The following is a 144,179-nucleotide window of genomic DNA, read 5'->3' on the forward strand; positions in this document are numbered from 1 at the left end:
TCTGTTGCGTTGGTTACGGGAGCTACGTAAAATGCGACCGTCCATGTTGAAGCCGGATCCACAGTCCGGCTTCCAGTGTCCAGGTTAAATGAATCAAATCAGCTTTATATGCTTGGCCTGGAAAGCCCCCCCCCCCCTGGAAGTGTCGATCACAAATATCTGAGTACACATTGACTCACAAAAGACCAGACGGTCGATATACCTGCGCAGGGCTGTCACGCACGCTCGCGCATGCACGTCGCGGCACTTTGCGCTCCTCTGACTCACAAAAGACCAGACGTGGCCTGCGCTGATGTATGAGATGTGTATTGGAATACTGTGCCTCCGTTGATGCAGAGGCGAGACATGGCAAATACACACAGCGGCCAGGTGGAAAACTATCTGAGTTGGGCTCGCGGATTTTCGCTTGATATTTTTGAATTTTTTACCTAAATAATCTCACGGTCTACTTGAAACCAGCGCGCGATCTACCGGTCGATCGAGGTCGACTGGTTGGGCACCACTGATATAGATTATGGCATCCTCCACACCGATGTTCTGCTGATACGCAAACTGCAGGGGGTCCGTAAAGCCTCTCACCTGTGGTTTAAGGTGCTCCAGAACTTTAAAGGCCAAAACCATCACTGAATTATATTGAAGTTAACTCTTTGGACGCCAGACCCGATGATAGTCGGGTTATCTCGCCATGCGTTGAGCACCAGGACCCCCGAAAACCAGAGTATAGTCGGGTTTTCATCGTTATTTCTTTTATTAGATATTTCCATTCATTACAGGCACACAGACTCGGGGTTAACATGGGGAATCATCCTGAGAATGCCAAAGTGCAATACCGGCCGCATCCACCCAGGTGGCAGTATCGAGCACCCTTTTAAACATTATATCTTGGCCTGTGCGTCGATCAAATGTCTCTGGGCCCACTTTTCTTTGTCGGGCGAGGCGTGTGGGTATCCCGATCCCATTGAGAAGCGTCAAATGCCTCCGATGCATCTGTTGTGGTGGATTATGTTGGCGACACGATGGACACCGGTACTTGGACTCGCGATCAGACAATTGGAATATTCTTTTTGGGGTACCTCCTAGTGAAGGTAAGGATTAAATTATATCAATCCTGCTGTGATCCAACCATGACATCACCCCGATCACAACATGTGTGTGTAACGTTACTCCACAACGTATGCCGTTGGTGACGATCAAAGCATCAAAAAACTACCCCCCACCCCCCATGATGAAACATAATACCTATAATATATATATTTGATTTGGAAATAGTACTGCGTCCAGGCGAGAAACGGCAACGCTTTTAGTGAAATGCACGTATTGCTGCATAGCGTCGTTTTCTGGGATTAGACAGGATCACTCTAAAACTATACTCATATTCACCACGGTATAAAACGGGAATGTATGGATGAAAAAGTCATTTCTTTTTCACATATTGAAAGATAGATAGTCGATGTCAAATGGGCCATAGTATTGTATCCATAGCTATAATATAGAATACAGTTATAGCCCTGCAAACACTGCCACTTATTCCTATCTCTTAGAGCTTGGTGTGGTAGGAACAAACGATGCTCAAGTCCGTGGCGTCCGTTGAGTTAATCATGCATGTCAGTTTATGATTGATAGATAACCATCTTACTAAGACATCCTATCTTTTCCTCTCTCAGATCCCCTGCTTCATGATGGTGAAGTGCACGTTGGAAACAGCTGTGTGCCCCGGCTTCTCCCTCTACGGAGTCTTTCTCCAGGTCGCTATGAATGCATCTCTGTGAGCTGATGAATGATTCACTTCCATGTATTTCAAAACACAAAAACGACAGCGGTGAAAAACAAGTAGTCATTACTTTAGTCATTTAGATTCTCGTATTCATATTGGCAAATTCTGAAGCTGGTATATATATTCAGTATATATATAATAATTTTTGGTCCTTCTACCTTTTCTCCCATCCCTCAATTTAGTTGTTATGCCAATTCCCTCCTGGTTGTTGCAATGCCCTACTGTCAGTCTGGGGAGGTGTAGACTACCACATGTCTCCTCTGATACATGTGGAGTTGCCTGCCGCTTCTTTTCACCTGACAGTGATGAGTTTCACTGGGAGAGCGTAACGTGTGCAGAGGTTCAAACTATCTCCCTATACCTCCCCTCCCTGCTGAACAAGCGCCCCAACCGACCAGTAGGGGTCACTGTTGCTATGATCAGGACTAATACCCCACCGGCTTCCCACCTGTGAACACTGCCAATTGTGTTCGTAGGGACGTCTGATGGCACCGAAGCTGGTATATTTTGTTTAGTAGTTACTCTCTAGTCTAGGTGGAATAAACACTACAAGGTTACGTTCATACTCCTTTAAGCAAAATGTTGCTCTCCTAGTCACATATTTTAGATTAGAGTGTTGTGAGAAACCCTTTGAGCACTGCTATGAGCTAGGACCTCTGCCTCTTCTGTGTGGGACAGCTTCATTGACCTATCTCAAGGTTTGTCAGAGGAAAGCTGTTTGAGATAGGTCTAACATACAGTAGTGGGTTGGGACCCAAGGTAGCAAACCTGCACTTTAAAAATAACTTTTCTCATAATCTAAAGATGATGTTCGTGGGCTGTTGTTTTGACTAATCTAACCAAATTAGTTGATACATATTAGCTTATGTTACAGCCTCCCTTACACTGTAGGGACTTGCAAATAGACAGTAAATTATTCCATGTGGTTCAATTTATATCTTCTCACACACAACCTTTGGGTACCAAGCCATTGCGAGGACACAAAGTGTCATAGATAGAAACCATTCATTGTGACATTGTGAGGTGCCACTAGGGGGCAGAATGGCTAACCGTGAGTGAAAGTATGTGAGTTAGTGAGTGATTGACTGTATGAGTTAATAGAATTGCCAGTCTATGAGGTGCTTCGAATAAATAAATAAAAAACACCACTGTGAGGAATAGTAATCTATTGATTAATGTAAAAAAGTATTGTTTGTTATCTTACAGACATTGACTGCGGGCTGGAATGAACAGGAATGCCGAAGAGCATTCAACTTCCTGTGCGACTTCACAAATCTTCCACGGAAAATTCAGAGAGTAGTCACAGGAAAACTAGGTATGTGTGTGTGTGTGTGTGTATGTGTGTGTGTGTGTGTGTGTGTGTATATACGTATGTGTGTATGTGTGTATGTGTGTGTGTGTGTGTTTGTGTGTAAGTGAGTATGCAAGCGAAACAGATATACTCATAGTATTCAAAATATCTTTCCACAAACAGGTGATTATAATCAAATAGCATGGTTAAATGACAACCATGGCCAGTCAGGGTTGGGTACAGTGTTAATTGAGTCAACGAAAACGATTACTAAATATGGTCGTCAATGACGCTTTTCCCCCGACGAAAACGAGACGAGATGTCACGTTAATGGAGATCATGTGATACTAATGTGACCAAATTATTCATGTTGTTGACTAAAAACGACGACACAAAATGTAGTTTGCTAAATAAAATCTTGCTAAGGGTTTATTCAACATCAACTTCAATTTTACTTGCTACTTGCTAGCTAACAGGAACTTGTTTGCCGACAGGAAAGTAACTAACATAATTGTCAGTGCGGAACCCTTAACCCCAACACATCGTTCCGTGGGTGTGTGTTGCTCTAGTTGTATGGTCTTGGGGGCACCACTGTTATGCTGGGGGTGTTGTTTCCCCCCGGGAGATATGGGAGGACGGACCGCATGTTACATTGTTGTTGTGAAGCTAGCGTATTAGCAGGTAGGCAGCTGTGTTGTGTATGAGAAGGGAATTATTAACCTGTAAAACCCCATATTGAGCTGGAAATAAAGCACTATACAGAAAAGGAAACTCCTCTTTCTTCCCTACATTACTGCATGACGGATCGCTACATTATGTTGATCCACCACAATAGAACACATTAAGTAGCTTACATAAGTCTAACCAGCTAGCACTAACATTAGCTTTTAAAAAAAAAAAAAAAAAATTTATGAGGCTGTAACAGTGGCGAGACTAAATAAAAGACTAAACGAAGACTGAAATGCTCAGACCTGTAGTTGACTAAAACTGACTAAACGAAAAAAATTAATGAAGGTGACTAAATATGATGAAAACGAAAAAGAGCATTTGACACATGACTAAGACTAAAACAAAAATAAAAAATGGCTGACGAAATTAACACTGGTTGGGTAAGTGGCGGGCATTCATGAAGCTGTATTCTTCCACGGTCAGAGGCAGCCTGTTGTAATGTGGATGCCTTCTAGCCATTACCCTCCTGTCTTTGGCAACACTAACATCAGTACTGCACCGGCAACCAACTAACGGTAGCGCAGCTTAGCTAGTTAGCAACATCCCGACAATGTGACCGTCTTTACATCAGCATTTTCTTCCTCTGTGGCTTTTAGCCATTCTATACGAGATTTGTATGTTTCCCTCAGTTTCTTGTTTGAATATGAGTGGTCAATGCTCTACCAATGCAGTACGCTGGGTCAATGGTATGGTTTTGGCAAAGATAGGTGGCTACTGGCTAGAGTACGGTGTCTGCATTACAGCAGGCTGCCTGTAACCAAAGAATAAGAGATCTATGTGCGCGTTTCATTGTTGACTTGAAAAACCTAAATGACATCTTGGCCTCTTCATGGATGTCTGCCATTTACAAGAACTGTGGATTCAACAAGAAACGTGATTTTAAAATCTCCTTAACCACATATGCATTGGGCAAAAATGGGGCTAGTTTTGCACAACACGCCTGACGATTGCATATCCAAAGTAATTTGCGATTTATACTTATAGCACATGCATGAGGCTGGTCTCTTTTGAAAGCAAACATTCTGATCTTTCCTCCACTACAAAGAAGAATCACTTTGAGTGTTAATGAAATAGAGTTAAAGAGGTTTGAACACGCGGAAGTAAAAGTTTTGTGTACTCACATTTCTGTTTACTTGCCAGATGCCTGTTTTTCCAGCTGAGAGGTGGAAAAAATAACGGTTCCATAGCCTGAAGTCTTATCTAGTACAGGTTGAAAGTTTTTAACAATCCCACGGAAAATTAAGTGTTTTACAAAGGTCTTTGTAATGTGTGTAGTGTACCGGTTAATTCGGCATGATTATCCAAAATGGCCGTTCACTTCCATTGATTCCGAGGTTCTAGTCAAAACAAAGGACTTCCCTGGCTTCTTCTACCCCTTTCTCGTTGCGATCAGCCCCCGCATGGGATAGCGTTGGCTCCAGAATTTCATTGGCTACAAAGGTGGTCAATCATTTTCGCCATCAGCAGTGACTGTTCCGTTCAGGATCCGACCAAACCGGACGTGGTCACTTGTCCGAATGGCTTGTCAAATGGCACTCGTCGGATGTTTCGTCTTGTAACTCGAGACTGGAAGCCTGCATTAGGTTGAGTGGGGTGACGATCGAAAGGCGGCAAATTCAACTTTCCAACAATGTATTGGTTGATCTGCGAAAACGCAACCCGGAGCCGGCATACGAGGGCAAAGTGCTGCGACGTGCGCCCGCATGCGTGACGGCAATGAAAACATTGCCGAAACAATTGGTAGCCTAATTTCATGATAAGACCACATTTACTCGTACTCCTTTTCTCTCAAGTTCATGTTTTGTTTTATTTGTCACATACAATGTACATTACAGTGAAATGCTTGGTTCTGTATGAGACCCCTGAGATTGTGCTTCATACAGTAAAAAAAGAATAAAGACCAAACACTATACAAAATATACAAACTAAAGTTCAAACTAAAGTACAAAATGTAGTACAAAATGCAAACAATGAAGTACAAAATGCAAACTTTTTAAATTGCAAAAAACTCTAAAATGAGGTAGGGATGTAAATCTTTTCGTAATAAATAATCTCTCTCTCTCTCTCTCAGGTGCGAGTTGGTACCTGGAGATGCAGATCCGCCTGTTCTGCCGGGAGGTTCTGTTGGACCAGTGGCCGAACCTCAGACACACTCGGTTCTGGCTGACGTGCATCCTGAAGCAATTTCCCATGGTCAGCCAGGCCCGCCTGCTCTTCATCCTCTACGGACCCCTGCAGGCTGACAGTAAGAGACAGTCCACATGGGACTCGAGTGTTTCAACTTTCAACTTTTGTTTTATTTGTCACATTACAGTGAAATGCTTGGTTCTGTATGAGCCCCCTGAGATTGTGCTTCATACAGTAAAAAAAGACAATAAAGACCAAACACTATACAAAATAAAATATACAAACTGAAGTACAAAATACAAACAATGAGTACAAATGCAAACTTTTTTAAATGCAAAAATGAGGTAGTGCAAATCTTTTAGTAATAAATAGATATGGGACTCACAATGGAATAGCACTGCCATTTTCCAGTGAGGAAAGTTGTGACAGTTCTTGTTACTCCCAGTTGACTGGATTGTGACATCTATTGTTTTACATCGATTGTGCCCACAAGCGCTGCCGAAGTGCCCTTGAGCAAGGCACTGAACCCAAACTATTTAAGGGATGTCGCTCTGGGATTGACCCTGTAGTTTGAATAGGTATAATCCTGGAGGTGGATGTAAACACAAATTCCAGTTACTTTTATAGTACCGTAATCTTCTTTAAACCAAGAGCACTTTAAACAAATGGCTGCTGTTCGCTCCTCCCTCCAGGCTCACTGGCCTGGCAGGAGGTGTTGGGAGATCCGCTGCCTCGCTTTGCCCTGTTGGATCTGTCCGAGGCCATCAACCTGCTGCACAGTGACCTCAAAGAATGGTCCACCGACACCATGCTAGGCATCCTGGAGGAACTCACAGGTACCACACTGGGCCACAATGGGATGCAAGGCATTATATTCAAGATTCAAGCGTTTTATTTGTCACATACATACCAGGGCATACAGTGAAATGCGGGTGGCCATGCCCGCTTTGATTGTGCAATAATAAAATAGACATAATAAACAGGTAATAAAATAGACATAAAATGGGCATGATAAAATAGACATGCTAAAAGTCCTGAGATAGTGCAATACAGTGTTAGCTACGGATTTATGGCAATGGGTCCTATGTACACAATCTATGTATACAATATACAGTTTTTACTCTATATCCTTATGCTATACTTGCTATATCTAAACTATACTATACAAGAACCACATCGGTTCTTTCCTTAAAGTGACCTTTATTTTCCTCATTCCTTTAAAGTGTCCTTTCCATTTTGTTTAAAGTGACCGTTTGTGTGTGTGATTGCAGCATGTGTGTCGTGTGTGTGTGTATGTGTGTGCTCATGTGTACTTGTGTGTGGAGAGTTCAGTTCATAGATTTATTCATAAGTTTATTCATAGTCGTTGGGAAGTAGGTACATGTGTGAATAATCGATTGTTTGATGGAGCTTCATAATCCACTCTCTGGGCTGGTAAGTATGAAACATTTTAGAGAATATTTGTGTTTGACAGTTAACCTACGAAGTGTTTAAACTGTCAAAACAATGACAACAACCACTGTGCTCACACACCCAATAAGACCCACAAATACATATCAAATTGATAAAAGAGAATAATCTATGAAAATACCTTGTTGTGCACTTGATGCACACGTGCTTGTTAGAGTGACCGATGCTACGTTTAGATTCACTTTATGTTCTTTTACTCTTTTACTAGTTTTAGCCCTTCACATTTCATGTTATTTTTACTCTTTTACTAGTTTTAGCCCTTCTTATTTTATGTTCTTTTACTAGTTTTAGCCCTACTTATTTTAAGTTCTTTCTCCTCTCTTACTAGTTTTTATGTTCTTCCACACTGTAGCGCCTTGAGATTTGTTCCACAAATATAAAGCGCCCCTACAAATTGAATATATTATTATTATTATTATTATTATTGACCGTTCCCACCCATCCGCAGTCCTTCCGTTGGCCTGGCACCCGGAGAACGTGGCTAGTCTGCTGCTGATATGTGGTGGCAGCATGTGCCACACTGTGTTGGTGAGCAAGGCCTTCACCCGACGAATCCCTGAGATCTCAGAACTCCTTGTCTACATCGTGCTGGTGAGAGGACCTCTATTGTTATTAAAAAAAAATTAAAAAGCTATTTCCTAAACTGAACTTAGTAGAGGAAGACACATTTGAACAAGGGTTTTAGGATTTAGGGCAGTTTGTAAATTAGTATGAATACTTTAAAGGAGATTCAGTTATGGTTTTTCTTTCCCTTGCCTTTTGTACTGGTGTCATTGGCCATTCTTTTTTAAATACAATACATTTCTCTCCAGGAGAGAGAGCTAACATTCTTTCTATGTGCTAAAACTGCTGGAAATACTTGCTTTTATTTCTGCTATGTTACACATAGCTGTTGGTATTGACAGGATATCTGATAGCAGTATATGTATTGGTGCATCCCTATCCTATTATTGTCCTGCTTCCGCTTAGTGATTTTATGATTTTCTTGCCAGGTCTTTTAACACTTTTAACAACGCCAAAAACGTTGTACGACGGGTTTCAAGTTCATGCTAATTCTGCCAAATCACGGCGTACAGCGTTATTTTGATCATATTTCATATTTTCGCCATGGTATTCATATTTCCCTCACGGAGCCTTGTCTGATGCTGTGGGACTCGGCACAACTCTGCAACGCTTCAATACTGCCACCTGGTGGATGATCGGCAAGTTGCCAAACCGGAAGTGGCCGGTTGGATATCGGTGCGTCTCCTAAATCCGTTTGGCCACTCGCATATCGTCGCGGGACTCAAGACACACACCGTGATATGGATCGCTGCCATAACTCAATAATCGACATGATTTGGGCGTGTATTAGTATTATACAAACCGCAAATGGATCTACTCGATCCCCATCAAATAACTGGGATCTTTTTGCTCCAGTGTCATCGCCCAACGGTAAGAGGAGGCTGACGTTATTTTCAGCGTGAGTGTTTATTATTATCCATACAAACTGCTCTGATCTATATATCACCCATACTACATGAAGCATTTAACGACGATCACGGAATTATAAACGACCCCCCCCCCCCCCCCCCCCGTTCACCCGTGCATGATCAGTCATAACGTTTAGGACCATGTACAGTTGAAATCTTTAATATAGCGTGGATCGGAACCAAACGGCATTTGATAATCTATATATGCATTTATGCCTATATCTCACGTTCTAGGAATTACTGCAGAAAATGATAAAAACATATTTATACTCTAGACAGTATTTTCATATGCATGTGTGAATGAAAAAGTAAAACGTTCCTACATCCTGAACGATAGATAATCGATGTTGAATGGGCCATAGTAATGTCAATTTAGCAATACAATTTAAAAAGTTATAGCCCTGCAAAGAAGGTGAACATCTCCATAGACTTACAGTGCTGGCAGAGAATGGTATAAGCTGATAAAACTCCATGGCAGTTAATGTGTTAAGGCTGTCTTAAGACATTCTCAGTCGACTAATAGTCAAAGACTTGGTTGACTAATACATTAGTAGATTTAACCCTCTGAGACCCTGTCTTTCAGAGGCTTTAGCGGGCTGAGTATTACATCTAGAGTGAATATACTGCATGGGAATCCATAGGTACCAAGCATAGAACCCGCTCAGTGTGGTGACATACCGCCGGTCCCATTTTTCTGAGAAAATATTTTAAAGGTCCCATGCATTATAAATGTCATTTTTCAGTCTCTAGCATTGTATTATAGTAATAGGAGTTCGTATCAATGTGTTTTAGGGTCTAAATACCATATTGGCGAATTGCTCCGTTTCAGCCCAACCCCTCTGTGCCTCTAGTAAATCGGGTCATTTTGATTTGAAGTCCCTGAGCACGTCACTGGGCGCTGTGGATAGACACAGTGATGCGATTGGCTCTGTGGTTGGAGCTAATGCCCGCCCCCATTCTACCTAGACTAGACAGCGAGTGGGGCTGCGGGGCCGAGAGGAAGAGAGAGCCGAGAGGGAGCCGAGAGAAAGGAAGAGAGAGGGAGGGAGGGAGAGAGAGGGGGCACTTGGGGGGGGGGGGGGGGGGGGGTACCTGCCGGCCGCGCGCCACACGGGAGATTGAAAGAAAGAAAAGAAAAAAGTTGCCTCGTCTCAGCAGCGAGAGCCGAGTGGGAGAGAAAGGACAGAAAGGAAGAGAGAAGGAGGGAGGGAGAGAGAGGGGGCACTTGGGGGGGGGGGGGACCTGCCGCACGGAGGTCCGCGCGACACACACCTCCGAACGGGAGAGTGATAGAAAGAAAAAAAGGAAGAGAGAGGGAGGGGCTTCTCTCTCTCTCTCTCTCTCTCTCTCTCTCTCTCTCTCATGGTATAAATGATTATTTGTGTAAATAAGGTTATACGCCGACCATTAAGAAAATACATGTTAGTTTAGGAATAAGGGGCAGGTAACTATATAACTATAAGATTTATTCTTCTTCCTGCTCCTTTTGTCCATGGAATGACTATTTATGATTTTTTAATGAAGAAACTATGATTGTATTATTCCATGTGGCAAATAAAAACTCTGAACTGAACTGAACTCTCTCTCTCTTCCCCCCCCTCCCTCCCTCCCTCTACCAGTGCAGACTGTGGTCTGACTGTCACTCAAAGTGCTTATGGGCGGAGCCAGGCCATAACAGCCTGATTTCTCGAGGCTGAAAAATTATGGTTTCGAGTACTTGATTAGAAATATAAAACAATGAATTTTTTTGAAAAAAAAATTACAAATGTCTTCAATAGACTAACAGGAATTGTGTAAAGTTGCCCAAATAGTGCTAAGAATAGCAGTGCATAGCCCCTTTAATAATTATCAAAATATCCAATTTGGGGTTTGTCACATTAACTCATTCCCCGCCAACAACGAGTTTACTCGTTATTGGGAGCCGACGCTTGAACGGCAACAACGAGTATACTATATTTTTGATTGTTTTTCCTTTTTTTCGATATTTGTATTCATTATTCATCCAGGGACCTTGGTGTTACCATAGGGAATGAATCTGAGATCGCCAAAGTGCAATACCAGCCGCATCCAGCTAGATGGCGGTATCGAGCACCCTTTGAAACCTTGTATCTTGGCCTGTGTAACGTCAAATGTCACCGGGCTCACTTTTCTTTGTCGTGCCAGTCTAGCGGTTCTCCCGGTTGCATTGAAGCGCGTCAAATATGACCGATCCATATGTTGTGGTGGGTTATGTCGTGGATCAAATGGACATCAGATGTACCAGATGGCGATCAAACAATTGGAATATTCTTTTTGGAATACTCCCGATCACAGGTAAGGACTATCTGACGTCAATTTTAGCTTGATCGTGCAATGCTTTTATACCGATCGGGCTGATAAGCGTTTTTAGTAGGGATGCTCGATATTGGCTTTTTTACCTATACCGATATTGTCCAACTCTTAGTTTCCGATACAGATATCAACCGATACCGATATATGCAGGGTCCCCCCCCCCATTACATATCTCTTGTTGTGGAATTAACACAACATTATGCATACTTTTGACAATAAATAAAATCAGAATTTGTTCTTACTTGCTTGCCTAAATAAAGGTTATAGAAATGTAAAAAAAATATATATATATATTTGATTTTTTTTTTAAACCGATACCGATATTTTCCGATATCACATTTTTATGCCGATAATATCGGTAGGCCGATAATATCGGACATCCCTAGTTTTTAGTGTTCAATACGAATGCCGTTACTGCCAATCAAATAATCAGAAACGCCCCCCCCCCCCCCCCCCCTTCATGCATTCATGATGAAACATAATACCTATGATATAGATTTGATTTGGGAATAATAGCGTGTACAGGCAAGAAACGGCAATGTTTATAGTAGAATTGACGTATAAGGCTATTACTCAGCCCTTCGGGAATTACCCCAGACCACGCTATAACCATACTTATATTCACCACTGTTGTGAAGGGCCAGATTAAACCGAATATATATATTTATTTATATATATATATTTAATTGTATTTGTATATTCTCTAATATTCCCTGATATCCCTTGTATATTCCTTGTACAATATGCATTGAATATCCATTCTAGCCTACTGAACATCCCATAATAGTCTCCATTCTACTATTGGTCGAGACCTTGGTGCCAGGCTGCCATACCCCTCAGACCCAGTTCAAACGTACCGCTCGACATGTACGAACAAGTCCTAGTTCCGCGTAGGAATTTGGCTACCGCACCACTAATGGGACTATTTGTTCATAGTGCGTATATATACTGCGCTACTAAAGTAGGACTTTCTTTTCAGTCCAGTTTCTTACCCTCCAATAGAGTCACAGACGTAAAGCCTCCCCGCGATGCCACGTGTGGGAGTAAGGCCAAGTTCGGCCTACCATCGGTATTGAGACATCGTGTATATTAATATTTGAATAGTCATATTTGGCACTATATCGTCGAGTTGGACGTAGTCTATTAAGCTAATAATAGTCTGTTAATATATAGTGCTTCGTGCGGTGAGAATACTACCGTAGTCAGTACCCCATCGTTTCGGGCAGAGAACTGGCTGCTTACCCAGGGTGGCTGACCCTATGTGAAGCTGCACTCGAGGAGCCCCAGAGCCGACGAGCGAGTGGACCTGTATACCGGATTATTCTACCGACGACAGCCCGCCTTCCCAGGCACGGATTATGCTTTGGATACTTTGATTATTCTATGGATAAAGACCCCTGACACTACCGTGTGTTGGAACCCCCCCCCCCCTGGAGAGGACGCAAGGTGAGGAGACGCTCTGCAAGACGAGGTCTCTCCACATCTCTCCCCCGTGGACCGGAGAGAGCCGGCCCACAAAGAGTCCACCTGCTTTCATCTGTGGTCCAAGGATCGCCGGCGCATTGAACGGCACTACAGTGGGTTCACCTGGGATACCCTTGGCCGGACGAGGCAGCTGGATTCTACCCCCCCCCCCCTCCTACTCCTGTCGGCTTACAAGCGACCGGATTAACCCCCTCTAGTGTATCCAGCCTATAATCATTAAAGTATCATTGCTGTTATTCCTTAACTATTCCAGGTCGTATATTTACCACCTGCGCCTTCAGAGATTGGACATTATCTATTGATATACCGACGAATACTCCTTGCCATAAAAGTGCATACTATTTCAATTCATAAATGTAATTAAGTGATTAAGTGTTTATTCTACACACCATCGCTGTGTAGGAAATAAAGACCTGTTTCTAATTCGTACATTTGTGTTGGATCCGTTTCATCTACGTGAGAGTGTTCATGATAATATATTTATGCCGTGTACTGGGTGGCCGAATATTAAGTACAAAGGTAGTGGTAGTAAGTATCATATCTAGTAATACAGTCAGGGAATTGTACCCCTCAGTTACAATTGGTCCTTCGAGCCGGAGGGTAATTAGTGTAATATTAATATAGTGTTATTAATATTGAAATGGCCTATGATGAACACTCCACGAAACGATCCTCCTAACCAACGCCCGCAGCGCGAACGACGGCTCCCTCAGTACTTAGAGGCTTACGCTGTCAGTCAACAACCTAGTCTTCTACTAACAGTAAACGCGGTAAAACTAGAAAGTAAAAGTATGTCTAACCCCAACGCCCAGACTACCCCGACCATAGAGGCCCCTACGGGTTCTAATGTAACTGACCAAGTTCACGGTGGGGACCAGTGGGAACCAGACATGACTTCACACCCCGCCAGTACTGAAGAAGTAGTCCCCGATGAGTCCCGGGAGGAATACAACGCTACCGAGAGAGAACTCGGCACGGAAGAAGACGGGGAGAGCACCGTGGAGATAGAGCTCCAAGGCTCCGCAAGGAGTACCCCGAGGGAAGGCTCCCCTATACCAGGGGTTCCCAAACTTTTCAGGCCAGGGCCCAGAAAATAAGGCGTCAGAGAGCCGCGGCCCAATGCACATCGTCAGGCTTTTTTTTTTTTTTTTTTTGCCAGGCGACCGATTTTTTAAGCCAAATATCACTTCAATCCTATTAAGTTAGTTCAAGTTAGTTATTCATTTATATGTGCTATTTATGAGAGGGCTAACTTGTTGCAAAATAATAATGATAATAATAATAGCCTTATTAAAATACTATTGTTGCTTCGGTTGTTTTCAGCATTTTATGTGCATAATCTGTTATTTAGTTTGAAATGTTCGTTGAAATAAGTAGATTTTTCGTTTTTGTTTATTTATTAAGTTAATATAAAACCATATAGTCACATTTTAGAATACAATAGAATAGAATTTTAGAATACAACTAGAAACACTGTCCTGGCCTGCTTCTAAGTTCAGTGGCCTGACAAAAAAAAATAAAATAAAAAAAACAAAAAATAAAAAAAATAAAAATAAAAAATAATTATTATTATTTTTTAATCATCTCGCGGCCCACCCGTGGCTGTTCGCGGCCCACCTTTGGGTCGCGACCCCGACTTTGGGAACCACTGCCCTATACAACCGCCTTCTCCCAGCGAGGCAGAGAGGACCCTACAGCAGGCATTCCTCGTCAGCCTGAAAGCCTCTACTGAACGCGATAGACTCCAGGGTGAACGTGATCGATTGCAGCTACAGCAACGGAGCGAAGAAGAGCACATACGCCTGGAAATAAGACGCATTCAGATGGAAGAGAATGTGGCCCGAGACCGAGCAGACAGCCAGCGAGCAGCTGCTGGTGCTCTACGGGACGCAGAGCGCGACAGACAGCAAGCGCAACTAATAGAACAGCTGATCAGACGGACAACACCCTCTCCCTCCGCCAGAGGCTCCAGGAACTCGTCTAGACACACCTCCAGGGCGGCATCCCCTAGCCGAGTAAACAACCCTGAACTTGACCAACAGACGAGGTCTATACCCCCCACAGACCACCTCCCCCCACCGGTCCAAGCGAGACCTAGCAACCGGGAAGGAGCAGCATATCCTGTGGAGAGGCTAAACCAGAGACTACAAGCACTGGATGACCTAACTGAAGACGAAGAGGAAGAGGAGGAGAACCGCGCCCGAAGACAGCACAGTACTCTACCGGACCAGGAGGTCCGGTACAGCCCAGGCTATACTCCCGCGGAGCTGCGCTACAGACCCCCGACTCTATACACGGGTGAGCACGACGCACGACCCGCACCGAGGAACAGCACCTGGACAAGCGGGCCATGGTACACTGCCGGTACCAGCCCATACCAAGGAGCGGGAGGAGACTCGCCTAGGAGGCCTCTCCCCCAACGCTCGCCGATGTATCCACAGTCAGCGTCATACATTGGCACGCCTATGGTACCCGACTTCACCCAAGAGAACCGGGCCCAGTATACAGAACTCCGCATGTGTCTGGAGACCATGTTGGTGGATGTATTGGATGAACGCCACAAATACGCCATCCTACTGCAGCACTTAAAGGTGCCCCGCGCACATAATATAGCGCTCGCCTACGCGACTTCCACCACCCCATACACAGCAGCGCTGGTAGCATTGGACCAGAGGTATGGGCGCATATGGGATTACGTGATCCAGGAGATCCGACACATCGACCGCTTACCCCCAGCAATAGACAATCGAGCACTGGACGACCTGTCCATCAGAGTGCAGTCCCTGGTAGGGATGTTGGGAGCGCAAAGAGAGAAGGGGAAGTATGAACTTTACGCCAACTCAAATGTGGAAAGGATCCTGGAGAAGCTGCCGCCCGCTCGTCAGGAGCGCTTTAGGCGGCAGAGGGACCACAGAGACCCGAATGGCCCCGAACCGAACCTCCTCGATCTAGCAGACTTCCTGGCGAGAGAAGTCAGCAGCCTACGGCTAGATACATTCGGACGGAGCACCCCTGGCTCCAGAGAAGGAACCAGACGACTAAATGATGGAAGAAGATCGGTGACTGTGATGCACCAATCGGAATCAGTACCGAGCAGCAGGAGCCACAGTACCCCCTCCAGAACGGAGAAGTGGAAGATAGTGTGCCCCTACTGTGAGAAAGAACACTGGCTAGCGCAATGTGACTCCTTCCCCAAGCTGAACGCGGAGGAAGCAGGTCAATGGATAAAGTCCAACAAGCGCTGTTTTCGCTGTGCGCGCTCACACATGGCAGCCGAATGCCGCTTAAAGAAAAGGTGCACCAAGTGCGATGGAGCCCATCTGGACATACTTCACGACAGTAACAGACGGCGCCCTTCACCTGCACCATCCAGCCGCAAAGCGAGCGTCATGTACATCGATCCCGCCAGCAGCAGTGGAGCCCGAGTACTCCTAAAAGTAGTGCGTGTGACACTAAGCTACCAGAATAAAGTCCTGGACACTTACGCCGTCCTCGATGACGGGTCAGAGAAGACCCTGCTGCTCGCCTCCGCTGCGGCCCAGCTAGGGCTGCGGGGAAGCGAAACCCAAATGACAATTCGGACAATAAGACGAGATTTGAAGACGATAAAGGGCGAGAATGTCTCATTCTCTATCGCAGCAAGCGGCCAGCCTGAGCGACGGTACCAGATTGCAGACGCTTTCACCAGCCAAGAAATAGGACTGTCGCGGTACACATACCCCGTCGCCAAGCTGATGGAGAAATATGCACATCTGCGCAAGTTACCGATCCCGCTCATAGACAATGCTATGCCGACCCTGTTGATAGGCTCCGACCATGCAGACCTCATTGTCCCGATAGACCGGGTTCATACCGGACCCCGAGGCTGTCCTGCAGCAGTCGAGACCCGTTTGGGATGGACTCTCCAAGGCCCGCTCGCCAAATCTCTCAACCGAAGTACAGCCACTAGATGTCTCCACTCCCGAGTCACAGAGGGAGAAACCGCACTCCTGCAACACGTAGAGCGGCTATGGAGCTTGGAACAAATGCCCTTTAAGAATGGAAAGAAAGACATTCGCTCTAAAGATGACATTTACGCCATTCACCTCCTCGAGACAGGGACCAAGAGAGTCCCGGTCAACGGCGTGTTGAGATACGCCACGCCACTCCTGCGGCGAGAAGGAATGCCTACTTTCCACGCCAAGACAGACGCCATAGAACGGTACCTGCTGAACACGGAGCGGCGCTTAGCCAAGAACCCCGCCCAAGAGAGTGTATACCGCGCTGAGATTGAGAAGCTCATCACAGCGGGACACGTCACAAAGATGGACATTAAAGAGGCTGACCAGACCACTGAATCGTGGTACGTGCCCCACCACAAGGTCCATCACAACGGTAAAGACCGCATAGTATTTAACTGCAGCTACCAGATCGGATCCCAAAATCTGAATAAAGAGTTACTGCCCGGTCCCACACTCGGCCCCTCCCTACTCGGCGTTCTACTCCGCTTCCGCCAGGAAAAGGTGGCCATCAGCGGGGACATTAAAGGAATGTTCCTGCAGGTGAGATTAGTAGAGGCGGACAAGCCCCTGTTACGGTTCCTATGGAGAGAGAAGCCAGGAGATGAGCACCCAGCCATCTACCAATGGGAAGTCCTCCCCTTCGGAACGACGTGCAGCCCCTGCTGTGCGACATTTGCACTACAGAAACATGTAGCAGAGGACCCAGCAGCGGACGGAGAGATCTACACAGCATTTGTCCTCGCCCGCTCGAGAATAGCCCCACGCAAGCAACAATCTATCCCACGTCTAGAGCTCTGCGCAGCCCTAGCCGGAGCGCACCTAGCCACGCTCATCCAACGTGAGCTCACCATACCGGTGTCTAGAACAATCCTGTGGTCAGATTCCACGACGGTACTCGCCTGGATCAAATCGGACTCATGCAAGTACAAAGTCTTCGTGGGAGTCAGAGTCACCGAGATTCAAGACTTAACCGAAGAGTTAACCGGAGAAACAGAGTGGCGCTACGTTGATACAAAACAGAACCCAGCTGACGTCATCACCTGGGGGATGCCCCTGGATGACCTCACCCGTCGCAATGTCTACAGTGATGGCCCCGCATTCCTAAGACTCCCGGAAGGACAGTGGCCCATGCCTATCCCGAGGGAAGCAAGTCCAGAGGAGGTGGAAATTAAGAAGTCTGTGTTCTGTGGATTGAGCACCGTAGCCTCCACCGACCGTAACATAAACGATTGCACGTCCATAGAGAGTGCACAACAAAGAACATTCCTGCGGTACCACCCGGAGTGCAAGTCCCCCGCTGATATGTCAGCGGCTAACTACGAGGAAGCAGAATTGCTTCTACTGCAGCGAGCCCAGAGAGACTCGTTCCCCGATGAATTGGCCTGTCTACAGGGAGGAAAGCCCGTCCCATCCGACAGCAGATTAATTCACCTGGCCCCCGAGAGCGACGCTCACACCCTCATCAGAGTGGGTGGTCGCCTACGCAGAGCCCCCAATCTACCGGATGACATTAAATACCCGATCGTATTGAACAGCCGACACAAGGTCACAGAGCTGATTATAAAGAAATACGATGAGGATGTACATCACGCAGGAGCAGAAAGAGTCTTCGTGGAAATCAGACGTCGTTACTGGATCCTACAAGGAAGAGAGGCGGTACGACGCTTCCAACGAACATGTCTAGACTGCCGCAAGTGGCGCGCGCAGCCCAGCATACCAAGGATGGCTGACCTTCCTCCATGTCGCCTCCGAATCGGTGACAAGCCATTCCACTCAACGGGTATGGACTGCTTTGGCCCGCTGCACATAAAGAAAGGAAGAGGAACCGAGAAGCGGTGGGGTATTGTATTCAAATGCATGACCACCAGAGCGATACACATCGAGCTTCTCCCGACCATGAGCACAGACTCATTCCTTATGGCCTTCCGTAGATTCATATCACGGAAAGGAAGACCGTCTACCCTATTGTCCGATCATGGGACAAACTTTAAAGGCGGCGAAAGAGAGCTGAGAGAGAGCTTCCAAGCTATGGGCCCAGAACTTAAGACCCACCTCGCTCCAGCACAGGTTGATTTCCAATTCAACCCCCCAAACGCACCCCACTTCGGTGGCACTTGGGAACGAGAAGTGCGCTCCATAAAGACAGCCCTGTACGCAGTACTTGGGGCCCAGACTGTGGCGGAAGAAGTCCTAATGACAGTCCTCACGGAGATTGAGGGAGTACTTAACTCGAAGCCCCTCGGATATGTCTCCAGTGATGTGGCGGATATCGACCCAGTTACCCCCAACACACTCCTGATGGGGCGGCTAGATCCCACATTACCCCAGACAATGTACCGGCCTGAAGAAGCGAACGGCCGACGAATGTGGAGGTACAGCCAAGTATTAGCCGACAAGTTTTGGAACAGTTTCCTACTGCACTACCTACCGTCTCTACAGACCCGCCAGAAGTGGGTAAAGGAGAGAGACAATTTGACAGAAGGAACAGTCGTCATGATTATTGATCAATCACTGCCCAGAGCTATGTGGCCGGCCGGCCGCGTAAGCAAAGTGATCACCGGTGCCGACGGCAAGGTCCGAGCAGCTGAAGTGCTCGTCCAGGGTCGCACTTACACCCGTCCCGTGGCAAGGCTCATAGAACTGCCTCGACTCCCAGACACAATCGATGATGACCATGACCCTACAACCCTATGACTTTGTGAAGTTGACTGACCCCTACAGCAAACCCTTATGTGTAAATAGACAACGCGATTAATCTGTCTCCGTTTAACTGATTAGGTCTGGGACCTATTCAGGGGGTGGCTGTTGTGAAGGGCCAGATTAAACCGAATATATATATTTATTTATATATATATATTTAATTGTATTTGTATATTCTCTAATATTCCCTGATATCCCTTGTATATTCCTTGTACAATATGCATTGAATATCCATTCTAGCCTACTGAACATCCCATAATAGTCTCCATTCTACTATTGGTCGAGACCTTGGTGCCAGGCTGCCATACCCCTCAGACCCAGTTCAAACGTACCGCTCGACATGTACGAACAAGTCCTAGTTCCGCGTAGGAATTTGGCTACCGCACCACTAATGGGACTATTTGTTCATAGTGCGTATATATACTGCGCTACTAAAGTAGGACTTTCTTTTCAGTCCAGTTTCTTACCCTCCAATAGAGTCACAGACGTAAAGCCTCCCCGCGATGCCACGTGTGGGAGTAAGGCCAAGTTCGGCCTACCATCGGTATTGAGACATCGTGTATATTAATATTTGAATAGTCATATTTGGCACTATATCGTCGAGTTGGACGTAGTCTATTAAGCTAATAATAGTCTGTTAATATATAGTGCTTCGTGCGGTGAGAATACTACCGTAGTCAGTACCCCATCGTTTCGGGCAGAGAACTGGCTGCTTACCCAGGGTGGCTGACCCTATGTGAAGCTGCACCCGAGGAGCCCCAGAGCCGACGAGCGAGTGGACCTGTATACCGGATTATTCTACCGACGACAGCCCGCCTTCCCAGGCACGGATTATGCTTTGGATACTTTGATTATTCTATGGATAAAGACCCCCGACACTACCGTGTGTTGGAACCCCCCCCCCTGGAGAGGACGCAAGGTGAGGAGACGCTCTGCAAGACGAGGTCTCTCCACATCTCTCCCCCGTGGACCGGAGAGAGCCGGCCCACAAAGAGTCCACCTGCTTTCATCTGTGGTCCAAGGATCGCCGGCGCATTGAACGGCACTACAGTGGGTTCACCTGGGATACCCTTGGCCGGACGAGGCAGCTGGATTCTACCCCCCCCCCCCTCCTACTCCTGTCGGCTTACAAGCGACCGGATTAACCCCCTCTAGTGTATCCAGCCTATAATCATTAAAGTATCATTGCTGTTATTCCTTAACTATTCCAGGTCGTATATTTACCACCTGCGCCTTCAGAGATTGGACATTATCTATTGATATACCGACGAATACTCCTTGCCATAAAAGTGCATACTATTTCAATTCATAAATGTAATTAAGTGATTAAGTGTTTATTCTACACACCATCGCTGTGTAGGAAATAAAGACCTGTTTCTAATTCGTACATTTGTGTTGGATCCGTTTCATCTACGTGAGAGTGTTCATGATAATATATTTATGCCGTGTACTGGGTGGCCGAATATTAAGTACAAAGGTAGTGGTAGTAAGTATCATATCTAGTAATACAGTCAGGGAATTGTACCCCTCAGTTACAACCACGGTATAACACGGGAACGTATGGATGAAGAAATTCATTCTTTTTCACATATTGAACGATAGATAGGTGATGTCAAATGGGCCATAGTATTGTATCCATAGCTATAATATAGAATATAGTTATAGCTCTACAAACAAGGTGACTCACTCCTATCTTTTAAAGTGTGGCAGTGCTAGAACAGGGCCCGACTAATTCCTGGCGGTCAATGAGTTAAAATCATTTATAAAATTGGACTTTTGAAATGATGTCCAACAAATAACAAAAAAACAAGGTAAATTAACTCATCCTTGTAGCTACTCACAAGGAACTGTGCTGTCTGACAAGAGTGGTAAAAATGGTTACATTTTGCACAAAATCTGTATAACAAGATTTCGGTATGTCAACCCAAAGATTTCTGCAACAACATATACTTCTATCATAATATACACTCTAAACCTTCACAAATTTGAATGGGTGCCTAACCAAAACAAAATGTTTATTACAAATCCATGACTATACGTGCTATGTTGCTATGAGCTGCATCTCGAATTAATCTTCAAGTTCCCATCTTTCAGATGATGTCACCACTTCTATACTGTTGACCTTTTACCTCTCCCTAAAGATCCCCTTCCCCCCCTAAAAAAATACAGAAATGGGTCTATGTGGGTCTCTATGGGTTAATCAACTATTTGTCAAATTTGAGTTTGCAAAAGCGCCTCTTTAAATCTTGCCTACCAGAGATGTGTTTATAATTCTTCAGGAAATATCTCATTCAGTATGGAAGAACCCCCCATAAAGATCAACAAATCCACTAACTGATTGATATGAATCAACTACCTTATGAGGGGGCAGCCCTGAAGTCTTTCATGTGTGCTTGGCTCCACCCTCAGGTGTGTGAGAAGGATGGGTACTGTATGAGATGGGCGGTGAAGCTGGCCCAGCAAGTGTGCCAGGTGTGTTGCAACACCCCTGCAGAAATGGTGTCCTTTATCCAGAACCTGGAGGACATGTTCTCCGATATCACCATGGAGACGTACGAGAGTGCCTTGGCAGGTGAGTTGGGTTGACTGTCCCTGGGTGTGTTTTTATTCCACAAGGGTGTTGGCCTTCCGTCATCTCTGACATCTGGACTTGCAGGATACAATATTGGCGAAATGGATGTTTAACGTCTCATTAAATACTTAAGCTACAAAGTTATGACTCTTCTGACAGCACAGTGGGTGTCACAGTGGGTGACAATATTGTCACAAGGAAAGAAGATATTACCTACCTGGGTTCCATCCTAGAGGCAAATCTTTCCTGTGACAAAATGGCATCCAATGTAATAAAAAAAAGTCAACCAACGAACTCGATTCTTGTACCGGATCTCCTCACTGGTAAACAGGAATACCCTGAAGACTCTGGCAGGAGCACTCATTCAAGGGTACTACGACTATGCTTGCACCTCATGGTACCAAAGCACCTCAAAGGCGCTAAAAACAAAATTACAAACATCTCAAAACAAACTGGTCAGACTACTGCTTGACCTTACTCCTAGAACCCACCTCACCCCTGCCCACTTTGACAACCTAGGATGGCTTAGAGTAGACAACAGAGTACAGCAACTTGCAATGGGCCTGGTCTACAAGATACACTACACGACCAAGGTACCCATGTACATGTCAAAATACTTCCCAAAGGTCAGTGAATACCACGATCACAACACCAGAGGGAGCTCCACAAATCATGTTAAACCCAGATTCGGCTCAAACAAGGGACTAAACACGTTTCGCAATTATGCCACATCAATGTGGAACGCCCTACCCAAAGCTGTAAAGGAATGTGAATCACTACCCACTTTCAAAAACACTCTCAAAAAACACCTAAGGGAGACTGCAACTCGAAACTGGCCCCTGTAAATGTCCAAACACAACCCCCTCCAATGTACAGTAAATTACCAAGTATGGTCTTGTCAATATTCCAATGTACAGTTTTGTTTGTACAGTTGTACAGTGTCCCCCACCCACCCACCCCTCCTACCCAACCTCCCCCCCCCCACTCCTACCCAACCCCACCCAACCACATCCAATGTACAGTTTCTACGTCAAATGTATATACTCTTTTTTTCTGGACTCTTTTTGTATCACAAACAGTACTGTATTTGCAAATCTGGTATGTCATAAATGTATAGATGTAGCAGTACTGTCTATCTGTATGTCATATATGTTACAATGAATTGAAAATGGGGGACCCTGATGTAAACAAGACGAAAGTCTTTCTCTGGTCTGCATCCCCTTAACAATTGTATGTATTGAGCTGTACTGTACTGTACCCATTCTGCAATCTGTTAATAAAGTTTTCAATCAATCAATCAAACAATATTGATATTGTAACTCAAAGATTTGCTGGGGGGAAAAGTTTTAAATGCATAGCTTTTTAATTAACAAAAAAGCTGGTTTGTGCTGCAGATCTTTTAAAATGTTGTTAAAATTAAACGCTGTGAGTACTTGACCATTCAGAATGTTCAGCATTGCAAGCACCACCACAAAGGTTTCTGAACTTCAGAAAAGTCCTACTCCCAGAGCAGGGACGTGTTGGGGTGGGGGGGGGGGGGTAAAATGGGGTAAGATAATGGCCTGGAACTTCTGCTTAGACACTGGTCCCCGCGGTGGAAACGCACAAGTTCCTCAAAAGGTCCCTATTTCAGGCGGAAAGTGGTGGAAAAGCCTATGAAAAGTTATTCAAGCTGTATTCACATTGTCTGTTGCCAGAGAACCGTCTTCAAGAAATGGAGTTTTTCCAGAGCCTGACCAACCTCCTCAACGCCAGCACTCACTTCCACACAGAGTTCCTCTACATGTACCTCAAGAAGGAATGAGGAGGAGAGTAGAGGCCCAATAGGAGATGGGTTTGGATGAGAGGGAGGGGAGGGGATGGAGAGCTCAGAACGAGGACGAGGAGGTGCAGGAGAGAGAGAAGAAGCCAGGGTCAGAAAGGAATAGAGAACTCAATAGGAAGAGGGTGAAGGAGGTGAACTGAAAGAGAGAACCGAGTAATGAGAGATATCTTGGATATGGAACAGAAATAATGTTATATTATATTTCTGATTCCTCATTCACTGTTTGGGTTAAAGAAACGTGTTTTGTAATGTAGGTCAATTACTAGGAGATAAATGCATTGTTTTGCATGACTTAAGTGATTTTATAGTTCTGTACAGTATTTATAGTCTTTATTTTGTTCAAATGTTGGTATTCTTTTTATTATATTTATTTCCAGTATTTATGTTAATATATTTATTAATTATTTTGTTATATGATCTATTTATATTATATCAGAATTAAACGGGCAGTCACTGAATTTAAATTTGTCGTCACTTGTGCCATTTCCAAACAGATCAATTTGTGATTGTATGAAAGGTGAGGTTTTGAAGGTGCCAGTAAATACCAAGCCTTTATTATCATTTAGGCAGAACGAAACACAGTTTGAAATGTGGCTGACATCTCAGGTATATAATTGGATTAGATATATGTTCCCAGTGCGCACATCTTCCCAAGTACTACTACTACTACTAATCACTACTACCCCTACTACTACTACTACTACCATCACCACTACTACTACTACTACCACCACCACCACTAAATGGTAAATGGCTGCATTTATATAGCGCTTTTATCCAAAGCGCTTTACAATTTGTTCCTCACATTTTACCCATTCACACACCAATGGCAGCACCATGCAAGGTGCCAACCTGCACATCAGGAGCAATTATGGATTAAGTGTCTTGCTCAAGGACACTTCGACACACTGCCCGGGATGAGCAGGAGTCGAACCGGGAACCTCCGGATTACCAGACGACTTCTCTACCTCCTGAGCCACTGTCCACTACTACTACTACTACTACTCTATTACTGCCCCTACTACTATCACCACTACTACTACTACAAGTACTACTACTACTACTACTACCACTACCACTACGACTACTACTATTATTACTACTACTACTTCCACTTAACACTAAGTATGATACCCCAAATACGAGCTCTATTCGCCTTATTTACTTCACTCCATCTTTAGATCTACCGTACATCTTTAGACTCTTAGATTGCTATGAACACGTTTAAATGAGCAGAAGACTAACTGAATTCCATATATTTCAAACTACAGCAGAGAAGAACAATCTGATTCCGGTTACCATGAGTTAAATTCTGAATTTGTATTCTGCCTGTTTTGACTCATTCATTTCTCGAAGTGGTGTTTTTATAGCAACGTTTTAACATTGAAGTAAAGTGTACATCTGTTCACACTGAAAACACACATTTCAGTAAACAACATTTTCTCTCCTGCTAAGTGCAAAGGAACACCTTCAGACATGCACATACAAACCACAAACACAAAGCTAACCTAACCACAACCCTCGCCTAGATTAGCCAAACCATAAAGCAGTACCATGTGGTTTTAAGAAAAGATAACCTACAATAATTAGTTACACGTTTTTTTTTATGTTTTCACAATTTGCAAAAAGAAATTACCTTTTAAAACTAAGCAAAGCCTTGGCTGTGGGAGGTCCTCCGATATGGAAATGGGGTCCTGTCCCTAGATAAAAACCAAATCAAACAAAAAATAAGTACTTTTAATTGGAAAAAGACTATTGCCAAATGCTTTTGCACTGCACAGAAGTCACAAGCCTTACTAGTCTACAAAATACACCATTTGCATGCGTTCAAACACTGGTTTCGCAGGAATAGTCAGACTTGTAGTCAGACCCTAATATGGGGTCACCTGCTAAAAACAACTGTAACCTAACCATTATTCTAACTTTGACCCGTAACCTCCAATGAAAAAAAAACGTTCAAAGGGGACATACTATTTTCATGCCATTTTGCCACAGGGGGGTGTGTGGTTTAGCCCCAGGGGTGTGTGGTTTTGCAGGACGTAATTATCACAATAAAAACACGTTTTCATCTGCAAATGAGGTTAGGGTAATGTGTGAGGTCATCAGTAAGGTTAAGGTAAGGGAGAACGGGAGTCCCCTTTTCAAAGTGAAAACCAGCCCAAAAGTCCTCACATCCTCAAAAAGTCCTTGTTTTCTTACTGTATATTCAGGGCTCAAGTATATAATGCAAAAACAAAGACAAATACAGGTGAAACAGGCTGCACGCATACACACACACACACTAAAATCCTACCTTGTCCATCCTTCCTGGATGCCTGCATCACTGGCACTGAAAAGAGATATGTGGTTAAGCTCCTTTGTGTCACACAGGTATCCTCTCGACTTCTCCTGGATGTATCCACCGTCTAGCTCATAATCCCTCGGTCGCTCGTGTGGCTAATGGCCGAACAGGGTGCACAGGAGCCCTATGTGAAGCCCTCTGGTGCTGAAATCAATGCAGGCCTCTAAGCCTCCTGAAAGGGTTCAGTAAGCAAATGATGACCCACTCACTGCAACATGAGCTCCATAATCCGCCTCCTGCACTTCTTGGATCAGTCTTACAGTATGTTTGTCATCAGTTTCAATACAGACTCAAAATATATTACACACTTTCATATATGTGTAGTGTCCAATTACTAAATGACTAATCTTTTTGATATATTATTATTTTTGTAATACAATTGTCATGGTGTCTTTTTCATAATTTTTTAAAATATTTTAATCCAATTTCTATCCAACATTTATAATAATGCTGCAAGGATGTTTTTTGTTGATAAAAAAAAGACCGTAATGTATATTAATTTGACAATATTCTATATTCAGTGTCCTTGATGGTACAGTAAGAATCCATACATTTGCATGGATCTATCTATCTAGGTCGTCCTCGAACGGGCCCTCCATCGGTCCTTCCAGTCATCCCGATCCTCCATGCATCTGGCTAGCTCGCCGGTGCATTCTGTTCCCGCATCTCTCCTGAGTACGTCCACGTAGGTTAATGTGGGACGTCCTCGTGATCGATGCCCGTGTGTTGGTTCCCACAGCACAAGTTTGCTGGTTGGCATCTCATGATGTCTCTGGCAGTGACCTGCCAGCCTCATTCTCCTGACTGCCACTTTCTCGCTCACCCTTAGCACCCCCCCATACAAGTTTGCATTAGTGACATGCTCATCCCTGTTGATGTTGAGCACCACACGCATCATTCTGGTGTAGCACCCATCCAAGGACTTCTGCAGGGTGGGCTTCAAGGTCCAGCATTCACTGCCATACAAAAGGACAGACTCAACTGTTGCATGCAAGAAGTTGAGCTTGATTTGACGGGGGAGGTTGGATTTCCACACACTGGTCATGCCGTTCAGAGCCCTCCATGATCCATGATGATATACTTTAATAGATTAGATAAACATTTATTGTCATTATACAGAGTGCAAATGTAACAGTAAAGTGCAATATACAATGTACAGGTGATTAAACTCCACTAGATTAAAGTACTACTGAGTAATAATGCTAATCAGATGTATTGTGTGTTGTAGTATTGTTATGTACAGTGATACAGGTATGGCACTATGGTAGTAAGTCATACTGGCCAGCCAGTGCCACACACACCTTGTAATCTATATTCTTCCTGTTTTTTGGGACACTACTCCTCCTAGAGCTTTCGCACCACACACAATTGAATACTTTATTTGGTTCCACAAATTATATTACATAAACAGGGAATCAAATATATCGGGGCCAAGCAGCACTGAACACACTGAACGTATTCCCCAGTGTCTGAAATATTGTGTCTGTTACTATAGGCTTGAGTAAGTTGTAATGAACCAAAGGAGAATATACCTTTTTATTTTTCATATTTGATAGTGAATAACACCATGCTAACATTGACCAGAGCTGAGCTCATTCAGCACCTTCTTGAGCAGTGGCGGACTCAGGCTGTTTGAAGGGCGAAAAGAAAAAAGGGCACCTACTGCACATTACAACATGGGACCCCATCAGCGAGCAAAAAGCTATGATGTGTCACGTATGGTGAAATAGTCCTCATCCTTGATTAAGATTAACATGTAGTCTAGGCAATCCAGATTAAAAGTATAACCACACCTCTATGATAAAAACACACAGGGAACAATACACCTTTAAAATGTTTATTTCACAAACACCTCCAAAGAAAATATGTTGGTTATTTTCATGCTATATGTTAAGCTATAAAATACACTTGATTCAAGAAAATTATGAACAAATATGATTTTAAGACCCAACATTAAATTACTGTAACTGAAAAGTGTTCTCATTTGAAAATAACTGCATGTACATTAAAGGCACATATTGTTTTTTTAAGCCGATGTGTTTAGTTCAGCGCAGCTTTAGGACCTGGGGACTATACTACTTTAATGAAAGAGAACTAGCTAGTTACTTATTAAGGGAGCTAATGTGTGAATTCAGTAGTAGTTAACTTGCCATACAAAGTGAGTGTTAGTGTTAGCCAGCGGTTTGTTTTTATTATAACCCAGTGGTAACTTTCTGTTGAGAATAATTGTCCAGGTGGTCAATAAAGTGCCTGAAGATAAGTCGAACTGCCTCATTCTTCACCGATTGCCACAGTATGTTTTCAACAATGGGATTTTAAACTTTATTGTTTCATCATTGATTGATTGATTGAAAACTTTATTAACAGATTGCAGAATGGGTACAGTACAGTACAGCTCAATACATACAATTGTTAAGGGGATGCAGACCAGAGAAAGACTTTCGTCTTGTTTACATCAGGGTCCCCCATTTTCAATTCATCATAACATATATGACATACACGACATACAGATAGACAGTACTGCTACATCTATACATTTATGACATACCAGATTTGCAAATACAGTACCGTTTGTGATACAAAAAGAGTCTAAAAAAGAGAGTATATACATTTGACGTGGTGCGATAAAAACCACCTGCAGCTAAATGTGGCGAAGACCAAGGAACTGGTTGTGGAGCTGGGGAGGAGGAGGAGTGCACCTGTGACCCTCGTTTCCATCAGGGGAGTTGATGTGGACATGGTTTAGGTGTACAAATATCTCAGTGTGCACATCGACAACAAACTGAATGGGTCAAAACACGCAGAGGCACTGTACAAGAAGGGCCAGAGCCGACTCTACTTCCTCCGAAGGCTGAGATCCTTCAATGTCTGTACAAGGATGTTGAGGATGTTCTATGAGTCGGTGGTGGCGGGCGCCTTCTTGTACGCTGTGACCTGCTGGGGCAGCGGACTGAGAGCAGGGGACACAACCAGGCTGGATAAGCTGGTCAGGAAGGCCAGTAGCGTGGTTGGGGTGGAGCTGGACTCCCTAGCGAGGGTGGCGGAGAGGAGGAGCCTTGCTAAGCTCCAGGCCATCAGGGAAAACCCCTCCCACCCACTATACACAGACTTGGCTGACAGGAGGAGCATGTTCAGTGCTCACACTACCCAAATGCAGCACTGAATGGCACAGGAAGTCCTTCATTCCAACAGCCATCAGACAAAATGGCATCCAATGTAATAAAAAAAGTCAATCAACGAACTCGATTCTTGTACCGGATCTCCTCTCTGGTAAACAAGAATACCCTGAAGACTCTGGCAGGAGCACTCATTCAAGGGTACTACGACTATGCTTGCACCTCATGGTACCAAAGCACCTCAAAGGCACTAAAAACCAAATTACAAACATCTCAAAACAAACTAGTCAGACTACTGCTTGACCTGACTCCTAGAACCCACCTCACCCCTGCACACTTTGCCAACCTAGGATGGCTTAGAGTAGACGACAGAGTACAGCAACTTGCAATGGGCCTGGTCTACAAGATACACTACACGACCAAGGTACCCATGTACATGTCAAAATACTTCCCAAAGGTCAGTGATTACCACGATCACAACACCAGAGGGAGCTCCACAAATCATGTAAAACCCAGATTCGGCTCAAACAAGGGACTAAACACGTTTCGCAATTATGTCACAACAATGTGGAACGCCCTACCCAAAGCTGTAAAGGAATGTGAAATCACTACCCACTTTCAAAAACACTCTCAAAGAACACCTACGGGAGACTGCAATTCAAAACTGGCCCCTACAAATGTCCTAACCCAGTTGTACAATAAAGACCAAGCATGGCTTTGTCAGTATTCCAACGTACCCAACCCCCCCCCCCCCCCCCCCCACCTCCAATGTACAGCCCCACCCAACCCCACCCCACCTACCCAACCTCCTCCAATGTACAGTTTCTATGTCAAATGTATGTCAGTATTCCAATGTACAGTGTCGTCGTCCCCTACCCAACCCCCCCCCCCCCCCCCCCCCCCCCCACCTCCAATGTACAGCCCCACCCCACCTACCCAACCTCCTCCAATGCACAGTGTCTATGTCAAATGTATATACACTCTTTTTCTGGATTTTTTTAGTATCACAAACAGTACTGTATTTTAAAATCTGGTATGTCATAAATGTATAGATGTAGCAGTACTGTCTATCTGTATGTCGTGTGTGTCATATGATGAATTGAAAATGGGGGACCCTGATGGAAACAAGACGAAAGACTTTCTCAGGTCTGCATCCTCTTAACAATTGTATGTATTGAGCTGTACTGTACTGTACCCATTCTGCAATCTGTTAATAAACTTTTCAATCAATCAATCAATCTATACAATGCATCACTGTGCATCACTGCATCACTGAGCACAGAGTGGCAGTTACCATCTTCCTGGACTTAGTTCGAAACAGCACTGTGCAATACTACACCTACTGTAGACCTCAGTATATTTTTACTGTATTTATTTACTGTATATTTTATTCCATTTTTATTCTATTTTACTCTACTCTTATCCTAGGCAACTTGATTTGATTTGTTTTATTATTCTAATTCGTGACCTGTTCTGTCTAAATGTTTAAATGTTGAGCGATTTGCAGTGTCAGATTTCCCACGGGATAATAAAAGTATTTCTATTCTATTCTATTCTAACTACATTGAAGGAGGTTGGGTTGGGGGGGGGGGGAACCTGTACAACTGTACAAGCAAAACTACATTGGAATATCGACGAAACCATACTTGGTTCTAAGAAGAGGGTCTTGTGTATTCTTGGGTTAGGTCATTTACTGTACATTGGAGGGGGTTGGGTTTGGACATTTACAGGGGCCAGTTTCGAATTGCAGTCTCCCGTAGGTGTTCTTTGAGAGTGGTTTTGAAAGTGGGTAGTGATTCACATTCCTTTACAGCTTTGGGTAGGGCGTTCCACATTGATGTGGCATAATTGCGAAACGTGTTTAGTCCCTTGTTTGAGCCGAATCTGTGTTTAACATGATTTGTGGAGCTCCCTCTGGTGTTGTGGTCGTGGTATTCACTGACCTTTGGGAAGTATTTTGACATGTACATGGGTATCTTAGTCGTGTAGTGTATCTTGTAGACCACGCCCATTGCTGTGCTCTGTCTTCTACTCTAAGCCATCCTAGGTAGTCAAAGTGGGCAGGGGTGAGGTGGGTTCTAGGAGTAAGGACAAGGCGGATAGCGATTCAAAGGAGCTTTAATTCTACACATAGAATGAAGCAAGACAAACAAAAAAACACTATAAACAAACAACCTTCTCAAACCACGAAACAAAAACCTCTCAGTAAATATTGGAAAGAGGGCAAACTAAAGGGGGTTAAACTAAAGGTAACACGAGGAAAACACTCAAATAGAAACACTTACTTAAACAGATATGAACACGAACGGGGGAACGCGGGAATGGAACCACAGGGAAAGATACTACACGACAACCAAGGACACGAGGGCAACGACGACAGCAACACGAACAATGAACGCACACAGAGAACAGGATCAAAGACAGAATTAATATACACAGGCTAATTGACAAACGGGACACACAAGGGCTTATTACAACGAGAGACACCTGGGATGGGAAACAGACTGACAGACTATAGTACTGTACACAGATAAACACAATACAAGAGACTAGAGAAAACAGATAACACCATAAGACAAGACTAGACAGTAACTCAAATACAAGAAGACTATAACACACTAGGAAGGAACATAACAAGTACAAGAAGAATAAACCTAAACAAGACAGGGGAACACGAAGGGCAAGAGGCTCACTGGGAGACAGCAAGAGGGGGAGAACACAGAGGAACATAGATATTCTAAATAAACACAAGTGCACGAGGAGGGAACAGGAGGGGGGAAATGGGCAGGACCAGGTGGAACATAACAATACCAGCAAGGAAAAGCAACTATAGCTCGGCCGAGAAAGTGCCGATCGACTTGGGATTGGTTGCGCCGTGTTCAGGAGACTAAGGCGTATAAAAGTATATTGGATCATGTCTCCAGCACCCCCACAGCCGTACTGTATATGTAAATGTACTATAGTCATTCCGACTCTGAGGTGTGGGGACAGGTTTAGTAGTTGGAATCTTTGGGAATCTCGGATTCTATTCTTGGGGTCATGATTCGATTTCAACTCTATTCTCAATTCAAGCAGATTCTGAATTGCTTTTAACCTTCATGTTACAAAGTTTGGATATTGTGTCTTTATGCTTGGTTTATTTTGGCAATATAGGATTTAGCATGCTAATAATTTACAGATCTAAGGTCATGAGAAAGTTGAAACAATATCACAAGACTTAAAACTGAAAAACATTTCAGTTACATTTTTATAACTTTGATATTTAATCTCATAAAATCGATTCTTGATTAGAAAATGTTTTCCCCCCACACCCCTAAAATTTAGTTTGAGGAATTTAGCTGACACTGGAAATAGATTCATTTGCAGGGACTACGGAGGAAGTAAGCAGATAAATTGTCACTGTAATGAAATATCAAATATGACATCAAATTGAACAAAATTAAACATTTGGTATCAAACAAAAAAGAAAATTGATTGTTTGGTTAAAAAAAATTCAAGAAGTAACATTGAAAGTAAACAGTTTTTACTGGAAATACTTGCAGCAAACAATATAGTTGAATGCACCTCAGGTCTCCTCAAGGTCACAACTATTCTGGGAATCCAGGGTATAGAGGTCAACAGGCCCGGACTGGCCATCGGGAGCAGCGGGAGTTTTCCCGGTATAATAATTAATAATATATTTTTTTAAATGTACCTGCAGTCAGGCCACTGAACTTAGAAGCAGGCCAGGCCAGTGTTTCTACTTGTGACGGCGCGATAGTTAGATAGCCTAGGTGGGGAACAGGTGGATCTTTCAGGAGATCACTGCGACAGAGGGTAACGCAGTCTAAACTCACACAAGTTGGAGAACTATCTCTCTCTCTCTCTTGCTCACACACACAAAGGGAGCCGCATGTGATTGGTGGAGGCGGGACCATTACAAAAAAACTAAAAATCCATTGAAATCAGTGTTGTTGCTAATCATTGACATATGCTGTAATAATCCCCCCCAGAAAATTCCACTTTGCATTTGATATATTGAAAGAATTAAATAAAATGAACAATAATTTGTGATGCCATCACAAACACTGGCATTTAAAGGGTACAAATTATAAAATTCCGGGCGGCTACGTGGTGCAGTGGGCAAGGCGCTCACCACGAATACTGGAGACGCTGGGTTCGCCTGTTCGAGCCCAGCGCTCCACATTGCTTTCAGTTCGAGTCCCTACATTCCACCAGGGCCTTGAGGAGGGCGAGGAAGATCATGGCAGACCCCGCCCACCCGGGTCACAACCTCTTCAACATGCTCCCCCACGGCAGGCGGCTACGGCTGCCCAAGACACTAAAGTCCCGCCACGAGACTGAGTTTCTTCCCCTCAGCAGCTCGCCTGGTAAACGAGTCAGGTGTCCCCCTGCCCCCCCCCCCCCTCTATGGCGAGCTGCTAGGGCTGGACTTCTGGACTTGAACTTTGTGTTGCACTGTATCCATGTCCCCAACCACCGCACTTTCACAGTCTTATTGTTGTCTCACTGTTATGTCCTGTCTTGCACTTTACTTAAAATTATTTATTTACTGTTGTATTGTTCTTAATTGTGAAAAAAAAGTATGCACTGTAATGCCAAAACACGTTCCTTTTTGTACATGTATGAAATGGCGAATAAAGTAATCTGAATCTGAATCTGAATCTGAATGGTCGTCCGGGGAGACATTCGGCAAAGGACGGGTCGGCCGCTTCGCGACGCAGCGCATTACATGGTTCGCCACTTGGGTGCCCAATACACACAATTGTTAAGGGGATGCAGACCAGAGAAAGACTTTCATCTTGTTTACATCAGGGTCCCCCATTTTCAATTCATAATGACATTTATGACATACACAACATACAGATATAAAAATCTAATCTAATCATCTAATCTAATCATGGCATTTATGACATACATGACATACGGTTATAGAGTACTGTTACATTAATGACATACAAGATATGCAAATATTATGCAAATATACAGTACTGTTAAACAGAGATAACAGTAAATATATACATATGAGGGGGAGGAAAATGTACATTAGGAGGGGGTGGGTGGGTGGGAGGCTGTTCTACTCTACTGTACTGCTGTAGCTGAGGTCTGCTTCCATCTGCCCTGCCCTAGTTTCAAGTTTCTTTAATAGTTGTCATACAGAAGTACAGAATACTTTTATACAAAATGCTTCTTACTGTTACGCTCCAGAGACTGTGCTAGACAAGATAAGTATGAAATAAAATAGTATAGCATGTAAAATAGAAGTAAAAATAGAGGTCACAGTGTTCAGTATAGACATATGTACAATGTTCGATGCAGAATAGAAGTAACTGAGTTACCATACAATATACAATATACTATGCAATGTACTAATATACAATACTATATAGTGCAAAGCAGAAATGGGATGAGGTACAATTTAGGTACAATTTACAGTAAGGTGTACGAGTTGTAGTGCAAATCCTTTACCAATAAATATAACGTGTGTTTAGGTGATCTAAAGTGTGGAGAGTGGGTGCTGCAGTGTGTTGTTTGTTTAAAGTGAGTGTGTGCGTGTGGATGTGTGTGCTGTGTGCATTTGATGGTTGTTGCATAGTGTTTATTGTTCGTTGAGCAGCCTGATGGCCTGGGGATAGAAGCTTACTACTCTGCTGTTGTAGCTTGAGGCCTGCTTCCACCTGCCCTGCCCTACTCTGCTGCTCTGCTGTAGCTGAGGCCTGCTTCCACCTGCCCTGCCCCACTCTGCTGCTGTAGCTTAGGCCTGCTTCCACCTGCCCTGCCCTACTCTGCTGCTGTAGCTTGAGGCCTGCTTCCACCTGCCCTGCCCTACTCTGCTGTTGTAGCTTGAGGTCTGCTTCCATCTGCCCTGCCCTACTCTGCTGTTGTAGCTTGAGGTCTGCTTCCATCTGCCCTGCCCCACTCTGCTGCTCTGCTGTAGCTTGAGGCCTGCTTCCACCTGCCCTGCCCTACTCTGCTGCTGTAGCTTGAGGCCTGCTTCCACCTGCCCTGCCCTACTCTGCTGTTGTAGCTTGAGGCCTGCTTCCATCTGCCCTGCCCCACTCTGCTGCTCTGCTGTAGCTTGAGGCCTGCTTCCATCTGCCCTGCCCTACTCTGCTGCTCTGCTGTAGATTGACTCTTACTAGTCATGCTGCTTGCGAGTATGACTTACTAGTGTCTTTGTTCATCGTCACATCACATCTGACTGAGAGAACGTTGTGTGTGTTTGGCTGCCGCTTCTCATCGGAGTTTGTTTGTTTTTGTTTGTGTCTACACGTTAAAGTCCATGTAGGCTACTGTGTCTGTCCATGTACTGTGTTTGTCCATGTACTATAATTCAATGTCTGTAAAGTGCTTTGAGATACCTTATGTAAGGCGCTATATAAAATAAGTGTATTATTATTAAGTACCTCAACATGTACATGGGTACCTTAGTGGTGTAACAAAAATGTTCCTGGTGGGGGACCCCCTGCTTAAAAAGTGGCCTAACTGGGGCTATATTTTGCACTATATTTCCTGGCCTGAATGATTTCCCCAGTCCGGCCCTGCAGGTCAAGCTCTTATAACCACTGTGCATGGGTTGTGCTGTGATGTAATAGCTGCGTTAGAGCTTAAAGGGAAAATCCACCCTAAAATAGAATTTACTTTGTGCTGTTCTGATGATCTTGGGCATCTATAAACACAAGATAACATTCTCCCTAAAGGTGGAAATCAGAAAATCAAGACCTGCATCAAGCTTCTATCCCCAGGCCATCAGGATGCTCAACGAACAATAACACTATGTAACAACCATCAAATGCACTCACAGCACACACGTCATCCACACGCACACACTCACTTTAAACAAACAACTCACTGCAGCACCCACTTTACACACTTTAGAACACCTAAACACACTTTATATTTATTGGTAAAGAATTTGCACTACAACCCATACCTCATTACACCTTACTGTAAATTGTACCTAAATTGTACCTCATGAATGAATGAATGAATGAATGAATGAATGAATGAATGAATGAATGAATGAATGAATGAATGAATGAAAACTTTATTTAACAGATTGCAGAATGGGTACAATACAGTACGGCTCAATACACACAATTGTTAAGGGGATGCAGACCTGAGAAAGACGTTTGTCTTGTTTACATCAGGGTCCCCCATTTTCAATTCATATAGACATTTATGACATACACAACATACATGACATTTATGGCATAGGGACACCGTTTATGTCACAAATGTATCAGTACTAACATTTGTGACATAAACGGTATTCAAATATACAGTACTGTTACCCCTCCTGACAGAGTATATACATATGATGGGGAGGGGACTGTACATTAGGATATTGTATAGTATATTGTATGGTAACTCAGTTACTTCTACTCTGCATTGAACATTGTACATATGTACATACTGAACACTTGTGTCTACGTAAGTGACTTCTATTTTATACTGCTATACTTATTTTATTTTATACTTATCTATTTTTGTCTAGCACAGTCTCTGGAGCGTAACAGAAAGAAGCATTTTGTATAAAAGTATTCTGTACTTCTGTATGACAACTAATAAAGAAACTTGAAACTTGAAGATTTGTGAGGTCATGAATTCGTGACCAAATTAGTGAAGACTCAAATAATCTTTGTTTGAGCTATTACATCCAATTCGGTTGTATTTAACTACAGATCTGAATCAGAAAAGTACCCATCTTCCAGTAAAACATGACTGTGTGGCTACTGTCGTTGGAGAGAGATAGTGGCCATGTTCCCTGTTGGAACTGGGACTTTATAGGGTCATGTGTGTGTGATTTGTCCTGCATTCTTCAGACAGACCCCTCTTGTTGGTTCTCGCGTCCGGTGACCCATACTCTGTAGTGATTGACTGGGCTCTAGTCTAGAGTAGACTGGGTGATGTCCCTCTCTCTGGTCCAGTTGGGAGCAGAGTCCGTTCCCTCCCAGAAACAATGGACAGACTTGTCCTCACTCCACCTTGCCATTAATCTCGTGTATTCAGTCCTCTACCCTGAAGCCTGACGACTGACGAGACCCAGCATAAACTACAGTACTACCAGTGTCCTCAAGGGGCGCACTACTGACGGACGCCTCGTCTCGCTCTCGACTTTGGATTTGGATTCTCGAGCCGCACGTCTCCACCAGCGCCTTTCAATATCATTTTCCTACAATAATGGACGCGGGATTCTTCCGCGTAAGATCTTTAAAATATTACAACTGTCATTGCATTGTGTTTTTGCTATACGTCGTCGTACAATGATCGTTTTCCGTGGGCATATGTTGAATTGGTAACGCTACTGCTAGCATAGTAGCTAGCTTGGCTAATCGATGGCGTTGGTGCCACCGCTCAGGCGCAGGCTATGAACTGAAAAGACACTGTTCCGTTTAATACAGATAATAGACTACATGCATTATGTCCAAATTAAGAAAAAAATCTCATTTGTACGTGTCGACATGTTCCCAACACCAACACAGTTTTTTCCCAAATGTGAGAAAAGCCGTTGTATTGGCAGCAACTAGACGGGGCCTGGCCGGCTAACTTTGAGCTAGTTGGCTCAGAGATGGCGACCGTGGAGCCGGGGCGGCGCAGCGCCGTGTCCGTGCTGCCGACGGCCAGTGTTAGATATAACCAAGTTAGTTACTTTCACCCCACTTCCACTCGCTATGTGGCTAGTGCTTAGTTTGTGTCATCGTTATGCCGTCAAAACGGTAGATTTTTTTAGCTATTTTGGCGGCTTCCAAGGCCTCGAGTTGAGTTTGCTAACTTCAACGTATCGTTAGCTAACTAAACATCATGTCTGCCTTCTTCTGGTAGCAGCACGTTAGCACGCAGGTCACGTGATGAGCCCTCTGGTCTGTTTAGTCCAGGCTTCTGATATCAGCCAACATTCACTGACTATCAGATCTGGTGGATCTGGCTTCTTCAGCCAGCCATGTCCCATCATGTGACCAAACATGCTACCAAAATCAGTATCACAAACGCAGAATTGGTTTGATTGAAAACGTTATTAACAGATTGCAGAATGGGTACAGTACGGCTCAATACATACAATTGTTAAGGGGATGCAGACCAGAGAGAGACGTTCGTCTTGTTTACATCATCATTACTTTATTGGCCATCAGTACACCCAGTTCTGCAGACCCACTGGCACTTTATGGTCAGATTCAATGGTGAATGTAATTGTGCCAATTAAATAATCAAGTAAAGATTTGTTCATTTGTCTCATCCTCCAGGGCACAAGTGCGGAACAAGACAACCGCTTCAGCAACAAACAGAAGAAGCTGCTGAAGCAACTCAAATTTGCAGAATGTCTGGAAAAGAAGGTACAATTCACAAACGGTGCCCTACCCCTCAGTTTGATATTGCCCTTTTAGAGGGTATAGCCTTTATATAATTGTATTTTCTTATTGTGAACATAGCCTACAAAACATACAATGCATTTATCCTACTTACACGTTTGGTCCATCTAGTCAACACCAAGTGTAGCTCGTTTCCAGAAGTCATAGAACTCCACTGAAGATATATCGATAAGTTATGCATTATTGTTGACTATTTTTTCATATTGCTAGGTTTTTAGCAAGTTTTTCCTTACCTTTGCTGGGGTATGTCTGGGAGTGTTGCATTTATTTATTTTACATTTTATTTAGGATTTCATGGTGTGTTTTGTTTTGTTCTTGATTCATTGTGATGTTTCTTCTTGACTTGTTTAACTCATTGAACGCCACGGATTAACCTCATCCTGTAGTAGCTACCGCCAACGCTGTAAACGATGGAACTCTCTCACCTTGTTTGCAGGGCTATAACTATTTAAATATTATAGCTACGGATGCAATACTATGGCCCATTTGACATCGAGTATCGTTCAAGATGTGAAAAGGAATATTTTTTCCATCCATACATACCCGTTTTATACTGTGGTTTTAAGAGCGGTTTAGGGTTTAGGCTATGAAAACAATGCACAACCAAGCTGAAATTGACGTTAAATTGCTCTTACCTGTGGCTGATGAGATTCCAAAAAGAATATTCAAATTATTTGATTGCCATCTGCTAGATCGTATGTCCATTTGGCCATAACCCCCCACAGCATAATGAATCAGGCGTCCCGAAAGCGACTCAGGCCATGTCCAGACTAAGACGATCTTGGTAGTTTTAGGCAAAGTATTTGATCGTTTGCATCGTTCTGCCAGACGGAACTGCGTTCTGGCAGCCTGAAGACTGTACTTTTTGATACCACCTTTCAGAGTGCGCAACTCTAAAGACGGCTGGAGACGCCCCCCCGTTGCGCCACCATATTTACAAGCGATACGTTCTCTCCTGAACCGATGACGCGTATATAGCCCACCTCCCCCTTACCCCGCATGCGCAAACTCTCCAACCACCGTCAACAACAGATTGCCATCTCCCTTAACACTTTGAGTGCCAGCGACATGTATTGTCGTCTTATCATGCCCCCCGTTGAGTGCCGACGACGCGAATTGTCGCTTTATTTTTTTATTGGCGATCTGAATTCATATTTCATCAACCGAGTCTCCCGTTGGTACAGCAGACCCTCTAGGACAGAGGTGTCAAACTCATTTTCACAGAGGGCCACATCAGCATTATGGTTGCCCTCAAAGGGCCAAAGACCATATAAATGTTAATGTAATGTAAAATAAATGTAGCTACTCATTTACATATTGTTAAACATGTTGTTTCTGTATTTATTACTTATTAAAGTTATACATATTGCATATGCATTTGCATAGATGTAAAAATATATGTTAGCTTATGTTATTTTAACAAATAATTTGTTTATCAGAACCCCATATTACTCCATTAATCAATGATCAAACCATTCAAGTAAATAACAAAGAAGATCATCAAATACAAGCTATGACATTAAGTTTGTTCAAAACCTTTTTGTCACAGTCAAGAGGGGCAGAACTAACAACTGAGCTGCAAAGAACACGTGGGACAGATGTAGCAGATGTTACAAAAACAAATGGCTGCACACAACCTTGCAGAGGCCATACATCCAACTAATGGAAGATAGTTTAATTAACTTTAATTAACAGATTGCAGAATTGGTACAGTACAGTACAGCTCAATACACACAATTGTTAAGGGGATGCAGACCAGAGAAAGACTTTCGACTTGTTTACATCAGGGTCCACCATTTTCAATTCGTAATGAAATTGATATTATGTGTCTGCATGAACACACAGCTGTAACTGTACTAAAAAATAACAAAATAAGGGTTGTCTCAGTTCACAACTATATTGGTTAAGTTTTGGGTGGGACTTGTTTGCGTCCCTACAGCTTCTTATTCAATTGAGCGAGATGCTCGGTTATGTCAGACAGCCAGTTTGCATCTGACAGTTCAGACAATATTTCTTCAACCCTTTGTTACCTATTCCGCCTGGATCTTTTTTGTATTTTGGGCTGTAAAATTGAATGAATGTCTGAGGAGTAAGTGCTTTTGGCTTTTTTCCTTTGTTACTTCATCAATACCTCAGATGTTCAACATACATGTATGTGTAAGAATGTGTAATAACTAAGGCTGTCAAAGTTAAAGCTTTATTAACGCATTAACCCACAATTATTTTAACGCCGCTATTTTTTAACCCAAGATTAATGTTTAAAAAAAAAAAAAAAAAAAATCTTATTATAAAGTTACTACTTATGATTAACAAAGGCATTCGATGTGTGTTCTATTATGATATGTGTGTAGTGTTCTGATAACTACTATTGGTGAAGCGATGTCGAGATTCATTTGGTTTGGCAGCGGGAGCTAGATTTGCGAGAAGCATGCTGCAACTGCAGAGCTGACAGTTGTGCGCGCACAGTGCAATACTCCAATTCAGCCATTGGCAATTCAGCTGTTGGGTGGGTGGCGCTGCTGAGCGGTCCCCAGACCGGACCTGAGAGCGCCGCTGGCTCTGCAGCTCTGCAGTTGCATACTATTGGTATGTTCTTCATTGGGAGGCAGAGATATAATAGTCATCACGCAACGTTTATATTTCACGATAATGTTGCCGTCTCTCTCTGCCAAATTTCTCAGTTCTTCGCTTGATATAATTAATACAAATGTCCAATATAACGGAATTCGTTAGCTCATAAAAATGTGATTATAACCTTGCCTATTGAAATACTGTACACCTCCAGTACAGTAGTTTGCGTGTCAGGTAGACCATTGATTGACAGTCGATTCTGCCAATTACAACGTCACACCGTTGCACTCTGGCCGTCCGGCGCTGCAGCTGGACCCTATTGCCACACCGCTTGCACTCTGGCCGTCCGGCGCTACAGCTGGACCCATTGCCCACCTCTGCGGTTGATAACGCTAGCCAAGTTAGCTGTACACACATACAGTGGGCCAGTTGTAGGGGTGTAACAATGCATCGCAATGCATCGATCCTACTTTGCAATATTTACAAAACATGACATTGTTTTCGAACTCTAGCCATGGGGAAATGTTTAGCCAATTCATGTTAAATTTGTATGTCTTCCCTCCGGCTCCAGTGGGTGTAGCTTCGCTAGCTACAGTGGCTACATTGGGTGCTACAGTGGGTGTAGCCTTGCTAGCTTGGCCAACTTCGCTAGCATGCTGGCTAGCGTCAGTATCTTGGTTAACGTTAACCATCACCTCTGTAACATGAGCTGCCTCGCCTGACTTCTCATTCTCCGGTATCTTTCGCGCAAAATAAAAATGAATGTGCTTCGACATGGCTGTATTATTGTTTGACTCAGACAGTGACGCAGCCGCTGATCATTACTTTCGGTTTCCAGTCGCGTGACCACAGGAAACTACTGTGATTGGAACGTTTATGCGGCTGTGAACTGTGGGACTTGTAGTTTTTTTAACGATTCTCGCAGCGGAGAAAAAAAAGGACGAATGAGAGGCTGTACTCTGCACTCGCTGGCCCCACTCGCACGCCGTGCGAGTACTTGATTTTGCATGTTCGCACGCACATATTTTTAGGGGCATATGCGAGCAATATGGTCGCACTGTAGAGCCCTGTGTCTGTGTGTGATGTTGTGGAAATGAGAGAATCGATTTCTCAGCTTGCTTCTATAGCGTGCATAAGTACACATATACTATCGATAATCTAGCGTTTATTTGAAAACTATTCATAAATAGGCCGACAAATGAGCGTGTCTAGTGTATTCGAGAATATTCCAATAAATGCCGTTTATGAGGGAATCTTTCTATTTTCCGGACATTTTCGAGAGAACGATAGCTTTTCGAAATGCTATAAAAAGGATATGAACCGATTGAAAAAAACAATCCGTTTCGACAATGTTGACTGCAAACAAGTCATTGATAAGCGACGGGCAGATTAGACACAGCCATAATTTAAAACATAGAAAAACGCATAATCTAACATTGAAGTGGGTGGCGGCATTCAAGGGGGTAAAAAGGAAAACATGGCCGGCATCGAAAGTGTTAACAGTGTTACAGAGCTTGATCGGGCTTTTACAGCTAAATGTACTTTTTCTGAAAACCCAAGTAGTAGCCAAGCATACTGTTCCATAGCATACCCCTTCAGTTGATCATGACAAATCCTCTCTTACCTTGACGATTAAAAAGCCTCCATAATTTAGTAAATAGTAGAGTTGTACCGATACCAGTATCGGAAATGCCGCCGATACTGCCTAAAATGCTGGTATCGGTATCGGCAAGTACACGTGAATTGTAGCCTCCGATCCCATGATGTAATTTATCTCCTGCCGAGTCCTGCGGAGAGTGAGGATTATAAAATGAACATGTTTTAAAGTGTGATGCTGTGTCATTTTAACAGCAGATACACTTTCTTAAATTCCATTGTCCCCGACAGTGCTGGTGTGACGGGGAGCTCGGACGGGATGTGTTTTGCTGGTGTTATGATAGCATTAGCTGGAAAGATAGCTAGTTGGAACAACATCCACTTTAACGTTACATCAAATCAGATGATCGCCTGTCCTTTCTCCAGGACCTAACACTGTCCGTGACCGGCTATCAACAATAATGCACCCACGGTGAATTGTATAAGTAGCTACTGACTAGCGTTAGCTGACTATTACTAACGTTATCAAATGTCAATGCGGGAAGACGAGCTAGGTCAGTTAGCTTAGCTTGATAACGTTACCGTGTCTAAAGTTGGTGCTATTCACATAATCCAGCAATAATGGCTGCAGACCTGCAAGCAAAGTACAGCAAGTGCCAAAGGATAAGAGTCTGAGGCGGAGTTTCAAAAGAGAATGTTGAATATTTATTTTGCATCAAAAATCACAACATGAACGTTCTATCTCCCACTAGCTTACAGACTGAATAGGGTATATCTGCAGAGCCACTGAGTAGCGAGTGCAACACCGTTTAATGTCCGTGTGGATCATTGGAGTAGGGTATATCTGCAGTGCTGCAGCCCATACTCATTGATTAATAATACTAATACAAATCTATACAATCACCTGTTGAATAAATACCATTACTTTCTAGTTATGACTAAAAAAACAGTACAACAGTATCTGTTAAAAAAAAAAAAAAATATAATTTATATTTTTTTTATTTTTATTTTTTTTATGTATGCACTGGTATCGGATAAATATCGGTATCGGCCGATACCCAAAGCTTAGGTATCGGATCGGAAAGGGAAAAATGGTATCGGAACATCTCTAGTAAATAGTATTCCCATGGCTGGTGCTGGGCTGTAGCCAGCTAGCGTTGATGCTATTCAATGCTATCAACATTAGCAAAATAGCTTACCAACTGAGGTAAACGTTAAATACGGACAACGTTTGCTACAATTACAGTGGTATCCTGAGGTAACGTTGGATACAGACAACGTTTGCTAGTCGAAAGGACTGGACACACACACACGGACAAGTTAAACATCAATTAATTTATTACAACACAGGTAGTTTGAGCTGCCTCCGACCGCACCACGCGGCTATTATATTATATACGGCTTTGTACTCTCCTGCCGATTAAAATCCACAGCTCTTCCTCCTCCTCATCACCGGCTGCCTGTGAAGCTGCACTTGTGCTGCGGTGTGTGTGTCTCTCCTATCCCCGTTGAAAACTAGCGTCGGCTCAAAACAAAAGCGCAGAACCGGACACACAAGTTGTTGAAAACAACGATCGACAACACTTCCGGTCAGTTTTCAAAATAAAAGAGCGAAAAACAGGAAAGACATTTATTTTGTAAATTTTGGCACACACTTATTATCTTGACGTTTTCGATTTTACAGAAACCTTTTTTTTTAAATGAAACTAAAACGAAAAAGATCAAAATAGTTTTAGTCTGGACAAGGCCTCAATGTGATCGGGTATCCCCCTCGGTCCAGGCTACTCAAACTCCACCCGGAGTAATTTCAATGATACACAGAGTCATACACAGTCTCAAAGGGAGTGCAACATCGGCCGCATTCCACCAGGCGGTGGTATTGGACCTTTGCGATCTCAGACACATTGGCTATGGTACCACAGCCTTCCTGGATGATTTATGAATGGAAATAGCGAATAAAAGGAATAATGATCCAATAACGTATATATATATACGTGGTTGGCGTTATTCGATTGTCGGACAAACACGTATATGTATGAACGGCGCTGAATGCGTAAGGAAGACGTTTCCGGCCCATGGGGACATTAACATGTGCTGTCGGACCTTACAAATGAATTTGATTATGATAACAAACAAACAAAAAATTAAATTGAGTAAACTTGAGTTTCTGTCTCGTGTCTTGACCCCTAGGTGGACATGACGAAGGTGAACCTGGAGGTCATCAAACCTTGGATTACCCAGCGAGTGACAGAGATTCTGGGATTCGAGGATGACGTCGTCATAGAGTTCATATTTAACCAGCTGGAGGAGAAGGTAACGTCATCCCCCTTTTTTTTTACAGAAGCAAAGTGTTAAAAATAAGGGTATTGCTTAATGTGTACAGAATCAATGAAAGGTTGTAAGAAAACAAAATCGCTTTCAATAAAAAATCTGAATTTAAATCAAATTGGGGTAAGACTAACAAGTGGTATCCAGTAGTATTAGCATAAAAACAGATATGATATAACCTTGTTGTTACTGTGATGTGACAAAATGACTTTGCTCAGCAGTCTTCTAATGATGATGTGATTTATGATTTAAAAGGCCTGAACCAATATGGATGTTATACCTTGCATCAGAAGTATAGCACCAACACCTAATTAGCTCTCCTGAGCCCAAAGTCACTGAGCCCAACTCTCCCTTCACGATGCAGTGTGTGGTTTGAGGTGAGTTATGAGCAGGGATCGACAATGTCATGCTAGCGATAGACACACTTGAACAATGCCATATAATTGTCTCCTTAGATAATCTATCTACAATGCATTGTTAATGATATTCAGTGGACCCTAATTGGAATTGCACCAGTAGAAAGAAGGGCATTTTAAAATGACATACCCCATTGCTAATGGGTTTATGGCCTGATATTTTTGGAAGTCACATTTTGGCTGTGGCAATGAGAATCTGCATAATATTTCCTCAAGACTGCAGTGTGCATGTGCCCTGTTCTTATAGCCCTATAGGTTATTTGTTTCCCCATGTAAATCAGTACACTCTGACTAGTCTTGTTGTCAGTAAAGGTTTTCCCTCTGTCATATGTGCTTTGGAAGATGATAATTTGAGGAAACCATAGTAATTTATATTAAAAAAAATAAAAAAAGGCATTCCTACATAACATTGACAGTATCCTTTCCCATAGCATAGTTGATTGCAAGTCTTAATATATGATGCATAGAGAGATGTTAATTATTTTTAATGAATAACCCTCCTAGGATTCTCATTCAATTTAAGGTGCGGAAACCCAGTAAGGTATCGGTTAACTTTTTAGAATGCCTAATTTAAACACACCCCATTCATGGCTGGACCGAGGATGTATGTTGAGAAGAAATATTTTTGCATAAGAGAAAACAAATGTTTTGTTCTTTTTAGATCGCACTTATCACGTTGTTTCTCATGAAAAATATTACTTTGGTCTTATTAAATAGAAAGTCCACCCTAAAACAATTGTCGCTTAAGTATAGACTTGTTCATATTATTCACAAAATTTAAACTGAGCTCGCTGTAATATTATAGAAATAACATCTGAATTCTATTTTAGGGAGGATTTTCCTTTTTTAAGGATTCTGAACATGTAAAAAGTATCAGTTGGATAAAAAAACAAACATAAAATGACATTTAGACGATTATTTAAATAATTGATTGATCCAATGATAATTTATCAATCTAAATTATTCATTTTCATCCCCAAAACCCATTTTTATTTTTTTTACTTTTTTACATTTTAGGCTTATTTGCGTGAAATTTCTCCCATGAATGCACTTTGAAATCCTTGGTCCAGCTGGGTTGTGGTTAACTTTAGCATACTACTGCTTACTCAGATCGTGTAAGGGAAAGCAGTTGCATAAACTATCGCTTTGATTTTTATTTTGTTTGCCATATTGTTTTGGGGATAAGTTGGGAAAGCTAAACGTAAAGGGTACCGTAGCCCATAGGAAAAGGCCTGTGACCTGTGTAGCAAGAGAATTACGGGTATTTAAAAAATCATGCTTGTATCAGTTGTTGAAATAAAACCCCTTCATGCACTGTGTACTCATTATTGCTTGTTCGTCTCTTGCAATTTAGATAAATGATATTACATTAAAGCTCATGGTGGTTGAGTCTCAAGCAGTAGGGAGGCGGAAGCAAGCCAAGGGAGCTCCGTACCCCCTGATCCCGTGGGACTCACTGAAGACACCGGGACTGTACTTGCAGTGTTGGGTTTTGATGCACTCTGTATTGTGGATATCTGTTTAATCTCCTGGAGAATTAGACTGTGGGGGAGACAAGAGAACATGATGGGAGACAGGGATGCAGTGGGAGGTGGGTGTGATTCTGGTAGTCGAGACAATTTGGTGTGTTAAAAATAATTGTGGGTTGTAGCAAATACATTCTTAGAACTGTAATGATAGCATAGCAGTTGTATTGCATGCAGTGGGATGATTTAGAATTTTTATTTATTTTTTAATCATGTTAGATATGGTCTCCCCTCAGCTAGCTCACATTATCTGTTCCAAGAGGATGTGAGTAGGATTTAAATGACAACCTCAGTTTGATAGGTTGCAATGAATCAGTCCACTATTGGACCATGGTTCTTGAATATTTTTAGTCTTTTCCCCCCCAATTTTCTTTTGTGTATGATTCATTTTACATAGCTGTAGCTTAGTGAGGACCATGGGGTAGGCAGTCACCTGAATAGGACCCTCTTACCCCCCTAAGCCTTCTTGCCATGTTTAAATGTCCCCTTGGTCTTTTCTCTCTCCCCTTCGTGTGTGTGTTGCAGCACCCCGACAGCAAGATGATGCAGATCAACCTGACAGGCTTCCTGAACGGGAAGAACGCCAGGGAGTTCATGAAGGACCTGTGGCCCCTGCTGCTCAGCGCCCAGGAGAACATTGCCGGCATCCCCTCTGCCTTCCTGGAGCAGAAGAAGGAGGAGATCAAACAGAGACAGGTGAGAACCATCACCTGTTCTACTCAACTCAAAATAGACATCCTGGATGTCTCTTTTTTTTAACCCTTTCACTACCACACTACTAAATGGTTAACCCTTTCACTGCGACAATACAGAAGGTTAACCCTTTCACTGCCACACGACAAAGGGTTAAGAAGTCTTGCAACTATTTTTTTTATTTTTTATATATAACTTTATTTTTGAGCTTTTACTTAACACTATGTGGACCGTCCACGAGTTAACTCGTGATTCGATTCCACCCGTTGAGGACCAGAGCCACGAGTTAACTCGTGGCGAGTTGTTATTGTTTTATTCCATATTTATAACGCTATTAACGTCCGCGATCGACATGCAGGACCTACCCACATATTTGATTTTCGAAACATGCAATACCGGCCAGATCCGCTTAGGGGCGCCATCGCTCCACTGCAGTATCATTGAGGGCGATTGAAAAAATAATCCTTTTCACTGTCTGTGGGCGGATCATATGAGCCTCGGTTCCAAACGAAGACCCTCCATCTTTGATCCCGTTACCGAGCGCATATTTCAGCCTGGAATAATGGGGTTTATGATTAGCCAATGGACATATCGATCTACCAGATTCCGATGACTAATGACGAAATGCTGCCGGCGATCACATGGCCTGACGGTAGGATACTATTCCCCCAAATTACAGCTGGATTGGACATTGTTTTAAAACCTAATGTGATCGATCAGTGACATTGGCTACCTGAACGCACACTGTATTGCTATCAATAATACTAATCGGCGTTCCCCGCCGCCCCCATTTCATCCATAGATGCTCTGTAATAGTCCGGATGCTACGCAGTTTGTTTTATTTCATTCGTATATATACAGCAGAAATGGCGTTTGATATAACGGCGTCAACGTTTTTATCCTATTATCTAGCTCCCCAGAAAAAAGAGGAGACGAAAAGTGCGATAAACCTTATATTCACGACGCTATAAAATGACAACCAACCGATGGATTTTTATTTTCTTTAAGCCATTATGAAGGCACGGTTTATGCACTCAAGTGACAATGAGAATGGACAGATAGCAATACTATAAATTATATATATAGCTCTTAGAAAGTACATTGGTTTGTAAACAAACCTCTGTCCTCTGGCCTATAAATCGGCGCAAGACTGGTCGCCAAAGTGTTAAGCATCATACAGTTCACATTAATAATATGACAACCACCACCACAAGACAGACAGGCCAAACATGACTCACAGGACAGGACAGTGTTGTATGGTTGGGGGGGAGAGAGCTGTATTTGCTCTTGGTATGTCGGGTCTGTTTTGGTTGTGTCATGGCAGTCTTTAACCGTCCGACGGCTCATATGTTGTCCATTTCGACCAGTGTCTGTCTTATGTCTCGGCATTCATTCTCAGCAGGAATGTAATTTTTTCCATTGAGCTTATCTCTTCCACTATTCCCCTCCATGTCTCTTTGTCTGGAGCGGCCTCTTTGAGCCAGCTCCTTGTGATGGCCTTTTTACCAGCTATTGTCATGATTTTGAACAGGTACAAGTCTTTATGGTCTCCTCTGTGGTCAAACCCAGGTATATCAACTGGGGTTCCATGGGGAATTCGTAGCTAAGGATTCTGTACATTTCCTGTGTAATACTCTCCCAAAATGGTTGCACTTTATCACATAACCAGAATATGTGAGAGTGGTTGGCATTCATCTGTCCACATTGTCTCCAGCAGGGTTGTTGCCCTTTTAATTGTTTACTCTTAATTTGCGGTGTGATAAAGAATCATCACATTTTTCCAACCGAATTCTCTCCATCCTCTAGAGCAGTGGTCACCATGGTCGATCTTTGAGACTTTCCCAGTAGATCTTTCCCTGAAAAGTTTTTTTTAGATCTTTCCCTGAGTCCACATTACAGTCTGTTCTACTTTTGTTTTGATGTGAAAAGTGATGCTGCATAAGATGACTGCACTTAGCACTGACTGAGAAAGTACATATTACAGTTCTACTTTGACAAACATATTTACAATTAGCATTTTATAATGTTAATAATATGAGAGTCCACATTACACTTCTACTTTTGTTTTGATGTGAAAAGTGATGCTGCATAAGATGACTGCACTCAGGACTGACTGAGAAAGTACACATTACAGTTCTACTTTATAAAATGCTAATTGTAAATATGTTTGTCAATAATATGAGAGTCCACATTACAGTTCTACTTTTGTTTTGATGTGAAAAGTGATGCTGCATAAGATGACTGCAATTAGCACTGACTGAGAAAGTACATATTACAGTTCTACTTTTTTACGTTTTTAATGTTGGACCAAAGCATTGCATGTAATTAGAATACAGTAAAATAAAAGTAATTTAGTTTAAAGTACAATCTTGGCTGTCTTTTTCTCTCAACGCTTCAATAGGTAGATCTTGCCTTCACCAAAAAAATAAAAGAAGTGATCTTGGGCTTAAAAAGGTTGGTGACCACTGCTCTAGAGCTAGTGGATGTGTTGTGTCTCACATATAGAATGCCAATCATCCTCTGTCAAGATTATACTCGGTTCGCTTTCCCATTTCTTCTTCACATTGTATGAATTACAGTTGTTGCGAGCTTGTAAACTTTTGTACATTTCCGATACTATTTTCACTGGAGTTCGCGTATACGCCATCTCCATCATTCCCACCACCCCGTTACCACCTACTGATATCCTATTCTTGATTTCTGTATCATAGAAGTGTCGCAGCTGTAGATATCTAAACAAATTGTCATTTCCCAAGTCAAATTTTCTCTTAAATTACTCAAAAGACATGAAGTTATGGTTATCTAAAAGTGTACATATGGCTGTTATACCTCTTATCTTTCCACCCGTCAAAAGTGGCGTCCAGTGATCCCGGGACAAAACCGGGGGTCTGGGAAGGCCAAATCAGAAGTCGCGGATGTTGTTCTTCCTCGCCCTTGATTCCAGGTCAACTAACCTGTATTGTGCAACTCTGTGTTGCTCTAGACTCTCTGAGTGCGTCCGACACCTCCGTTATCCAGTCCTCCAGACCTCCTCTACTCGTTGTTTTAGGCTCTGTATCTCAGATGCGATAGTATCGAGCTTATCCTTTATGTCTTCGCTAACTCTCCTGAGCTCTTCTTTTAAGTCTGTTTTCAGTTCTTTTATCACTTCAACTATGCCCACCTGGTCCATGCTTGGCTCGTGTCCTGACTGCACGCTGGCGGCCTGCTTCTGGTTGTTTAAGCTAGCGGGAGCGTTAGCTTCGGTGTCTGTCCTTTTGTCGTCTCGTTTTTTGAATTATTGAATGTTTTTTTCCCTTCCGGTCCTTCCCTTTCTTTCTCACACTCATCTACCTTTCTGTCTTGGTTGAATGTTTTCTTTGGATTATTAAGTGTTTGAAATTCACTTCGCCCGGGAGCTCGGCTTCTTATGCGTCTGTGCCCTCTGCTGGCATACCGGAAGTCCGTCTTGCTACTCTTTAACTAAAGCGAAAGAGATCTCTTGTCTTTGTCTGTCCTTCGATTGTCTCAAGAACCGTTCATCCAGTCGACTTCACACTTGGTGGGTGTGTTGCTGAGGACCCAACAAAGTGTCTGTCGAATGTGAAGTTTATTTGATGAGCGGTTCTGGAGAAGGGCGCAAGCAGCAATACTGGCAGCCAAGCAATCAGCCCGTTCTGAACAGGCACTGCACTAGTGTCTTAAATTCACATTCACGAATAAAAAGCCATAAAACGTATTCATCTTAAATACAGTTTGGAAAGGTCTTCAATATTAATATATTGAATACTGTAAGCAGGGTCCAAGATTAACACCAAGTGCAAAATGCTTGTCAAATTAATCTTCAGCTAAATCAACAAGTTGAATGCCCTATCTTTGTATTTTATTACATTAGCATTGGGTTTTTGCTATTCATGTTCATGCTCTCAAACTTGTCCCTGATGACCACTGTATACTCTCATCCAGGGTTAGAAATTAACGGGGGCTTGGGGCAAAATGCACTCGAAAATGGACCAAATGCCCCCGAAAACCAGCTAAGGGGGGCAAAAAAAGCCCCAGACAGTTTACTAATTATATATATAATTATTACAGTGCGAGCATTTCGCTCGCATTCTCACATAAACATGCGAACCGGAAAAATCATTTACTTGCAGTGTGCGAGTGAAGATTACAAACTCAGTCATGCTTTTTTCGCTCCGCTGCTAATCGTTCAAAAACTACAAGGCCCACATTCCACAAGCCGCATAAACGCGACTGGTTTCATGCGAGAGAAATGAAACAATAACACAGTACACGCTGGAAAACAAAGTCACGGTACCGGCATAGGCAAGTTATACATTCAGAATCAGACGACGCTAAAAATTCAGCCAGCCATGAAGCCCTTCATTTTTATTTTGAGTAGAGGAATCCGGCGAGGCAGCTAATGTTATTGAGGCGGATAACGCTAGCAAAGTTAGCACACGCACACTGTGGGCCAGCCAGTGACTTTGGTTGTGTGTGCTATTGCACAGATGTGTGTCCCGTTCCCGTTTGCACACGCACATACACACAAGCACATAAACGCACACAGTAAGCCATCACTTGGAACAGAGGCATAGTGAGGGAAGGGGGGGCTGAGAATATCTGTCTATCTGTGTGTCTCTCTACATCTCTCTCTCCTGAACCTATTTCATTCAAAAGGAAGATATTGATGCACAGTAGCTATAGTATAAATTATAGCTCAGTAGCTGTAACAGAATAATTGCATTAACTATTAATTAATTCACTATTATTCAATAGCGTTTCAATTATAATGAATTAAATAATTGTATAAATAATTTTCCATGTTCTGTCATCTAATAATTAGTGCTGTCAATAGATTAAAAGAAATTAACTAATTATTCTCACAATTTTCTGTAATTAATCTAGATTAACAATAGCATTTTTCTACATAAAACCGAAGCTTGTAACAGATATTTACTTGAGTAAAATCATGGAATTAATGTAAAATCAACACAAAGAAAGTATATTTAGATTCAAAAGACTATTTTAATAGCTTTCTTTGAATACAGTTTCTCTCCCGTGAAATACAAATGTTCAACAAAACCATCAACATTGACTCAGCTAGACCTCTTTCTTATATCCGCGGCGCTAAGATTGAAGATTTTTCACTCCATATATTAATCTAGTTTAATTTATTTTAATGCTTTAATAAATTTAAATTAATCTCCAGAGTTAAAGCATTAATTTTGACAGCCCTACTAATAATATATTCCATTACCTTTCCTATCTGTATCAAAGTCAAAATGTTGTATTCGTGACAACACTACAACATACAAAAGCAGCTTGACAACCAATATCCTTTGCGTCTAGTAGGCATGGCCCAATGTGTGATTTTGGTGGTATGTGCTATTTGCACAGATGTTTGGCCCTTAGTATGCACATGCACAGTATAATCGTCACCTGTACATTGTATATTATTATTGCACTTTACGGTTACATTTGCACTCTGGTTGGATGCCAAACCTCTTCGTTGTACTGTACTTGTGCTGACGGTGTATAATGACAATACACTTTAATCTAAAATCTAAAAATTGAAATACTGGTGACATAATTTCTCCCTGTGTTGTTGCGTCAGATGGAACAGGAGAAGCTAGCTTCTCTGAAGAAGATGGATGATGAGAGGAAGGAGAGGGAGAACAAAGAAAACAGAGAGAGGGCTCAGTCTAAAAGCCCAAGGAGGTAAAAAACAACCTGTATTGTATTTCAGTATCCTTCCCTATTAATCATAGAACGTGGAACCTTATCTTTGTGGTTGCTTCATCTGCCTAGGCGGAAGTCGAGGTCACCGTCGCCACGGCGACGCTCGCCAGTGAAGCGAGACAGGAAACGAAGTCCGTCGCACTCCCCGCGGCGCAAACCCAGCCCAACCGTCGCCGCTTCCCCCCCACCAGCCCTGATGCAGCTGCCCCTGAAACCGGTAGAGCCCCAGCCTGAGCCTGACACGTCAGAAAGTGCCCTACCTGAGCCAATCATCCAGGAGGCCTCCTCCACCAGGTAAGACGACGTGTTTTTCTTTTTCTTCTATCAGCTGGTATCATAACGGGGGCGACGGTGGAAGGTTCTCTGGTTCGAGTCCTGCTTATCCCGGCAATGTGTCGAAGTGTCCTTGAGCAAGACACTTAACCCCTAACTGCTCCCGATGAGCAGGTTGGCACCTTGCATGGTTGCCTCTGGTGTGTGAGTGAATGGGTGAATGTGAGACATAACATTGTGAAGCGCTTTGGATAAAGCGCTATAAAATGCAGTCAATTTACCATTATAACGATATCTTCAGTTGACGGCAATTCTACTGACTGCAATACCACCCCACTAGTTAACCCAGTATGTCCTTTTTTTTTTTTTTTTTAGATTTTTTTCTTTGTGTTTTATCGCTTTATTTCTACTGGGCAGTCCAGTAGAGAGAGACAGAGGAGGAATGGGAGACAGAGTGGGGGGAAGACATTCGGCAAATAACGACGGGTTCGGGAATCGAACCCGGGTCGGCTGTGTCGCGGCTGAGCGCGCTATGTGGTTCGCCACTGGGGCGCCCCCAGTATGTCCTTTTTAAAGGATTGGTTGGTGGAAAAAAGTATTTTCCATTATTGTCAACTCAACACAGTCTACGAAAAGACCAAAACCAACAATGCATTTCTTCTAATTACATGTATCGTAAATTCGTAATGGGGCACATTAATAATGAACTATGAACACGGGCATTGTACTTCTTCCTGGAACTACCTTATGACATGATGGCTATTGCTCCAAGTCTGCCTGAACTGGAACTACTTCCAAAGCAATCACTGTCACGATTAAAAAGGGTGAGACTGACACATATAGATATTGTTGTAATTTCTACAACAATAGTAGTTTACTTGATTTGGATGTAAATACCCTAAAATTAAAGCTGAAGGTCTGCACTTAAAGCACATCTTGATTGTTTCATTTCAAATCCATTGTGGTGGTGTACAGAGCCAAGATTATGAAAATTGTGTCGATGTCCAAATATTTATGGACCTGACTGTAGCTCGTCCACTTAACATCACCAGTAGCCTAATGGTAATTTCCCAGACCAAATGACTGACACAGCTGCACTCACCACCTCGCCTGGACAAACTAAAAGGTCCCACTCGGTTTTGGATTTAAATGCAGTGGGCATGATCTACTAATGTTCTTAGTGTTGTATGACCGTAAATGGAAATAGTCATAGGCCAGTTACAAATCTACGCTAAGGGTTCAGTACCAAAGTAAACCCAGGAGTAGGGGATGTTCGATATTGGCTTTTTTACCGATATCCGATATACCGATATTGTCCAACTCTTAATTTCCGATACCGATATCAACCGATACCGATATATGCAGGGTCCCCCCCCCCCCCCAAAACGGAATAATTTCAGGTAATTAACATTACATATCTCTTGTCGTGGAATTAACACATTATGCATACTTTTGACAATAAATAAAATCAGAATTTGTTCTTACTTGCTTGCCTGGGTAAATAAAGGTTAAATAAATGTTTTTGTTTTTTTGTTTTTTTTTTTTTAAACCGATACCGATAATTTCCGATATCACATTTTAATGCCAATATCGGCCGATAATATCGGTAGGCCGATAATATCGGACATCCCTACCCAGGAGTGATGCATTAGGCTACATCAAAGGGTTCCACACAGTACCAAAGTAAACCCAGGAGTGATGCATTAGACTACAGCAGGGGTTCTCAAACTTTTTATACCACGACCCCATTTTATTTAGGAATTTTTTTGGCGACTCCACAATTTCAGTGCCAGCAGGGGGCGCACGATTTAGTGCTTGAATGCCCACCATCCACTTCAATGTTAGTGTTAATAACGCCTAATCTACCGGTATGTTTTAAATTATGGATTATGTGTCTAATCTGCCTGTCGCTTATCAATGACTCGTTTTCCAGTCAACATTGTCGAAGCGGATTGTTTTTTTATCGGTTCATTTCCGTTTTATAGCATTTTGAAAAGCCCTCGTTTTCAAGGAAAATAAAAAGATTCCATGATAAACGCCCTGTACTGGAATATTCTAGAACGTTGTCATTTTTCTGCCTATTTATGAATCGTTTTCAAATAAACGCTAGATTATCGATAGTATATGTGTACGTATGCACGCTATATAGGCGATCTGAAAAATCGATTCTCTGATTTCCTCAAAGCCATCGCCCACACACACACACACACATAGGGCGAACGCTGAGATCTCAGCAAATACAACTCTGATTATCCCAAGACTTGTAAAATAGATTCCTTACCTCAGATCAGATGTTCTCCAAAAAGATCATTCCAATTCCTGATCGCCATTCCAAAAATCGATCGCTTATATTGATCCACACATATTCCACGCTGTTCTGATGGTCCACAATGAATCTGATCGGCTCGGGTTACATGCCTGAGAAGTAAAATGTGGATTCCGGATTTTTCTTTTCTCATCCATTTTCATTGAGTCCATTCCAAAAGGGTGCATTACCATCTGGGAGACGATAGGGGGTGGTTTTTTCACATCTGAGCTCCTGATGGGGCTGGTTTACCAACGGGTGACTCGGTTGATGAAATATGAATTCAGATCGCTAATAAAAGAATAACACGCTAATTGTCGTGGTGGGCATTCAGGGGCCGGCTGATAACACGTGTTATGTCGTTTTGGGCACTCAAAGTGTTAATGTATAGCGTAATTTCAACGTGGAAATAAGGAATATCAAAATAAAAGCACACGTTTTGAAAATGAAATTACAGCACTGTTATCAATGCAATGAATGAATATTATCACCAAAAGCAATGGAATTGTTTCTGTATACACATTTATAAAACGAGGCATATTTAGCCAAAATATGTTGCCAGAACATGAAAAGAAAATGCGCTCACGTGCGCTTTGGCAGATATCCGCTTCTACTCTGAAAATCCGCCCTCAAAGCGGGGACACGCTTTATCAGCGCAGCATTACACAACACTGGGTACTAGGGGTGTAACGGTACACAAAAACCACGGTACGGTACGTACCTCGGTTTTGAAGTCAAGGTTCGGTACGGGTTTTCGGTACAGTGGGGGAACGTTTGGCTTTCCATGTTCCACTCAGGGGTGATGTAGTGTGCAGTAACTAATTGTACTTGTAGGGCTGTCAACGAATATTCTATATTGAAATTAATAATCGACGTTATTATTATATTAGATTGTGAAAAAAAACAGCCCCCGTAGGGTCGGGTTGGGCACCGAAAAACGGTTCTAATTAGGAACCGGTTCCTAACTTCTGTTTTTTTTTTTAATACTTTGTTAATTATTACCCTAGTTACAGTACAGCAACCAAATTAAACTATCAAGTCAACTGAAAATGTGAATAGAGTGCTCCAGTAGCACACCATGTTACCGCGCTGCGTCGCGGGACTCCGTGCTGCGTCACGGATCTGGTTGACTCCGAGTTCGATTCCCGGACTCGCCGTCATTTGCCGAATGTCTCCCCCTGCTCTCTCTCCCGTTTCACCCTACAACTGTCGGTCATGCTTGACCAGAAAAGCGATAAACGCTAAAAAATAAAGTTTAAAAAAAAAAAAAAAAAAATGTGAATAGTATGAAAAAAAATCAAAAAAAAAAAAATCTCCTGCTAAATAAGCTGTGACCTGCACCTCAAAGAATCGGAATCGAGAATCGTTCAGAACAGGAATCGATATGGAGAATCGTTATCGTTCAAATCCAAACGATGCCCAACCCTACCGGTGGGCAGTCGTTAGTGGATTTAGAAATTGCCCATTTCTAAATCGTCTCGTTTAAAACAAATAAAGCATTAACATTTGCATGGTGTACCTTTCTGTGCGTATTCATCCACAATCTATAGCTCAAGATGAAAATATTCGCAATTAATCATAAAAAATAAATAGCAGAATTTTATTTCAACCAAAAATACTTAAACAATAATGTTAGTGATAGAAGGGAACTCATTTTGTGCGAAAATGGAAAGCTTTTCAATTTCCATGTGGCAGAAATGTTACAATAGCCGATAATCTGTTTTCCCAATGATAAATCCCTATACGGGTGGACCTCGCGGGCGGTCCAAACCGACGTCCGACTACACATCCCTATAGGCCAAGTAGGGTGTCTATCAAACGGCCATCTTCGCTTTCAACCGATGTATTGGTTCAGAGACACTAAAACAGCGGGACGCCGTCAACGAGGGCAAATGCGCTGCAACGAGGTTAAATAAATATAAAAGATGGGAGCTCCAGTAGCTCACCGCGTACCTCAAGCGCTATTTCGGCGCCGGGGACAACCGTGCTCGTCACGGATCTGGGGTTTAGCGAGTTCGAATCCCGGACTGCAGCCGTGCCTTTCCCAGAGTGTCTTCCCCCCCATCTGTACCCCTTCAGCCTGTTTCTGTCGGTCATTCTTGACCAGAGTAAATGTGATAAACGCGAATGGCCAAAGTTAAAAAGAAAAAAGAAAAAAAAAATATAAAAGATTATGGTCTTCCGTATAGAGGCGGAGGAGGTAGGCGGCATGCCCTCGCTTTACCTGCCGCGCCCCAAACCAAGCGCAGTATTTTCATATACATTTACATTTAGTCATTTAGCTGACGCTTTTATCCAAATGCATGACAGTACGGTTAGTTAGGGTTAGATTTTTTTTATTTATTTTTTTTAATTCAGATAATGGTTGAAGAAGTGCGTCTTTAGTCGACGGCGAAAGATTGGACGTGATTCGGCTGTCCTAACTGGGGTGGGTAGTTCATTCCACCATTGTGGGGCAAGGACTGAGAATAGGCGACTTCTCTTTGATGACCCTCCCGGAGCTTGGATAGGAGTAGGTCTGAGGCGGCCAGAAGATGCAGAGCGTAGGGGTCTTGAGGGTGTGTAGTTAGAGACCATTGACCGGAGGTAGGCGGGAGCGGTTCCCTTTGCCGCACGGTATGCTAGGTCGAGGGCCTTGAAGCGGATTTGTGCAGCAATGGGGAGCCAGTGCAGGTCCCTAAGAAGTGGGGTGACATGGGCCGACTTCGGTAGGTTTGAGATCAGGCGGGCCGCTGCGTTCTGAATGAGTTGAAGAGGCTTAGTGGCAGTGGCCGGGAGGCCAGCGAGCAGTGCATTGCAGTAGTCGAGGCGGGAGATGACACATATGTTGGAACACGTCTGCCACTGAGAATTGCATGCTGTGTGCTACATGTCTGAAAAGGCAACTCCAGGCAATGCCCTCACCAGATGATGGGGAAAGTCGTTAATTACCCTTTCTGTATGGTGTACTTAATTTTATTTATTTTTTTCTCCTTTTTTCTTCCGTTTTTCTCCCATCCCAATGTTAGTCGTTATGCCAATTCCCAATCCCCTTCCTGGTCGCTGCGCACCTACCCCCTACGGTCGGTCTGGGAGAGTGGAGGCCATCGCATGCTTCCTCCGACACATGTGTAGCCAATCAACCGCTTCTTTTCACCTGGCAGCGCGGACTCTCACAGAGGGTGTAACGTGTGGAAGGATCACACTACCCCCCTTAGATCCTTTCCTCGCTGAGCAGGCGCCTCGACCGAACTGTAGGAGTCGCTGTTTACAACGACCAGGACACACCCACCAGCTTTCCCACCCCTAACACTGCCAATTGTGTTAGTATGAACGACCAGCCAAGCTGGTAGCAATGCCGAGAGCTGGGCTCGAACCCAGCATCTCCTGCACTAGTGGCGAGCGCCTTGCCCACTGCGCCACTTAGCCGCCCGGTGTACTTAATTCTAGGTACTACTTTGTAAGAATTAGTCAAACCTAACTTGATGTTGCATGCTCTTTTGGTCCCTAGTGATGTGGTGGTGGTGGAGGTGGTGAAAGCAGACTCTGTGACTGAAGTCAAAGAACCCTCCCCAGAAAAGGTGGTGGTGAAGAAGGAGGAGAGGCCCCGGTCACGAGAGAGGGAGAGGGACAGGGAGAAGGACGGCAGGAGGGACCGGCCTCGCCACCGCTCACGTTCCCATTCCCGCCCTCGTAGGCGACGCTCTCGCTCTAGGTAAGTCATAAGGAACCTCCGTGGCCTCTCCCGCGTGCATGTGTGGGTTTCTTTTGTGTTTTCTTTGTCAGGGTATCTTAACCATTTCCTCTCTACCTTACTCAGGTCTTACTCCCCTCGTAGAAGGCCAAGCCCCAGGAGGAGGATGTCCCCTCGTCGCAGGAGCCCCCCCAGGCGCGGGCCCCCTGGCCCCAGGCACAGACACAGACGCTCGCCGCCTGTCCGCAGGTGTGTTGCTAGAGAAATATACTTGAGACTTTGTTTTTTAGTACTGTACCGGTTCATTAATTCTGTTTGTGCCCTCCAGGAGGCGCTCTCGCTCCGCCTCGTCTTCAGGCAGCAGCAGCTCCACATCCCGGTCACCTAAGAAGGCTGTGAAGAGAACCTCCACCTCGCCGCCCAGGACCAAGCCCCTCAGCCCGTCAGCGAAGCCCAGACGCTCAGCCTCTCCACGGGTCAGGAAGGGCCGGGCCTCCGCCTCCCCATCCAGATCCTCTGGTACATAGAGCTCCCTACTCCTTATCCCCTCCCCTCTATAGATCCCCTCCCCTCTCTGTCCCATATTCCACAGTGTATCTACAGGCGGGTAATGTTCAATCTGGCCAGGCTTAGATGTCTGTCTTTAGGCAAAGATTCAGCGTATCACAAAATCCTCACGTATCCGTTTGATTCATTTCAATACTTTTTAAAATAGTACAATAGGAATACAAATGTGTTAAGTTTAGTTTTATGAACTAAATATATGAATTACCACTCGCATGAATTGTGACTTTCAATTCCAATTTTACACATTGTGCTCATCTGTATTTAGACTAATTGAAGATCTGTTCATACAAGATCTTCATAGACAACATATCATTTAGCTGTTGTCCAAGACTGTACGGTCAGCATCACATCAATCACTCTGCCTACCATCAGAATGTCATCTGATCACAATGGCTGTTTCATGTTACATGATCAGCTGCTGCCATTGTCAGGGGGATACATTCCACATATGTTAAAACAATCCAGGAATAGGCCTATCTGTGATGCATAACAGACTATGCATTTTGAACTCAGTGACCTGGAAAGTTCATCTGATTTCATCATCTGAAAACCTTGCAATGTTTTAATTGCTGGGGAAAAAATCCAGGTTCTTGGATAGTTCGCAATTGCATCAGTAAATGGAATTAGGCCAAGCAGAACTGCAATATTCCGAGACGGAGACAGAAAGTAGGCCAATGGCTTATTACCGGTTCTGACATCTTGATGACTTGATTTCCAGGTTCAAAACGAAAACCAGGTGCGAGAAATAGCTCTCCATCAGATGCTGTCAAGCCCAGGCGATCAGAGGGATCCGAGTCAGGTGAGCATCTGGTTTCTTGTGTTCAAAAGAACAGTAAGACTACTGCTCTTCAGGCTTAATCAGCTACTACCTTCAGCCCTCTCAGAAGCCCACACTCCCATCCAGACTGGGCAGATCCTCCATGTTGAAATAGATGGACTGATGCCCGGCACACAGAAAAGAGACAAATTGAAACAATGTTTAATTATTTTCCCCATTGTCACTAATTGATGAGAACATTCTTGATGACCTATTTCCTTACCCCTATTAGTAAAATACGTAAAGGTATATGTAGAAGCACCACACATTTTGTACTGTCACGAGGAAGCTAAATGACGAAAAGAAAACTGATGACAAAAGTTTCTCATGTCAATCATCCACTAGTACCAGGAAATATGTTTAGTGGGAGACCTTGCAGAGAGGAAAACAACACAAAATGTTAATTCACGATAACGTTAACAGTATGTTCTATAGAGCTGTGGATTTACTCCTAAGGCATGAAAATACTACTCTTGTTTTATTTTTTTGTGATGGGTTTGTTATTGTATTGTATGTTTGTGTCATTGGTTACCTGAGCACTGACGGCAGACTCGACTGCTTTACATTTCAGAGGAGGATAAGAATGAGAAGGGGGCAACAGCAGATTCTGTGCAGCAGCGACGTCAGTATCGCAGGCAGAATCGGGAGTCGTCTTCAGGTTATAAGCGCTATCTATATATCCGTGTTCTCTCTCTCTCCCCCTACTTCCCTTATCTCTCTCTAACCACGTCCGTGTCATCTTGGACCTATGAAGCTGTGCCCTAAGATTAGATTGTACTTTATTGTCATATTAGCATAAAACGAGATTTGGGACTCAAACTTAAGATGCAGTAGTGGAATATAAAATCACACGTAATAAAAGAGAAACATAAAATACTATACAATAAAACAATGTTACAATACTGTACAATATACAAAATAACAACAATATACAAAATAACAATCGGTGTCAGACGGTAGTGGGTGGGTATTGCACTGTGGATATTGCACTTGACGGTAGTGGGTAGGATGTTGCACAGTGTGGGAGGAGGGGGAAAGGGGGAATTATTGGTTCATAATAGAGTTCAAGGTGGTGATGGCGCTGGGGAAGAAACTGTCTCTGAGCCTGTTTGTTCTGGCTCTGATGCACCTGTAACGCATGCCCTATGGCAACAGGTCGAACAGGTGGAAGCCAGGGTGTGAGCTGTCCTTCGTAATGTTTTTTTGCTCTGTTGAGGCAGCGGGAGTTGTGCAAGTCCTTCAGGGAGGGGAGGGGAGGGGGCAAAAACCTAGGTGTTTTTTCCTTTTTTATACACATCCCGTTGACGCTACAGTACAGTCAACAACGGTGTCCTCTGCTCAATTTGTTTCAGATTCAGGGTCTTCCTCCTCGTCAGAGGATGAGGGGGCGAAGAGGCCAGCTGGGGGTGCGGGCGCCCGGAACGGTGACGTCAGGAGAAGACGCAGCCACTCGCCCAGACGGGGACACCGCGACGTCTCTCCAAGGTCAGACATGCCATTCATTTTCTCACAAGCCATTGGTTTGGTAGAAATTAAACATCTGTAACAAGTTTTCCAACATTTTTCCTCCCATTATATTTCATTATGCGTTTTCTCATCAGGAAAAGGCGTTCCCCCTCTCCTGGAGGACGCAGGCGTCGCTCCCCCTCCCCCCCCCGCCGTCGCCGATCTCCTTCTCCTCCTCCTCCTCGACGCAGGTACCCGCCCGTTCATCCTATTCCTAGACAGGTGCTATCATTTAAATGTTCTAGACATTACCGAAGCAAGAAAGAGACATGTTGACTGATTCTCCTCTGGTCCTCTCGTCAGGTCTCCCTCCCCACCTCCTCGTAGACGTTCTCCATCCCCCAGGCGCTATTCTCCCCCTATCCAGCGCCGGTACAGCCCCTCGCCCCTGCCCCCTCCGAAGAGAAAACTGTCCAGCTCTCCCACCAAACGCCCCTCTCCGGGGCCTAAGCGGCGCCCTTCCAGGTCCCCCAAGCGCAGGAGTCCTCCCCCTCAAAAGAGACGCACACCTCCCTCCTCCGCCTCTCCCCCCAGACACAGGAGGAGCCCTATGCTGCCCATTAACCGACCAGGCAGGGAGACTCGATCCCCGGTCACGGCAACTAACCGCCACTCCCCCTCCCCTGCCAACCGGAGTCGGCCTACAAGGGGCTCCCCCAGTCCCCAGGGGCGCTTCGAGACTTCCAGTGGCTCTCCATCTAACCAGAGGAGGCAGCAGTCCCCCTCCCATGGCGGCAGGCCCATCCGCAGGGTGTCCCGGACACCGGAGCCACGCAAGAACCAGAGGTAATGTTTCTGGCAAAGCAGTTTGGCAAAATGATAGAAGTACACAATATTCTTATTGTTATGTGCTGGAGCATTTATGTTGTAAATCTGTCATTACTAGTTTTTTTTTTATAAACTCAAAGTTCTGACGTTATCTCTTCTCCCCCCCCCCCCAGAGCCTCTCAGAGCCCCCTGCCTGTGAGGAGGGTGTCCAGGTCTAGATCTGCTTCCCCTCCTCCACCACCAGTAGTCCTGAAGCGGCCAGCCCCAGCCCCTGGCTCCGCCTCCCCCTCACCATCCCGCTCTGCCAGCGGATCTCCACCCCCAGCTAAAAAGGCCAGCAGCGGTTCTGCAAGTCAATCCCCCAACAAGGTAATTGAGTAACATGGTAGCATAAGCTGTACTATGTCATATAATAATGAAAGTCTTTGCTTAAATCTTGAGGCCTTTATTTGATGAGGCCTCTGTGGCAAGGTGTAGGCATTTTCCCTCCTGTTGAGTCTTGGCTCTCCTTGTCCCAATCATTATTTCAGCTATTGGGTATTGACAGTGTTGTCAATAGAGTGCACTACTGCTACTAACTGATGCTCCTTGAATCTGTGCCTTGCCTCAGAATTCGGACACAGAGGCCGGAGGAAAGAAAAAGAAGAAGAAGAAGGAGAAGAAACACAAGAAAGAGAAGAAACACAAGAAACACAAGAAGCGCAAGAAGGAGAAGAGTGGAGGAGCAGAGGGTCAGGAGAACCCAGGAATGGACGAGGACGCAGATTCCAAAAAGGTGAAGTCTCTTCTTCTAAGTGACCAGAGTCATACCTCTTTTAGATCGTCTGTCCTAAAGGATCAATAGGCGGCCGCCGATTTTAGGCAACATTTAAAATTCCTTATTATGTCTCGACTGTAATTGATGGTACTAAACAAATAAGATGTTTGACACTGAAATATAAGGGTCGGGAGCTAAAACGACATCCAATCAAACGACCAAGTCAAATGATTGGAGTGAGCAAGCTGTCTATCAAACCCTCTAGCCCATTAAAACCGGGAAACACATTTGTGTGTGTATATGCACTGCAGGCTATATAATGCATTATTAGCAGGCGTTTTAGGTCTAAATGGGCTAGTGGCACGCGCAGTTGTTGTGCGCATAACAGTTGCGCATGTACACAAAGACCTGCTGCTAACTCATCGCTACCTGTTGTAGTTCTGCTCAATCAACGGCCGCCAATCGCTCCTTTTTAATATGGCGAAATGGATCAATCGTACACTAGTATCGGCCATCAACGTTACATTTTACTTTCAATCACTTTTTGTCTCCTGCAACCAGCCATGTTATGTTTCTGTGTTGTTATGTCTTCTGCACTATACCCCCTGTGTCCTGCAGGCTCGGGTGAATGAGGTATAATTAATGCTACCTTTCTTGAAGGAATCAGAGAGTGAAGTAGAAGATAGCCTACATGACTTGGAGAAGCACCTGCGGGAGAAGGCCCTGCGCTCCATGAGAAAGGCACAGATGTCCCCGTCGCAGATGTCCTGAGAACCTGGCCCCCCCCCCCTCCCACGTCCTCCATCATTGTCCTTTTTTGTTTTTGTTTAAAGTTTGTCAACCTGGTTCTGCTTTAGAATGTTTAAGTTTGTCAACCTGGTTCTGTTTTAGAATGTACAAATTGTTTATCCTTTAGTATCCTGTTTCTTTTTACCGGTTTGCTATGTCTTGAAGGGTGGGTTTCATCAAGAGCTTGATTTGTCCCTGTGAGATCTCCCCATTATGAATACATTTTTTCTTTTCTTTTTTTGTAAACCCATAGTCTATTATTTTATTGTACTATCTGAACCATCTAAAGATGTTTGTTGCCCCCTTCTTTTAGAATGTCAAGGAAGGGATCGGTTTAAATATTGAGGCTTGTGTTGGGCAAGCTTTAAAAAAAGAATCTTTCACACAACATTACAGTAGATTCTGTGGGAATTGATGATTGCATGTGCAGTGATCGTCTCTGATGTGCATGAACCACTGACCTAATTGGAGTGTAGATGGCTAACATACAGTGGCATTACTGTTACTATTGCCTTTTTGTCAGTGCACACGCACTGTTGAAAAGATCATGGTTGTGACGGAATGTCTCGTCTCATATTGTAAACGTACTAGAGGTGTTTGGCAGTGTTTAACCTTGCAATTATTTCTGGCTTTTTCTTTTGAAGACTTATGTCTGACCTAACCTAAGAGTAGGCAGATTTTTTTTTCTTTTTTTTTTTAATTTTTTTTTTGTTCAAATGGGTTGATATGCAGTTGTCTGATTTCACGCTCTTGCATTAAGCCATTCATTTCTGTGAGAGTTGTTTGAAATGTATTTAATACTCCCGGCTCCTTGTCATCCTTTCAAAATAAAAATAAAAGATTTTTTTTATAGGGATCTATTGTGTGTTCGTTTTTGTTCATCTTTACACAACATTGTTGACGCTTGTTTTGGGAAACATTTTAGATGGAATTCTACTAAGATAAGATGATTCCTTTATTGGTCCCCTTGGGGAAATGTGTGGCTGCTGTTTGATTAGGAGTGCAGTCAAAAACAGGATTGTACTACAAAATATAAATTAATTCGATTTTTAGAGTTTAATGTCTTTATAGTGTAATTATTGGAGTGGTAAGTTCTCTGAAAGTTGATATACTGTTGCAAATCTATAGACTGGAATTCTGTTGCTAAGGGAACAGTTTGGACCCAAATATGTTGCCTGTCAACTATTGCATTAGCAAACATTGCAACAAGACATACATTTGGGTCCTTTTTTAGAATGTTATTGTCACTTTGAAACGGCCTCATGACAGGTTCTCTCTGTTGCAGGAGTAGCCTCTCAAACCCTGCCCACATTTTTTTTGGTTTGCCCTAAGGATGACATCACAACTTTAAATATTCCCGTTGCTTTCCTTCTCCCCTGCTGCCCCATCACACCACTCAAGCAGTACAGGGAGCTTCTGGTTGGAAAGTGACCGTATAGCGTTTGGAACATCGTACACAAGCGTTTCTGTTCTGTTGGAAAAGAGCACCGGGTTCTGCTGCTCGCCTCGCTGCTGCTTTACGGTCGACGTTTCTCCCGCAACACTCACTGAATCGGAGCAGCTTCCAGCTGCGGGTCCAAGTGAAGGCGCTGATCGGAAGGAATACCGTTTGGAGAGACGGGGGTGCAGTGAAGAAGACCTAGCGAAGTCGGGCGTGGTAGAAGCGAAAATACTTTATTTTGTTTGCTAAACTGTTGAAAAAGGAAGATTTCACTATGTCTCTCTCGGTACCACAGAACGGAGTAAAGGCGGACGACGAGCCCGTTATCGAGCTCTTTGTGAAGGTAAGACGCTCCGAAGTCTAACGGGAAAGTTTATTTTCTCTTTTTTTTGTCGCGTGTTGAAAATAAAGATTTCGGCCATTCTGTGCAAATGCTTCGATTCTACCTTGAAAATACGAAATACACCCTTGTGTTTGTGTCCACGGGCTGTTTGAACCATAACGTCGATACCTTATTCATTATTTCCCCTGCGCCTTAAGAGCATCCTCGTTACAAGAAGCAGATTTATTATTTGACTGTTGGGTTTTTCACTGCGACCGGAGCGTCCTGGTGGCCATGTGGACCCCGCCGCGGTGTCTGTCAGGAGGAGCAGCGGGGCGAGGCAGTCTGTTCTCGGCGTGGTGGGAATGAAGAGATGGTGCATCAGGCGTGTTTCCAACTGGGCGCTGCTGCTGCTTTGCTACATCGATCCTACGTTTTATTTTTATATATATATTTTTACAAAAGATAGTTACAATGTTGCATTGTATCGACGAGTACTCAATAAATGCATTCAGTACTCATCGATACAATGCAACATTGCAACAGTCTTTTGTTAAAAAAAAATGGTAGGATAAATGTAGCAAACCAGCATCGACACAGTGCAACTGTTTCAATCGGTTGTTGAGTGAATACAATGTGAGTAGCGACTAGCGAGCGACCCCACAGTCAGTCGGGAGGGGGTTCACACACAGCGGGGCTCTGCCCGGTCGGTCGGTTGAAGGTTCTGGAGCTTCTTCTTGGAACATTGATCATGCAAACGGATAATCGCCTTCACTAGTTGTTTTACACGTTCTCAGGATGATACACTGGCTCTGCTGTAGCTCAATGCCATACCGGTGGTGGTCATATTGAGTTTCTTTCCTATGTGTTGATTTATAGGCGTACATGGATATTTCCCCATTTGACACATATTTTCTTCATTTTTTAAGTTCATGAAGCACACGGGGAATATTGTACGACCCCTCCCGTGTTGGTTTATTAATAATAGTAACTGTTATTTGTGTTAACTGTGTGTGTAGTAGCCTAATGGACAGCTGAATCCAACACGTTTAGCATTAACATAATGATAGACGCGGAGCCTCAGCTTGATGATGGAAGAGTATCTGGAAACCTTTCGATCACATGGGCTCGCCAGTACACAAACAAAGCACCCCGTGGCACCTGACATATCTCTCAGTGATGAAAAAGGAGTAAGGAGGACTGTTCTTAGTACTCTCTTCAGCCTGTTGCTTTGCTGGGCGGGAAAATGGCATTCGAGAGAAAAGAAGGGGGGGGGGGGGGGGGGGGGGGGGGGGGGTTATGGGGGTCTGAATTCAATTAGTGCGAACATGGTCACTGATCCACTCAGACTGTATGGGTGATGGTGGTGATGTATGGCTGCAGCCCATGGTCTTCCAGTGGTGCTAGTGAAACCATTTTTTTTTAAAATGATAATGAAGTCCTACTTTTTAATGAGTATGGAAACTATGTTTATCTGTTGAAGATGCATAATAATAGGTCAAAATATTACCCATTTGTATGCTTCAAACCGGTCACATTGCTAGTTCTACGGTATCAAACTTGGGCAAAAGTCACAGTTCATTGCACACCGGCTGTAAATAAGGGTGATGTCGAGTCTTTTGTCTCTGTATTAGCTGCCTAAGCAATATCACTTTTGAGCTGTCTGGTCTCGATGGCTTTAGTTGACGTAAAGAAGTTCAAGTCCCCTCTCTAATGTATTGTTCTCATTGACTTTGGTCACTTGGCTGAGTTCTTAAGAAGCCTTTGTTTTGAATGAGTGTGGAGCATTGATGAGACTCTGCGGTGGATTAGCCTCTAGCCATTGGCCCGCTCACTGTAAAAGGAGACCAGATGGGGACGTGCTGCTAGCTATGGCGCTACCTCACTAACTACCTCATTGCCTAGAGAGGCGTGGTTACATCATCCCTTTGGCCTGGAAGGTTCACATGTGTGTCCAGCTGCCCCTCCCCTCCCCTCCTGCTCCCACTGCTAGAGGGACTAGGCCTGGCCTGTGCAGGGCCCGTGTACAGAAGTTAACCCCCCTTTGTGTTCGTCTCTCTGCCAGTGTGCGTGAGAGAAGGTCTGTATTCCCTATCTCCCCGGTGTCGCCCTGTGCCGTGTGTACCAGCGGATGACACACCATCCACATCCATTATTGATGTCCCAGGTTGTCCGTCATTGTTCCCTTGGTGCGGCGTTAAACACTGGCTTGGGAGACAATGGCAGGCACGCAGGTTGCCAGGCAGACACTGTTATAACCATGGCCCTGAGAGCAGCTGATAACAGCCTCTTGTTTGTGCTCTCTTCACATAATGCTGGTGTTCGATCTGTTCAGCACAAGGCCACCTTGTAGCGGCCTCAGGGTACTGTACTGTTACTAAAGATGTTCCAATACCTCTTTCTCGTGGCCAATACAGATTCCCTGTCCTAAGGATGTACTAATTCCTCTTTGTCGTGGTCTATACAGATTCCATGTCCTAAGGATGTACTAATTCCTCTTTCTCGTGGCCAATACAAATTTCATGTCATGTCCTAAAATCGTCTGGTAGGGCTGGGGGATTAATCAAGTTTAAATTTCAATTAAGATTTTGGCTTCCCACGATCATGAAAACAATATAATCGAGATATAACTATTATTACTTTTACTTGTATTGTAAATGCAGCGCACCCTTCCTTCACAGCGGTTCGCTCCGCCCCAAGCCCAAACAGTAGTTTCAGCTCGTATTGAGAGGAAGGAGGGAACCATAGAGCGTTTCTCCAGTTATTTTTTAAAGGTCTTTTGGTAACTTGTAGAAGATGACAGAAAGGCAGCCTTTGGTCGAGAAGAAAGGTAAAACAAATTCAGTCGTCGTCATATGATGTTCTCAAATCAATGAGTAATCATGTGTTTAATAATCCCGATTTCAATATCAGTCAACATAATTGTGATTATGGTTTTTGCCATAATCGAGCATCCCTATCGTCTGGTACCAATCCGATACATTACCTTTACAGATTGATGTAGGCTATTCATTTGGTGTCATTGGGCAAAACTCAAAAGTGAATGAAATACAATCCACTTTTCATGAAAGAGATCTAACATCTTTCTGTCAAAATGATAAACAATTTATTGATATCTGACATCTTATATTTGGCTCTTGTGATCACAATTTAGTATTGGGGAAATTCTCCAATACAGATGAACCGTTTAAAACTGGTATCTGCCTCATATACTCAAATAAAACGAAATAATATACACTGTTTTCTAGAACAGAAACATTGATTACCTATACTGTTGGTGGATCAAACATTGACAGAGTTACAGAATATAAAGTTATTGGCATTTTAATTCATGAGAAATTATATTTAAGCACCACACAGAGATAATCTTGTTGGTAAACTAGGACAAACATTTAAATTTTTTGTAAAGAAACAGAAAAAACTGTCAGATTTTAGATTACCGGTATTTTTTTTTATTATTTTTTTATCTACTTTTTCTCTATTTTTCTCCCATCCCGATTTCGTATTGTCCAATTCTACCCTCCCCTGTCTCGAACGCTGTTAGACCATGCCTCCCACAGGTCAGCTGCAATGTGGACCAAGCCTTGCATCACGTACGCTGTCGCATCTTTTCACTTGTACAGCGCGATCTCTCAGCGGCGAGGGTGTGCGTGGGAGGGACACGCCGCCCTCGTTGCTTCCTGATTCTACTGCGCAGGCGCACCAACCGACGTGTAGGAGTCGCTGTCCACAACGTCCGATCCCCACCCGCCAGCTTCCCACCCCCTAATACTGCCAATTGTATTAGTATGAACGACCAGCCAAGCTGGTAGCAATGCCGAGAGCTGCGCTCGAACACAGCATCTCCTGCATTAGTGGCGAGCGCCTTGCCCACTGTGCCACTTAGCCGCCCTCAAGATTACCGGTATGTTGATGTAATTTCTAGACATGCTGCTGCCTCCACTCATAACAGCCCTTGGATTCATTCTGCCTTCACATTTATCACTGGTGTCTAGTAGTTAGTACACATCATCGCATTCTGTATGCCACAGTCGGGTTGGGTTGGGTTGGCTGAGAGACGTGATATACATGGGTATTTTGTTTATCCATAAATCCTGTATTGGAAAGTAATACATCTATGCTAGTTTGGAATTATGGACCATACCAAACATGCTCTAATGATTGGATTACTCTGCAAGCCGACTGCTCTTTTAAAGGCAGAAAGAAAAGTGCTTTTACAGTAGCTATTATGTTCCGGCCACATCAAAGGTTCTCCAAAGCACCCTTAAATTTGATACCCTTGTAACCTTTGGGCAGTTTTAAATCTGTGATTGCAAACCATTCAGTCTCAACTTTGTACTTATGACTGATCATTTCCCCTTTTGTTTTGTCTTTTGTCTTTTTGTTATGTTTGTTTATTTAATTTATTTTTACCTTTTGTACCTCTATCATTGGAAATAAGGGCCACCCCACCCCTCAATGACTTTTGGGGATTGAAATAAAGCTTGAATGAATTAACCTGTAGGAGCATGAATGAATATCAAGTGTTGGTCCATCCCAACCTTTACCATCTTAACACTTTGAGCGCCACGCCTGGTTTTCCGTTTTACCGGCTGAATGCCACCATCGGCACCAATGTTAACGTTAATATCGCCTAATCTATGTTTTAAATTATGGCTATGTGTCTAATCTGCCCATCGCATTATCAAAGACTATTTTCCAGTCAGTGCTGTCAAGGCAGATTGTTTTTTTATCGCGTGAAATCTCGTGAGTGGCTAGCAACCACCTATAAAAAAAACAGAGAAATCTCGTGAGTGGCACGGAAAGTGTTAAAGGGGCACTTTAAAACAATGCTGATTTATTTTGCACATAATCTCACACACATCCGAAAACTCTAAACAATTTTGCTCACATTCATTTAGTTTGACAGTTATTGTGAGTAAATGAGCTTGAATATGGCCATTAGTGATGTCATCCTTGTGTTGTGTTAATTACAGCTCAATGAAATGATAAGGTAGCCGTCCCTATAAGACAAGGTATTGCTATTCTTTCATCTACATCATTTCATGAAGCTGTAATTAACACAAGTTACAACACAAGGATTCAATGTCCCCGATGACATCACTGATGGCCAAATTCTAACTAATTTACTTGCAATAACTGTCAAAACTAAATTAATGTATGTGTGCAAAACTGTGTAGAGTTAAATTGGCATTGTTATTTTGGTGAAGTGTCCCTCCCACCCCCTTTACGACGAGCTAGTCAATATGAGAAGCACGTTCAGTCACAGATTCATACCCCCCCGACACTCCACTAACTCGCCAGTTCTTCATACCAGCGGCCGTCAGGCTCCACAACAGTGGGCAGGGACTGCTGCCAGACATCCAACTACAACTACTAGGAACCTAAAAAGGACAATAACACTACCTTATGCATACTGCACCTTATGTGAATACTGTATATTTCAGTTAGTTAATTATATTGACTTGTTATATTGTTTACACTGCTTGTTTTTACTACCTGTACCTCCCATCCCCCTCCCCATGCTGCTATGATGCCTGAATTACCCCCAAGAAGGGGATCAATAAAGGAATATCTTATCTTAACCTGGGAGGGGAGGGGACTGTGAGAGTGACACTGGTGATGATGACTCACTAAAAGTAGCTGACCTGACGAGATAGCGGAGATATTGTGATGTATGTTACTGACTGCCTTCCACCCACACAGTGTTTACAGTGACTGCTGCCAGATCGCCATGGGAACACTTATGATTGTGGTGAGGCTCCCGGTTGTTAGCGGTTTTATTGCCCAAAGTGCTGAATGAACCTGCTGTAATGTCTTTTTAAAGAAAAAGGAAATCAACCTTTGTTCCCCTGTTGGATTGAGTAGATAAGGTCTTGTTTTTCATACAGGAGTAGTGGTGCCTGTGTGCTGGCTGGCTGGCGCTGGAGTCGGTGTGAATTCTGCATGTTCTAGTCCAATGTTGGCTCAGTATGGCTCCTCTCCTCTGCACAGCCAAAGTGGTAGGTTGGAACCCAAATTGTTATGTATTTATGTGTGCTACGGGCAGATTCCATGGGAGAAATTACAATCCGCTTTTGAACCATTCAGCCAAGAGGGAGGAAAAATAGATGTTTTAATTTTGTGGAATAATTATTTTCAGATGACGTCCTCTTTGAAAACTTGGAGCACTCCACTACTGTGATCTCCCTTCTCTGTCCGGCTCCACCCAGTCGTGATGACTAGTTACCAGGGCCTTATGTTGCTCTTTTAAGTGAGCCAAACTAGCTCCATCCGGCCTCCACGTTTCCTCTCTCATATTGATTTCAGTGGCGGGAATGATTGAATCACTCCCGCTTCTCCTGAAAGCAGTTCAGATGCAGAGAAGGTGGTTGGTGTTGTTTTTAACTCAACAGATGGAGCTTAGCTACAGCAGTATGTGAAGGGGATAGCTATATGTCGTTCAAACTTGGTTTCTGTTGGGATGACGATGTAGGTAAAAATCCCACCAGCACTGATCATTCTTGTCCGAAGCTTCTACTTCAAAAGCTCATACTTCCTGTTTCATATTCGATGGCGATGCCGATTGGGTGTCCTAAACTTTTTGGAGTAACTTTTGATCAGTTAACTTTTGAGTTTGGCTGATGATTTCTGATCCAGTACTTTTACTGAACAGCACTTGGATCATTAGTTTTGGATCACCGGACAGAAATGATCCATTAGAGAGATCCAGCATGCATCTATGTACTAACAAAATTATCCATTGGAGAGATCCAGCATGCATCTATGTTTCTTGAATGAAGGAAAATCAAGTTTTGCTTTGATTTCTGACATGTTACAATTTTTTTGGCTTGTGGTGTTGGATTTAAGCATTACAGTTTGAACCTGGTATCAGCCCAGTATCCAATAGCAGTATTAGTATCTGTGCCTCCTTAATATCCTATAATATTATTTTATTCATATTCCATTCCTCCGTTAAAGATTCTGGAGCGCTCCAGATAACATTTTCATCCAATTTTCCACGGCTTTACAAAAGCGGCCCCTGAGTAAATGGACACGAGGAGTGAACCCCTGCCAGCCGTCAGTCGCTAACTGAAGGTGTACAGAATATAGACGAGTCTCTCCACAAAAGAATAAGCTTAATCTCATAGTTCTCTATGCATGTCTTGGCTGGCGAGTGTGCCAAGGTCACGCGATTGGCTGTAAAGGGCTCCGCCGCCACACTTCTACAGCCGCTGCCAGCAGTGGGTCGTGTGGAGCCAGTAAATGTATAAGAGAGCCCTTCTCTTTACGGCCCAACGCTGGAGGGATTGGACCCCGTCTGTGTTTACGTACGTCCCCCCCCCCCCTTTTTTTTGGTGAACCTAATGGAAACCATGGCAATGAGTCTCGACAGTGTTAAAGGCGTTCTCCTGCAGGGATGTCCTAGGAGAATGTGTTGAAGGTCACAAACGCCCCCCCCCGCCCCCCGCCCCCCTCTTTCTCAACGTTAACTGGAGATGTCAATTGGGCTAGGGGTGTGATGGTGAGAGTTGTCCCGCACCTTGCACGTCAGGTTTTGCCCGATTTTAAGAATTGCCCACCACCCCGGAAGGTTAAAGGAACACACCAACATTTTGGGAAATTAGCTTACCGTCTTCTCCAGATTGATTGATTGAACATTTTATTAACAGATTGCAGAATGGGTACAGTACAGCTTAATACACACAATTGTTAAGGGGATGCAGACCAGTGAAAGACTTTCGTCTTGTTTACATCAGGGTCCCCCATTTTCAATTCATCATAACATATATGACATACAGGTAGACAGTACTGTTACATCTATACATTTATGACATACCAGATCTACAAATATACAGTACTGTTTATGAGTACAAAAATAGTCTAAAAAGAGAGTATATACATTTGAGGGGGTAGGTGGGGTGGGTAACTGTACATTGGAGAGATTAGTTTATCGTCTTCTCCAGAGAGAGACAAGAAGATGGATACCAGTTTCCTCTCTGTGCCTTCAGTAGAAAGCTATCTGGCCGCACGTTAGCCTAGCTTAGCACAATGAATGGAGGCGGACAGTGCCGGTTAGCCTTCGGGAGAGGTGTTAGTTGGACAATGCCTAAGCTAACCGGCACTGTCTGCTTCCATTCATTGTGCTAAGCTAGGCTAACTGCAGATGGCTTTCTACTGAACGCACAGAGAGGAAACTGGTATCCATCTTCTTGTCTCTCTCTGGAGAAGACGATAAGCTAATCTCCCAAAATGTTGGCGTGTTCCTTTAACCTTCCGGGGGGGTGGGCAATTCATAATCGGGCAATACCTGACGTGCAAGGTGCGTACCTGGAAAGAAGCACGAGCGCGCTCTCTAACCAGTCTGCACGTTGACCAAAGCATTCCTCTCTCTCTCGACATCTCAAGCAATTGGGAGAGCTGTCAGCTTTTTATAGGAAGATCAATATAACAGTTTATGTTCCCCAAGCCCTACGGCTCTGCTGCAGTCAGCACCATGAGTTAGGGGACAAAGATCAATGGCCCGTCAGTGTTTCTGTTGTCGAGAGCCGTGGCTGTTGGCTGTTTGTCTGCACGATGGACTTGCTGTCACAGCACCTGGCGGCTTGGCGCTTCTTCATCGTGACCGGCTGCTGGCTCTTGGCCAAATGGATCCGATAACGATACTGTAGTAGTACTATGCGAGTGAAAGCTCTGCAGGACTGCTGATGCAATTGGTTGAAATTAACATGAGGAATATGTTATGTTAATGGTTTTTTAGAAAGCGTTTTTCACATTTAGAAGAATATTGATTTGGCATGGTCATTAGGTTATTTATGGGAGGAAATATTATCGTGTGTTTGTTTTCTGTTAGGCCACTCTGGTCGGATGAAACCATTATGTTCTGCCTACGTGCCAGTGTCGTCCTGTGCAGAGAGGGAAAGTGCGGTTCGGCCTGTTAGCAGGAGGAAGAGCACGTCTCAAGCTGCCCGACAAGGAAACACGCTGCTAATGAGGCTTTTCTCTTATGGGCCCAGTGACAGGAAATTAGACTAGTTTAAAACAACACTGACTCAGGCAGCTGGGTGGACTGCCAACAAGACTCAGAGGAGACCTGGAGAGAGGGGTGGTGGTTCTGTCTAGACGAGGAGACCTGGAGAGAGGGGTGGTGGTTCTGTCTAGACGAGGAGACCTGGAGAGAGGGGTGGTGGTTCTGTCTAGACGAGGAGACCTGGAGAGAGGGGTGGTGGTTCTGTCTAGACGAGGAGACCTGGAGAGAGGGGTGGTGGTTCTGTCTAGACGAGGAGACCTGGAGAGAGGGGTGGTGGTTCTGTCTAGACGAGGAGACCTGGAGAGAGGGGTGGTGGTTCTGTCTAGACGAGGAGACCTGGAGAGAGGGGTGGTGGTTCTGTCTAGACGAGGAGACCTGGAGAGAGGGGTGGTGGTTCTGTCTAGACGAGGAGACCTGGAGAGAGGGGTGGTGGTTCTGTCTAGACGAGGAGACCTGGAGAGAGGGGTGGTGGTTCTGTCTAGACGAGGAGACCTGGAGAGAGAGGGGTGGTGGTTCTGTCTAGACGAGGAGACCTGGAGAGAGGGGTGGTGGTTCTGTCTAGACGAGGAGACCTGGAGAGAGGGGTGGTGGTTCTGTCTAGAAGGGATCCAAATGCACAGCACCAAGGTCCATCACCATCACCAGATCAGGATACCGAGACGACAAGTCTTCACCTCTCTCTTACATCATCTTAACTCACTTAAGACTGTGTGACTACTAGAGGATAAAACAAGCCTCTGCCTCTCTTACATCATCTTAACTGATAAGACTGACTAGAGGAGAAAACAAGCCTTCACCTCTCTTACAACATCATCTTAACTCTTTCTTAAGACTGTGTGACTAGAGGAGTAAACGACGGGAGTAATGACTGTAGGAATGAGGGTTAATGTAACTACTACTCTCTATACAGGCTGTATGTAACCTAATCCCTCACAACATGATCCACTCTGCTTGTGTTTCACATGCCTTGTTCTGTTAAAGGATTCTACCAACTCCTCCCCTAATGCCCCAGTGTAGAACCTGGACAGGGAGGATAGGGTGGCCCAGAGACACTTGACCTGAAGAGACCAGGTATCCCTCTTGTCATTTTAAACCCGGTCTCCAGTAGGTGACCTGAGCCATGCCACTAGTTGGAGATCCCAACACTGAGGGAATCCCAGTGCTTACGTCCCAGTCTAGAGACACGGTTTCAACCTCACAACTAAAACAGATGGAACCCAGCACTCTTGTATGGACTATATACATGCGTTTTGATTTCCCCGTCAGCTGCTGGTGTTAGTAAACACTGCAGCAGGAAATAAACTGCGCTTCTAGCAGTTTCCCAGCAACACGTAATTTTTTTTACTGGAAACGGCTTCGCTTGGAGCCCTCACAACAGTATGTTTTGTGTACAAAGTGTTTTGCATGTTTCTTTCTTTTATAATGCGTAGACGGAGGCCTATTTGCATGGACCAGAGCCTCTGCCTGCTATTAAAAGGCAGCCATGCTGGGGGGGGGGGGGGGGGGGCAAAGGGAAGCGAGTTTGGCATGCGGCCCTTACATCCCAGCGGCCTGCTCGGAGTGAATGACGAGTCCACTGTTTGTGTTTGCGTGGCTGTGGCCATTGTGCTCGGTGCTCTTGCTGCCATGTGGACCTGGCAGATACTCATGTGACAATAGCGTGCCGCTGGCACCGTCCTAATGCCAGAGGGTCACAGCTGTCTAGACATCACATGTCTCCTCCTCTCGGGAATCCTAACGTGGTTGTTTTCTTTTTTATATATATTTTTTTTAGATAAAGGGCCACTTCGCCCACTTTAATCCCATCGTTCTGTTTCGTAAGGAGGAGGACGACATGTGATCATCGGACATAGAACGGTTGAAGACATAGTTGAAGGAAATAGTGTCTGCAGTTCACTAGACCGGTGGAGTCCGATCACATGTACACCTCACAGCAGAACGATGGGATCCAGATTAAGCCAAATTTAGGGCTTTAACGAGAGGTGGAAGACCATGTGATGGTGTGGAACTGGAAATTGTGTGTGGAGGGAGGGGATTGAGGGGGGGAGGGGGTGTATGTGTGTGTCAGACCTTAGTCATCAGTCTGGGGCCTTACATTGTGTAAGGCAGTGGTTCTCAAACTGTGGTACGCGTACCACTAGTGGTACTTGGTGGTACTGCTGGTGGTACTTGAAAAAAAAAATAATAATAATAATTTATTTTATTTATTTATTTTTTTGCAGTCAGGCCACTGAACTTAGAAGCAGGCCAGGCCAGTGTTTCTAGTTGCGGCGGCGCGATAGTTAGATAACCTAAGTGGGGAACAACCAGGAGTTCACTGTGACAGAGAGTAATGCAGTCTAAAGTCATAAATCTTTTATTCAACTTCAGCCCTGATCATAACTATTTATTTATTTTCGATTTTTTGTAATGTCAGATAAAAAATGGAATACTCCCACTTTTCTGAAAAGAGATGTTGTTAAATCTGATATTACAAAAAATCCATCAAAATCTGTGTTGTTGCTAATCATTGACACATGCCTAGCCTGTAACCCCCCCCCCCCCCCAGAAAAATGTACTTTGCATTTGATATATTGAAAATATTTAACTTTTTGTGTTTTTTTTTAACAATAATTTGTGATGCCATCACACAAACTGGCATTTAAAGGGTAACATTTCAAAAATTCATGCACCAGAATGCAGGAAATTAAGTCTTTGTAACAAAATAATTCCTGGTGGGGGACCCCCACTTAGAAAGTGGCCTATATTTCACACTATATTTCCCAGCCTGAATTATTTCCTTAGTCCGGCCCTGTGTGTGTGTGTGTGTGTGTGTGTGTGTGTGTGTGTGTGTGTGTGTGTGTGTGTGTGTGTGTGTGTGTGTGTGTGTGTGTGTGTGTGTGTGTGTGTGTGTGTGTGTGTGTGTGTGTGTGTGTGTGTGTGTGTGTGTGTGTGTGTGTGTGTGTGTGTGTGTGTGTGTGTGTGTGTGTGTGTGTGTGTGTGTGTGTGTGTGTGTGTGTGTGTGTGTGTGTGTGTGTGTGTGTGTGTGTGTGTGTGTGTGTGTGTGTGTGTGTGTGTGTGTGTGTGTGTGTGTGTGTGTGTGTGTGTGTGTGTGTGTGTGTGTGTGTGTGGCTTGCTGTGAGAGAGAATTAAGTAAATTTGCTGAAATACAGTTGTTCTTAATTTTCTCACTTGCTATGTGAGAATGTTAGTTATTATGTTCTCAATGCCCCTTGCATTGTATGAGTTGTGTGGAAGAGTTTGCTAGTTCTAGTGCTACCCCTTTGTACATTGTGGCTGTGTCTGACAAAAGTTAACAATAAATAATGGTATTAGGAATACATTTGCTTCCTGCGTGAACTGTGCATAGCTGAATAGACTGTATTTTAACGTCGGTCATATGGTGGTACTTGGAGAGCCAGCTACGTTCTCAGGTGGTACTTGGTGTAAAAAGTTATATATATATATTTTTTTTTATAATAAATAACAATTCAGTACATTTATATCAATGTGTTAATTTGTTACATTTTGTTTCACTAAGTTAGGAAAGTAATGTTTTAAGTCAAGCCTGATGTTGCCTTGCACAAAAGAATGATCCCAGTCTCTTCCACACAGTGAGGCATACAGTTTATTAATTGAACAATGGGTATCGGATCGGTACTCTGTATCAGCCGATACCCAAAGCCCAGGTATCGGTATCGGGACTGAAAAAGTCGGATCGGTGCATCCCTAGTAGAGCGGCAGTGCCGCCGGGGGCAGCAGACATTGTGTAAGGGTGTGTAGAGAGAGGCACAGTGCCGGGGCAGCAGACATTGTAAAGGGTGTGTAGAGAGAGGCACAGTGCCGGGGCAGCAGACATTGTAAACGGTGTGTAGAGAGAGGCACAGTGCCGGGGCAGCAGACCTTGTAAAGGGTGTGTAGAGAGAGGCACAGTGCCGGGGCAGCAGACATTGTGTAAGGGTGTGTAGAGAGAGGCACAGTGCCGGGGCAGCAGACATTGTGTAAGGGTGTGTAGAGAGAGAGGCACAGTGCCGGGGCAGCAGACATTGTGTAAGGGTGTGTAGAGAGAGGCACAGTGCCGGGGCAGCAGACATTGTAAAGGGTGTGTAGAGAGAGAGGCACAGTGCCGGGGCAGCAGACCTTGTAAAGGGTGTGTAGAGAGAGGCACAGTGCCGGGGCAGCAGACCTTGTAAAGGGTGTGTAGAGAGAGGCACAGTGCCGGGGCAGCAGACATTGTAAAGGGTGTGTAGAGAGAGGCACAGTGCCGGGGCAGCAGACATTGTGTAAGGGTGTGTAGAGAGAGAGGCACAGTGCCGGGGCAGCAGACATTGTAAAGGGTGTGTAGAGAGAGGCACAGTGCCGGGGCAGCAGACCTTGTAAAGGGTGTGTAGAGAGAGGCACAGTGCCGGGGCAGCAGACATTGTGTAAGGGTGTGTAGAGAGAGAGGCACAGTGCCGGGGCAGCAGACATTGTGTAAGGGTGTGTAGAGAGAGAGGCACAGTGCCGGGGCAGCAAACCTCTATGCAGCTGCTTGTTTGCTTTGGAACACTTGAAACAACAGCTGGAGCTGCAGGGTCGTTGCTTCACACTCGCCTCCCGCTCCGCCGTCTGTTTATGCATCTGAATCGCTCATCATCAGCAAGATATCCTTGTCCTCCTCGCTCCGTCTCACACCCTTTCTGTTTTGATCTGACGTTTCCGTGTTCTCTTGATGATGACTCTCTCTTTTGAGCAAGGTGATGTCGTGGCCTAAACATGTTTATCCACAAACTCTTTTTAGTTTCTGATCTCCAGATCTCCACCGTAGTTAACCTTCCCCAGATGGAGCTAATCGGCCTTGCGTCCGCCTGGCGAAGCTGAGGTTTACTTTCCACTGAGTGACGTCAGCCTGAGTCAGAGCCAGACTAGGGATGTGACGTGTGCTTCTGCGCTTCCTGCAAGGCCTGACTCCTCTGCACACTCATCTCGCCTCGTCTGACCGACCCTGGACACCCACGCACACAGGTTTTACCCAGACGACGCCCCCAGCTGGTTCCCGGTCACGGGCCTAGACCAGCCTAGCTTAGCTTAGTCAACTCAGCCACACCCCATCACTTGTTCACCATCTACCTTGACTTAACCAAACCAGCCAGCACTGGGTCTGGGGTCCTCCTGTCAAACGCCACCACCCTGCCAAGCCCATCCGTACGTCCTGCCCAGCCCAGCCCAGCCCTGCCCTGTCTGCAATGCATGCCTGTCCAGCCAACAGGGAGTGGCGTTACCATGACGTTACCATGGCTGCCCCCTTCCCAGAGGACATTCCTGCTGTGTTCCAGAGCGAGGGGAAGAAAGCAGTGCCTGTGAGCTCGCCAGTTCCTTATTCGGTCAAAGTGTGGCCTGAACCTACCGAGCAGCCCACCCAATTTAGCATGTGAAGTGTGGGGGGGGGGGGGGAGGGGGGGGAGGCTCAAGCCGTCATGCTACTAAAATTAGGCCTCAGAGTGGAGACTGGGAGAACTGTGGCCAGCCTAAACAATATCATTATCTATGCTAACTAGTAGCTACTGCTCCTTTGATCTCTGGCCGCTGCTTTAGCAGAGAGGTTGTTTTACATTCACTGATGAGGGCTCTTGCACATTCACCAGATCGGTTGTTATAAAACATCACTAAATTGCTGAGAGAGGGAGAGCAAATGAGTAAGAGAAATAAAAAGAGCGAGAGGTCTAGTAGGGCAGGTTTTATGTGTCCGGTCATAAAGATTATGAGGACGACACCTTTCTGCCTTTAAAAAAAAATGCACAACATGGGCAACCTGCTAGCACTGAGCAGTATCACCTTAACGCTAAGATCAATAGGGCCGACGTTGATTAGGATGGCGATTACACATCTACAGCTACATGGGCGAAGCCGCGGTGGAATTGTAACAAGGTATATGAGTCCAGTGTTAATTTATTAATCCTCTTGGGGAAATTCAGGTGACACAGCAGCAGCATGGAGGAGGGAGGGGGGAAGTGTGTGTGTGTGTGTGTGTGTGTGTGTGTGTGTGTGTGTGTGTGTGTGTGTGTGTGTGTGTGTGTGTGTGTGTGTGTGTGTGTGTGTGTGTGTGTGTGTGTGTGTGTGTGTGTGTGTGTGTGTGTGTGTGTGTGTGTGTGTGTGTGTGTGTGTGTGTGTGTGTGTGTGTGTGTGTGTGTGTGTGTGTGTGTGTGTGTGTGTGTGTGTGTGTGTGTGTGTGTGTGTGTGTGTGTGTGTGTGTGTGTGTGTGTGTGTGTGTGTGTGTGTGTGTGTGTGGCATTGTAATGCTGTGGCACCACTGCGTTCCAGGACACCAACGTCCCAGACAACATCTCCTCTTGACTTCATCATGACTCACACCCTCTACCACACAGCTGTGTGTGTGTGAGCCATACACACACACATCGACTCAGGATTTGACATCCGTAGAACCCAAATAAGTGATAAGTCAGCTGTTGCATCTCCATGACTTGATTGCCCGTTTCACATCGACCCGGGACCTCTGGGGAGGAATGTCTATGGAGGATGATGCAACCGCCGGTAAAGCGTTAGTCATTTAGACGCTGGTGACACAACAGACCACCGGGACGCCGCTGAAGTGTTCCTGCGAAGGCCCCTTGTTTGCATGCTATGTATAACTCTCTATTTGCCTGCTGAATTACTGGGTTTTTATTAGTGTTTCTGAAAATGAGTGTAAACGTCGCTCAACTGAAGTTCCTAACCTTATAAGGGGCTGCCCCTGAACTGAGTTCTCTTTGCCTCACTTTTATTGGGGTGTGTTTGTTTTTCTTTTTTTTTTACAACCGACCGGTGACGCAGCTAAATCGAGAGAGAAGAGAGCTACTGTACTGAACACGGAAGGTTCCAGAAGGAGCTATGTAATAATGACTCCGTAGACTCGACACTGTTTAAGTACTTAAGAGGGCCTTGTGTGACGGTGGGCCACTGATCTACTACAGTAGATCTACAGTAGATGGCTACTGAGCCAGGGTTTTATCCAGGGGATCCTGCTTTTATATATATTATTTTCCTGAATCTTATCAAATCTGAGCTTCATGAGATGAAGAATTGTTCCGAATACTTTCTTCAGATTCAGAGTTTTTTATTTGCCACATGGAAGTAATATAAATCATACAGTTCTCATACAAACGCATAAATCCAGTTCTACCATGGGCAAAAGGAGCAGGAAGAAGAAGAAATCTTATAATTACCTGCCCCCTATTCCTGAACTAAACAAGTAACACTTGATGGATCGGCGGACATCCTAATTTACACAAAATAATCATTTATACAAAAAACAAACAATTCACAGATTAAACAAGAAAACAGGAAAGAAAGAAAATATCTCACTATTCGGATTCATATTTGATAATGACTAAATATTTTATTTTTGAATTGACATTATTACACCCCTTAAGATCGCTATGGAGAGAATTCCACAATTTTACACCAATAACTGAAGGACGCATCTGGTTAAGTGTTCTTTTCTGCGCGGCTCCTTGTCTTGGTGAAGGCCTGCTCTTTTCTAGGCATTTCTGTTCAAAATGAAATCTTTCTTCAAGGCAACTTTCCAAAGGAATGTTTATATGCCTGCTCAAGGACCTTCTGCATGCACTTAGAGACCCACGCACAGTCACACACACTGACGGGACATACACTAGTATCTTCGGAGGTCATTGAGTGGATATATAGCGGATCACTTATGGAGTAAAAAGACGTTTTAAGAAAACCACATCACCCCTAATGAGCTCCATATCCGGTGCCTCTGTAGTACCGACCCGCTCGGTCCACGTGGTACGAAAGCAGGAGCGCTCTGCTCGTTAACCACGCGGCAGCTGTACCATGTTGTTATGTGGCGGAAATGCAGTGCCACACGTATCCTAACGCTTAAACTAAACAAAGCCCCCCCCCTCCTCGGCCGGGAGGAGCAGGACATTGCTGGAATAGTTTCTCCCTTCTACCACCACCCCCCCACTCCTTCTCCCCTCCCCCTACCACTACTGAGGGGCCCAGGATGTAGGGAGAGGGGAGGTATGGAAAAGAGCGGCAAGCGGTCCGTTAATGGTGCTGGAGGAGGAGGAGGGCGTGGCCTGTTATGTTTTCTGTCTTCACTCCATCTCCCACTCCCCATATTCCTCTTCCTCACACCTTATGGATCTGTTCTTATATCTGTAATCCCCTTTCTCACTCTCTCTTCTCTTTCTCTCTCTCTTTCTATTTCTCTTTGTCACTCTCTCGTCTCTTTTCGTCTCTGCCTGTGTTTCTCTGTCTCTCTCCTCTCTTTCTCTCGGTTTCTATCTCTCTCTCTCTGCTTCTCTCAATTCAATTCAAAGGGGCTTTATTGACATGGGAAACATACGTTTACATTGCCAAAGCCAGTGTTGAAACAAACAAAACAATCATACAAAGAAATCAGTACTGTACAGAAGGAATTCTTTGTGATTGACACAAAAATATCTGTCACTCTCTCTGTCACTTTCTCTCACCCTCTGTCTCTTCTCTTTCTCTCTCTCTCTCTCTGTCCCTCTCTCATGTCTGTTGTTAGCACCACCCGTTAGCTCTCTTTCACCTCCCATTTCCCCATCTGCTTATGGCTTTCAAGCTGTGTCTGTCTGTCTCTCTGCCAACTCCTTCTGCAGTTCATTGAGTGTTTAGTTCCCTGCTGAGCTCGGGGCTTCTCTCTCTCTGTCTGCCTGCCTGCCTGCCTGCCTGCCTGCCTGCCTGCCTGCCTGCCTGCCTGCCTGCCTGCCTGCCTGCCTGCCTGCCTGCCTGCATATGCACCTCAGGGAGTGTGAGCAGCAGGTGTGTCTAGGCCGGGCCTCTCTGTCTCTCTCTAGCAGATCTGCTGTCGGTCTTTGGCAGAGTGCTGTGGTTGCTCTGCTGCAGACTCCTGAGGTTAGCAGTGCTACTGTGGTTCTGAGGAGACTGAATGAGCAGCCTCAGCTACTGTGCTGCAGCCTTCTTCTATTTGACCACCACAACCTCAGCACTCAGATGAGCACAACCCCTCCACTCGGATCATCATAACCCCACCACCCGGATGAGCACAACCCCACCACTGTGATGAGCACAACCCCAGCACTCGGATGAGCACAACCCCAGCACTGTGATGAGCACAACCCCACCACTGTGATGAGCACAACCCCAGCACTCGGATGAGCTCAGCTTGAAAGCCACTGACTGCATTGATAGACTAAAATCCTCGATCCCCATGTTGATTATAGAAATAATATTTATAATTTCTAAGTGTGTATTTACATGCATTTTTAATATAATAAAATGATAGTCAAATATTTAATCTGTGAGTAGGTAGACTCCTTATCCCATATTACATTACACACTAGCCAGCTCATGTCCTGACTGTGAGAATATACTGAATTCTATCTGCTATTCTGCAGCATGAAAACCCCTCTTCCAGTTTACTGTTGGGTTTTGTTTTAAGTTCCATTTCCGTGGCAACACTTGCAGTGTTTTCTTTACTCTCTGTAACCTCCATGGGGATAATATTCATGGTCAGTATTCCTCTCTGTACAGGCAGGTGTTGCTTCAGACGGTAACCTGTGAGGCGGTAATCCTCATTGTTTGCTCTCCCCTCCATGTCACATGTGTCTGGCCATTGCCATGGTAACTGCCACCCCTGATCCATAATAACGAACATGAATGGATCTCTCTGTAGGTGGAGCACTATGGAGAAAACAGAGTAGTCATCCCCATTGATGTCTTTTGAATCCCCCGGGCGTCTGCTAATGCTAGCTCAGCCGGTGACGGTCACGAACCTCGACGCCCCCAAAGATGCCGCGTTTTCTTTAATCCCCTCACACAGGAATTGAATCATGTAAGGCAAAAAGGGGGACGTTCATCCTTTGAACAAAGGCTGTGATCTCATCTGAGCCTTGGCTTCCAGATATTGAGTTGGAGAAGGGGAGAGGACCGGCGCGGCACAATGGCGGCTAGCGGGCAGATCAAACTGTGCAGCCTGTCCACAACAGCAGCAGGGAGCCACAGTCCTGACCAGGGTTGCCAAATGTACGATGATTATCGTATTTGTACGATAATTATGCCCTCTGTACGATGTATGGTCGACAGTGTCAAAAGTCCCATAATGTATGATAATTTAAACAAACTTGACCATCATTATCACACAGACCCGCTACATTTCAAGCCAATCAGATGCTCCATCTCTAAATACTCTCCTCCTACCACATTGTGTTGGGTGGCAGGGCTTTGGTTTGACAGACTGACTCACATTCATCATCACAACAAGCTGCTCATTTGAAGAGAGTTTGTATGAGAGACTGCTTACTTACTTTAGAAGTAAAGAAAATTTGTGCTGAAGAGGAAGGCGAGGATAGGGGAGAGGAGAAGAGGAGGGCAGAGTTGTTGAAGAAGTCGAGAGAAGAGGAGGGTGTTGTTGGAAGAACCATAAATATGGGTCTTTTGAAATTTCACATTTATACCTATTTATTATCTTGGTTATGACTTGCAAATGATAATTTCCCCCCAAAAAAATGATAATTTTAAGTCTCTGGGATGATAACCTTTCCCATCTGGCAACACTGGTCCTTACACAAAGTCCTCCATTCACTCCCTGATACTGAGAGGAGAAAGTGGTGATAATTATTATTGCTTGCCAGTACCAAAGATGATAACTATTTACCAGTTCCCAAGAGTAAAAGGTTTTGAGAAACGCTGTTCTAGCAGAATAACTATTAAGAGTTTTGACTAGACGGTTTGTTTGTTTGCAAGGCCCACAACATGATCAGCGCATGCCTTTTGCATTGCAACGCATGTCTGTAACGCGTGTCTGTAACCCATACAGGAGTATCACCGTATCACAAGCGGAGATCTGATAGCATCGGCGTATCGGGACCTTTCCCACTTAAGGGCTCAACTGTGACCCGATAGGGATCACTGCGTATCACCTCTGCGTTGGACAAAAAGAGGATGAGATTGTGAAGAAAGGAATGATGAAGAACAGAGAAGCTCGGTGAATGGAGACCTTTTTTTTTTTTTTTACAGACTCGCTCCTACAGTAGATTGAATGAAGAGTTGCATTCCTCCAATACTTGAAACGGCCTCCATGCCCGTCCTTGTGAACAGATGAATAGCGGGTATTCTTCTGTAGGCTGACGGGAAGAATGGCACGTCTCCGTGAGCTCACCGTCTCTATACAATACCCTGTATCCAAGGCCGTCGCAAACACTTAGAATTCTGTTTGCAGTGGAAGTCTGAAAGGGGGGAGACAAAATGAAGACTGTGAGAAAAAACGAGGCCCATATTTAAGGAACCACATCATGAATGGCCAAGAGTGATGTGGAACCTTTGGTGGTTTTATGCCGTGCATGACGCTCAGTGGCTAAACGGCCTCGGTACGGTTTTATTAATTGAACCGAAATTGGTTTCTTGGGGGCGAAATGGCCGTATCAGTCGTCATCACAGATTTGATTAAGATGGCATGTACTGTGTATAGGGCTCAGTTAATCAAATGAAATGCTTGTTTTGCTTTCCGATGTAGAATCCAAACCATATTTGTGTGTTTCTGGGTCCCACTGCATGTTCCATAGCACTGGAAATCCCTACGAGCTAGAAACGTAGAGGGAGTGTGGGCGATGCTGGGGGGGAGAGAGAGAGAGCTACCACGTGTACATCAGACATTTTGTTTCCGATCTGATTGTTGACACTATCTCCTCCTATGCAGTGTACACTGAATGTGCTGTGACCAGATGCTTAGACCAGGCGCTTTGACCAGGCACTTAGACCAGACTCTTAGACCAGGCACTTAGACCAGACTCTTAGACCAGACTATTTGACCAGGTGCTTAGACCAGACTCTTACACCAGACTCTTACACCAGACTCTTACACCAGACTCTTACACCAGACTCTTAGACCAGGCGCTTAGACCAGGCGCTTAGACCAGACTCTTACACCAGACTCTTAGACCAGGCGCTTAGACCAGGCGCTTAGACCAGACTCTTACACCAGACTCTTAGACCAGGTGCTTAGACCAGACGCTTAGACCAGACTCTTAGACCAGGTGCTTAGACCAGACGCTTAGACCAGACTCTTAGACCAGGCGCTTAGACCAGACTCTTACACCAGACTCTTGGACCAGGCACTTTGACCAGACTCTTAGACCAGACTCTTTGACCAGGTGCTTAGACCAGGCGCTTAGACCAGGCGCTTAGACCAGACTCTTAGACCAGACTCTTAGACCAGACTCTTACACCAGACTCTTGGACCAGGCACTTTGACCAGACTCTTAGACCAGACTCTTTGACCAGGTGCTTAGACCAGGCACTTTGACCAGACTCTTAGACCAGACTCTTTGACCAGGTGCTTAGACCAGGTGCTTAGACCAGGTGCTTAGACCAGACTCTTAGACCAGACTCTTAGACCAGACTCTTAGACCAGACTCTTAGACCAGACTCTTAAACCAGACTCTTAGACCAGACTCTTAGACCAGACTCTTAGACCAGACTCTTAGACCAGACTCTTAGACCAGACTCTTAGACCAGGCACTTTGACCAGACACGTTGTGATTCATTCAGTTGTTTCTGAACTCCTTGTTTCTGAAGCCCTTCTATTTATTTCTTGTTAAAAACCCTTAATTTCCCTTCTCTGTGCTCTTGAGTCTGTCCTCTAGCTGATCCAGTAGATGAGCCCTTCTTGTAGACCTGGCAGACGCATCACACTACCTGTGTATAATATAGACTTTTTTTCTTTTTATTCTGTTGCTAATATTTCCTGTTTACTTCTTCTCAGCAACTGTACTCGCAAACATTGCAACAGGAAATATAAAGGGCCAATTTAGGATGTCTATGTTGAGGTAGAAAAGGTCTATATCCCATGCCCACCACCACCACTCAATCTTGTATCTGTGTAAACTCCAGTCTAGCGAATAGAGAAAGTGGAGCGAATGGGGAGAAAACAACAATCCTTCTTGTTCTCGAGTCACTTAAGGATTGTGTTTCACTTTAGACATTAGTGCTTTGGATTAAAGGAGGCTGCAGGGGAGGTTTGCTGAGGCGTTTTGAGAATGGGGGGGGGGGGGGGGCGGGGTCCGCTCTCTTTTCTCTCCTCGCTCTCTTTTCTCTCCATGTTTTCAGTCTTCGGAGGCCGGGCTGTAACGTGTGTAAAAGAATCATTGTTTGAAACGGGCCGGGCCGGCGCAGCCCTGGGGCATGAGGTTGTGCAGCGGAGATCTGATAGCATCGGCGTATCGGGACCTTTTCCCATTTAAAGGCTCAACTGTGACCCGATTGGGATCACTGCGCGAGACCCATTTCAGATGCTTTTAGATCCAGCGCTTTGTGTGCGGCCTTGTGTTTTCTGGTTCCAATCTTCTAATCGGCGTGTAGTCCTGATCTCCAGCTTTATGCGCTCAGTGGTTCTAATTGATAAAGATGACATCTTGTGTGTGTGTGTGTGTACACAGATAAGAAATAAGCCCGGGCTTCGCGCTTGAGATCTACCCTACTGAATTATATCAAACATGGCAACAGCTGTAATCTGTAGTGATGTTGAATCAGTTTACATTTGTTTTAACTGTACTATCTTGAACGACGTGTTTAGATACTGTGTGTCCCGACTCCCTGCACCGCGTGTGTCGGCCTGTAATGTGAGACTTCGCTGTGTGTGACGTGTCGGCACCAAATGACCAGGTCAAATTCTTAGTGCATTAATAGTGTTTGTCAATTCAAAAATAATAATAATAAAAAAAAAATTAGTCAGTATGAAAGTCAAATTATTATTATTATTATTATTATTATTATTATTATTATTATTATTATTATTATTATTATTATTATTATTATTATTAAAAAAAATCTTGTTTAATCTGTGGATTGTTTGTTTCTTTGTATATGGTATACATTATTATTTTGTGTAAATTAGGTTGTACGCCGACCATCAAGTAATACTTGTTTAGTTTAGGAATAGGGGGCAGGTAACTATAAGAATTATTCTTATTCCTCTATGGTTGTATTGCTTCCATGTGGCAAATAAAACTCTGAATCTGAATCTATACCTGGTCAAATCAAATAAAAGCGACACTGATTGTGATCTGACCTCTCTCTCTCTCCAGGCGGGGAGTGATGGAGAGAGCATAGGGAATTGCCCGTTCTCCCAGAGACTCTTCATGATCCTGTGGCTGAAGGGCGTGGTCTTCAATGTCACCACAGTGGACCTCAAGAGGTGAGTTGGCAGGGTGCCACACACTAGATCTCCCTCCTTCCTCTCATCCCTCCTTTCCTTAGCCCTCTTCTCTTCCTCTCCTCTCCTAGAGCTCCTATCTCCTCTCCTAGAGCTCCTCTCCTCCTAGAGCTCCTCACCTAGTGCTCCTCTCTCCTCCTATCCTCCCCTCCCCTCCCATAGAGCTCCTCTCTCCTCCCAAAGAGCTCCTCTCCTCTCTCCTCTCCTAGAGCTCTTCCTATCCTCTCCTAGAGCTCCTCTTTCCTCCTCTCCTAGAGCTCCTCTCTCCTCCTCTCCTAGAGCTCCTCTCTCCTCTCCTAGAGCTCCTCTCTCCTCCTCTCCTAGAGCTCCTCTCTCCTCTCCTCTCCTAGAGCTCCTCTTTCCTCCTCTCCTAGAGCGCCTCTCTCCTCCTCTCCTCTCCTAGAGCGCCTCTCTCCTCCTCTCCTCTCCTAGAGCTCCTCTCTCCTCTCCTCTCCTAGAGCTCCTCTCTCCTCCTCTCCTCTCCTAGAGCTCCTCTCTCCTCCTCTCTCCCAGAGCTCCTCTCTCCTCCTCTCCTCTCCTAGAGCTCCTCTCCTCTCCTCTCCTCTCCTAGAGCTCCTCTCTCCTCCTCTCCTCTCATAGAGCTCCTCTCTCCTCTTCTCCTCTCCTAGAGCTCCTCTCTCCTCTCCTAGAGCTCCTCTCTCCTCTCCTAGAGCTCCTCTCTCCTCCTCTCCTCTCATAGAGCTCCTCTCTCCTCTCCTAGAGCTCCTCTCCTCTCCTCTCCTAGAGCTCCTCTCTCCTCTCCTCTCCTAGAGCTCCTCTCTCCTCCTCTTCTCTCATAGATCTCCTCTCTCCTCTCCTCTCCTAGAGCTCCTCTCTCCTCCTCTCCTCTCCTAGAGCTCCTCTCTCCTCCTCTCTCCCAGAGCTCCTCTCTCCTCCTCTCCTCTCCTAGAGCTCCTCTCCTCTCCTCTCCTCTCCTCTCCTAGAGCTCCTCTCTCCTCCTCTCCTCTCATAGAGCTCCTCTCTCCTCTTCTCCTCTCCTAGAGCTCCTCTCTCCTCTCCTAGAGCTCCTCTCTCCTCTCCTAGAGCTCCTCTCTCCTCCTCTCCTCTCATAGAGCTCCTCTCTCCTCTCCTAGAGCTCCTCTCCTCTCCTCTCCTAGAGCTCCTCTCTCCTCTCCTCTCCTAGAGCTCCTCTCTCCTCCTCTTCTCTCATAGATCTCCTCTCTCCTCTCCTCTCCTAGAGCTCCTCTCTCCTCCTCTCCTCTCCTAGAGCTCCTCTCTCCTCATCTCCTCTCCTAGAGCTCCTCTCCTCCCAGAGTTTTCTCTCTGGGCGTTTTCCACAAAGACCGCTGGCCGTTCTGCAGACTCTTTGATGCGGCCCCACCTCCAGCAGACCCGCCACCTCCCCCAGCACTGCTTATTTGGCTTTCCCATGACCCCTTTCTCCCCGGGCCAGAGGAAATCTGGACAAATAAACAGACGGGCTCTGGAGAGAGAGAGGCTATTTGAGGTTGTACTCTCCTCCTTCTCACTTCCTGCGTATATTTTTTTGGAGGGGGATTACATGTTATTTTATTCACCATGAATCAAGTGAAGGAATTGGAAGAAGAGGGGATTCGCCTGCAATTTATAGTTCCTTCGTCCCTCTCGGGTGAGGAGAAAGTTCTTCTTGACGCGCACTCCGGGTGCCTCCAGCTCCTTAGCCACGCCCATCTTGTGTGTGTGTGAGTCATCTAAATGCTTCCTGGTTCTTTTTTCCACTTCCCATGCCATGGCTGGCCAAGTCGGTGGCTGATTACTTTCAGACGTGGTCGGATTGGACGCCTGCTCGCTCACTCACTCACTCTCCCTGGGCCTTTCATGGTGTGACTCAGACCCGGAGACACTGCACAGGGTCTTAGAGGTGTTGTGGTGTTGTTCCACAGTGTGGTTCTTCTTCCACGTGGGAGAAGTGTTCGTCACCAAGCCCCCCCCCCCCCCCGCCCCCCCCCCCAATCTCCCCTCCCCGGCGACATTGCACACTGTTGCTATAGCCAACGTCCCCGGGGTCCAGAAACGGAAACTAGAAGCAGCGTTCAGTTCACTTGCATTCGCGCATGTGCTCATACATACACTTCCGTTATGTGTGTGTGTGTGTGTCTTGTTTGGGGGGGGGGGGGGTGTCTCTATACTTGTACACTCGGTGTGTCCCACTCGAGACGGGAGTGTGTGAAACACAAGCTGAGCCAGTGGAGGTCCTGTGAAAAGCCATCGGAGGATGTCCGCCCACTTAGCAGTGTCTGTTTTCTCCTCGCTCTCTCCTCAAACAGGCCTTTGTTTGGCTGCTGTGACCACATACTGCTCCGCTCTGCTCCGCTCTGCTCTCTGCCTTCAGCCCGGGTGCTACTGACGACAGGGCCTCGCTCCCCCCCCCCCCCCCCCATGTATGTGATCTTGAGTCGGACGAAAAGGAGAAGTGCGTTGCACAAGAGCCTTGTTTGTTCTATTTATTGCTTTATTTTTTTATTTTTTTATTGCGGAGCCGAGATCCAAACTCACAAGGACAATGCATCCTCTTCTTTACCCATGTAAAGGGGATACACATTAAAAGCCCCTACGTTGAAAACATCTTGTGTCTTTTTCCTTAAGATGTTCCGTCCTCGCTCTCTTGTCCCCGAGGCTATCGATATCACTGCAGTGATAAAAAGCATGTTAATCTCGAGGGAATTCTCACCCGCAACCCCCATCCCGTCCCTCCTCACTCCACCCACGTTTTAGCATTGCCACGGGGCGAGCGCGCCACTTCCTGTGTGCATGCCAAAGAGTTGAAGTCATTTCCTGTTTTTTTTTATGCCCTTGGAATTACTCCCCCCCCCCCCCCCCCCCCCCCCCCTCTATTACTCTATTACCCCCTGTGTACTCTTGCACCGTATGGTGACATGGGGTTGCATGTTAAAAACAGTCTCTACAGACAGATTGGCTGGTTATACAGATGGATCAAAGAGGATTTACACAGCCACGGTTCTGACAGTTCTTAAGACAGGGTTGTGCTTTTTATGTTGATTCATGGATGAAGGATTTTAGTTTCATGTTTCTGTGTGTGCTGGACCTGTGCTGTGTTAACTCTTCACTCAACACGTGCTCATTAGAATCTGTATGTATTTTGTCCTCTTCATATCTGGCCTTCCAGAGACATCTGGAACATAACATGCTGGTTCTCGAGTGCTCCAGAGAGATAGGAATGCACGCACACACACGCACACACACGCACGCACACATGTGTACACAATGGGAGACAGTCCAGATCTGGGTGCTGGTGTATGTGAAGGGGGGAGGGCTCTAGAACAGTCCAGCATGGTGTTCCAGCAGCCATTCTAAGCCTCCCAGAGGCCACAGCCCCCTGCACTGGCCCAGGACAGCTTAAAGGGATAGTTCATAAAGTATGTTGGTACATAAAGTAAAAAAACGAAACAAAAAAAAACACTGAAGCATGTATATGTACTGCTTTGCTCGCTTCATATCACAGCCTGGCAAATTAATATAGACTGAAATTAACATTAGATCTCCCGGGCGACGGTATGTCATGTAATTTTATTTTACTTACATTTCATATTACCTAAACATAACATCCGAGGGGGGGCCGGTGGCGCACGGAGATTACGTTTGTCACCAACACCGGGAGACACTAGGATTCGCCTGTTCGAATCCAGCTCCCGGCGTTGCTATCAGCTTGGCTGTCCTCTCACGCTGATACAATTGGCTGTATCAGGGGGTGGGAAGCTTAAGGGTGGGTCCTGGGCGTTGTGGACAGCGACCCCTACAGTTCGGTCGGGGCGCCTGCTCAGCGAGGGTTGGATCTGAGGAGAGATAGTGTGGCCTCCCACACGCTACACTCTCCCCGGTGAGAACCTGCGCGGCCAGGTTGGCCTGCCCCAGGCTGCACATGCGTCGGAGGAAAGCATGTGACAGTCTCCGGTCTCCCGGACCAACAGTAGGGGAAAGTACGCAACAACCAGGAAGGGTGGGATGGGAGAAAAATCGGGAAAAAGGAGGGGAAGAAAGATAAAAAAAAAAAAAAAAAAAAAAAAAAACATAACATCCGGGCCACCTATTCAGGTTGCATACATCATGGCAGCTCCCAGCCATCGTGACACAGAGGGCAGCTTCAGAGCTCGCTGCTAGGCGAGGTTCTTATTATACTTCCATGGGCAATAAAGTTATCTGTTACCAGGTCGGTAGCGTTATTTATTCATGTGCGACTGTCTGAAACATCTCATTCACATTCATCTACAAATGACTCGGTGGCAACATTTTATTGAAAGACTTCATTATCAACGTTGATGTTGGGGCGTAACATTACAGGGTACGTTTGTTGACCGGAATGTTTGCTATTTGTCCCACTTCCTTCGTCTCTGGATAATAGCCATTAAACTGGACTCGAATAAGTCTTTTATTTGTAGCACACATTGCAACGTAGTCATGCAGGCTGCAGCGAACACACACATGCGATGGGCGACACATATGAACAAAAACATACGCATGCATTTTTTGGGTTGCCGATGACATTTCTTCTCTGTGCTTGACCCATCCCGTCGTCCTTCCCTGCCAAGGGCAGCCGTGAGCAGACATGGGTTGCGGCGTGGAGCCGCGCATCCTGGGACCAATCCAAGTGCTCCTGCCCATCTTCCTCTATCTGTTCTGCATATTTTTCCATTGGGTTATCTCTTTTTCTGGAGCGTAAACCCTTGAGAACACGGGGAGAACGGGAAAACTCCACACAGAAAGGCCCTGGGTACCTGGCAACCTGGTCCCCAAGCTGGAATTGAACCCAGGACCTTCTTGCTGTGTCTACCGTGCCGCCATGATGATGGCCATGATGATAGCCATGATGATAGCCATGATGATAGGAGATAGTCTTCTCCTTCTTCCCCAGGACGTTATAAAATCTGAAGTGTGTCCTTCATTGAGTGCTTGTCTTCATCAAGCAATCAGCAGGGGTTGAATTAGACTTGTGGCCTGACCTTTTTTTGTATTTTCAATTACAAAACAAGAATATTAATCTATTTGGGGATTTTTAATCGTTTTTTGCACACTCCTAGTAGCTAGCTTTGGAAAATGTTTGAGTCTGCTGTTTAACTTGACATTACGCGGCAAGATCCAGCAGAGGGCCACTGTCGTCTGTAGATTTAGCAAAGAGCTACAATGATCCATGTTCTAGCCTGCCAGGCTGTAACGTTACGGTTTAAGGAGTTGGAATAATGTGCAGCTGAAGAGCCTCGCAGAGTTCACGAACTTCACGTTGGAAAACGATGATCCTACTTGAGGAAACCATCTCCAGTATCTTGGATGATATGTCTGCACTGTGTGTTTGTTGTACTCCATTTCAGTGGTTGTATGTACTGTTGTATTGCTGATGCTTCCCCATTTAGCCTAATGTCAATCTCTCTTATGGTCATTAGGCATAACGTTACTAGTTACTACTGTCAATGGTTCACTTCTTACTGAAAACAACGTTGTTGCTAAGCATGTTTTTTTTTTTGGATTCACTTTTTCTCTTATTTTTCTCCCATCCCAATTTCGTGTATCCAATTCTCCCCTCCCCTGTCTTGAACGTTGCTCGACTATGCCCCCCACTGGTCGGTTGTAGAGAGGATTGAAGCCTTGCATCACGTGTTCCCTCCGGCACACGAGGAGGCAGCCTGTCACATCTTTTTGCCTGCCAGCGCAGACTCTCATTGGCAAGGTGTAACGCATGGGAGAGGCTCACACTACCCTCGCCACTTCCTGTCTCTGCTGTGCAGGCGTCTCCCAACCGACCTGTAGAGGTCGCTGTCCACAACGTCCAATCCCCACCCATCGACTTCCACCCGCTGACTCTGCCAAATGAGCCAGTACGACGGCCGGCCCAAGCCGAAGGCAATGCTGAGACTGGGATTCGATACCGGAGTCTCTTGCATTGGTGACGAGCGCAATCTCCGCTACGCCACCCAGCCGCCTTGTTGCTAAGCATGTTTAAGCCTGGCATCTTTTCCCCCCTGATAAAAAATCCCCCCCCCCTTTTTTTTTAATGTGGTTAAACGTCAGGGAAATTCAACACAATGCTCATCGCTCGTAAAAAATCGGGTGTAACCGGTAGCAATGGCGTTGTCATGAGTTTATTAACCAGTGGGGAAAATGTCCTCACCATGGCGTCCCTACTCAGAAGAACATTTCGTTTTTTGAAGCCAATGTATTACTACATACCGGGCTAGAAGGTCCGAGTTCAAACCCCAGCAGTGGTTAGCAGCACTGTTGCCTCACAGCAAGAAGGTCCTGGGTTTCTGTGTGGAGTTTGCGTGTTTGCGCGTGTTTCCTCCAGCCACTCCTTTTTCCTGCCCTTGACCTGGCGTTGTAGTTCCCGGCTGCCCACTGCTCCTAAATAGTTAGGATGGGTCAAATGCAGAGAGAACGCATGGGGATTCCCCAAGGGGATTAATAAAGGTGCAACTTAACTTAACTTAAGATATCGCGTCTGTCTGAGAGAAGAATCAAGAATCGGAAATACACACGAGGATTGCTGTATTATTTTGATCGTTTTAAAACGTGTGTTTGCATGTCGTGGTGTGGCTGCCTGTCTGCAGCTGCCCTGCTTGCTTGACCACAGGACTCTTGTCGGTAGTTAATGGCTATGCAGCATCAACACTACTGGCAAGAATTTCATACCACTTTATAAAATCTGAACTAGGCCTTTAAGTCTACATGGTCTTTCATCTATAGAAAACTGAGGTTTTCAATTGTCAATCTGTTGTCTTGTCTCAAAGTTCAGACATGCCCGGCCCTCTTTCTCTCTGCTTGGAGCCTCTGGTGATGATGACTGGTATTAGTCACACACTGGTTTCACTATAACAGAACCCCACAGCTTTACCAGATTATGAAGCAATTAAATGGCAATACAAAATCTGGCCACTATGTTGACGACTTGTGCAACTCAAGCCATCTCAGTGAACAGTGAGTTTCTATTTTTAATTTATGTTCTGTCTGAGCTCTACTAGTTATAGGGTATTTCATTTGTGTTATGAGCTCCACTGGTTATATTTAATTTGTTATGTCTGAGAGCTCCACTGGTTATATTTAATTTGTTATGTCTGAGAGCTCCACTGGTTATATTTAATTTGTTATGTCTGAGAGCTCTACTGGTTATATTTTATTTGTTATGTCTGAGCTCTACTGGTTATATTTAATTAGTTATGTCTGAGAGCTCTACTGGTTATATTTAATTAGTTATGTCTGAGAGCTCTACTGGTTATATTTTATTTGTTATGTCTGAGAGCTCCACTGGTTATATTTAATTAGTTATGTCTGAGAGCTCTACTGGTTATATTTAATTAGTTATGTCTGAGAGCTCTACTGGTTATATTTAATTAGTTATGTCTGAGAACTCTACTGGTTATATTTAATTTATGTTAAATGTCAAGAGCTCTACTGGCCATTTCATTTATCTTATGTCTGAGAGCTCTAATGGATGTATTTAATTGATGTTATGTACCTTCTGGCTATATTTCATTTCATACCTTCATAGAAAACCATTTTATGTTGGGAAATGCAATTCTTAATTTCCTAACACAACGGCAAACAAATGTAAAGTTCTGTGTGTCTATTCTCTCTAACAGTCCCTGACTTCCCTCTCTCTCCGTCTCTTCCAGGAAGCCAGCAGACCTGCAGAACCTGGCCCCAGGCACTCACCCTCCCTTCATCACCTTCAACGGAGAGGTCAAGACTGATGTCAACAAGATCGAAGAGTTCCTCGAGGACGTCCTCTGCCCACCCAAGTTAGTGCCCTCTCTTCTCTCCATGGCAACAGGTTGCCACACCCATATAAGGATACTCCAAAATGAGCATCATGAGCATGAATGTGATGGTGTGGAATCACGCTGCCCTAGTGAGCGTTAATGTGAGGGTGTAGGGCTGGGCGATATGGCCAAAAATGATATCACGATAACGATGATAGTTATCATATCACGTATCAAGTATTAAAAATTAAAATTATATTTTTTTTTAACAACAGATGTATGTTTATTTTGCAGCAATTCTTTGTCGTTGCTGCCATCTTTAGTGTTACAGCACTCCAGTTCTCATGCTGCAGCTGGTTTGAAAGCAAAAGTAAACGGGCTTCTCTGCTGGCTGTGGCTCCAGGGGAGTTGAACAGTTCTGGCTCTGCTAGTTTCTTTTCTATCTTTTGGCGCTTTTTTGGTGGACAAACCACCGCACATGTGCACTGTGACTCGCGACTGGAGACTAGCTCTGCTAGCACACATAGCCTACAGACGGTTTCAAACTGCATTTTAAATTAGAAAGCAAACAAAATAAATGGACAAGAGAAAAAGAAATCTCAATTTGGTCAGTATTGTCATTTGGACAAGCAAAGCCATTACTTTAAGTTGCAGGCAAGAAAGACAAGTCTGTCCACTGTCTCTGGTTTTAAAACTGCCCTGTTGCAGGCCACAAAAAAAGAAAAAAATTACTTTATTGATATTTTTTTTTTATTATCGATCAATATCGATTAAAATATATCGCGATAATTATCGTTATCGTTTTATCGCCCAGCCCTATGATGGTGTGAAATCACGCTGCCCTAGTGAGCGTTAATGTGATGGTGTGAAATCACGCTGCCCTAGTGAGCATGTGACTAGTGCTAGACAGCCAGGTGATTTATTGGGCTGATATCTGGTATTTGGAGATGATGAGCATTGGCTGATGGCCGCGGCCACATGGCCACTTAACAAAAACATATGTAGAAAACGAGATTCCAGGGGCGGCTGGGTAGCGCAGTGGACTAGGCACCAGCTGTCAGCAGTACCTCCGGCTTGGTCAGTCATCCCTACTAACACAATTGGCAGTGTTAGTGGGTGGGAAGTGGGTGGGAAGCCGTAGGGTATGTGTCCTGGTCGTTGTAAACTGCGATTCCTACTGGTCGGTCGGGGCGCCTGTTCAGCAGGGAGGGGATCTGAAGGAAATAGCGTGAACCTCCGCACGCGTTACGTTCCCCCAGTGAAACTCCTCGCTGTCGGGTGAAAAGAAGCGGCTAGCGACTCCACATGTATCGGAGGAGGCATGTGGTAGTTCTACACCCTCCCCAAGCCGACAGTGGGGCAATGTACGCAACGACCAGGAAGGGAATTGGCATAACGACTAAATTGGGATGGGTGAAAAATACAGAAAGCCCAAAAATATATAGGAAAAAAAAGAAAACATGATTCCTAGTTGCCAATTGTAATGTTAGCAAGTGAAAACCTAGCTGTCACTGTCATCAACCAGATATGCTAGGTAGCTGATACAGCCAGTAACATTAGTGAACATGTTGTATTTTAAAAGCCACAATAATTATTTTGTGACCACTAGCGTTCAGTGTGGCACCACGCTAAACAAATCCTTAATTTCTCGCATCTTGTTTCACCAAAGTGATCATTTTAAATACACAATAAAAAACAATTGTAAAAATGTTAAAACAAATAATTGTTTTTGTGCATGGATTACTAGTTTTCAACTACAATACATAACATTTTCTCTTGGGCATTTCCTGGTTGTTAAACAAGTTTATACTTCATCTAGGAAACGTAATACTGTTCTGACCGCAATATTGATGTCATTAAGAGGTTTGGTGGCGCGGGCCGTTTTGTCAACAAAGAAAAGAAATTATGGAATTATGGAACAGACTGGTTGCCGGTGGCGCAGGGTTGAATAAGTAGGACACCATGACTCAACCAGACCTTCTGATGGCAGCTGGCTGTTAGAAAATAGTCGTTGCAGCTTTAACAGATGCAAAAAAACATGAAAATCATTATATCGGCCATGGGGCCACCCTGCTCTCTAAATATCATGGGGCGACAGTGGCTCAGGATGTAGAGCAGTCATCTGGTAATCCGGAGGTTCCCGGTTCGGTTCCCGCTCCTCCCGGGCAGCGTGTCGAAGTGTCCCTTGAGCAAGACATTAACCCCTAATTTCTCCCGATGTGCAGGTTGGCACCTTGCATGATTGCCTCTGCCATTGGTGTGTGAATGTGTGAGTGAATGGGTCAAATGTAAGGAACAAATTGTAAAGCGCTTTGGATAAAAGCTGCTATATAAATGCAGCCATTTACCATTTATATCGACATCAGCCATTGAAAAACCCATATTAGTCGACCACTAAATGTGACCATTGGGTAAAAGTCCTGTGTCAGATTTAGACAGGTGTGTAACCTGTGTGTGTGTGTGTGTGTGTAGGTTCGCTAAGCTTGGTGCCAGGCACCCTGAGTCAAACACAGCAGCGATGGACATCTTCGCCAAGTTTTCCGCCTTCATCAAGAACTCAAAACCAGACGGCAATGAGGGTGAGTTACTCCTGCTCTCTCTCTCTCTCTCTCACTCTCACTCTCACTCTCACTCTCACTCTCACTCTCACTCACTCACTCACTCACTCACTCACTCACTCACTCACTCACTCACTCACTCACTCACTCACTCACTCACTCACTCACTCACTCACTCAAACAGTGGTTGGTAGGTTCATAGACCAATACCCAGATTGTGACAAGAGCGATGCGGAGAGAGTCCTCTGGTTGCTAGGCGACATCAGTAGCCCAGAGGCAATTGGTGGGTTGAGGCAGATCGTGGCCTGACACTGGGAACACATGGCTCTTGTATTGCCGGGCTGCCTCCCTCTGTCCCCAAGCCCATTCCTGACACCATCACCCTGGGCCCTCCAGACCCTCTCACCTGGCCGAGCTCTCTAGAAAACAACAGAACCCACCAAAAACTAAGAGAGGGATCTACCTGAACTAATGCTTTGGGTTGGGAAATAACGGATTACATGTAATGGAATAACAGTAATCAGATAATTTTTTTATTGTAAAAATATAAAAACACAACTATCTGATTGGGTACATGGTTACTTGTTGGATTATTTCCTCCACTAAGGAGGTTATGTTTTCATGTTTCAGGTTTCAAGATATCTTGAGAAGTAACGTCTGAATTGCCATAAAATTGGCTGTGAATATTCACGACCCAGAACGGAAGACAGATTGATTTTAGTGACCCTATGACCTTTCCTTTATCACCACTATCAGGCCGAGCCGAGAACAAGATATCTTGAATAGTAATGGGTGGATTGCTATTAAATTTGCTGTGAACATCCATGACCTCTAGAGGAAGAAACTTATTAATTTTGGTGACCCCATGACCTTTCCTCTAGTGCCACCATCAGGCCAACATCTTCAAACAAGCGTATCTTCTGACCAGTTACTCGTACAGTCACAGGATTTGCTGTGAACATTCATGACCTCTATTGATTGGTTGAACATTTTATTAACAGATTGCAGAATGGGTACAATACAGTACGGCTCAATACACACAATTGTTAACTGGATCCAGGGCCCGTGAGCAGATCGGCGCGGGCGAGAAATCCGCTCTTCGCTCTAGACGGCTTGTTCCGCTCCGCTAATCGCTCATGTTGAAACTACTAAAACTATATCCATTGAATAAAGACCTGGCGATGAAGGGGGATCAGCGCCCCCTGCTGCTGGCAGTCAATGTGTTAAGGGGATGCAGACCAGAGAAAGACTTTCATCTTGTTTACATCAGGGTCCCCCATTTTCAATTCATAATGACATTTATGACATACACAACATACAGATAAACAGATATATATATCATGACATTCATGACATACAGATATACAGTAGTTTTATTTATGACATACAAGATATACAAATATACAGTACTGTTTAACAGAGATCCTAACGGAAACTATATACATTCGAGGGGGAGGAAACTGTACATTAGGAGGGGGTTTTGGGGGGGGGGGTTGGACATTTACGGGGCCAGAATTGCAGCCTCCCGTAGGTGCTCTTCGAGGGCGGTTTTGAAGGCGGGTAGGGATTCACATTATTTTACGGTGTTCCACATTGTTGTGGCATAATTGTGAAACGTGTTTAGTCCCTTGTTTGTGCCGAATCTGGGTTAAACATGATTTGTGGAACTCCCTCTGGTGTTGTGGTCGTGGAATTCACTGACCTTTGGGAAGTATTTCGACATGTACATGGGTATCTTAGTGATGTAGTGTATCTTGTAGACAAGGCCCATTGCAAGCTGCTGTACACTGTTGTCTACTCTAAGCCATCCTAGGATGTCAAAATTGGCAGGGGTGAGGTGGGTTTTAGGAGTAAGGTCAAGCAGTAGTCTGACCAGTTTGTTTTGTGATGTTTGTAGTCTTGTTTTTAGTGCCTTTGAGGTGCTTTGGTACCATGAGGTGCAAGCATAGGCGTAGTACCCTTGAATGAGTGCTCCTGTTAGTCTTCAGGGTATTCTTGCTTACCAGAGAGGAGATCCGGTACAAGAATCTTGTTCGTTGGTTGACTTTTTTGATTACATTGGTTGCCATTTTGTCACAGGAAAGATTTGCCTCTAGGATGGAGCCCAGGTTTGTAATTTCATCTTTCCTTGTGACAATATTGTCACCCACTGTAACAGAGAAGCCATTGGCCTTGCTGAGTTTGTTATTTGATCCAAAGAGAATGGACTCTGTTTTACCCAGGTGTAATGATAGTTTGTTATCAGCGAGCCAGGTGCAGTTCAGAGCTGAGGGCTTTTTCAACCTGCAACTTGTCCCTGTCAGAGACCAGCAGGGCTGAGTCGTCCGTGAACAGGAACAAGTTGCAATCACAAGCTGATGACATGTAATTTGCATAAATTAGGAACAGTAACGGTCCTAGTATGCTTCCTTGTGGAACACCGCAGCTCACTGAGAGGGGGGGGGGGGGGTAGTGTACCTCCACCATCTGTTCTCTCCCTTCCAGATAGGATTGCATCCAGCTCACTGATGAACTATCAAAACCAATTGCTGCAGTATTTGCCCGCGTCCACCTCTTGTTTGATGTGGTCGTTCAAATAGAGAAGGCATGTGTCAGTGGAGTGGGATGTTCTGAAGCCAGATTGGAATTCGTAGATTATCTTTTTTTCTGCAAGGTACTTTTCGACCTGTTCGTAGAAATTTTTTTCTATGACTTTCGAGATGGAGTTGCCTGGGTCTAATTTGCTGCCTTTTTGTGCAGGGGGGGTCACTCTCACAATTTTGAAGTCTTTGGGGACGTATCCCTGTTTTATGGAGAGGTTTATTATGTGGGTGATGACTGGGGTGATGGCGGCTGCTGAGTCTATGAGGAATTTGGAAAGGATATTGTCATGGCCAGTGGCCTTGTTATGTTGAAGGGCGCTCAGTTTTTTGAGCACCTCATCTGTTGTTACCATTTTGAGTTTGAAGTCGTCTTTGCGGACCCCTAGTTTTTTGTAGAAGACTAGGATGTGTTCTACCCCAAAATGCCCTGAGTGGGAGGGTAGTTTATGAACACAATGGAGGCCAAACCCGAGATAAGTCGGGTTAACTCGCCAGTGGTTGGGCACTGGCGATTTCTCACACAGATTTCTCGGGTTTTGGTCGTTATTTCTTTTATTCGATATTTCCATTTGTTATCCATCCAGGGAGCCTGGTGTTATCATTGGGAATGGGTCTGAGATCGCAAAGGTCCAATACCACTGCCTGGTGGGTTGCGGCCTGTATTGCACATTCTTTGAAACTCTCTGTATTCGGGTGTGCGTCGATTAAATAGGTCCGGGCGGACTTTTCCTAGTCGGGCATGACGAGCGCTTAACGCATGGATTTATAAGAATCAAACACTCCTGATTCATGTTCTTTGGTGGATTATGTTATGGACACGATCAACATCAATACTTGGAATGGCGATCAGATAATTGGAATATTCTTTTTGGGGTATATCCTAGTCAGTGGTGCGTTATTGAAATCATCTGGGGTGACACGCACCACGTGCACGCGCGCTCCCGGCGCGTGCGCGCGCTCCCGCGAATGCGCATTTAATGTCCCCTCGCTTGGGCACAGACTAAAGACAGTGCCTAATTGCCTCTACGAATGGAATGTAACACGTCTTCACAACAAGGTTAGGTGTGAATGTGTCTGAGAACGTATTTAACACACCTGACGACCGGAGCTATTGATATGCAAATAGCGAGTGAGGTTACACACCGTGCTACCCCGTCCCATGAACAACGCATGCCTGATCCTAGTCAAGGTAAGGGCTATATGGTATCAATCTTGCATTGGTCCAATAATTCCTTCATTGCGATCGGAACGTATGTGTGTATATGTACTGTGTAACGTATTCCGTTGGTGACGATCAAAGCATAAAAAAACTACCTTCCCCCCCACCCTTTCATGCATTCATGATGAAACATAATACTGATAATATAGATTTGATTTCGAAACAGTAGTGTATACAGGCGAGAAACTGCACGGTTTTTAGTGAAATGCACGTATTGCTGCATAGCGTCGTTTTCTGGGATTAGACAGGATTACTCTAAAACTATACTCATATTCACCACGGTATAAAACGGGAATCTATGGATGAAATTTTTTTTTTCTTTTTCACAAATTGAACGATAGATACTCTATGTCAAATGGGCAATAGTATTATATCCATAGCTATGATATATAATATAGTTTTAGCCCTGCAAACACCGCCACGTATTCCTATACGTTAAAGCGTTGGCCTTTCAACTACACAGTAAACAGCGCCCTCTGGAGCTGAATGAGTTAACCAGTGTTGTGGCTATGTTTGTAAAGAAAATGTTTAAGTAATTGGCCACCTCCAGCTTGTCTGTGATGAGGGTGTTTTCTGTCTTTATGTTGATGTTTGAAAATCCGTTTTTTACTGCAGCCTAGTTGGTTGTTGAGTAATTTCCAAAGTTCACAGGGTTTGTTTTTTGTTTTCCTCAGTTTTGTCATTGATGAATTATTTTTTTGCCGATTTGATCATGGTGTTTACATTGTTTCTTAGCCTGTTCCTTTGTAGGTTGAGTTCAACCACGTGGGCTTGGAGGTCACTGTTTGAGCTTTTGGCAATCTTTTACTGACTTTTATGAAGGAAGAAACCTATTAATTTTGGTGACCCACATGACCTTTTCTCTAACGCCACCATCAGACCAAATTGTAAAAGTTAGGGCCAGATTGCCATAAAACGAGCTGTGAACATTCATGACTAGAGGAAGAACGCTCTCCCCACCTGTTAGGCATACAGTCACAAAGATGATACCCAGAGCTGGGGCTCCTCATGGGCACCTTTACCATAGAACCTATGAAGTTCGCTACATGGAATTCTTCTCTTTTTCTGTCTCCTGGACTGTTCACTTGATTTTCACGAAACTTGCTGTGTGGCACCAACATATTTATATGCATTATTACTTGGTTCATAGGTCAAACCGTCTGAACACCGGATGCAATTGAATGTCAGATAAACGCATAGTACACACGGGTAAATAAGATATTCCTTTATTGATCCCCTTGGGTAGTGCTTTGTCCATGTTATTTTTTCCAAATTTGAGCGGGGAACCCTTTCAAATTTGAGTAATTTCACCTCAACTCTTCTCACAAAACAAAAAGCGTGAACTTGACAGCTTGTCTGATCGTGGTGATATGTGAAACATGTTGTCCCTTTGTGATATCCTACTGATGGTAACACAATATGTATTATTTTGATGGTTGATCAGCTAAACCGTATGACCCCCAGATCTGATGAAAACATCTTCTCCCAGTAAAATGTTGAGTGTGACCGTAATGCTTTAAGCCTCAGCAGAGGTCTGCACATTATTTTTCGAAGACATCTGTTAACTTCATTCTTAGAGTTTATAGATGGGTTTGAAGTTGAGGGATTTTGTATCTAAATGTATTACATGCCTTGATTTAATTATTCTAAATTAATCTCATATATAGAAGACTGACTTTCTGTCTTAACACACAGTTTAGCCTATAGCCTGCTGTGATTACATTAAAGTATAGGACAATTTATCCATTTATCTGTGCGTTAGCAAGGCAAACGTGCTGTTGGTGTGCTCTCAGACAGGGGTGTTTATATATATATATATATATAGCCGGGATGCATGAGTTGTTAGTACAGAGAGGGGCACAAAATCATCTTTTCTTGTACTTGATTTTGGCGTGAGAGACATGGATTAATCTGTTTTAATTACTTTGGTGCGTTTATTTTTTAGCTGTGACCAGTAGCTCTATAGACGGGTTTCTTGTTCATAAACATACCGTGTTCGAGCCAATCAGCATTACCCTCTGAATCATGTGACTGTGCAAGCTGTGGCACTAAACAAGTACAACGGGGCTCTATGGAGCATGGCACCCTGACTAAAAGTTGGTTCAAATTCAAACTGTCATTTTGTCAAGTCAGCATGGCTGCGAGTGTGAGTCTTGGTCATGACCCAAAGGCTGATTAACTGGCTGTTCATGACTCGTTCCAAAGGACAGCTGATTGGCTGTTCATGACCCGTCCCAAAGGACAGCTGATTGGCTGTTCATGACCCGTCCCAAAGGACAGCTGATTGGCTGTTCATGACCCGTCCCAAAGGACAGCTGATTTACTGTTCATGCCAATTAGCAAAAAGGGGGAGTAGCCTATAATAAAAAGGCACATAACTTCTGAACTGATTCACGTAACATGACTCAAATAAAATGTCAGTAAAATACATGTTCTACATTGCTTCAAATTCTAATATTTTAGAGGCAAAGTCGTCCAAAAGTCATTGAAAGTAATGTGATTATGTTACCGATTTTGGTGTACAGTAGACCAATGGATATAATTACTCATTGCAGATTCTAGCCTGTAATCAATAGTGGGGTCGGGGTCCCTCTGATATGAAAATGGAGTAGAAAACGTTTTTTCTTTGGACCAGACAGAAGCCACTTAGAAGACTTTGCAGTTTCATAAACCTTCTCACGGCGAGCTGGATCTCTGGCCTCCTTGAGGAATGAAACGTTGTCCGTGCACTATTTAACCCTTTCACTACCACACGACCAAGGGGATAACCCTTTCACTGCGACAATACAGAAGGTTAACCCTTTCACTACCGGTTAACCGTCTGTAGTATGGTAGTGAAAGGTTAACCGTCTGTAGTATGGTAGTGAAAGGTTAACCTTCTGTAGTGTGGTAGTGAAAGGGTTAATCAGTACACACTTTTCATTTTAAATGTTGAGGTCACAGGCATTTTCTGACCTCAATTATTGGTGTCACCTGCCAAGAAAAGACTGTGAAACCCTGCAGTAATGGATTCCATTTTGAAAATGACCTTCCCAGCCATGCTGACGCCCAGAGAGCCTCTATGCCCCCCCCCCCCCCCCCCCCTGATCTGGTTTATTAACCCCAGGGATGCTTGCCTTTTTAAGATTAACTTTATTTATCTTATTACCAACTAGCAGATAAGATCATTGAAGATGATTTAAAAGTGAACTAACTATACAATGAATGACCTTGTCGGAGGATGTGAAGTATCGTATCCTTTTGTTGACCTTGGATTACAAGACGTACTTCGACGGAAAGGATATTTGTGACACGACTCGCATGATATCCTCTCTCTCTCATATCATATCATAGTTTTGGTCGGCAGCGCTCCACCCAGGGGAAATATTGACCCACTGTGAGAGGTGGCTCCTCTCGCCATCGGAGCTGTGTCAATACGTTTTGAGGCTGCCTGAATGATAAGGTCCAGTAACGGACAAAGTCTCCTGACTGCTGCACTGTAAAATGTAGCATAATATAACGTGGTTAGTCATAATATTCTGAACAACAGAATCCCTAGGTTTATGATTAATCTCGGCATCAATCAGTAATTCACTCTGCTGTGTTAAATCTGCCTTAAATTGTCAGCCATAACATAAATCGTCCATTCTCCCCACAGAGAGTTTCAGTTCTCTGTCAAATGGCAGAAAGCAAAACTCTTAAATCTAGCAGTACACATCTACAAGAGGGTTTGTGAAGTGCTTGTCTCAGTGCAGTGCTGCCCTCATGTGGCAGAACAGTGAATGGCTACTGCAGCTGCACTACGCCTCAGAATGTCACAATTCCGCACAGCTGAAAATTACATTCTATGGCCCCCATTCAACATGTAAAGCATGCAAACTTAATCCTCTCATAGACTAGTGAGAATACCTTTTCACGGGGTTCCCACGATAACTTAAAAAGTCTTCAATTTAATTATCAGTATTTTAGGCCTTAAAACATCTGTAAAAAGTATTTTAAATATGATTACTTCTATGTATCTCATTTAAATGTGTTTGGGGGAAACATCCGGGCTGCAAAGTTAGCAGTATGGTAATATATATCAGCCCCCCCCCCCCCCAAACAATTCATTTGGAATTACTTCTTTCATAGTAATTTTGGGTTAATTAATTAATTAATTAATTAATTAATGGGTCTTTTAAAAAGTCTTAATTTGTTGAAATAGGCAAGAGCCCTGTTTCAGTATTGAGTTTGCAGTTATTTTAGGCCGTTGATGAGTCCTGTCTCCTGTTCACTAGCACTGGAGCGCGGGCTGCTGAAGACATTACAGAAGTTAGATGAGTATCTGCGCTCACCGCTGCCTGACGAGATCGACCACAACAGCATCGAGGACGTCAAGGTCTCCAGCCGTAAGTTCCTGGACGGAGACGAGATGACCCTGGCCGACTGCAACCTGCTGCCCAAGCTGCATATAGTCAAGGTAGGAGCCCCGCGCAATAAAGAGATGATTAATGCCAATTAAATCTCACTTGTTCTACTTGTTACTTTGTTTCTTTGGCTGTCTGATTATCCGTTCTTAATTTGATTTTTCTTTTTTTATATATTTTATTTAGATTTTTCAATATTCAAAATGTACAAAATGACAATACAGAGACAATTACAAGACGGCAACAAAACGATGCCAATCTTATTTTCATTGTACTGTACTTCATCATCATCAACCTTTGTTTATTCTCGAAATTACAATTGAGGTCACCCTCATTTTCAATGTTGTCAAGACTTTACAGACATTTCAATGCACACATTTCTACAATATAACAATAATAAATATTAATCACTATCTATATAGTACTCTTCACACATGGACCACAGTCCAGAGTGCACCACAGCAATTAGTATAAAATGAACATAGGCATAAAATCAGCACACAAATTGACAAAATAAAAAATTGCATAAATTGCAGACATAAGAATAGGTATAAAAGACAACAAAAGTAGTGCAATGTAAACGTGCAGACTTAAGAATAGGCATAAAATAAGTACAATAGTACAATGTCTCTCGAAGGCATGTGAACCCCCCCGGAACAGTCAGTCCCCCAAACACCCCACACATCAATCCCTACCACATCCCCATCTAAGACACACCCTCTGATAGAGCACGCCATGACCGAAGGAAAACACAAACAGGCCGCGCGCCACTCGCACTACCCCGGCTCTGGTGCCCCCGCCACCACGAGGAAAACCAGCGAATCCCACGCCCCCACCCCCAAACTCCACAGAGGAAATGACAGGCCACGCGCCCCAGGACCCGCAGCCACGCCAAAGGAGACACGACTCCACACACTCAAGCAGACAGACACAACAGTGGCCAAATGAGAAGACATGCAGGATCGGGACAGTCCGAGACGACACCATGATCCCCGGGACACCCCGGAACACCGCAGAAGCCACAGCAAGCCCCCCACGCAAATCCACCAAAGCACACGCAAGAGACCAATACCCAACTCCAGGGAAGGTCCAGGAAAGGTCCAGCCGAAGCCATAGATGCCATAGGCTCCAACCAAACCCTCCCCAGACCTCCCCCAGAGTCGAACACCAGTCCCCTGCATGCGCACCGACGGACCCCGGCCAGCCCCCATCGCTGAACTCCCCCAACCCACCGACACCCCAGCGATCCCCCGCACGAAGAACCCACCACAACCCCCACAGTACCCCAAAGTGTCCCAAAGGTCCCAGCACCATCTCAGACCAACCACAACGCCACACGCCCCCCCATCCAACCACCACCATGTCCATCTACCCGAACATCCAGAATCACCGCCCCCCCCTGGCACGGCTACAGGCCATGGGGCACACGACCCGCCACCCCCCCCCCCCCCCCCCACAGAATCCGAAAGCAAAAACATAGAATCCACCGATCTCAAACCGTACACTCAAACTACCCGCGTCCCCCTCCAGCCATGACACGCCCCCACCTGAAACTGCGTCCCAAATGACAACAAACAAAGACCAATGTGCAAAACACCTGAAAGACTATATACTGCCCTAAACTAATATAAGTAGGCTAAGTCAAAAACAGTTAGACTGTTGCAGGCAGGCCTGCAAGTAAACCTCTAAACTTCCCCTGCATTATAGGTAGTTACAGCTTCAGCGAGAGCTGAAGAGACTTCCATGTAGTAGGGGCACTATAATGAAAGGCTGATTTTCCAAGTTGGGTCTGTACATGGGGGACCTCCAGTGTAAGCCAATCATTAGAGCGTGTCATATAGGGTCTAGTGTTCTGAACTAATAGTGATGCGAGATAAGGAGTTGATTTCCTGTTAATGGCCTTAAAGATAAATAAATACCAGTGTTGATTTGTTGATTTCGCCTATCTGCCAGAGAAGACCAACCCACTTTCTCATATCAGATGCAGTGGTGTGTATCATATGTCACCAGTGATAAATCTAAGAGCAGAATGATGAGCAGAATCTAGTGGTTTGAGAGTTGAGGGGGCAGCATTTCTATAAATCACATCACCATAATCCAAGACGGATAGAAAGACTGCTTCAATAACCCTCTTTCTTGTGCTGTATAATGACAATAGATTTGAATCTAATCTAATCTAAACTGTCCCGGTTTCCCAGGTGGTGGCCAATAAGTACAGAGGCTTTGACATCCCCAAGGAGATGACGGCCATCTGGAAGTACCTGAACACGGCGTACACGCGCGAGGAGTTCACCAACACCTGCCCCAGCGACAAGGAGATCGAGATCGCCTACGAAGACGTGGCCAAGAGGCTGGTCAAATAAGCTCCCCCGTTCCAACCCTGCTCCCTCCCCCCAGCCCCACACATAGCCCTCAAACCCCCCTCCACCCCCTCCCCCCGAACTGGGACTGGTCCGTTCACTCACGAGAAAGAAAGAAAAAAGAACAACTACGGACTCCTTTCCTTCTCATCAACCCTGAATGCATCAACTCTTCCTACGTTCGTCCTTTTTTCTTCTCCTCAGATTTTCATGAAGAGCTCTTAGTTGATTCAGCAAAGTTCACAGATGGTCCAGCGCTTAACTGCTTCCTTTCTTTCTTTAGCTGATGAATGTTGTGAGGCGCTCTGAGCTGGCGAGGGCGATGGAGGAGCAGCCACCAGAGGTGTGTGTGTGTGAGTGTGTAATTTTGTGTGTATGTGTGTATCAGTGCTTATCAGTGTTGGGAGGGCTCGTTCGCTGCTCCCTGATAAGTGACCTTCAAGTTGACCTTCTCCCTCCATACAGGTGAAAGGTCATGAGCTGTTCTTTATTTACTATTGTCTGTTTAATGTTGATTTTGCTTCTTCCCCCCTGCCCCCAAGGCTTTGCTATAAAAATGAACACTGAGAAGAAGCAGATGTATTTTTCCCTCCTTCTCTGTCCTTGGCTAAACAAATGATTTAAACAGTGTTGAAAGCCTCAGTGTTGTTTGTGTTTTTGTCTTGAGAAGTAGACGCTAGCTCGGGCCAGAGAGGGTGACGTATATCAAGTCGAGAGATGCTTTATTTTCGCTGTTGTGTTGCTCAAATAAATCAGAATAAGTGTAATTACAGGTAAAGAGACACCTGGTGTCTGTGCTCTGGTTCCTCGTTATTACCTTTTTCGTATGGGCAAAGCAAAAGTGTTCTACTTTAGCTCAGTGGTAGGGTTCTGGACCTGGTTCTGTACCAGCTGCGTTTTAAAGAACATTGTTTTCAACTCGGGAAGAAAATGGAACCTGAGATTTCTGAATGACAACCATTCAAGCATATGTAGCGTACAACAGAACCACGTGACGTGTGGCTGTGCAGAAGTACAAACCTCGCCTTTTTTCGTTTGTTTTTTCGATTCACTATATTGCCTCAAAATATGTCGACATAAGACACTCGCTGACACTGAGCAGAATGCCTCCATTTTAGCAGAAATGCAAGCTGAGTTTTTTTGTCTTTTTTCTTCTGAATCACGGAGGGAAGTCTTCACTTGCGTGGCGCTAGCCGTGGTGGCGGGCGTGTGGATTACACGACATCACTGACTAAAAAAGGGCACATTATTCTGATCTCACTGTGGATAGAATGACCCCCCCCCCCCCCCCCCCACACACAGTCGAGACAAACCACACACTCTCTCTCTCTGCCGTCTCTTTTGTCCGTAGCGTACGTAAAGGAAGGACACTATAATGTGCGGTCAGGCGCCAGGAAAGGTGACACTAAAAGATATTTATGAGAAGTTGGCAGAGAGCAGTAATGAATCTCTGGGTAGTATTGTCTCTTCTCTACAGTACCTGATGTCTAAAAGGTAGTGAATGTGTTACCGTTATACAGTAGTTCTGAACGTGCTTTAGTGTGGATAAAGCAAACCACGTTTTTGCCATCGTTTTGTTATAAAACAAATTTGATAAAAGGAATTGTAAATATTTTGATTGCTCACGAGTTCGATGTGTAAATTGTATACATGCATCTGTTTGAGGTTTGGGGGGGACATATAGGCCTTTTTTTGTATCTTGCCTGCTTGGATTTTAATTCTAGTAAACATCTGGCCTTATAATTGTTTGTTTATTCGTCTTTGCTGATATTTTGCAATACTTTTTTTTTTATCACCGCATTACAACGTGTGTGTCACTGTATACAGGAAAGATCCAGGCTATGTCATGATTTTTTTTTTTTTTTTTTTTAACAATATTGACTGACTAAGTGAAATAAAAACATCTTATTGGCACTTTTTGTTGTTTTGTTGTGTCCAGAAAACCCCACATTGAGTTACTGTGACTGTCTGTCTTGTTCCATAATGATAGATGTGAGAAACAGAACAACAGGACTAAAAGACATGTTTGTCTGCAAACTTCTCCCCGTCCAGACCACTGAGGAATGTCTCAAGTGGGTGCCCACCCACCCAGCAACCCCCCACCCCACCCCACCCAGCCTCTGCCCGAAGACACCTTCTCGCAGTCAGTTTGATGGGTGTTTGTCAGCCCGTCCCCAATCCTCCGCTCTTCCACACACGGCGCAAACAAACAAGTCTGTTCTACGAGGGCTGAGATCATAAGCCAGCCAGCCAGCCAGCGTTTCGCAACAGAGCAGAAAAGGTGTGTGGGCGTCGAGTGTTGGGAGCTCTCCAGGTCATTAAAGTATCATGTTTCAGTCATCACAGACATTCTCTTCTTTTCCTGCTCAGTTTTTTTTAACGCAACAACATTGCCACACGGTCTCTCCACTCGTAACTCGCAGAGAGAGAGAGAGGAAATCCACCCAGACACAAACAGATGGACGTGTGTGTGTGAGAAAGAAAAGGGAAAACAAAACACGTCTGGCTATCATTCAGACCACACGCTCCTCACAGGCAGAGTGAGAGTGTATTAGGGGTAATTGGTTAATGAGGGAGAGACCAGGAGGTGTTGTGTCGTCGTGTCTGACAACATGTCGAGGAGCTGTGGCCCCCTAGGGTGGGGGCGAGGTTACGGCGCTGGCCCACAGGGGGAGCCAGTCACCATCCACTAACACATGACGTGAATATTATAGGGGATTGGGTTCACAGTTATATCTCTCTGAATGTTGGGTTGATCGGACAAGATGGGAGAATGTTAGGAATTGTAATAAAATGTTCATGCTTTGCAGTTATAGCTTTTTGATTTGATTGTAACATTTATTTATTGCATTCATGCACAGATACACATACACACTGTATTTTTATCACAGTGTCGACTGACATATGACGGACCATATCTTATCCCCCCCCCTGTGCTTATAGCATGAGCTCTTACCCCGTGCAGAAGCAGTTTGCAGGTTTTACACAACACCCATTTATGCAGCTGGATAAATATTGACACTAGTAAAGTAGCTCACTCTAAGGTACATAGTGATATCCGAACAGGGTTTTAAACATACAACCCTGCATGGCATTCTTTGATTATGGACAGTGTGCACCTGATATTCACTGTGGCCATGGGGCTGTTGATTTACAATAGCTACAGTATATCCTAAATAAATGTAAAACACATTTAGAATTCTACATTTTAGCTCATGCTGTTGACTGGAGCCACCGAGCCAGTGAGATTTATTTCCCCATTATAGACTTTTCTATCAAAATGAGTAGAGTTGACTTGATGATTTCCCACAATTTGATAAGTTTTAGTATATAAAGTTAATAATCTACTATTTTCTTTAAAGTATCGCCCACAATATGTCATTCATGCGCACTATCCGCTCCCTGTCACGTCTTGAGTGACGCTTTAAATTAAGGGGAAGGATAAATATTATTTTCACTGCCAGTTTTCTGCCAAGACCTGTTCACAGTTGATCTCTGCCACTGGCCCCTGACACAAAGCCCAGTTTTCACAATTCACTGGGGCCAACATGCAGCACAGCGCGGCCTGCCTGCCCCTGTTGAACGCGGCGCACAGCGCGCCCCTCACACGCACCGGCAACCCACCGGAGACACACAAGCGGCCGTTCCTGGCCAGGCGGGCACTCGGCATGTTGTTGTTCTTGGAAGACGGCGGGCCAGAAACATTCCTCGCTGACTACAGTACTGTAAATCCAACAGCCCCCCTAATGCTTTCCATGCACTTTATCTGTGCCTTACATCTTCAGCAGTGTTGGCCTTTATTCAGAAAATATGTTGGCATCCAACTCGTCCCTCTAAAAAACATGCCGTCTGTGACTTGTTAGCGAGAGCGCCGAGGGTTTGAGATGTGGGTCCTTCCTTCCAACAAGGTGTGTTTTTCTTGCCAGGCTTATGCAAGTCATATACAGTCCTGTCGTTCTCCCTATCATCTATTCTGCACGTCTTTTTTGGCCCCAACAGAGGACTCTTGTCTGGTGCCATCTAGGTCTCTCGTGAAATAGCAAATAGGTCGAAACTCTTAATAGGCCGAGGCTTAAGACATCAGCAACTAAAGAGTGATGCACACTGGCACAATGGTGGAACACATTTTCCAGCCTGAAACTTCGGAATAATATTATTTTCACATGTGTTGAGTTAGGTCTGTTTTTTGATGTATTAAAAAAAATGCATTTTCAAACAATGGATCTCGGTGTCTGTGATGAATCAAACACAGTTACTTATCTAAAAAAAATGGATAAAGATGCCTAGTTTGGGGATTGATCCCATATATTTCTTACATATGAAAAAAATAATTATATTGTCCTTGTTGACAGAGTCGGCTATGGAGCGACAATAATATGTTCATGACGACAAGGTTTCTCTCTTTAGCCTTTGGCGTGGTTTATTATCACATTGCACACATCAGTACACATGAGACCTTCTCTTGTGAGAGCGACGGAGGAAGAGACAGAGGGGGAGGTAACATCTCCTTTTATACCTCTTACCTGGCGTCAGCTTCAATAGCTACGCTTATAGCGCCCTCTTGTGGAAACAGTTAAGCAGTTACATGCAATCATACATAACATAACTTCAACACTCCCACTTATGGTTGTCTTGTATACTGTACAACTTTTCCAAAAACAATTTTCAAAGAAAATAATACAGTTCAGAACATCAAAAAGGATATGGCAGTCAATATTACATAACAGGCAATATTTACACACCAAACATGACCTCTGCAAATCTTCTCAATTTCAGTTTGGAGACAGGCTTTGTCATAGCGTCTGCTACCATGTCGTCTGTAGGACAATAAACAAGTGTCATCCTTTCTTCCCTGATGACAGATCTGATGAAGTGACATTTTATATCCACATGTTTACACCTCTGTTGGCACACAGGGTTTCTAGCAATTGCAATGGTTCCTTGGTTGTCTTCATAAACAACAGTTTTCTTATATACATAGGTATCCATTCCTTCGAGCAGTTGTTCTAGATAAATACATTCCTGTATTGTCATAGCTAGAGCCATGTATTCGGCTTCACAAGTTGACAGTGCCACTGTGGGCTGTTTCTTTGTTTTCCACGAAACCAGTGAGCTGTTTGTGTTCAAACTCACATAATACCCTGTGGTACTTCTTCTGTCTGTGGCGTCTGCCGCCCAATCTGCATCACTGTAGGCTTTAAGCCCTCGCTGCTCTTTCTGAAACAAAGCTGTTTATCTGCTGTACCTTTGAGATAACGAAAAACATGTTTTGCTGTAATCCAGTGCTCCTCTGTGGGGTCAGCAAAATGCTGTGACAATTTACTCACTACAAAACATAGGTCAGGGCGAGTACATGTTGTCAAATAAATGAGGCTACCTACAGCTTCTCTGTAAATTTTTACATCTGTCAATTTCTGAGCATCCTCTTGGTAGTCTAGTTCTTGATCACATGGTGTTTCCCTTGTCCTACATTCTTGCATGTCAAAACGTTTCAGGATCTTCTCCACATATCTCTTCTGGGATATTTTTACACAACTGGCAGACTGTTCGAAGTCCATGCCTAGAAAATGTTTTAACCTGCCTAGGTCTTTCATTTTGAATCTGGTGGAGAGCATACTTTTCACCTGCTCTAGGTTTCTAGTGTTGTCTGCTGCGATGATCAAATCATCCACCCAAATTACAATTATAACTTTTCCTGACTCTTTTGACTCCCTTGAGTAAACACAGGGGTCTACTGGGTTCTGTAGGAAGTGATCTTCAATGAGACATGTATGAAGCATCTCGTTCCAATTTCGCCCAGACTGTTTCAGGCCGTAAATGGATTTTTCTAGCTTACACACTAGCTTCTTTCTTTTCTTCTCGTAACCTTCAGGTTGTTCCATATATATCTCCCTATCTATGGGTGCGTGCAGGTAGACTGTATTCACATCCATCTGGTGTAAAATCAAACTGTCCTCAGCTGCTTTCTGCATCACTACCCTTACACTGGTCAGATTGGCTGTGGGGGAGAATTTCTCACCGTAGTCTATCCCCTCCCTCTGACTGTAACCTTTAGCTACAAACCTGGCTTTGTACTTGTCGTGGCCTTCAATACCCTCCTTGATTGAGTACACCCATTTTCCTCCCACTGTCTGTCTGCCCTCTGGCAACTTGGTTAGAGTAAAGGTGTGGTTGTCCTCTAGGGACCTCAACTCCTCATCCATGGCTCTCTCCCATTTTCTTGATTCAGGGGACACCATCGCCTCTTTAAAGGTCTGAGGTACTCCACTCACTACTCTGTAGCAGTAATCAATGCTGGTAAGTGTACTGTCATCCTCGTCACTTTCTCTCTGGGCATAGTCTTTCAGATACTTTGGGGGTTTGTGTTCCCGTGAGGGATACCTCCCACTGCATGAGGCACGTGACGTCACCCTCGGGTGCTCCTCATCATCATCTTCAGGGGGTTGCTGACTGTCTGTCTGCACGACTGTGCTCAGTACACTAGGCTGAGGTGTCTCTGTTTCTTCACACCTTACTCTGGAGTCCAGCTCTGGCTCCTCTGTCTGTGTCTCGTTCTCACATGTTGTCTTTGTGACAAATTTGACTAGCCTGTGTTTTTGCACTTTCCCTTTACCGGGATAATAGACTAGAAAAGCAGGGCTTCCTTTGTCGTGCCCTACAAAGAGTCCTTTTTCACATCTGGACTCGAGCTTTCCTCTGTCCTGCTGGTAAGCATAACACACTGATCCAAATGTGTGCATTCTAGCTAGATTACACTTTTTCCCTGTCAGTGCTGTATACAGGGTGGTGCCTGTGTGCTTATTAAAACACCTGTTTTTGGGATAAGCGGCTTCTTGTACCGCATAATGCCATAGACTCTTGGGTAAGTTACCATCTATTAGCTTACACCTAGCCATTTCGAAAAGAGTACGTCCTTCCCTCTCTGCTGCCTCGTTCTGGTGCGGGGAGTAAGGACAAGACGTCTCGTGTCTTATCTTGTTCCTTCTCAACAGTGATTGGAACTCTCTATTTGTGAACTCTGTTCCGTTGTCGGACCTCAAGCATCTTATGTTGCCATAAGGGGCTACATCTGCAAGGAATTTCTCCGTGGCCTGGAGTGTGTCACTCTTTGCTTTGAGAAAGTAAACAAACACTGCCCCTGTACACACATCTGTAAAAGACTGTACATATTTAAAGCCACCTATGGACTCGTTGCTTACTGGACCGGCTAGATCTGTGTTAACTAGCTCAAGTGGTACCTTTACTTTTTCTGTGGGACTTCTGTTTCTCGATTGAGTGAACTTCCCCTTTATACACACTTCACATTCTTTGTTCGGTCTATGCTTTTCACCGTTAATGTGCATGCCTTCTGTCACTGCTTGTAGTTTCAGTAAATCCTCGTAATTACAATGACCCATGATCTCATGCCATGTCTGAATATTGTGACTGACAGTCACATTACACATATCATTATTATTACACTTATCGTTATCATTACACTCTGTTTGTAGATAATACATTCTCTTGTACACCTCTATGTTAAATCGCGTACCGTCAGGCTCTACAAGAACATCTTTACCTTCATTGAAGAACAATTTGGCACCGTTCGCAGTAGCAGATTTGACAGAGAATAGTTCTTGTGGGAACGAGGGTATGTAGAGAGCGTTCTTTAACGTCACTGTACACCGGCGCCCCTCACTGTCTATGAGGCATACCTGTGCGTTTCCTCTCCCTTGCGCCAACCCGAAAGTCTGCCAGCTCCATGCTGTGCCCCCCCCTCCGAAGGTGTTGTCAAAGTTCTTGAATCGATTCCTGTCGTTGATGATGTGGGACGACGCACCTGTGTCCACGATCAGTCCCTTCCTTTGGACCTGCTGCTGCTGCGTTGACTGGGTGACGTACGTCGTCTGCGCCCCGAAGATGAAGTCCTCTCGTCCCGCTGCTCTCCGGGCGTTGTCTCGACTCGTCTCACGTCCACCGTTGTCGCCATCTTGTCCACAGCCGTCATCTTGTCCATGCGCGTACCGCCGTACCGTGCGCTCTGGTCGCGTTTCTTTCTACACACTTTGTCTGTGTGCCCCGTGCTCTTACAGAAGCTACACCAAACAGTCTTTGTGCAGTTATCTTTCCGGTGCCCTTTTTCTCCGCATCGCCAACACGCCAGCTCCGTCGGGGGTCTGGTCTTCTCTCTCGGTGCCGGGCCTTCAGCACCATCTCTCCCGCCTCTGCAGCGACTGGGTGTGTGTCTTCTGAGGCCTCAAAGTTTCGCAACTTAGCCTTGAACTCTCCCAGCGACATGTCCGCTGAACCGTGTGTCACCAGTAGTGTGAACGGTTTGTACAGCTCCGGTAGTCCTCTCATAACCATCGCCATCACTAGTCCGTCGCTCGGTGCTTCTCCTGCACTCTTAATATGATCCACGTGGTGCTCCCGGTGCTAAACTGGCCTATACTTCAGCTAAACTTGCTACCCTTATTATTTCACCCCTGCGTGATCTGGGCCCATAACCTGTTGACAGAGTCAGCTATGGAGCGACAATAATATGTTCATGACGACAAGGTTCCTCTCTTTAGCCTTTGGCGTGGTTTATTATCACATTGCACACATCAGTACACATGATACCTTCTCTTGTGAGAGCGACGGAGGAAGAGACAGAGGGGGAGGTAACATCTCCTTTTATACCTCTTACCTGGCGTCAGCTTCAATAGCTACGCCTATAGCGCCCTCTTGTGGAAACAGTTAAGCAGTTACATGCAATCATACATAACACATAACTTCAACAGTCCTTCAATCGGAATTTACCTCGGTTTATTTGTGTGTGTGTGTGTGTGTGTGTGTGTGTGTGTGTGCGCGTGCGTGTGCATGTGTGTGTGTGTGTGTGTTCAGACAGTTACAGTAGACCAGCCAATGGAGGTTGCAGAACATGGGTTGCAGAATCAGAAGCTTGGTGACTGTTGGGGCACTGGGAGGGTTCACCATACCAGTAGGAACCATATTTACCACACACAGCTGATGAGAGCCTCGTGACATCACCCAGGCCAGACCCCTTCTCCTCCTCTCCCCTCTGTTCACTCTCACTCTGCTGATTTCAGTCAACCAGCCTGGTTTGTGTGTTCATATTGTTTATTTTAGCCCTCATTAAGATACAGCGTGGTGGCTTTCTCTCTCTCTCTCTCTCTCTCTCTCTCTCTCTCTCTCTCTCTCTCTCTCTCTCTCTCTCTCTCTCTCTCTCTCTCTCTCTCTCTCTCTCTCTCTCTCTCTCTCTGGGGCTCAGGGGACCAGTGTGGTGGTGGGACTGGGGACTGGGGAGATATAGGGGTTATGCGGTGGACCCCTTGGGCTTACCCCACCCCCTCCCCCTCTCCCTCTCTCTTCTCTTCACCCCGTCTGGGCCCTCTTGTCACACCCTGTGGCAGGGCTGTGGTGACTGCGGCTGTTGGCTGGTAAAGCGAGGCAGAGAGTAGGATCCAGTGCTCCTGTTGCTGTCGTTTATCACAGCGGCCACTAGAGGGCAGTCAACTCCAGTGAGCACCAGGGAGCAACAGTGTGGCTTGGCAGAGACTGGATACAGTCCCCTCTAGGGGGTTGTTCTTATCTACACTATGGTCAGCACTTTTTCACAGGAAGCAAGGGAAGAGAGAGAGAGAGAGTGTGTGTGTGTAGTGTGTGTGTGTGTGTGTCTGTTGGTCTGTTGGTCTGTCTGAAGAGATTAAGACAGAAAGAGAGAAAAGGATAGAGAAAGAAAAAAGCGAGCGAGAGAGAGAGAGAGAGAGAGAGAGAGATGTGGTGCTTAAAGCAAGGCTGTTTTGATCCTAGTGCTTTCAAAGAGTCAAGAGGGTTCAATCCACTCCTAGTCTTCAAGGACCTGTATTACACGTAGCAGGTGACCTGAAAACACACACAGACGAGGAAGTAGCTTGATAGACTATGACATACAGATCTATTAGTCCTGGCAGTTTGTCTCTTGTTAGCAGTCTGTTTTTATTCTGTCTGTGAAGAAAAACTATTAGACATAAAAGACTTGCTCTGTCAGCATCACCCCCCCCCCCCCCCCCCCCCCCCCTCCCTTCATTCTCAGCACTACTCACGAGAAGATTTGCCTGGCAATTTATGTGTTACGTTAGTGTGTCAAAGCCCTCAGGGAATCTGTCTGGTATGTATAGCAAATTATTGCTGTGTGTGCGTGTGTGTGGGTGTGTGTGTGTGTGTGTGTGTGTGTGTGTGTGTGTGGGTGTGTGTGTGTGTGTGTGTGTGTGTGTGTGTGTGTGTGTGGGGGGGGGGGGGGTGTATACAGTATATACAGTATGAGTACATGTGTTGAAGACTGTGTTTTCAGAAATATCAAAACATGTCCCTGTTATTACTTTTGGAAGGAATCAGGAAATGTCTGTATGTGGGTTGATAGTCCAAGGTGTGCATGTGTTTGTTTGTGTGTGTGTGTGTGTGTGTGTGTGTGTGTGTGTGTGTGTGTGTGTGTGTGTGTGTGTGTGTGTGTGTGTGTGTGTCCATGTGTTTTTGTGTGTGTGTGTCTGTGTGCATGTGGGCTGATGGTCCAATGTGTGCATGCGTTTGTTTGTGTGTCTGTCTTGTCTGTGTGTATGTCTGCATGTGCTACTCCGTGTATCTCTTTGTACTAAAGTGAACTAGCAGGTTCCCTTTCAGAGCCATGACACGTCTATAGGAGGAGGTGTTTGAAGTGGGTCCGCCATGCATATCCTTCCCCGTGATGTCCGCCATGCATATCCTTCCCCGTGATACACCGCGCTAATCCATCCCTCTCAGGAGAATAAAGTGACTCCTATGATTACTATCAACCCACCTTTTACATATCTGCTGTATGAAAACATTAAACAGTATTAGATTAACAAGCCCACATAGTCTTGATAACTATTAAAAACATGATTATTATTATTATGATTATGTTATTATTATAATTGTATTGTATTGCCGTTATTATTAACAATATTATTATAATGGTAATAATAATGATGATGATAATACTATAGCTGCAATGATAATAATAATATGGTAATGATAATGGTAATAATAATACAAATATTATTATTATTAGTAGTAGTAGTAGTAGTAGTAGTAGTAGTAGTAGTAGTAGTAGTAGTAGTAGTAGTATTATTAGTATTAGTAGTATTAGTAGTAGTAGTAGTAGTAGTATTATTATTAGTATTAGTAGTATTAGTAGTAGTAGTAGTAGTAGTATTATTAGTATTAGTAGTATTAGTAGTAGTAGTAGTAGGAGGAGTAGTAGTATGTATGTAGCACTTTTCAAGATTTCAAGACAGCCAAAGTGCTTAACATAATAAATAAAAGGTAAAAGTTAAATTCACTATAAAATAACAAGATGAAAAATAAAGGATTATGATAACATCAAGCAAAATTGGTGTGGACAAAAGCCTACAAGGTTAACATTAGAATCTTAAAATCTATTGGAAAAACGAACTAGCAAGCAGTAAAGAGAGGCTTAAACACGGGTAACATGGTCCTGTCTCTTAGTTAAGAGTGAAAATATGTGAAAATATATTCAAATATATTTATCACATATATATCATGGATGTGGTTGAGGCACAATGCATGCAAAATGCTTTGGTCCAATATATAGCATTAACCTATATTCTGAATATAAAATACATGCATAAATGCATACATTGTAGATAGTTGAATAGCATAATGTTTAAGAATCTTATTTCAACAGAACAAACAGTATGATACTGAATATGTTTGTATCACAAGACCATGTAGATGATCAGTAACATTGCAACAGCAATAGAACACAATATTACTTTAAAATATATAAATCTGTTTATTCAAATTTCTTTTAATTTGCAAACACCCCCACCACCCCACTGCCCCAAGAACACACTATTTTAATCTCTCATACAAACATAATCCTTACAATGACACTCAACAATCTTCAAAAATTCTTTGAGGGCCTGCAGCGAACATGAAAGGTAGCGCGCTGGCTCTCTGAGCGCAGGAACCCCTCTAGGGGTTGCCAGATTATTTCGGGGGCTCACGGAAAGATATAAAAACACATTATCATATTTGGAATCTTTGGTTTTGATGCTTTCACCTCGTAATGGGGGAATAAAAACAATGTGTCAGCAAAGCGTCAAAGTTGATGATTTTGTCGACATGTTGAAACATGTTGTGAGCTGCGAACAGGCTTCCCTCTGTTGTCGGCCACGAACCAAAAGCCACTGTGGTAGAGGACAGGAAGTGGCAGCTTCATCACTTCTGCACCAAATACACAAAGCCAAACACTGCCATTGTGCAGAGAAGAGGGAGGATTATTCTGAGTATATGCAGTGGAAACCTTACAACAAGTACTCATCGAAAACAAACATTCCTGATGAATCATCACATTTATGATACTAACCTCCACCAACTGTCTCTCCTCCCCCATGGTGAGTCAAACCAGGGATCATCTCCGGCTCTGCCATGGTGAGTCAAACCATGAATAATTTCCAGCTCTGCCATGGTGAGTCAAACCAGGGATCATCTCCAACTCCGCCATGGTGAGTCAAACCAGGAACCATCTCCAGCTCTGCCATGGTGAGTCAAACCAGGAATCATCTCCGGCTCTGCCATGGTGAGTCAAACCAGGAATCATCTCCAACTCCGCCATGGTGCATCAAACCATGAATAATTTCCAGCTCTGCCATGGTGCGTCAAACCAGGAACCATCTCCGGCTCTGCCATGGTGCGTCAACCCAGGAACCATCTCCGGCTCTGCCATGGTGAGTCAAACCAGGAACCATCTCCAGCTCTTTTAAAACCAAAACATGATGCCCGGCACCAGGGTAACAAACCACTAATTTCCAACCACAGTCAGGACTAAAAACTACTTATTTAATCAATATCTGAAAAAAAGAAGAATATATATATAGAAACCTTTGTACTGTCTTTTACTATTGCTACTAAGTAATCTACTTTGACTATATTACTACCTACAATGCTAATCTGTCTATACTACTGTGCACTCAATACTGTAGCACCCAAGTTCAACACTATTTGAAGAACAATGTTACTTAGCTGAAAGAGTTGTACCCTTCCTGCTGACCTCTTGTACAGAACTTGTAAGTCACTTTGGATAAAAGCGTCAGCTAAATGACTAAATGTAAATGTAAATGTTTGGCTTCACACATTACTTATTTATCTTTATTTCTTTACAAAATGTACAAAAACTTGTGTACAGCATTTACTTTGGTCATAAAACACAAAGGCATTCCCCAGTTATTCCCTAAATAGTTCCCTTCTTTGTGGCTAAGGCAAATGTGATGTTGCATTGGATTTGCAATGATGAGGATGAAATCAATCATGATCAGATTATTTTGCATGAAAGTGTGTGTGTGTGTGTGTGTGTGTGTGTGTGTGTGTGTGTGTGTGTGTGTGTGTGTGTGTGTGTGCGCGTGTGTGTGTATCCACGAGTCGTTGTGTGTCTTTGCTCTCAAGTTAACTAGCAGGTTCCCCTTCAGAGCCGTGGCACGTCCAGGCGGAGAGGAGGTCTTTGAAGTGCCGGGTCTGCCATCCATCTCAGGCTCTCTGGCTTTCTTTTCATGCCAGCTACTGCCGAGGCCAGGTCCTATTAAAGAGAAATGCTCCGGCCAACCCCTCCCTGCACCCTCCCTTACCATTATATCCATGGTGACACATGACAACCGTGGCGGAACCACAATCCTGTGCTCCCAGACAGTGACACTTCCGTAAAGCTACTCTGTGTTTTGATTCTGTTGATAGAACTCTGGGCTGTGGTCACTGTATACACATACTAGTATCAGTCTCTCTGTTGACAAACTGCCAGAGACAGCTGAGGCACAGCGCACAGAGACCAAAGCTGATGCAGAGAGGTATAAGAATAGACAGAATAGAATACAATGAATTACGGCTGAGTGGAAAAGCCTGGAGCAAAAGGCAATTCACCTGCAATCTAGCTGAATGGAACCCTCTGATCTCTGCCCACATGGCAGCTGCTGCTCCCAGATGTCCCCAGATTCTCTCCTCTCTGATCTAAACCAAGGTGTCTCCTTTACTCGCCAGTGGCCATATTGGATGCCGTCGCATTTAGATTTAACACCGGAGGAGAGAGGAGGTGGAGGAGGAGGAGGAGGAGGCGGAGGAAGGGAGAGGCCCTATCGATTGCCCATAGCTGCTCTGTCTGCCATAGACTATGTGCAGCAAGGCCCGTGTTGTCTAAGGCAGGCCCTCTGGCCTAATGGCTTTTAGACCTCCATTAGATCCTTGAAGGCAGCATGGTTTAAGTAAGTAACAAGAGGGCCTGTCAGAATGCTTTAAGCATTAATAAGACAGCCAGTGTTACTAGCTCCAGCCTGTCAAATTACCAGGAAGCATCAAGCATGACCGGAGAGCCCCAACGCTTCTCAGCACCAAGGTTATCTAAGGTTCCTTTACATTGTCAAAGGAACTTGAGGGATTTTCTATAAAGGAACATGGGTTCCTGTTTCTTTTTCCTACGTAATTCAAGAACCGCAAGCGTTGGTGGAAGTGGCGACATAAAGCAGCAGTTATGAGGCTCTTATTGTATACCAATAATCATGTTTGTCGTCATTTCTGTCCATGGTATGAGATACACTGTAAATACTGATAAGGGCCTATACCTCATCATTTGTCCAGACAGTAAAGTCCATGGTATGAGATACACTGTAAATACTGTTAAGGGCCTATACCTCATCATTTGTCCAGACAGTAAAGTCCATGGTATGAGATACACTGTTCACACTGAAAAAAAAAGAAAAAAAAGAAAGGTAGATGCTAGATCCCACGGCCCAGAAGAAAATGCTTGTTTTGGTCGTGGGAATTGTTGTGGGAGTTGTTGTGGGAGTTGTTAAGTTCAGGGATAGAGTTATGAAGACTTGTCTTTGCCAAACACAAACTACACTGTGTGATCTAGCATCAACCTTTATAAAATGCTGTGATACGTGGGCGGCTGGGTGGTGCAGCGGACTAAGCGCTCGCCACCACCGCAGAGACTCTGGGATCGAATCCAGCTGTCAGCGGTACCTCCGGCTTGGTCAGTCGTCCCTACTAACACAATTGGCAGTGTTAGCGGGTGGGAAGCCGGTGGGGTATGTATCTTGGTCGACTCCTACTGGTCGGTCGGGGGGCGCCTGTACAGCAGGGAAGGGATCTGGGGGAGATAGTGTGATCCTCCCACGCGTTACACTCCCCCGGTGAGAGTCCTCGCTGTCAGATGAAAAGAAGCGGCGGGCTGACTCCACATGTATCGGAGGAAGACATGTGGTAGTCTTCTCCCTCCCCAGGCCGACAGTAGGGGGCAAAAGTGCACAACGACCAGGAAGGGAATTGGCATAACGACTAAATTGGGATGGGAGAAAAAATACGGAAAAAAGGGGGAGAAACAGTAGATAAAAAATTAAGAAAATGCTGTGATACAACTTATGCCTCACATTCAACCATTCACTCATACATTCACACACCGACGGCGGAGGAAACCACAAGGTGCCAACCTGCACATTGTTATCAGTTAGGGGTTAAGTATCGTGTTCAACGACACTTCGACACGCTGATGGGGAGGAGCTGGAATCGAACTGGGAACCTTCTGATTAAATCAAATAGTCCCCGGTTTGACAGCGCGATTCGCCATGGCAGGTTCTTACAGTGGAGAAGGGCCAATCAGACAGTGAGGCCTTTGGGAGACAATGGACATTTGTACATCTAATCAGCTTTTGGACCCGTGTTCCATTGAGCAGTGAAGACTGTGCTCTCACTCAACCACTGTGCTGCTAACCTCCTTGGACATGTTGCTGTAAAAGTTCTGCCTCAACCCTCTGGAGGGGAAACAGGAGCCTTAAACTATGGCGGGGTTCACTTCCCTTAACGAGGAGAGAGTGATATGGCTCCGTGGTGGAGGCGGGGCTTCACTGTAACGGGGTTGTAAGTGGATCGTTTGGTGTTATATGGCACCAGAACACTGAGTAGAACCGCAGGCCTGGCCCGGCATGAAAGGCAGTGGGACTTGGGTTTTCGGGGAGCCGGGTTTGGGGTTTTGTTGTTGGTCTGCTGTCTGGTTCTGCTTCCCCGGGCCATCTTGTTTTTATAAAAGTTGTTTATTAGGAGCGAGGTCCCTCTCGGTTGCGGAGAAAGGCGCTGTGCCCTACACTGTTTTGAATCACAGCGATTATTGGGTCGGTCTAGCTTTGATGGCGCACACACTGCTGTGGCTTGCTATGCGGAAAGGTTACATGCGTGTCGTATGCATATGTACACATACATAGATGCACAGGTGTAGGCATGCACAACACACACACACACACACACACACACACACACACACACACACACACACACACACACACACACACACACACACACACACACACACACACACACACACACACACACACACACACACACACACACACACACACACACATCATTGCATATTGCCTGTGTTCCATTTAAAAGACTAGCTGAAGTCTCCCATGGAGGAGGAGTATGGCAGGGCTTCCCTGGCTCATTTTGCCCAGGAGACTGCGCTGCTTGCTGGGTCCAGTGTGGCGTGTTTCCCCCCTGTCCTCTGTCAATACGCCATATACTCTAGTGTCCCTTCTCAGGCCTGCAACCCTTCAAAGTCCTGGGCCCTAATACCTCTGTGACCGTATTTTTCCAGAGAGACGACTGTCGCATGCCGGGAAATTGGTGTGTGTGTGTGTGTGTGTGTGTGTGTGTGTGTGTGTGTGTGTGTGTGTGTGTGTGTGTGTGTGTGTGTGTGTGTGTGTGTGTGTGTGTGTGTGTGTGTGTGTGTGTGTGTGTGTGTGTGTGTGTGTGTGTGTGTGTGTGTGTGTGTGTGTGTGTGTGTGTGTGTGTGTGTGTGTGTGTGTGTGTGTGTGTGTGTGAGAGAGTGTATGAGTGTGTATTTCTTTGCCATTCTTGGAAGAGTAGTGGTGTTCTCTCTGCCCCAGCGCTCTGGAGACTCACTGTGCTACGGAAGCCTCTTGGGTCCATTTCTCCTGCGGCTGGACCGCATGGCCTGGGACCCTGCTTTGGTTGGAAACATGTCTGTTTTTTTTCCAGCCATAATAAAAAGGAGAACCTCCTCTCTCTCTCTCCATCCCATATTAAACAGCTCTCTTGGCCCTGGCCTTGCCGTAACGGGTCCTGTCTGGGTTACCGCTGGTTACAGTAAAAATCAACACCTTCTGGGCCTGCTCAGTCATCAAGAGGTGTGTGTGTGTGTGTGTGTGTGTGTTTGTGCTCTTTTAACTCTATCCTTGTGAGGACCCAAAGTCCCCACAAGGATTAGAAAGATTAGCTAAAATCCTTTAATGTAAAGATATTTTGGCTGGTCCTCATTAAAATAATATTATTATGTCATTTTAGGATTTGGGTTAGAATTAGGATTAGATTAAAAGGCTAGTGACAATGCCCCCCAAATCCTGAGATACCCCTGAGATACCCCTACCAGAGGTAGAACACAACAATGTTTTCCCTTATCTCTAAGGTCTCCCATATATATGAAATTGATGTAAATGATTAAATTGAGAGATGTTGTTATACACCCCAAAACTAAAAGAGAGTTCAAATAAAGCCTGGTCGTATGGGAGTTGAGACATATGAACTCACTAGATTCATAATTTAAGCTCTGAGAGTTTTCAAACCTGACATGATAGCAGTCAGGATATTCCTCTACATATTAGAAAGAACATGTGAATATCTGGGTGCATGTAGGAAATATAGGCCTATGAACACATACCTAAAATAAGAAAGAATTATTTCAATGCTGAATGTACTAATCTACTTGTAGTAACTCTGCCATGGGTTATCATAGAAACACCAACGAGGGCTTGTTGGAAAGTTTGAAAGTGTGTTTGTGATGAATCAGATGAATCAATCAGATGAATCAGTTTTGTAGACGTAGCAGCAGTGGTGAGAATAACTCATCTAATGTTACTGCAAAGAAAAGTCGGGGTTAGGTGGGGTTAGGGTGAAGGTGGGGTTAGGGTGAAGGTTAGGGTGAATGTGGGATTAGGGTGATGGTGGGGATAGGGTGAAGGTGGGGTTAGGGTGTAGTTTAGGGTGAAGGTGGGGTTAGGGTGAAGGTGGGGTTAGGGTGAAGGTGGGGTTAGGGTGATGGTGGGGATAGGGTGAAGGTGGGGTTAGGGTGATGGTGGGGATAGGGTGAAGGTGGGGTTAGGGTGTAGTTTAGGGTGAAGGTAGGGTGAAGGTGGGGTTCGGTTGAAGATGGTGTTAGGTTGAAGGTGGGGTTAGGATGAAGGTGGGGTTAGGGTGAAGATGGAGTTAGGGTGGAGATGGAGTTAGGGTGAAGGTGGGGTTAGGGTGAAGATGGAGTTAGGGTGGAGATGGAGTTAGGGTGAAGGTGGAGTTAGGGTGAAGGTTATGGTGAAGGTTAGGGTGAAGGTTAGGGTGAAGGTGGAGTTAGGGTGAAGGTTAGGGTGAAGGTGGGGTTAGGGTGAAGGTTAGGGTGAAGGTGGAGTTAGGGTGAAGGTTAGGGTGATGGTGGGGTTAGGGTGAAGATGGAGTTAAGGGGAAGGTGAATAGGGGTGACAGCTTGGATGGATTTTGTCCATTTTCACCATTATACAAACACACATTTGACAAGGAAATTCAAAAGACAATAAACACTAAATAACAAAACCACAGAGCAAAAACATAGATAACACAGGGTTGGATCCAAGGGTGACACCCAGAACCAGCAACAGGTATTTTTTTCTTTCCTTTTACATAATGCCTCATACAACAGAGCATACTGGATACAATAGAGCACAGGTCATCCTAGGTGGGAAGAGTAACGAGATACACATCTAGAGAATAACACATACAAAAGAAAAGGAGCAGCACTTAAAAATAGCATCCAAGTAACCAGTTACTTTCTAAGTAAGTTAGTCACGATTATTATGACCGTTTCACTATTGACCCCCCCACCCACTACCCTTAAAATCCCCATGAAACGGCTGGCAGAATGCTATATGATTCCAGATATTTATGAGTTTCCTGTAAAAACAGGAAGCAAGGGAGGGACTTGTCATGGATATATTTACAGTAGCCAATAGGGATGATTATGCATTACGGTTGATCCATTAGCTAGCAAGCTAATGTGAGCAATGTTATGCAACATTAGTAACGTTAGCTAGCAAGCTAATATTGAACATTTGCTCAATTTAGTTAAAGAGGCCAGTGCTAGCTTAGTTACAATGTGCTGTAAATGTCATTCTAGAAAGCATTTAATTTGACGCAAATTTAGTACATGACTTTGTGTGCAACAATTGTGTGTATTGTACTGTATTGTACCCATTCTGCAATCTGTTAATAACGTTTTCAATCAATCAATGACTAATTTCTTTTATTGTTTTCCAGGAAATGACAAGCTCTATAATACCATTAAGAATACCTACAAAACAACTTTTTCTCTTTGGTGGAACAGATACTGGCATATAAGTGACAATAAGGGCAAGACATGTGATAAAAATAACATACAAAGCTTGTATCAAAGGCAAAATGCAAGATTTTATTTACATTAAAACTAGTTGTGATCAGACCCACCACACTCACCTCCAAGAATACAGGCTTTTAAAGTGGAAACAAGTACACTGTTTGACGAACAATGTTACTTACCCTTAGCTGCCAGAGTTGTACCCTTCCTGCTGACTTGTTGTAAGTCGCTTTGGATAAAAGAGTCAGTTAAATGACTCAATGTAAAAATGTTATGTACCTGAGATATAATTATAAAGAGTGGTTGGGGGAATAAGCAAGGGTATTACTACTGGCCTCACAAGGCAAGAAAACAAACAAATGATAAATGAACTCGTATGCCCCCCTAACGATTTTGCAGAGTTGTCACCTTAGTGCATGAAAAGATTGCATCACGTTCAAGGTCATAAAAAACTTAATTTGTAATATTTCGTTCCAATTCTTTTTTTATGAATACCACTATGAACTCAACATATCTATCAAAGATTCCAAATATTTCCGTTTGTAGGGTTATGGTTAGGGTTAGGGTTAGGGTTAGGGTTGGGGTTAGGGTTAGGGTTAGGGTTAGGGTTGGGGTTAGGGTTAGGGTTGGGGTTAGGGTTAGGGTTAGGGTTGGGGTTAGGGTTAGGGTTAGGGTTGGGGTTAGGGTTAGGTTAGGGTTGAGCAAGTGTTGGGGTGGGCACGGGCACAGGGATGAGATTTTACCTTCTCCTAATCTTTCTGTCTGGGTAACCCTAACCCTAACCCTAACCCTAATGGCAAGAAATAAACCACTATGGACGGTTTGAAAGCTAATATTGTTAACTTCTGTGTTAGAGGGTTTCAAAATCTAATCTTTTCAAATTCTGTGAATATATGGAAAATAAGCAAACGGACACAATTTCATGACATAGTAATCAACACAGCCATCGTTGTACACAGAAACACAAAAAAGTCGCTAAGGGGGCAGAAGGGTTAAATAAATGTGGTTCAAGTTCAAGTTCTTCAAGTTCTTTAATAGTTGTCATACAGAAGTACAGAATACTTTCATACAAAATGCTTCTTACTGTTACGCTCCAGAGACTGTGCTAGACAAGATAGTATCAAATAACATAATAACATAATATAGCATGAATTTAGAAGAAGAAAATGAGGTCACAGTGTTCGGTATAGACATATGTACAATGTTCTGAGTTACCATATAATATACAATACACAATACTATGCAGTGTACTAATGTACAGTACTATCTAGTGCAAAGCAGAAATGGGATGAGGTACAATTTTAGGTACAATTTACAGTAAGGTGTACGAGTTGTAGTGCAATCCTTCATCCATAAATATAAAGTGTGGGGAGTGGGTGCTACAGTGTGTTTGTTTAAAGTGGGTGTGTGCTATAAAGTGTGTGGAGTGGGTGCTACAGTGTGTTTGTTTAAAGTGAGTGTGTGCGTGTGGATGTGTGTGCTATGTGCGTTTGGTGGTTGTTGTTGTGTAGTGTTCATTCATTGTTCGTTTAGCAGCCTGATGGCCTGGGGGTAGAAGCTACTTCTGAGTCTTTCTGTGCTCGCCTTGAGACTCCGGTATCGCTTGCCTGACCGCAGCAGTTCAAAGAGGCAGTTGTTCGGGTGACTGGAGTCTTTAATGATTCTCTTAGCCTTGCCCTTGCAACGCTTGTAGTAAATGTTCTGGAGGGTGGGGAGCCCCCCTCCAATTGTGCGTTCGGCTGAACGTGTCACTCTTTGTAGTCTGCTTCGGTCTTGTGCAGTGCTATTCCCAAACCAGGAGGTGATGTTGCCGGTCAAGATGCTGGTTGTGTTACTTTACAATCTTACTTCCTATGGCAAATGTAATAAATTACTATTTACTACATGATCAAAAGAGGGACTTGCGAACAATGTCCCAGTCATCATCCAAGGATGCCCCTTCCATGTTCAGCACATCCACAGGTCTTCTTCCTCCAGCCAACAGTCACTAGAAAAGCAGGCTGGTTTACACTCCCTCCCCTGGGCAGTACCAAAGTAGATGGAGCAGTGCAATTTGATTGCCACAATTGTGCCAGTATAAATCTTGATGTTTGTCATCCCTCTTGGATAATCTAACAGGGGTGTAGTGGGCGCTTGTCGCTCCCCAATCAATCGACAAGCATCACGATGCACCCACTTAGATATTTCCTATACTCAGCTATCAAAGTTGTGGATGTTGATAAAGATGAATGTCCAAGCTGCAGCCGATGTAGTTTGCAGGGTTTTATTGTCCAAAGGAAATATGTATGATGATGAAGTTGAACAGAACAGTTGTCAATTGTTTGTTATAGAAGCGGTTCCAACAGTGAAAGCAGGTTTGAGAGTAAATCCTCGGCAGGTGGATGCCCTAGGCTCTGATTAACAGCCTCTTATAATAGAGGTGGTGTGTCCCCTAGTGTTCAAACATAAATACACCATTCAAATATAAATACACCATTACCATATAATACAACTTCTAATAATTTCGGTTTTGGCTTGTACACATCGGCCCCTAATTGTGCATTAAACTAAACACAATTACAAAATGTATAAAAGAAGCACCGACAACCAATTTCATATAAATTTTCTAAATAAACTTGACTGGGTCCGGGCCTCCACTTGTCCCTGTGAATGGGAAGAGCAGATGTTAGGGTTTCAACAGTCAAAAATAATACTTCTTTCAATATTTCAAACAGAGCCTTAGCTCTGATAGGCATACAGCCAATGTCTATTCAATGTCTATTCTTGCTCATGCCTTATTCTGAGGCAGGCACCAGTAAGCATAGCCCACTGATCAGTCGTTCCAACGTGCTAGTTCTTTATCAGGGTCAACAGGACTGTCATTCCTCGCGGTAAGTTGGTCAGGAAGTCTCAGCCGGCTTTCCCAGGTTTCCCTGCTCCGTCTTCTCTTAGTTTTTTCTCTTGGAAACTGGCATGGTTGAAAGTGTTTGGCCATCACCGGCCCCGGTAACATCATGGGCTTCCATGGGCTTCACTTGATAAGCTTCTTCAGGTAGTTGATTTTCCATTTCTTTGTCATCGCTGACCAGTTGGTTGTCCTCTGCAACCACTTCCATCAGGTCTTCAACACTGTCCAAGACCTGGAAAGAATCCAACATATCCATCGGATGGTCACTCTTACTTTCTTCATCCTCATCCTCATCCTTGTTGTCCTCTGGTTCATTCTGAGGAACTCTCCGGGATGGACCCAGCAGGCCACTCCCCATCAACCACTCCCTGGAGGGAACATGAAATGGGATCGAATCGTCATCGTCGTCCCCATCTTCATCGTCGTCCTCCTCATCATCATCTTCGCTGTCCTCTTGAGGCACAGTCAGAACTGCATTTTGGGTCAACAGGCTGTCATCTTGGGCACTTTCTGTTTTATCAATGATTACATCAGACTTTAAGATGCAATTATTTATCAACCACTCACTAGAGGGGACGTAAATGGGGATCGAATCGTCTTCCTCTTCTTCATCCTCCTCATCACCATCCTCCTCTTTGTCTTCCTCATCACCGTCCTCCTCTTCATTCTGAGGAACTCTCTGGGAAGGATCCAGCAGGCCACTCTCCATCATCCACTCCCTGGAGGGGACATAAATGGCAATTGAATCGTCGTCCTCTTCTTCATCGACGTCATCATCGCCGTCCCCATCACCATTGTCCTCTGGTTCATTCTGAGGAAGTCTCTGGGTAGGACTCAGCAGGTCACCTTCAACCCACTCCCGGGAGGGAATATGAATTGTGATGAAATCGTCATCCTCATCTTCATCTTCCTCCTCAAGCAGGCCACATCTCATCAACCACTCCCTGGAGGGGACATAAATGGGCATCGAATCGTCATCCTCTTCTTCATCATCGACGTCTTCCTCCTCAAGCAGGCCACATTTCATCAACCACTCCCTGGAGGGGATATAAATGGGCATCGAATCGTCATCCTCTTCTTCATCGTCGTCATCATCGCCTTTGGACTCCGACCCCAACTTTGGCTTAAGGGGGAGTTTAGTATTTTGTACTCGCACTCCTTGGAGCTGAAATCATCACAGTGATTAATAGAAACATTATCAGCGTTATTATTATGATATTCATCTGCCAATTCCTTGCTGCGCCTCTCAGTCAAGATTTGATTATACAGTTGTTTTTGTTCCTCTAAACTTGACAATGTTCTTATTTTTGCAGCTATGGCTTCGATGTTAGTTTGCAGCTCAAGCTCCTCTTGTAAGGCCCTTATAGCTGCTTGCTGCTTCTCAAGCTCTTGCCTTTTCTTTAAATAGGCAAAACGTGTCATCAGGCCTGCCTTTTCAGCTTTAGCCTTAGTTTCTAATCATAGAGGCTGTCTTATACCTCCATGACTGGTTGGCCTCATCTTGGCTTCAGACATGTTATTTATTCTTTTTATTTATCCTTTGTAGTTTGAATGTTGCATTCACTTGGTGTGTGGGTTTCCTTTTCTTTCTGCTTATAAATGCAATAACGTAATATATAATACAATAAAAAGAAACTTACATTTTTCACCGATGTAGGCCTATATGGAACTGGGAATTTATTGCCACACATCCGCGATGTCCAAGCGAACAATTTCGTTTCCACACGTCCAGACGACATTAATTGCGATGGTTCAATACGGCATCCAATCCGTTCCATCTAAATGTTCACAGAAGGGAGACAAACTAACTGCGCTCCAAACTATGCCAATAACATTCAGTTTTGTGGTAAATAATCCCGAGAAATAAGACAAATAAGAAATAATAATCAGGAAGTAATTTGCTTCCAGAAAGATGGAGAACCCTAGGAGATGTAGTTTTTCGAAATTTCAACACTCATTGAAAGCCCTGTCTTTCCTTCATCATAATGACTGTAGCAAAATGGCCGCTTGGATTTATTTCCGGTCGAAATTCGCGATCTATTGAATACAATTCCTAAACTCATATTTCATTAATAACACTTTAACCTATTGGTAAACAAACGTATTGCTGAAAATATACACTATGACTGCTGTTGTGACATGGTTAGGATGTTTACTGTTGGATACATTTGAACAAAAAAATGTACATTATGTCATACAGTCTAGACTCAGAGAGAATGATTTATGACGTGATGACCTTTGTGGTCCAGTACCGGACAGCACAGGTGGAAGAGGTTAAAGTGCACCAGATTGATGCATTTAAATGTTAAATGCATGCCCACCTTAAAGGGTTTGGAATCCCCCCACCATAGTTTCACAAAATAGGGGCCCCCAAACAACATTTCGCATAGGGCCCCCAAAAAGCTAGAAACGGCCCTGCTAATGGGTCTAGGGCGATGATGAAGAGTAGCGGGCTGAACAGACAACCTTATCTAACACCTAATTTTAGAGGGAATGGTTGTAAAACTAATCCATTCGTTCTAACAGAGGACAATGGGGCACAATAAAGAGGTTTTACCCAGCTAGTGAAAACCATTTTTTCTCTAATGTATAAGATAAATAGGGTCATTCTATCTGGCCCAAGACATTTTCAGCATTGAATGATGTTGCAATGACTGGAGACTTACTGGAACTTGCTTCTAGCATAATCTTGAAACCCACTTAATCTAGATGCACTATAGATGGGGCTACCGTCTCCAAACAAAGTGTGAGAATCTTAGCCAGGATCTTATAATCACAATTTAACAATTTAACCAGGACATGGTTACCCATCACAATGGGATCTTGATCATGATTTTAGTAACAAAGAGATAATCGCCCTACACATACAGGATATCCCTATCAACCGAACTGACTCTATGGAGGCTGAAGCATTCAAAGAAAGTGTTCAATTCAGCTTAATTTGCATTATTCTCTGAGTTTGGAGTAAGTCTGGACAGCCAAAGAACACCTGGCATAGAACAGTTGAAGGTGAGCTGAGAGAAAATAATCATACATGGGGTGAGGAACAGAGAGTAAAGATCAAATTGAGTAATATTTTTAAAAATTGTTATTTAATTATATCTGCATCACATTGTAACATACCATTCTCATCTCTAACTGCTGGTATTGTCTGTCCATTTTCTATTTGCTTTCATCTATGAGCTTGCACCCTCCATGCCTTGTCTCCAGTTGTCTTGTCTCTACAATCTACTAAAGAGAAAAGAGCAAATACAGATCTAAGTTGGATGGATCCAGCATGTACTGCTCCTCTAATCTCCTGAGTTTAATTGTTCAAGTTCAAGTTTCAAGTTTCTTTATTAGTTGTCATACAGAAATACAGGATACTTTTGTATGAAATGCTTCTTTCTGTTTTTCCCCTGAGAGTGTGCTAGGTAAGAATAGATAATTATAAAATAAGTATAATAACTAAGTATAAAATAGAAGTCAAGTACTTAAACAAATGTAAACAAGACAAACATTTTCAATATACATATGTACAATATACAATGCAGAGTAGTTAGTTACAATACAGTATAAATGGGATGAGGTAGCTTGTGGTGCCACGGCTATGTGCAGTGAGGTATGAGTTGCCAATAAATATAAAGTGTGTTAGTGTCTAAAGTGTGTAAAGTGGGTGCTACAGTGAGTTGTTTAATTAAAGTGGGTGTGTACGTGTGAGTCTCTGAGTTTCTGAGTCTCTGAGTCTCTCTGTGCTTGCCATGAGACTCCGGTATCGCTTGCCTGACCGAAGCAGTTCAAAGAGGCAGTTGTTTGGGTGGCTAGAGTCTTTTATTATTCTCTTAGCCTTATTCTTGCAACGCTTGTTGTAAATGTCTTGGAGAGTGGGGAGCCCACCTCCAATTGTGCGTTCGGCTGAACGGGCCACTCTTTGTAGTCTGCTACGGTCTTGTGCGGTGCTATTCCCAAACCAGGAGGTGATATTGCCAGTCAGGATGCTCTCTATTGTGCATGAGTAGAAGTTCTTAAGGATCTTCGGACTCACGTTGAACTTCCTTAGGCGCCTAAGGAAGTAGAGGCATTGTCGTGCTTTCTTGACTACACTGTCAATGTGTGTGGTCCATGTCAAGTCCTCAGATATGTGGACTCCAAGGTACTTAAAACTGTTCACTCTCTCGACCGGTGCCCCGTCGATGCTGAGGGGGCTGTAGTCCCGGACCCCCGACCTCCTAAAGTCCACAATCATCTCTTTTGTTTTGCTGACATTCAGGGAGAGGCTGTTCTCCTGACACCATCCCGCCAGAACCTCTACCTCTTCCAGGTAGGCCCTCTCATCGTTTGCAGAGATCAGGCCCAGAATTGGGATTTTACCTTACTACACTTTCTTTTCTCAGCTGAGGAGAAACTGATAAACCTGCCCCTGCAGGTAGCCTTGAAGGCCTCCCAGACCATGGCTACACATAATACAGAATTTCATAATTTCTTTTAATCCATCAATCTTATGAGGAAGATACTTTTTTCGTTTTTAAGAAGCGACATATTGAGTCGCTGTCTAGATTTGCAGGGGTTGGCCATAGGAATGGGGTTGGCCATAGGAATGTGGTTGGCCATAGGAAAGAACGTGACATAATGTAACCTTGTTCCCAGTTGTATCTCCATGAGATAAAGCCTGGTAAAGAACTACTGCCGAAAGTGTCTATTGGGTAGAATTCCCCTGGAAGCTGCCTCCGAACGGACCAAACCGTTCCCGAATCCTGTCGGCAAACAAGCTAGAACGTCCTGGTCATGTAGTAAATTCTTCAGGCAAAGCCATTGCAGTGGCTTAAACGAGGAAATATTGTGCACTTCACACGTTTCTATAATTGTTTTGTTGAAACCGGAACGCCTGTAACCTGTACTTCCTGTACTTTCGTTTAGACACTTTAGGAGGCATATCTTGTCCAGCCGAGACAGAATGTGACAGAAACGGCGGTGTGGTCACTTACAACAATGTTATTTATCTTGATCTCAAGAACATTTAGAACCAAGTTTGAAGACATCATAATGTAATCTATCCTAGAGTAAGAGTTGTGTGACGCAGAGTAGAAAGAGTGCACTCAAGCATCTGGGTTGACTAAGCACCATACATCTGTTACAGCGAGCTGAGATTGAAATTCCCTCATGGCAACGGATGTCTGTTTATCTCAGGGGAGGGGGAGGGGGATTGATTGATTGAACATTTTATTAACAGATTGCAGAATGGGTACAATACAGTACAGCTCAATACACACAATTGTTAAGGGGATGCAGACCAGAGAAAGACTTTCATCTTGTTTACATCAGGGTCCCCCATTTTCAATTCATCATAAAATTGATCCAGACTAGGAGACTAGATTGATCCAATGCAGGGTCACAAACAGAATCCAAATCACTGCCAATAATGAGAGGTCCCTTCCATGGACTAGGATATGATTGGTCACAGAGAGGCAAATAACTTAGATTGTAGTATATTTGGAGCATATAGGTTCACCAGTGTTTTTCATTTTGTAACCAGCCCAAAACAATTACACATCTTCCATCATGGTCATAGCGTGCCATCTTGCCCCTTCCTCTGAGTGACACAGAACCAGAATGTCTTCCAGGTAGAAAATAATCCTTATTCCCTGGTGGCATAATGGTTCCAATGGCATCTCTTCATACTTAGAGAACAATACTGCGAGTATCAGAATGGCAAAAAGTGGAGAAACTTCCTGTGGGCACGTGAAAGTAAACATATTTTAAGTATATAGATGTGAACCAATCTCCTGGCTTGACAGAACGCAGCATCTTTTTGACTCTGAGCATTCCGGGTTCCCACATTGCAATCTGCTGATTGAGTGAGAGTCATGATCACTCCCGTCTTCTTGGTGAGTGAGAAATAATGGCCTAATAATAATGCCCTTAATGCTTTCCTGTGGAGGGACAAAGGAGATGACCGTCTTTGTTAACAGCTCCTGTATCTCTACCGACAAGGCTGCTGTCTTTGTCTGGTCTGACAACACAGTCCGTTTCACTCCACTGAACAGATGGTAAGGCAGAGGACACACAGGACGCCAAGGCGCCATGAAGTGTCAATTCTCAAGCGACCAGGATCCTGGGTGTTCATACCAGAAGCTATTTCTCCTCGCTAGTCAACAGGAGATTCTGCTCCTCTGCTCCTATCACATGTAGAGGCGCTCACCAGTGGCGTCGTTAGCCCTGGGCTTCCGGGGCTTTAGCCCCGGATGTTTTTCTCCTAGCCCCGGACCCTAAAAAAAAAAAAAAAAAAAAAATTGTTTACATTTTTTTTTTTTTTTTTTTTTTTTTTTATGTCAGCATCCCCATTGTCTGTGCTGAATGTTTGTTAGTGTTTGGTATTTTTTGTTGGTTTTTAGTACTTTTAATCCATTTTTAGTAAGTAGTTTTCATTTGATCCTATATCATTCTTTCATTCACCGATTTGTGGACTTGAAGATGTGCACTTTAACACAGCAGCACCTGGAGCCATCCATACCCATGTCCAGTGTCCACTGACAAAGACATGCTCATGATACTGTGATAAACTATAATAAGCTTTAATCGAACCCTGGTTCATTTCCTCGGATAGTCCGGTTGGTTTGGGGTGGTGTGAAAGCTCATTCACTCTTGCAAGTGAACCCTGCTACAGTTCATTTGAGATGTGAATGCAAAGCGGACCAAAGGCAGGAAAAGACCCAAAAATCGAATATTTCTTTTATGAGAAGACTGAAACATAATTATAATGAAACACACAATAGTTTTTTTTCGATTGCTTAAGCATGATTTTGAAAACAGGGCCCCGTGTTTCAAAACACACAATTAGCACAACCACACACACAATTATCAGAACACCTCAGATCCTTTGCTAAATTAAACACTTGTCAAAACCATACACTAATTTATAAAAACTACATTTTGTTACCATATGAAACACACGTTTCATATGACTCAATTCTGTTTGAACCAGTTACACACACTGCTGTGCTTAACCTAAAACACATTTAGCAATTCTACTTCTCAGTGATTAGAGTACTGTAAGTGAAGTATGCAGAGAATGTGCAAATATACAATAAATTCACCAAACACTACACAAGACCAATGCTGTAGAGTAGACTGATGAAAATATAATTTTTTTATCTACATATACCCAAATCAATGATGCAGACTGCTAAAAAAACATTTTCTCTCCATATACCCAAATCAATGATGCAGACTGATGAAAATATAAATGTTCTCTCCATATAACCAAATCAGTCAACATTTCAACATGGAGAATCACAACAAAACATGTCCCAGTTTTCATGCTACTATGTGCATAACACTGTAAGCTCAGCAAATATCAGACAAACATAAAATACTGTATCCAGTACAGGTTAAAATTACAGTAAAACAAAAACAATTTTGAAAAAATGTAAATAGAGTACAGAAAATACTAGACATTATCTCTTTGCCTATGGATCTGGCAAGATCATTTTTTGTTGTGATTCTCCATGTTGACATGTTGACGGATTTGGGAAAATGGGAGAAAATGTATATTTTCATCAGTCTGCATCATTGGTTGTCTTGTGTAGTGTTTGGTGAATGTATTGTATATTTTCACGTTCTCTGTGTACAGTACTTCACTCTCTTTCCATTTTGGTTGAAGACAGGTGAACTCACCTGCTGCATTTTTATAGTGCTTAAACCTGATTGGTGTATCTACAATTAAGCAATGGTGTGTTTGTGCATCTGATGGCTGTGTTTAACCAATTGGCTCATATGTGTGGTAATTTGACATTCTGTGTCTAATGTAATGGAAGTGTGTTTAGTGTTTTGCAAATCACTGTGTGTATTGTTTTGCAAAAAGTGTGAGGCTGACATTGTGCTTATAGGGGTGCAAATCTGGGCCTACGTTTTGCTCCTTGAGTGTAAGGTTTTGATAATTGTGTAATACTTTTGATTTGAGTGTTTATGCAATTGAAGAAAACTGTAAAGACTAGAGATGAACTGTTTATTTCTTTTGTACATAGGCTGTGCATAATGTTTGTTTGTTTGTTTGTTTATTTGCTTATGTGTATGATTCTTAACTGTTTTTATTTTGTTATTGGTGTATATGTGTGTATGTATGTACAGTATATGTATATATATTATATATATATGTATATATATGTGTATATATGTATATTTGTACTCCTGTTGGGGCCTCTTGGACCAGATCAATGTTTTATCTGGCAAAATAAAGGTTAAATAAATAAATAAGAAACTGATGATTTGGTCCTGTTAACTTTGAATTTTCTATGGGAACTGCCCAGATCCCTCTCATGGACATGGACCTCACTTTGAGAACCTCTAATGATTCGAGTTCTTCAGTATTCATCTCTAATTACTCTAAAATTGCGTATTTCTAAAAACGCCCCTGGCGCTCACAGAGAGAAATTGGACCAGCCATAGAGCTCCCTGGTGTAAGGGCTCTCAAATAGCAATTTGTGAACTATTCGTGACCTAATTTGTGACCTATCCTCAACATTCTAACCATGGTGCTAGACTGCATAGATCTTGCCATGCTGTGTAATGTTCTGAAGGTCAGCCGTACTATGTTAAACATTAAATAGGCCACCCTGACCTCTGCCTGGATTGAACTGATCCAACCCACGGGAGGCTTGTATGTAAAGGAAGGACACAGCACCTTCCTGGCCTGGGGAACTCAGACCACAGTGCCTCTCTGGAGACATGGATGAGAACCATGTTGGGTGAATGTGTGACATCACCAGACAAGTGACAGTATGGACGTCTCTGAAGCCCTCACCTTGGGAGGAGGGGCTAGGCTGCTCGTCTCTCAAGGGGACAGGTCCAGCATAATAGTAAATTATTTTTATAAAGTAGGAGATGTCCACAAACACGCCACAAGAGGAAGCCCCACGGACCTGGATAGGGATGCATGGGGAAAGATGCATTTTTTTTTTTTACTCGGCTACGGTAATGTGGAATGCCCTGCCAACATTCATAAAACTCCTGAACTCCCCTCTCGGATTTAAATCTGCCCTAAAAACATGGCTCAGCAGCAACTCAAATTGGTCTTAATATGTTTTTTATCTCTTTTATCATAACTTGGCTTTTATTTCTTTTATCATGAGTTGCTTTTAAGGGTTTGCAGATTTTCTTTTAACATTAGTTAACTGTATGAGTTGTCAGGTTAGGTGTTTTTATACAAATTTTTAGGATGTGTCCTGTCTAGTGTACATGTCCATTTGTGTTTCTGTGCCTTTTTATGTTCCATGTATGGACCACAATGGAAACAAGCCTTGGCTTTATTGTGTTTTATCCATTTTTGACCAGCGTTGTTGACACTGTTATTGTTTTGTCTTTTAAAATGTTTTTGTCCTACGATTGTGTCAAAATAAAGTATTCAATCAATCAATCAAAGCATGACTCTGATGTACCTGAGTGACACCTGGGGCTGAACCTTTGGCCAGCAAGCAAGACGAGGGAGGATCAAGACAGATAGGGTTATGCTTGTGACTGGCATTCTGTCAAATGCTGTTTTTTCTTTATTCGTTATTATTATTATTTTTTTTACATAAACATGTCACGGTAGTATCTCAGATGGAGGCTGGTTGGCTGGAGTGCTGGTGAGGGACACAGCAGTGGAGGAACCAGAGGGGTCAGAGGCAGGTGGGTGGGCTGCTCTATGAAAGTGGCCTATTCTCCCAGATGAAGCCCTGTTGGCGTGAGAGGAGGGGTGAGACTCAGCCGGTGTAGAGGGTGGCGCGCTAGGTGGGCTCTCTCGGCCTCTGCTGCATGGAAGGCAACCACTACCTAATCAAAGCAGGACCCAAAAAGACCAAAAAGAGAGAGGGGACCAGTGAGGAGCCTGGTCTTCTGTGCCCCGGTCAGGGTGGTCTGTGACAGCCAAAGGTGACGCTAGGTCATCGTGGACCATGCCATGAGTCAGCTAGTGGCTACAGTCAGCATCTGGGTCAGGAGGAGAATTAAGCCAGAAGTATTGGCCTATGTCTCCAGCTCCCCAGAGCTCAGTATGTCTTTCCCCATTGATGACAGGGCAGAGGACAGCAGACCTATGATACTGGCAGCTGCTGCACTCTCAGCTGCACAAGCATACAACCTGTCAGCCAGGGCAGCAACCGGCTGGTGCAGCCTCTGCTTAGGACGTGGCTTCCTGTCTGGATGCCAAACAGCACCTAGATACAGAAGGGCAGCTAGAGCATGCAGCTGTCTCATTGGCGCTGGAGCAGAGGCATAAGAAGCTAGAGAGCCTGCAATGTCATCTCACTCCTCCGGGATGGAAACAGGGGCCAAGGCACCGGAGGCAGGGGGACGTCGGTGCCACTCGTCGGAGTACAGGGAACTGGGCAGCTGGCCAACAACACTCAAGATCTCCTGGCGCACGACGTGGGAGTGCCTAGCTATCTTTTTGTCCCCGGACAAGACGGCTCAGTGGCTGCAGTCATCTGAGTCCAAAGCTGTCAAGGCGTGGGGCTCGCCTTCAGGGCCGCCAGACCGGAGGTGCATCTCTACAGGAAGTCACCATTGAAGAAGAGGAATTCATATGTGGTGCAAACCAATGTGTGAAAGTGAAAGGAACGGAAGAGGGTGGTTTGCAGCATTTGCCACCTATTATAGCAGGTGAAGAGTCCTGGTAGATGGCTAGTGCATGTCAAATGCATTCAGTTTGAGCTGGTATGCACACAGAATGTCCAATAGGCAAAGCAAGATGGGAAAATGTGAATTTTCTCTATATTATCATTACCTTTACTTGAGTTGAATGTGTCAGTATTCTTCCTTGGTGGTGTTAGATTGGAGCCGTCATTTGTCAATGTTTAATTTCCTTTGGTTTGGAACACTTCATAGATGACCTCATAGTGACTCCCTGACTGCTACATAAAAAACACGACAAACTATGACAATTCATGGTAGAGTTACTACTGAGTAAATGAGTACATTCAGCATAGATACACATTTCCGCTTATTTTAGTGTTCATAGGTCTATATTTCCTACATGCATCAAGATATTCACATCAGTTATTTTCTATTATGTAGAGGAATATACTGACTACTAGCATGTCAAGTGTCTCAGAGCTTACATTTTCTATCTACACAGATACACAGGTTTATATGCCCCAACTGTCAGGCTTTATTTGAGCTCTTTTTTGTTTGTTTTGGTGTATAACAATATCTATCAATTTAACCGTTTTTGCAGTA

At 44.2% G+C, this 144,179-nt stretch overlaps 2 protein-coding genes across 5 annotated transcripts; both read left to right on the forward strand.

The window, feature by feature from the left end:
• The first annotated feature begins 37,325 nt into the window (after positions 1-37,325).
• On the forward strand, positions 37,326-65,767 carry srrm1 (serine/arginine repetitive matrix 1). Of its 4 annotated transcripts, none has more exons than XM_084310548.1 (17): positions 37,326-37,439; positions 38,480-38,569; positions 44,963-45,085; positions 47,568-47,738; positions 53,332-53,435; positions 53,526-53,750; positions 59,525-59,728; positions 59,834-59,956; positions 60,036-60,226; positions 60,993-61,073; positions 61,663-61,749; positions 62,444-62,576; positions 62,693-62,788; positions 62,901-63,383; positions 63,539-63,734; positions 63,976-64,140; positions 64,783-65,767. In XM_084310548.1, exons 1-17 carry the CDS (start codon positions 37,419-37,421, stop codon positions 64,891-64,893), a joined length of 2,604 nt encoding a protein of 867 aa, XP_084166674.1. In that variant the 5' UTR covers positions 37,326-37,418; the 3' UTR covers positions 64,894-65,767. The 4 variants fall into 4 exon arrangements, with proteins under 4 accessions (XP_084166674.1, XP_084166676.1, XP_084166675.1 ...); XM_084310550.1 differs by having other exon boundaries at positions 64,790-65,767; XM_084310549.1 differs by lacking the exon at positions 61,663-61,749.
• A 536-nt stretch (positions 65,768-66,303) lies between these two features.
• clic4 (chloride intracellular channel 4) lies at positions 66,304-112,604 on the forward strand. Its single transcript, XM_084309858.1, has 6 exons — positions 66,304-66,695; positions 89,739-89,848; positions 97,486-97,611; positions 100,045-100,151; positions 108,188-108,369; positions 110,515-112,604. The coding sequence occupies exons 1-6, from the start codon at positions 66,627-66,629 to the stop codon at positions 110,677-110,679; spliced, it is 759 nt and encodes a 252-aa protein (XP_084165984.1). The 5' UTR covers positions 66,304-66,626; the 3' UTR covers positions 110,680-112,604.
• The last annotated feature ends 31,575 nt before the right edge of the window (positions 112,605-144,179 follow it).

This window comes from Notolepis coatsorum, assembly GCF_963971535.1.
Source record: "Notolepis coatsorum genome assembly, chromosome: 3".
NCBI lineage: Eukaryota > Metazoa > Chordata > Actinopteri > Aulopiformes > Paralepididae > Notolepis > Notolepis coatsorum.

Excerpts from the sequence above, each read along its gene's own strand:
- srrm1 (XM_084310548.1), top strand. The coding sequence starts at position 37,419 with ATGGACGCGGGATTCTTCCGC. Across the intron at positions 45,086-47,567 it reads TTAACCAGCTGGAGGAGAAG|CACCCCGACAGCAAGATGAT; the intron begins GTAACGTCATCC and ends TGTGTGTTGCAG. Across the intron at positions 60,227-60,992 it reads CTCCCCATCCAGATCCTCTG|GTTCAAAACGAAAACCAGGT; the intron begins GTACATAGAGCT and ends CTTGATTTCCAG.
- clic4 (XM_084309858.1), top strand. The coding sequence starts at position 66,627 with ATGTCTCTCTCGGTACCACAGAACGGAGTAAAGGCGGACGACGAGCCC. Across the intron at positions 100,152-108,187 it reads AAAACCAGACGGCAATGAGG|CACTGGAGCGCGGGCTGCTG; the intron begins GTGAGTTACTCC and ends CCTGTTCACTAG. Across the intron at positions 108,370-110,514 it reads CCAAGCTGCATATAGTCAAG|GTGGTGGCCAATAAGTACAG; the intron begins GTAGGAGCCCCG and ends CCGGTTTCCCAG.